This window comes from Nyctereutes procyonoides, unplaced genomic scaffold (genome assembly GCF_905146905.1).
Source record: "Nyctereutes procyonoides isolate TBG_1078 unplaced genomic scaffold, NYPRO_anot_genome, whole genome shotgun sequence".
Taxonomy (NCBI): domain Eukaryota; kingdom Metazoa; phylum Chordata; class Mammalia; order Carnivora; family Canidae; genus Nyctereutes; species Nyctereutes procyonoides.
In genome coordinates this window covers 4429888-4574066 of record NW_026575042.1, presented here as the reverse complement: position 1 = coordinate 4574066, position 144179 = coordinate 4429888, and the positions used below count along the sequence as shown (strand labels likewise).

At 40.3% G+C, this 144179-nt stretch overlaps 1 protein-coding gene across 1 annotated transcript; it reads right to left on the bottom strand.

Annotated features, from left to right (window-relative positions):
• Positions 1–57434: 57434 nt before the first annotated feature.
• PDCD6IP (programmed cell death 6 interacting protein) lies at positions 57435–142590 on the bottom strand. The gene is made up of 18 exons (XM_055321145.1): positions 142315–142590; positions 124852–124906; positions 122916–122985; positions 118817–118944; positions 115989–116142; positions 114077–114177; positions 111712–111828; positions 103015–103237; positions 101866–101989; positions 99099–99276; positions 90529–90640; positions 88768–88937; positions 72501–72749; positions 72020–72154; positions 70084–70178; positions 64007–64130; positions 62080–62270; positions 57435–60975 (listed from the first exon to the last, which is right to left on the bottom strand). Exons 1-18 carry the CDS (start codon positions 142521–142523, stop codon positions 60801–60803), a joined length of 2610 nt encoding a protein of 869 aa, XP_055177120.1. The 5' UTR covers positions 142524–142590; the 3' UTR covers positions 57435–60800.
• Between the last annotated feature and the right edge of the window lie 1589 nt (positions 142591–144179).

Here is a 144179-nt window from a genome sequence, read left to right as displayed (position 1 = left end):
AGACCAAAATAAACTGAGTTTCCAGGAAAGGCAAGCAATAGAGTCTGAGGGAGATCCAATCATTCATTCCAAAGACCACTAATTTATTCTTCATTTGTTCATATCAATGATGTCTCAATGGTTTGATCTCAACAGCCCAGGCTGGGGGATAGCAGCCAGTCTTGGCATTCCAGGGGGTGTCCTATGGTGGCTCCAAATTATTTCCTGTTTGCAGACATTTAGAGCTGCCAGCCTTCTCTGTATGCTCCTGTCAAGGACCATTTGAGGTAATTATTCTTGAGGAAACGATGCATCAAGATGGCTAATGACTTATGGACAGTCATTCAAGGCAGTAGTGGCCATCCTCTACTTATATACAGTCCCTTTCCCACCAAATGGCACCATCTGCCACATTATTACTCAAAACAAACCTGGGCCTTAGCCCAGAAAGTAGCCTGTCCAGCACCCCCACATCAAATACAGTCCATTTGAATTCCTAAATGTCTCTCAAATCCATCCAACACTCCATTTCCACTTGTAACACCTCATCCATTCTCATTTCCTTGAGCTTACTGCTATCTGTGGGAAAGTTCAAAATGAGGCCAAGGAAGGTAGGAAGCACCTCTGCACCCCAGGAAAGAAGATGTGCCATCCTTGCAGGAGGCACTTGGCATCCTAGAATGTCAAATTCTCCCTATGTCTCAGCATCTGGCTCAACACTTTCCCAAATATGAAGCCAACTGGGCCCAGCATTCATGAGGGGGGTTTCTTAAAGGGTTGTCCCTGAAAGCCACTCAAAGTAAGGAACAGAAAATCAAAAGTTCCACCCAAAGGAGAATGGAGGAAAAACAAAAACAAAAAACAAAGGAGAATGGGAAAGGAGCCAGGGGAGTGAAGCAAGTCAATCAGAGAAGGACAAACTTATGGTCTCATTCATTTGAGGAATATAAAAAAATAGTTAAAGGGAATAAAGAGGAAAGGAGAGAAAATGAGTGGGAAATATCAGAGAGGGAGACAGAACATGAGAGACACCTAACTCTGGGAAACGAACAAGGGGTGGTGGAAAGGGAGGTGGGAGGGGGTGGGGGTGAATGGGTGACGGACACTGAGGGGGCACTTGACAGGATGAGTACTGGGTGTTATGCTATATGTTGGCAAATTGAACTCCAATAAAAAATATACCAATAAAAAAAGATAGGAAAGGAGCCAGGGGACCCAAGTAGGATTTGGCAGATAGGAGAAAACGTTGGTGGGTTCATCTTCCAAGAAGGCAGCCTGGCTTCATGTGAAACTCATTCTAATCCTTAAGAGACTCAAAAAGGTAGCCTGTTGACCTGACCACAAGCATATTTTTCTCATGGTATTCTTCAAAATTGGACTTAAAAGGCCTTTAGCTGGAACATGCCATCTTCATTCATTTCTCCAAGGCCCCACCACACCTGTAGTATGGCCCCTGGCCTAATTCACATACTTCTGCCATTTTCTGAACACTCGAGGAGTTGAACTATTTCACCCCCATGCCTTGAGCATAACTGGCTGCAGAAAGTGCCAAGGGAGCATCCCATACGGCATGTGACAATTCTATCCCTAGAGTTTGAGCCCTCCCACCCCCCACAGAGGCCATCATGTAGAAAGCTGCAGTCTCACCCACAGACTCTGCTCCAGCCTATGCCTTCTGTCCAAGGGCAGAGCAGCCCAGGTGAAAGGGCAGCTGAAGATTCAGGCTGCAGTGGATCACCCACCGTGCTTGCTCCGGCAGATCGCAAGGGACAGGAGACCACAGTCAAGTCCTCCCCATCCCAACGTCCTTATATTTCCATCTCCTGCCTTTATAAAGAATGGGACTCAATCCAATTAATGTTTTTATTTTCAAAACCCTTTTTAGAAATCTAAATTATCCAGAAGTTCTGATAAACCTATTCCTCTTGGTCCCAGAAGAGGTAAGGACCCACCTGCAGGCAGAAGTGGTGCTATCTAGGAAGCCCGGGGAACCATTACAGACTTCTGCACTGGAAGGCAGCTTTTACATCATCCATAAAGAAATTGAAGCTGAGAAAAGTTAAATGACTTTCACAAGGTCATACATCTGTTTTACAACAGACAGAAACTAGAGATGTATGTTTTCTTATGGAATACACCTGAAGCTCCCTCCCCAGGCATCATGTCTCTTCCTAACTTTGAACAACATGCTCAGCTCACCTCTGACAGAGGAACACAGCCTCACACCATAGGGATTGTCTGAGTCTGACATAGATGTATGAGTTTAACTAATCATAGCATAACTATGATTAAGTGAATAATGTTCTGTTAAGAATGTTAAAAAGGCAGGAAAATTATTTGGTGAATTATATACGATCGTCATATGTCATTTTACTTTCCAAGGAAAGTTATTTCCAAAAATATCCACCTGTAATTTCAATCACATACAATATGCACAGATAAGATCCTAAAGCTTTATGCCAGCCACAAAAATTTAGCATAGGCCCTCTGGCCTGGAAGAAATTAAGCAAGTTTAAAAACAATTAGTTTCTCAAAAGAAAGTGGGTAAAGAAGAAAAACAAAACAAAACAAAAAAACCTCCCTCATACTCTGTAAAAGACTGCATGCAAAAATCATCACGAATTTTTTAAATAGTCACAAACTCTTCACTATGTGATTTCACAGTTCCTCCCAACAAGAGAGTCTTCTCTGCCATTCCTTGAATTTGGACTTGCCCTGAAACTTGTTTCAGACAAGAGGACATTAACAACAAGCATTAGGTAAGCAGAGGCTTAAAAAGCACTTGCACAGGGCTCCTGGGTGGTTCATGGTTGGGCGTCTACCTTTGGCTCAGGTCGTGATCTCAGGGTCCTGGGGCCCAGCCCTGCATCTGGCTCCCCACAGGGAGTCTGCTTCTCCCTCTGCCTATGTCTCTGCCTCTTTCTGTGTGTTTCTCATGAATAAATAAATAAAATCTTAAAAAAAAAAAAAAGGACTTCACATTGGAGTTTGCCCTCTTTTACTGCTCAAGGAACCAAGTGAACACAACCACTGTGTGAATGAGCCCAAGTTAACCTCCTGGAGGATAAGAACCCACGTGCCCCAGCTGAGCCAGCCGACACCACCCCATGTCAGTGAGTCCATGCTAAATCAGTCTCAAACCAACCCACTAATTGCCCACAGACTATGTGACAGCCCAGCTGAGATCACTCACACCATTCCACATCAGATGGATCAGAAGCCATTAAATTTTGAAATGTTGTTATGATACAAAAGCTACCAGATTCATTCTCCCGCATTGCGGTACCTTCATATTATCAAAATCCAATAATAGCAGAAATCTCTTTCACGTTGTTGGGGAGAGAAAAAAATCTCTGTTGAGTGGGCCAGCAGAGATCTGGATATGGTACTGATAATAATTTCTTGACTTTTCTCCCACACCAGCCCAAGGAGCCCTGTAGCAGAAGGCCTCTCATTTATTTTTGTTTGCTGATAACGATGACAGCACTGTGGCTGAACCGTCAAGCGTGGATGTCAGAAATCAGTAATCAATATCAGAGTTAATGTGATGTTGGCTGAGGATCCCGAACCAGAAGGAAAGCAGCAGGGATTAGGTTACATGGTGCACACTGCTTGGTCTCTGTTTTCTCTAGCCCTGTTCCTTATGAGCTGAGCCTATCATGCAGCAGGATGGGTTTTGCTCCTCTTGAGTTTTAAGTCTCAGATGTGCTGTCCCTGACAACAGCCACTCATGTGACCTGGTAAATTTCATTGTTCCCAACTGGCTGTTCACTCCTGCATTTGTCCTTTTGCTCCTTTGTGCACTCATTGCTATTACACCTAGAACAGAACCTAAAGTTCTCATCATGGAATACAAGGCTCCTGGCTACTTCTCCAGTCTCATTTCTTACCACTCTCCCCTCAGTCTGGCCTCCAGACTGCTCTTCATATGCATCAGACCTCTTGATCTTCAGGCCTTTGCACTTGCTCAGGTGACCCATCTGCCCCACGTGTCTCTCCTGCTCCAGCAGACCAGCCTGGGTTTGCATACATAGTGCCTCAGCAAGTTTCTGAAAGATAGAAACTGTCAAGACCTAGGCTGGGCATTGACACTGGGCCAAGTTGACCACATTCTGTTGGTCAAAGCAGGTCATGGGGCAAGTCTAGATTCAGGGGATAGACTCCACCTATGAGAAGCACCAAGGTCACAGAGCAAAGAGGTGCTCAAGGGAGCAAGGGAGGCAGAAGAACTGTGACCATTTTATAATCTACCACATTAGCTGTTCTCTGCTTTTCCACAAGGAGGCCTGTGAGAAACCTCCCAGCATAGGAGATAGACTTTTCTTTATATGTCTTCTTATCTCTTTCAGGTTTGGAACCCATTAGACAAGAAATAAACAAACAATTTCAACTAAACTTTTTTTAAAAATTCCTGGTCAGGAAGAAGATGGAAACTTTTAGCTAGAGAAAACATGGGGATTCGTGATCCCTGTACCAGTGAAAACAGATAACCACACGTTGGCTGGGTCTGCACTTCCAACAGTCCTGTTTGTTAACTTCTTTGAATTTTGGATCTTTCTAAAATTCCATCTGTCCTTAAAGTATGAGGTGCTAAAGTATCAGCCCAGAGAGGTGGTAGCACATGATGTTCTGTACGTGTGCCCTGAGGTCACACTTTGTGGTTTCAAATCCTCCTAATGCCATCTCCTGTCTGTAGAATCTCAGGTAATGCAGATTCATTCTATTTAAGTCCCAGTGTCCTCCTCTGTAAGATGAAGTGAATAGCATCTATTCTGTGGGATTTGGGTAAGAATTAGAGGGAAAATGTATACATAATACTTACAGAAATGTCCAGCACATAATAGGTACAATGGATGGTAAGTATTGTTTAGGAAATAGAAACTTATATTTTCAATCTGCAAACCATTCCCTACATTGCTTTCAAAATAAACCCTTTCAGATCAGATAACTGGCTAGTACTCCGGTAGAAAGCCCTGCTTGTCAACCTTTAAAAAAGACATGACAATCTTCTTATTGGTTATGATTTTCAAAACCCAGGTCTTCATAAGGTAAGCAACACCAGTGTTAACCACTGCCACTCAGAAAGCAAATCTAACCCCTAATCCATTAAATACACCATCAAAAGACACTGGGCATTTTTTTATACCTATAGATGAGTCAGGCCTCTAGGGATCCACAGAGAAGTAACCCCTTTCCAAATAAAGTATGGGGTTTGGAGAAAATTAGATTCCAATTCAGAACTTAGAAGGCTAATAAGAGAACAATGTGATGCCGCTGGGTCCTCGAGGTGCTCCTGTTAACCCCAGAGAAATGAGACTCAGGTAGACAAGATGTCTCATGGGATTTGGATGGATAACTGGGATGGATCAAGTGGATTATCAAGGCTTTAAATAGGCTGATTGCATCCTTCCCAGCTTAATCACAAAGGCACTTCTCCTGAAGGGTAGGGCTCCACCCTTGCTGGGAGTTTAGAAACAAAGCTCCTGGGATCCAACCTGTGGGGTCAATGCTACCCAGAAGCCAAGATGTGGCACAGCAGCAGTGGCTGAAGACAGAAGACAATTGCTTTCCAAAGACAAATTCCAGCTCCCACTTGCTCACATGTACAGATTTATTACCCAAACACTGTCTGAAAGCAAAATGTTATATCTTTGACAAGAAAGAACATTTTGAACTCGGGATTTACAAGGACCAAGAAACAGCAGAAAGACACAGTCCTTTGCATCCAAGCAGTGGGGCAGTCTGAGGTATGATTATCACTGTATTCCTTGAGTGCATTCATCAGAATTACAATGAGAAACTGGAAACTTCCACTGTGGAAGGGCCAGAGTTTGCAGAAGTGTGAGGAAGGCTGAGGTGTTCACCCAGATCTCTCGGCCATTCTCCCCTCACAGCTGACCCAGCCTCTGACTTATCCCTGTACCCTCTCTATCCCTGCATCCCACAGCCTGCAATATCCAACACTAACCCTAGCAAATGACCTATTCTGGGGCTGGCTAACTCTGTAAAAGGCCAGATAGTAAATATTTTAGCTTCACAGACCATGCAGTCCCTGTTACAGAGGGTCAATTCTGTCAGGAGTGCAAAAATTACCAAAGACAATATATAAATGAACAGCATAGCTGCATTCCAATGACGCTTGAATTTATGGACATGGGAATTTGAATTTCATATAAGCTTCGTGTGTCATGAAATATTCTTATTTGGGTTTTTTTCCAACTATTTGAAAATGTAAAGACCATTCTTAGCTCACAGGCCACACAAAACCAGGTTGGAAGGTAGAACACGGCCCTGCCGCAGTGAGAGTCTTGACATAATCAATCCACACACACACTGAGGAGTAAATAAATACTAAGGTTGAAAAGATTACCTCTCCCGGAGCGACTTACCTATGAGGAAGTCAATGGAACCCATTCTTTCAATAGCCAGTTATTGAGCACCTTCTAAGTGCTAAGTGCCATGCCAGACACTAGAGATATACTAGGCGGCCCCAAAACAACCTGGTCTCTGAATTCCTGCATTTGATGGGTTAACAGGAAATTTCCCTAATTGTATTAGATGAAAGATAGATCTAGGGGATCCCTGGGTGGCTCAGCGGTTTAGCACCTGCCTTTGGCCCAGGGCGTGATTCTGGAGCCCCGAGATCAAGTCCCACGTCGGGCTCCCTGCATGGACCTGCTTCTCCCTCTGCCTGTGTCTCTGCCTCTCTCTCTCTCTCTCTCTCTCTCTCTCTCTCTCTCTCTTTCTCTCTCTCTCTCTCTCATGAATAAATAAATAAAATCTTTTTTTTAAAAAAAAAAGGTATCTCTGAGAGGGAGAGGATATCTTAGGATGATGGGGAGGCTCCCCAGGATGCCAAATCCACACTCCGGAGCCCGAAATGACCGTTTGACAAGCCCAAGGGCTGATCTGGTCACAACACAGCCCTGACACTCCGGATGTGTGACTCCAGAATTCCCTGAACAAGCCACATCTGCCTTCTCCCTGCAACACTTAGATTCCAGAATGGCTTTAACTATGTCTTAGAAAGACAGATGCTTTCTGTGTAGGGGTTGGAGTGCAGTACAGAGGGGAAGAGACCAAGCCAGGGAAATAATTGAATGATAGGAAAGCTCAAGCCACAGAGTTGTGATGGGATTAACATCTGTTCCCAGGCAAATTTACCGATGATAATTCAGAACTTTACATTTTCGGAGCAACAAGACTCATTTACACAGCGTTTGAAAATTCTGTTGTTCTATCTCCCCAGCCTGTGAAGGGCACAGAACGAAATCTGCACTTGCTTATTTTGTATCTAAGCAACTGTCAGATTCCATATCTACTAATAAGAAAGGGTATAATTATACCCTGATACTTTAATTAGTAGCAGATGCCTGTGTTTGTGAATAAAATGTAAGATTTTTAGAGGCCCAGAAGCTCGATTATATGCAAACTTCAGGTGCCTGATGTTTGGGCTTCTACTTCTTCATGTTGATCAGCAAGGACACAGAAGCCCAGACGGTGGCCTTTACCAGATCTGAACAGTGAGGAGGACCAGGGGCCTATCTGCATGCAATTTTCATATCACTGAATGTCACTGTGTAATATGTGCAGACATTCTCCAGTGATTTCCCAGTTGTGGTTGGTAATGTCTTTATTTTTAATTCACCACTTCCTTCTACTCACAAAATATACTCAAGTAATATATATACCTTAAAAGAGTAGGAAAACTGAGAACTTAGAAAATCAGAGAAGCCTACCATAAACTGCAGCTGGATTATAGTTTGGACAGCATCATCCAGAGGGTATTCTTGAGGTTATGTATCATAGGAGGTGTATTTCCTCAAGCCAAAAAAAAAAAAAAGCCTTTACGTTGATTAGCTTGGTTTATTTTCCTCTCTCAGAATTCAAGGCAAGTTCCTACAAATAAAAAATAAAATAAAATTTGCTTCCTCAGGTCTGAAAGCACCATGTCTTGTATTGAGGCCTTTGGGGAACGACAGAAGTGATCAAACGCGTCCTTGGAATTGCTAATATTGCTGCTTACTCCCTTCCAGCTAGTAAATACAAAGACCTTAGGGTTTAAAAAATAACAGAACTCAAAAAAAAAAAAAAAGGGAGAGGGAAACTAATATAATGTAAAAAAGGGAGGAAGGGAGGGAGGGAGAGAGGGAAAGTGGGAGGGAGGGAGGGAGGGAGGGAGGAGGAGAGGGCCAGATGGAGGGAGGAAGAAGCCATGCTCCTGTATCTCCATTCACCACTTACCAGCAGGGAGACCTGGGCCATCAGCTGATCCAGAAGCTGGATGGGTAAGCTGATCACTGATCTAGACACAGATAGAGACTGTATTCATGCTCCTTGTATTGGCTCCGTCCTGGGCACAGTGCCTGGCACAAAGTGGGCACTCATTTAAGGTTTGCTAAAATAAACCAAATGGAGGGACACCTGAGTGGCTCAGTTAAGTGTCTGGGGGCTCTGGGATCAAGTCCTGCATAGGGCTCTGCACTCAGCAGGGAGTCTGTGTCTCCCTCTCCCTCTGCCTTTCCCCCCTGTTTGTATGCTCTCGCTCTCTCGCTCTCTCTCTCTCTTTCTCACTGGCTCTCACTCTCTCTCTCTCAAATAAATAAATAAAATCTTTTTAAAAATTGAATACTCTGGGCCTCCATTTTTCCATCTGATTAAGACAGGAGAGGGACAAGACAATCCCCAACATCCTTTTTATAATTCTGCAACCCAATTACCAACAGGCTTGCAGACATCTGCAGAAGTCAGCTGTCCAGCCAAGCCTAAATTTTGACTAGAAATAGAGAATAACTAGAAAAAGTCCAGACCCTGAACTTCAACTCTGAAATCTCTAAGAATAATGGATCTCTACCCACCTGACAGGGCTCCAGGATTTTTTCAGATCGCCCTCCCATCAAATAGTCAAGAAAACATTACTGTTTCTTAAATGAACTTCTAAAATAGTTCTGCAAAAGTTCTTCTACTGGAACCAACCACTATAGGGTGAAAGGGGCCAGGCTCTACAAAGTGACCTCCTAATTTGGGAAATTTCAGGAAACTTCTTTGCCTTACGTTCTTGGAAGCCAAGCTCCCCAATCAAACAATGGACTCCAGCCTTTCCAACATGGGAGTCAAAGGGCTCCACCCTAGAGCTTAGTCCTAGGGAACCCATGGAGAATAAAAATGGGATTTAGGAGACAAAAGGATTCTGTGTATTCTTTTCCCAGTCTGGATTAAGTCAAAGAGCTGGACACAGAAGCGAAACAGGACCTATGCTCCGAACAGATCTCCAAGCCCTGCTTCCTCCCCTTCAGAACTGGGAGAGTGTGACCAGAGCCTCTGGGCAGCAGGGGCGAGGGAGGCACATCCTACAAGCACAGCGCATGGTGGGAAAGGATGCGCTCATTCGTGGCGGCTGCTTTGACTAACCCATGCTGAGACAGGCTGCCGCTGCCTTCCCTGACCTCGAGGAGCAGAACGAAGTGGATCAGGAACTTTTTACCCACAGTTAATTCCCTTTAGCTTCACCACCCCCAGCTGCTGAAATCCCGTTCCTGTGGGGAGAGTGTGTGTGTTTAACATAGCCTGAGGCCAAAAAGAAGCAATTACTCTTGCCCAAATCTTTCATTCCACAAAACAGCCTTCCTGGACTTGCTGGAGAAATCGGAGTTTCTTTAAGATCATCCCAACAATCTCCTCTCACGACCCAACTGTGCTCAGCAGCCCCCCCCCACACACACACACACACCTTTATGGTTTCATCCTGACCCTGGGCACCGCCGCCGCCTCACCATACCCGTCCATCCATTGCCATCTAGCGTCTGCCTCAGCTCCGGCAGCTGCTGAGCGCATCTCCCTGGGCGATTTTGTTCATTCCTCGGGAAATAAATACTAGGAGTGAATTTGGCTTTGTCAGTCCATTGTGGGGGCCTTCCTCACGAGGAAGGTGCTTGCTGTTATGGCTCACCTAGGCCTCCTGCAGAAAGAAGCCTCTCGAACTAGCTTTCTTGAGCTTTCAACTGAGGAAGGGCATCTGGGGAGAACAGTGCTTTTCAAAATGTCATGCGCATTTGTATCACAAGAGGATCCCGTGAAAGTGCAGATTCTGATGTGGCAGGTGAGGTGTGGGGCCTGAAACCCTGCGTTTCTAACAGGCTCTCAGGTGATGCCAATGCACCCGGTGGGAGACCACACCCGGTACTGGGGAGCTAGGAGGGGCGATGGACACTCCTCTGGCATTCATTAGCCGGCACAGACTCAGAAGGAGCCTCAGCTCTGTCTCTAAATCGCACAATGTCCCGCAGCCCAGCCCAGAGTCCACAGAACCCCTGCTTCAGCCTGCTCAGAGCGAGAGGGAAGCTCCCGTGGGCACCGTGGGGGGCTTACGCGCTTGCACTCGGGGTATAAAGGCTGCAGAGTTACCTGCAGAAAGACCCTGAAGCTCTCTCACCCTCCGTTTTCTCCTCTAGGAAACAAGGACAGTAACACGGCTGGAGGATAATACACATCAAGCGGTAGCAGTCTGAGGTTGCTGCTGAGTGGCTTGATATCATTCTCGTTCACTGCTAGGCAAGTGCCAAGTTCCTTATCCCACTGCCCTCTGACTTTCACTCTGTTCCACGAAAGATGACGAATATTCAATTAGACAGGGGCTTCTAGAGGCCAAAGCAGCAGACCTTTATATTAAGGGAAGCAGAAGGATAGAGAGGAGGGATGTGAGGAACAGACAAGATAATCACTACTGCTGCCTTTTGGTGTCTGCTGAAGCCTCTGGAACATGCTTGGTCAGTTAGAAGTGGTTCTCTGAGGGAACACAACAGCCCAGCCCGGGAGCTGTTACAGGATGCAGGCCATGCGCAAGGAGCCCTCCCGCACAGCCTTCTACTGGGTGGTGATGGCTTTTACTGCTGCACTACCATCCTCGCTCCCACGCCACTGAGCACTAGGCAGAGGGAGAAGCGGGTAATCAGCCCCCGGGCCCTGGGGGCTTTGCACCGCACACCGAATGCCTGCAGGTTGGCGCTGTGCGGAGTCAGTGCCACCAGGACAAAGGTGGGTAATGGGCAATCCTGCTCAGTTCCCACGCTGAGGCCCTAAAGTGCTGGCAGTATGAGGAGGTAGGAAGAACAAGAGAAGACTATTTTTTTTAAGATTTTATTCATTTATTTGACACAGAGATAGGGACAGAGCAGGATCCGGCAGAGTGGGGGTGGAACAGAGGGAGAGGGAGAAGCAGACTCCCTGCTCAGCAGGGAGCCCGACATGGGGCTCCATCCCAGGACCCTGGGATCATGACCTGAGCCCAAGGCAGATGCTTAGCCGACGGAGCTGCCCAGGTGCCTCTATTTTGTTTATTTAAATGATCATTTTGACTAGCCTGAAATGTATCAAAATTCCCACATAAAGGAATAAAAATTACAGACATTTTTTAACAAACTTTCTGATTCTCTATTGCAGCTTCTTCAATCTGAGAGCTAGAAATTGTTTTCTGCCTACTAAATCTGTTATTTGAAGCCATAATCGGCCATGAGAAGCAGCCAGAAGCCAAAGTGTTAGAAGCACTGGGAGGTAAATACATTTGCATTGTTCTGATTCTTCCCAAGGCCTTTCCATTCTGTTTTTTCTATATTTAAGTGGCAAATAGATAAAATGATTTTATTTTCTTTTAATTTTAAAAGGCAACAAATCTTTGGAGGGCCAGGAGCATAAATCTCCAGAAAAGCCTTGGGGAAAAATGCCCTCAGGGTTGCAGAGAGGACCACCTCTGTCACTGAGGTGTTGCAGAGAGGACTCCTCTGTGTTGCTGAGGAGTCACCACCTCTGTCTTGTTTATTGTGTCTCCTCTAACTGAAATAACATCCAAGAAGACAGAAACTACTGATTCCCAAGTGCCAAGAACAGTGCTCAGCACACAGTAGATGCTCAATAACTTAGTGTGGAATGAATGAAGAAATGAGTGAGCCTGGACTTGTGATTAAGCATAAACCCTCAAACTATATCACATAGTCATAGATCATTTGCCATCGGCAAAGCCCTGTGCTGGGTGCTACGAGGAATTCAATGAACAATAATGCATGGCTCCTGTTTCAAAGTACACACAGGGTTATTTGGGAGACAGGTCATAAATGTCAGGAAAGTTAAATAACAAGAAAGGATTTCATCCTTTGTGATTATCAGGAGTACTTGGTCTAAGAGAGAATCTCTATGATCTAAGATCCTGGACCTCTGGTTTAATGGTTAGTGATTCCCTTCCCACTGAAGTGTCCTCCATCCTTGCCAAATGACAAAATCCTCTTATTATGCATGTGAGGTAGTCTTACAGATACAATAGGACCTGTGTATCAGCCAAGTTACCAAAATAGCAAAAAGGAAAATACACGGATTCAGTATATCAAGAGTTAAATGAGAATTTTAAATCATCATACAAGACATACCATGAGTAAGTATGTTCAGAGTTACCATGTGGACTCCAGAAAAGATTATTACCAGGAGAGTTGGGGGTCGCAGGGGTCTCTTGGGGTCACCTAAGCCCCCTCCAAAGAATTGGAGAGATTTTCCAGAGGGGACAAGAACCCTCTGACCTACTGAGGACATCACAAAACCCCAGAACACCATGCTCTGGAAGTATCGCCTGAGAAGCCCTATCTCCCTCAGGAGTGCCTTGCCGAGATCCTGAGAGTGTCAACCCACTTGGAACAGGAATTGGTTGGTTTGAAGGGTAGAAGCCTTCATTTCTCAGATTTCCCTCTTGTCCTCATGTCTAAGAAAAGCTGAGCCTCAGGGGACTTTGAGGACTAAGTCACAGCTCATGTCTGGTGGAGCAGGCCTATCTTTTCACCTCCTGCTTCAGTTTCCTTTCATTCATGAGTGACTCTCACCCTTAGTACCAGCCTCAACAAGTCGTTGGCAAGGATCTGTTGTGTTGGAAGTCTCCAGATGTGAGCAGGTGTCATGCTCAGGAGAGGAGGAAGACAATTATCTACTGAAATGTACAGCCACCAAAATAGCAAAGTGGTGAGTCACTGAAAAATGCCAACCAGGAGGATTATGACAGTGATATCACAAAGAGAAAAAATGAAGAAGAGAAAAGAAATATTCTCAAATTCTTCTCTTCCTTAAAAGAGTTGGAATATGAAATGGGGGTAAGAGCAAGAAATGGCCCTCAGCAATGAACATGGCATCCTCCCTACTCCTACCAACCCTTCTACACACCCATCCTGGAAAGGGGGTCCTTGTCGCCCTAAGGGAAATTCTTGAGATGATTCATTCAGCAGGCATTTTCTGAGCACCTACTATGTGTTCAAATAAATCAAGCGAGCTTCTAAAACAAAGGAGTTCAGTAGTTGCAAGTCTGATCTCAAAATTCAAACTCACAATCTCATCTATTGACTGTTTTTATCTTAAACCTACCATCTAAAAATCAATCCTACTCAGCTCAGTTTCCAAAGAAAGCAGCCTCACTCACCTCTTGGAAGAATCTATTATATCCTGTCTATGACAACACTATGATCTGTGAGGGGGAAAGAGTGCTCCTTGAAACTGTGACCTCAGGAAAGCTGCAGCTGTGGTAGCCCTTATGAGCCAGCAGACATGCTAAGCCCACCTGCATTCATCTGCCCCATTCAGGGACCAAGATGGCAAAAGACAAGAGCTGAGGCAACACTGTGGGGCCTTGTAGAGCCAAGGAGAGTCCTTTCCCAGGAAAAGTTAGACCTCCAGGTGACCACCCCTACTTGGAAACAGCCTTAACATCCTGCTGAGCCCCTCATGAGTTAATGAGTTAATTATATCTTTGACACATTTTCATTCTGTATTTGTGTGAGAGGCATGTTGAACATTCCAAAAATTAGATTTTGGCAACTCCTATAGCACCAAGCACCATGTAAGTGCCAGATCAAGGTTGATCCCAATCACTTGAAGGTTTGGGAATATTTTTGGCAGAAGAGGGAGCAGGGGTGATGGAGCAGGAACGTGTGGTCGAGGGTGGGGGGCGGGGGTAACTTGATGGAGGCAGTTACTCCTGATAGTTTGAGATTCACTCATCAGGCCTTCCAAGCTCCTTTTATTCATAGTCCTATTTTTATTCCTCCCTACCCTGCAAACATCTCAATTCATCCCCTTTCACAAAGAAAACATATTGTCAGGTCTTGCCCTCTTTTCACTGAGGAGGAAGGAAAAATGATATTGGTTCGTACTCTGAGATTTATCAGGAAATTCCAGAAAAGAAAATTAAATCGGAGATCAGTCAAAACCTCAAAGAACCTGACTGCAGGGCTAAGGCCTGGAGAGAGCCCTGTCATCCTCCTGGGGAGAAAGGACACATGGAAGAGGAGACACAAGGGCCAAGGAGCCTCCCTGGTGACTCCAAACCCAGCGGCCCGCTGTGCGCAGGCCTTCCCTGCAAGAGAATGTTGTCCTTAAACTCGCTCTGACGCTTGGTTCCTGATCCTTTCTCACCACCTTTCTCTCAGCAATGATGTCAGTGATATAAAGTGAGAAAGTGCCTATTTTAAAGAAGCCGAGGACAGTCTTCGTGTGTTGTCAAAGAATGGCAATTAGCAGTTCTGTGTTGTGTCCTTCCTCTGTCATTTTCCTTAACTCAGTAACGAATAAGTTAGGTTGATTTGGGATCTTCTTTTTTCATTTTTCAGTTGCAAGTAGCTGAAACCTAAAATGTCACAAATACAAAAATAACATCCCTTTACATTTTGCAGCTTGGAGGCATGTCACGGGGAGAACTATATGTTCTGTTTCTCTACATTTGTTTAGCTGACATCATCCTTCTCCACCCATGTCCTGTGATAAAATCACTGTTTCCTTCCTGCCCCTCTGGCTTTGCTTGCATTCTCATCTTTTGCAAGACTTTTCCTTTCTCAACCTCCCTCCCTCCCCCAGGTTCTGAACCTGCCCTGCCAGAATCTTCCAGCACAGCCATCAACCCAGGGATGCTTGCATCTTGTACACAAGATCCAGTTTCCTTTGGGTGTGGGGACTTTCTTCGTGCTCTCAGACCTGCGCCCCACTCTCTAGACTGATGCCTGGTGCACAGCAGTTGGATCTGGGACTCAGGTGACTGGATACCTGGACCCAGCCCCAATGCCATCATCTATCGATTCGTAATAGGAGCAGATCAGAGTGTTTGATCTGTTAGCTTGTCCATGCAAGTGAGTGATGATAACAGAAACATCTCAGGGTTGTAGAGAGGGGCAAGGAGATGATCTGTGAGAGCACATCAAAGGGTCTGGAAGCCCCCAACAGATGCTAACCTGGTTTTCTTTTGCCAAATGCCTGGCTCTCTCTCTCACTCAGAGATTTCCTATGAGGTTTTTCTAAGACAATCCAGCAGGCCACCTGCCCCTAGAATAAGGAAGCCAGCTTTGGCTGAGTCCCGGTCTCTCCCATCTGGGCAGCCTCAAGCGAGTGCTGAGTTTCCTAGAGCCTCAGCTTCATCATCCATGGAGCAGGGAAAACGAGCACCCACCCAGTCTGTCTCCAAAATTATCAGGAGGATCAAATGAACATTTTTTTATAATCATAAATCTTATGGAAATGAAAGACATTGTTTCTTAATTTGAAAAGGTTTGGCTTCTTCGAAATTTTTTCCCATGTCCTTCTGTCTCTCCTTATGAAAAAATTGACTCTTACAAAATTTCTACTAAGGAATTTCATCCATCCATTCATTCATTCATTCAATTCATCAACAAAAATTTCCTTAAGCACCTGCCATGTGCCAAGACCCTCTGCTGGGTGCAGGACATCACAGTTGAGTAGGACAGAGTCCCTGCTACCAGGACAGTCACAGGCTAATGGGAGAGACAGACAAGCACCAGGTGGGATGGGCTGTGATGGAGGGAGAAGGTGTCTACAGAACCAGAAGAGGCAACTTCATCCAAGGGGTTGGGGAAGACTGTGCCCACTTCCTCAGCTGTCTAAGGAGCAGCCAGTTACCTTCCCCCTCTGGATTGCTAAGGGCTCATCACATGAAAAATGAGGAGCTTGAAGGAGACAAGCCCTAAGGCCTGTAAATGAGTCTACCATGTCCTGCTACCCAAAATCCTATTACCAAAAAAAATTCAAGATTTTTTTTAAAAGGTTTTAAGCATCAGGAGGCCTACATGCTCTAGTCAAATTGAGATACTGAATAAAATTCTCTCTCAATCTCTCTCTCTCTCTCAATCTCACTCGCTCACTCACACACATAGGCACAAACACTCACACACCCCAACACAGCCCCCTCACCATTCACTCTAAGGGAATTTGGCACATAATTCACAGTCAGGCTTTCATCTCTCTCCCCGCACCATGTGTAGTCATGGCTGAAAGGTATCGCAGGGGCTTTCTGGATGCGGCCAGAATAAATTCAGGTTGTAGCCTAGCCTGGCACAAAGCTGCGGAAGTTCATATGGAGGATATCACAGCTTCGAGAGGCAGTTCAGGACTTTGAGCTATTTTTAGACTTTTCAATATGCAGAACTGCTGCTTTACAATTCCATTAACCCCTCAGAGGTTTTAGCTGTCAGATTAATTTCTCAGTTCCCCGAGGAATGCTGACCTTTATTAAACCCCATTAGACCATTTCCTTTTGGGGTTCATTTCTCTGCATGTAAAAACACTCAGCATCTTCATAGTCCCACTCAATTTACTGTGCTTCTTAAGCCAGAAAAGTAAAAAAAAAAGTTTCCAAATTTTAAGAATCCTAAGCTTCTTTCCCCAAACACTTTCAGAGCAAACTCACCATGGGAATGTATAACTAAAAGAAATTACCCACGATCCATGTATAAGCCTGGTGTCTCACACACATACCAAAATGGTAACATGCATGACTTTTTAAGTAAGAGCTTAATCAAACCATTAAGAAGACTATATATGCCACCTGAGTGCAAGTTCTCACTCTGCAGCCAACCATCTGCATGACCTTGGGCACAGAATTCTACCTCCTTGGGCTTCAGTTGCCTTTTGTGCAAAATAAGAGAGTTGAACTAAATCAGTGACTTTCAACATTTTGAGAACCAGAATTCTTTCTTCAAATGATTGTAGAGCAGCTCAATATATATAAGAGATACTCTAATATGTAAAGGAGATGCTCCAGGGGGGCATGTAGGTCATGAATCCCATCTGATTGGCTTGGATCCTAAAGCCCTCAGGGTACCCCATGGAACTCCCTGGAATCATTGGAACACAGGGTGAAACCCCTTGAACTGAATGAGTTTTATTCTTTTTTAAGATTTTATTTATTTATTCATGAGAAACACAGAGAGAGAGGCAGAGACATAGGAAGAAGGAGGAGAAGCAGGCTCCATGCAGAGACCCCAGTGTGAGACTCGATCCCAGGACTCTGGGATCACACCCCGAGCCAAAGGCAGACACTCAACCGCTGAGCCACCCAAGAATCCTGAACTGAGTGAGTTTTTTTTTTAATAAATTAATTTTTATTGGTGTTCAATTTACCAACATACAGAATAAGTCCTCACCAAATCCTAAACTATGTTACTCTCATCGCCAAGACCTTGCCTCCTAGCCCATCCACCACCTGGGAATGTCCTGCTGTTTTAAACAGCTAAAACCCATAGTAAAGAAACCTTCATGACAAAAACTCTTAACAGTCACTTTCCTTGGTAACCACACATGACTCAGCTCTCTTACCCCCACAGCACCAGAACATGGGTAAGAGACAAATGACAAGAATGACCCCACTTCACGGAAAGATGCTAGAGAGTGAGAGATTAAACAAATGCCAAGAGATCTGAAGTGATAATCCAGATCCCCCAGCACACAACAGAGCACCTCTCAAGTACATGGGTGCACCCACCTGCTGCCGGGTATAGAAGGAAATGCAAAAATGGAGGTGAATCCGAGAAGTCACCTCCACTGGGATGCGTTCAGCTCTGAGTATGTATGAGTGACTCAATGGGAGAACCCACTCAGAGCAGCTGTGGGCAGAGCAGAGTGTCATCCTGAGGACCAGAGCTTCAAACCCAACTCTCCTGGGTGGGTAGGGGTCACTCTAACCTCCATCCCCAGGGCATGGCACACAAATGAGAGCCTCGAAAACTCTGTGAGCTGATTAATCCCTGCAAAGTCTCTCCACACTCCAAAGCCTTCAGTCAAGAAATCAATTTAAGGAAGTTTACAGGCTCCTCTGATTGTTCCACCAGGCAATTTCCCACCAGATCTGGTAAGGAAAGCCAACAACACATTCCTTCCTTCAACAGGTATTCAATGTCTACCATGTGCCCTGTGATGCATCAGGAATTAACAGGAAGACAAAGCTACCAACTCTAACTCATGCCGCAGAACTTTCTAGCATTTGACACAATTGATCAGTCCCTTCCTGATCATTTGCTTCCCGTGGTTTTTACAGACAAAATCCTCATTTTTCCATCTACCTCTCAGGATTCTCTTCTGCCTTTTTTCAGCCTTGCCCTCCCCTGTGTGGTCCCTGACTCTGTCCCAGTACCCTCTTCCTGTCACTCTAGACCAAGGGTCTTAACCCTGTGATCCCAGGCCCCTTGAGAGTCAGTGAAATTGAGTATGAAAAAAACTGCATCTGTATTTTCTCTTACCTCTTCCTGAAATTTAGCAATTCCTTCTACAATGAATGCAGGCAACAAACCGCAACAGTATTAGCAGGACCTGTATCTTTGTTCCCAATAAAAATCCCAGGTATCTTCACCCCACACAACATTTGTTGCATCAAAATCTAAATTCATCACTACTTTGAAATTATAATAACTACTAGAGCTGCCACTGAGGATTATTATTTAATGAATTAATAAAGAAGCATATATACTTTCATATCACCAATTTATTTTTAATATTTTGATAACTATATTACAGCATAATTGGTTCCCATTGTTATCTTATGCATTTTATTCCACACCTTTAAAATCATAGGTGTTCCCAGACTGCCAAAGGAATGCAAAGCACATGCGCGCACACACACACGCATACACACAAAGAAAAGCTGCTTTCCAAAGGGTCTTATGTATGATTGTGGCTTTAGTTATCATCAATATCTTCACATAAACATCTTCAGCTTAAACTCCTACCCTGAACTCCAAACCTGTACACCCAACTGCCTAAACAAGATCAACTTTTGAATATCTCAAAATTACCCCAAACTAAGCATGTTCAAAGCCAAATTCGTGGCAGGCCCCCTCCCAAGCTCCTCACCCCAGCAGAGAACACACTGCCTGATCCAGGCCTAATTCTGCAGCCTCATGCTGTATGGTGTTGGGTGCCCTCCAGCCTCCCCTTTCAGTCCTCTGTACCCCCAGCTTCTTTCCGCCTCCCCCAGAAGTCCAGTCACAGCTGCCTCACTCAAACTCCTCTACCTTCAGCCCCCACCTAGTGAACATTTACTTTGCATACCTCAGTTCTCAGCAAAGCCTTCCTCAACCTCCTACCTCTCAAATTGCCCCACTAGAGAGACTCACAGCATCATGTAACCCTTCTTTGTAGAACCACCTTTGTTCAATTTTACTTCTGTTTTGGTAATTATTTCTTAATGATGGTGTCCCCATCTGATTATAAAATCCCTGAGGAAAGGAACTGGAGCTACTTTTATCACCACCGTATCCCCAGCACTTTAGCACAATGCCTAGCCCAAAATTGGCATTCCATAAACATTTGTTAAATAGATGACTTGGTTAAAGTCAGGCGGGGGGGGGGGTCTCCAGTTTAGGAGGAGATAGATTTTTTTTTAAGATTTTATTTATTTATTCATGAGAGAGACTCAGAGAGGCAGAGACACAGGCAGAGGGAGAAGCAGGCTCCATGCAAGGAGCGCAATGTGGGACTTGATCCCAGGACCCCAGGATCACGCCCTGAGCCGAAGGCAGATAGATGCTCAACAACTGAGCCACCCAGGTGCCCTAGGAGGAAGTAGATATTAAACAAACATTCAAAATAATTATTTAATCACAAATGTTACAAAAATGCTTAGAAAAGAGTGATGTGCTGTGAACTGGTAACTGGAGAACCTGATCTAGTAGTCCAAAGAAGTCCATAAAGATTTTCCCAAAGAAGCAACATTTCAGCTGAGACCTGAAAGATGAAGACCAATCGTCCAGCTGAATGAGAGAACAGCATTTTCGGCAAAAGGATCAGCATGTGTGTAATCTCTAGGGCAGGAAGGACTTGGCAGAAACAAGAGACTGAAGGAAGGCCTTTGGGGTGGGGTGCCAAGACAGAGAGGACAGGTGATATAAGAGGACACGGGAGAGGAGGCTGGGAACCAAATCACAAAGAATTTTATGGGTCAGGGTAAGGGCTTGGGGCTCTGGTAGGTTGCAAAATGGTTACAGTTACCCCCCCTACCTGGATCTAGCCCTTTGCAAATGTGATTTTTTTTTAAAGATTGTATTTATTTATTCATGAGAGACACAGAGAGGCAGAGACCCAGGCATCCCTGCAATGTGATTTTGCAGTTCCTCCCACCAAGAACTGAAATCCATTTCCCTCCCTTGAATCTGAGCTGGACTTTTCTCTTAGTTGGACCAAAAGAATTCAGAAGAAGTGAAGTGCTAGTTCTGAGCCTGGGCCTCTCTGTGCCTTGCAGCCTCTCCTCTCTCTCTCTCTCTCTCTCTCTCTCTCTCTCTCTCTCTCTCTCTTAGAGCCTCTCCTAGATCCTGATATGAAAGATTATGTGGCACAAAGCCCAGCTGAGCCCCTTCCCATATAGTTAGCTGCCAGCTGACTCCCCAGCTGACCCCACACTCATAAGTGAGTCCACACAAATCCAGAAGAACCAAGTTACAGTCACGAACTCCTCAGGTAGCCTACTTCTCCTTCCGCCTGTGTCTCTGTCTCTCTGTGTGTCTCTCATGAATAAATAAATAAAATCTTATAAATAGATAGATAGATAGATGATAGATGATAGATAGATAGATAGATAGATAGATAGATAGATAATAAATGCTGGTTAGTTTGGCCACTAAGTTTGACATGATTTGTTATGCAGCAAAAGCTAACTAATCCCATGGCTTCACCCTGAGATCAGGGGAGGTCATTCAGACATTCAAATAGCTGAGTGACAGGGTAAGAGCTGCCTTGGTAAAAGTTAGTCTGGTTGCCGTGTAAATAGTGTCTGGAGAAGGAGCAAGACTAGCTCAGACCTCAGTTAGCAGGCACTGTTGTCACCCTGAGGGAGGTGATGGCCACCAGCCTAGAAGGTGGCAGCAGATGAGAAGTGGAGGGATGTGGGAGTGCTCCCAGAAGTGATGTCAGCAGGACCTGGTGACTGATTCAGTGCTGGGAGTACAGACAAGTATGTCAATAATGAATCCTCCATTTCTGCTTGAGCAACTGGGAAGATGGTTAGACTAGTCAGAGTTCTCCAGTTCTCTATATACATAGAAAGAGATTCATTGGAAGGAAATGGTTCGTGTGAGTATGGAAGCTGGCAAGTACAAATCCACAGGATGGGCCGGCAAGGCTGGAGACCCAGGAGAGCCGACGGTGGAATGAAGTCCAAAAGCTGTCCGCTGGGGAGTTTTTTACTCTGGGGAATGTCCATTTTTTGTTCTACTTAGGCCTTCAGATGATTAGATGAGGTCCATCCTCAATATGGAGGACAATCTGCTTTACTCTCCAATTAAAATGCAAATCCATCCAAAACTCCCTTGCAGAAACACCCAGAATAATGACCAAATAATGACCCCTCAGACACATGGGCCCCTGAGAAAGGTGGGGAGACACTGAGACACTGTCTTCTCCCTGACACCCCACCTCCTCTTTTCTCTCCTGTCCTCCCTACCCCCCATATCCCTTCCCAAGAGATCACGAGGGAAGCCATAAGAAAGTGAGAGGACCTCCAGCGAGGAAATGCCTGTGGGCCTTCTCTCCCCGCCAAGTGGCCCGAGTTTGCAGGTTTCCTGAGGCTCCAGCCCAATCTTTAACGATTTGGCAAGAAAAGATTTCTCAGCCTCGCTTGCTGCTCCTGCCAGAGTCAAAAAAAATGCTAAATGGCATCTCTCTGCTCTGAAAGGCAGGAGGGTCACCCTGGGCCTGCCATGTTAGATAACCTGCCAGCAGGCTGGGACGTGTGTGAACCTGAGCGCACCTTTCTGCCGCCTGCACACCCCGTAATTGGCCAGGTCTCTCCAAGTGGGCCCTGTCCCCTGTGCTAATGGCCTCACAGCCTGGCACCACCAACGGCTTCGTACACTTTACCCAGCGCTGTCTGCGAAGGCTCTCAGGGCTCTCCTCCACCATTAATTCAAAGTTCCTCCTGTCCACACAGGCCCCAGGAGGTAGGTCTGGAAGCTACAGCCTACACACCCGAAGCCACCCACCTGTCCTATTAACTGGAACTGCAGCACGTGGGCAGGAGGGATGAGCTGGGTGGGAGGGGACAGAAAGATGTTCGCTGTGCTCTCCTTCAGAGAGCTTACCCAAAACAGGAATGGCTCCTCCACTCATTTAGAAATTGACCGAGCACTCACTATACGCCATGCTCTATATTAGGTGCTGGATTTCCAGTGGTGAGCAGAGCAGACAATGGCCCCTGTTCTCTCCTGGGGATACATGCCAGTGGTGGGCCCAGATTTGAACCAAAGAATCACCAAAAAAAAAGCTTAATTATGCCCTGCAAAGCCGCTACAAAGCTTAGAGTGACAGTGTGCATCCTGCACTACAGGACAAGAGGCTCAGACTGAGTCAGGGGCTAGGGGCTAATCATTTCCAGAGATGCTAAAAAGGCATTTAATGAAATTACACGCATTCGGAGGCTGATTCGATCCTTAGTAAGAATAGCGACTATCTTACAGGCTACCTTACAAACTTTAGAAACTTAGCTGCTCCTGATATTCATTCTTTCCTTCTACAGTAATTGAACATCTGAATATTAGCTGGGTACTTGGTCACCTAGAATAAAAACTACACTCTCTCAGCTAGTTTGACTTTGTGACTAAGTTCTTGGTGGGGAGATATAAGCAGAAATGGTATGAGCAACTTCCTGGACATTTGGGAAAGATCATGTCCATTTTAGTCCCTCCCTTCCTTCCTGCTGGTAGAAAAGCAGGCAAGGCTCCTGGTGCAAGAGCAGTCACCTTGGGCTACAAGTGGAAAAAGAAGCTTGAGGATGATGAAATGACAATCCTAATTTAAACGGAATGTGATACCCACAGGTGGGGATCCTCAAGTGGCGAAACCTAAAATGAGACACTGTCCAAACGAGATTAGGACAGCAGATGGCTCAGATGCAGACATGATATTTCATCACATCTAAAATGCACATTTTTTGCCCATTTTAACATCTCGGAAATTGATTTGCATCTCACCACTGAGAGCATCTTACAATTGCCATGGGCCGTTTTTCACATTGGTACATGGTTGCATAAGATGTGCATAGCAATCACTAACATCTTCCATAAAATGTGGCATCACAGGCTGCTCATCTGATGATCCTGGTTATTCCGTACAAAGCTCTTAGTTACACCATCACCAGTAAAAGACAAATAACCTGCCAATGGAGATGAAGTGTTAGGGATGTTTCCAAATTGGGAGTGGGAGTGGGAGTGGGAGCTGCCTTTATTTCTCTTTCACCCACAAGTTACACGAGAGACAGTCACAAGAGATGGAAAGGGACAGAATTGTGCAAGAGAGGGACTTTCTATCTATGGCCAGCAGTCTACATTGACTGGGAGTCTAGTACTTTTATGGACTTGAGAAATAATAGACAAGGAAGAAATGTCCCACAGGAAAAGCTGGGGACTTCAGCAGACAATGAACAAAGGCATTCTCCCCAGAGAGCAGGAGCAGGTGATCTCCAATGGACTAACCATGAAATGTGATCTACAGCCAGAAAAGAAACTATTTGCCATGACAGCCCAATGTTATCCCTGCCATGGACCAACGTCTACAGAATTTCCCACTTTCCCTTTTCAAGATGGAGTTTGGGTTGTGATTATCCTGTGTTCACTGAGTCATATACATTGGCCATGTTGTGATTAGATTATTTTCCTCTTAGTTTAAAGACCACCAGACCAAAGGAGGCCTGTTGTGATCCGATAAATGGAACTGTGCATTACCCAGAGATCCCGGCCTTTGACACAAATACAGGACCCTAATGGGACCCTGTTCCCTTTGGCGGATGGATAAGTATGTTCCACATATGGAAAAGGTACATCCAGATACTTGGGTAGCCAAAGTAATTGGCTATCACAGAAGCTACTGATGAATGTGTCCCTAATGTAATAAATATATCTATTTCAATTTTTTAAACCAGCCACATGTTTAATGGGAAAACACAGGAAACTCCCATTAAAGTCAGGGAAAGAGGTGCCTGGATGGCTCAGATGGTTAAGCATCTGCTTTCTGCTCAGGTCATGATTTCCAGATCCTGGGACTGAGCTCCACATCAGGCTTCCTGCTCATCAGGGAGTCTACTTTTCCCTTTCCCTCTGCCTCTCCCTCTACTTGTACTCTCTTTCTCTCTCTCTTTCTCTCTCTCTCTCTCTGAAATGAATTTAAAAAATTAAAAATAATAATAATACAGTCAGGGGCAAAACAAAATGCCCTCCATCACTCTTATTACTTAACATGGTTCTGGAAATACTAACCAATGCAAATCAACAAAAAACAGAAATAGTTTTAAACCCACACAAAAAAATTAAATAGAGGCAAAGTTAATATTTGTAGTTGGTGTGATTATCAACTAGTAAAAGAGAATTAAATGAAAATCTATTGCAAACATCTATGAAATGAGAACGAATCTATACAGTGTAAATCTGTTGCAAATAAAAACTTTAATAGGTTGAATAGATACCAAATTAATATAGAGAATTTAATAATAGCAATCAGAAGGTATCATGAAAGAAAAATTTCACATAATAACCAAAAAAGGATAAAACATACAGAAATAACCGAACATGTGCAAAAATCTATGTGAAGAAAATTTAAATCACCCCTGAGGGAACCAGACCAAAAAAAAAAAAAAACACTACCTTTTTTCAAGCAGATTCCATGCCCAGCATGGAGCCCAACATAGGGCTTGAACTCATGACCTTGAGTTCAGGACCTGAGCTGAGATCAAGAATCAGATGCTTAAAGGACTGATCCACCCAGGTGCTCCCCCCAAAAAAGGACTTTGTTAATAGACGGTGTACTGTATTCTTAAATAGGAAGTGTCTTACACGAAATTTTTTTAAAAGAGCAAAAATCTCCAAAAAAATTCTTCTTTTAAAAGCAGTGTAAGAAGACAGCCAAATATTAAGACATATTACAATACTATGGGAATTAAAATAATAAGGTACTGGTGCATGAAAGGATAGACAGACAGATCAAAGGAAGAGAATTTAAACCCCAAATAAAGATCCATGAATAAATGTAAGTGTATGTAAATCAACACATAGCATACGATAAAGACATTTTGAATCAGCAAGAAAAAATATTTCTTCAACAAAATGATATTGGGAAAACTAAACAACCAGATAGCAGGCCTGCCACATCACAAATATTCTCTTTCCTAATTTGTTGTTGGTTTTTGTTTGTTTGTTTTTGTTTTTGTTTTTGTTTTTTACTTTGCATATGGCGCTTTTGCAAGGCAGAGGTTTTTTTTTCCTTTGTGCTTTATGGAGTCAAATACATTGATCTCTTTTACTGTGACCTCTGAGTTTGCATCATTCTTGGGAAAGTCTTGCCCATTTTAAGATTAAAACAAATCTCATTTCTAGTAACACTTTATGACTTACTTTTTTTAATACTTAAATCTTTGATCCACCTGGACTTTACTTTGATGGAAGACGTGAGGTAAAGCCAAGTTTATTTCCTCCAGTGTGTTCAGAAAAGAAATGCAACTCTTCCTCTGGTTGGAGGCCAAGAACCTGTTTCCAAAAGCAGGGAATCAAAAGGGCCTGCGTTGGTGAAAGCCACACTCTTGAGTAGTGATTCTGAGAATCTTCCCAAGAACACAGGCTGTCTGTCATCAGTGGTCTTGCATTGCCTCCATGACAAAGGTCAAAGGCACTTAGGGCCCTGCCCTACTTTTTACCCCCGTCTCTCTTTGGCTTGTTCCCTTGCCCAGAACACCCTCATTTTCTGGGATGAAATGCCTGGGCTTATTGGAATTCACTCTTTACCACAATTGATATGCTGCTTACTCATTTTTCAAATCTAAATCCAGCCACTGGGGTCTTGGTTGGCTAAGTTGGTTAAGCTTCTGCCTTCAGCTCAAGTCATGATCCTGGTGTCCTCGGATCAAGCCCCAAGTCGGGTTCCCATCTCAGCAGGGAGTCTGCTTCTCCCTCTCCCTCCGCCACTCCCTCTGCTTGTGCTCTCTCTCTCTTCCTCTGTCAAATAAATAAATAAAATTTTTAAAAAACCTTTTTTGAATAAAAAATTCAAAAATAAACCCAGCCATTATCCTTTGGTTGCCTTGCCTTACACATCGCAAGCTCACATTCCCCACCCACATCCCTCCCTCTGGGCCACACGTACATGCCCCAGATCCTTCACACACACAGCTACCAAAGCAGCAACCACGTTCCACATTGTGCTGTTCACTGCTGTGTGTCTTCTCTGCAGGACTGCCGGCAAATGCGCCTGCTGCTTTTGCCAACCCTAGTGCAGAGGGACGGTGCATAAATGATTCCTGAACCAGTGAAGATCCCACAACCCTGCTCAATTTGTAAGTATTTTTCTAATGCCAAGAATGGTAAAATCAGCAAGATGGTGATGTTCATAGCAGTGGTATATACAATGTCCCCCAAAATGCAAATTATAAATGCTTAACAGAGCTGACAGTCAGCCAGCCATGCTGGTACATCAGCATGATAGTGTGCTGCAAAAAGGACCCAGGTTATTCTCTTCCCTGGATAGCTATCTTTTCATTGTGATTTTGCAGCACCCTCCATCCAGAGGTAGAGTCTGCTTCCTTGTCCTTGGGTCTGATTTTGGGATTTGCTTTGGGCATTTAAGTGTGGCAGAAGTCCTTGCGTGTCTTTTTTTTTAAGATTATTTTAAAGAGAGAATGGTTTTTAAAGGGTGAAAATGCTTATTTTTAGCATGTAGGAGCCATTTCCCCTCATAATTTTGTTCCCCCTCAATTTTAGCATCTCATGGACCGCCGTTTGAGTTTTCTTCAACAACTTTAGGCTAATTTTTATCTAGACATAATTTTTATATATAATTATATGTATTCTTCACAATTCAAATGGATGGATTGTAAGAGGAATAGAAATTGTGATCTCATATGAATAAATAGTGTATGTAGAGGGGTCATGATTCACCAGCTCTGTTTCTAGAGCTTCTATGAGAACTCTCAGACATGTTTGGATGCCCCTGTGTCCTCAGATCAAGGGAGTAACACCTTTTGTATCTTAGTATATGGTTGATCCATGAAATCTGAGACCTGTCATAGGTTGAGGCATGTGTATCAGAGTTCCACGCTCCTTTCTCAAGCCTCAAAATTTACATAGCTAGAGCTGTGAGAAGAGTTACCTAACACAAATCTGGTATTGAGCTGATGTATGTGCATGTGTGCGGAAGGATTCCTCTAGCTAGTTAATTAACACATCAATCACCTCACACTTTGTGTGGGGGGGAACATTTAAGTTCTACTCTCTTAGCAAATTTCAATTATACAATACAGTGATATCAACTAGAGCCTCCATGCTTTACAGTACATCCTCAGACCTTAATCATCTGTAGCTGACAATCTGTACCCTTTTACCAGCCTCTCCTTATTTTCCTCACCTCCTCCCTGTCTCTGGAAATGACTTTTCTACTCTGTTTCTATGAATTGGACTTTATATTTTTAGATTTCGCACGTAAGTGATACCATGCAGTATTTCCCTTACTCCATCTGGCTTACACCCTTAAGGTCCACCATGTTATTGCAAATAGGATATCTTCTTTCTCAAGGCTGAACAATATTCTGTTGTAGATATATACCACATCCTCCTTATCAGTTCATTCACCGACAGCAACTTAGATTGTTTCCATGCCTGGACTCTTGTGAAAAATGCTTCAATGAACATAAATATGCCCCTATTTCTTCCAGATCCTGTTTTCTTTTCCTTTCAATATCTACTCAGGGATGGGATTGTTGGATCATATGGTAGCTCTATTTTGAATTTTTTTTCAAGGGCCTTCCATACCACCAAAGTTACTCCCACCAACAGTGCACAGGGTTTGCTTTTCTCCCCATCCTCAATGCTTATTTCTTATCTTTTTGATGAATAGCCATTCTAAAAGGTGTGAGGAGACATCCTAGTATGATTTTGATTTGCATGTCCCTAGTGATGAGTGATGTGGAGCACCTTTTCATGTGTTTGTTGGCCATCTGTGTAAGTCTTCTTTAGAAAATTTTCTATTCAGTTCTTCTGCCTATTTTTTAATCAGTTTGCTTTTGCTATTGAGTTTTATGAATACTCTATATATTTTAGATGTTAAGCCTTTATCAAATGTATAATTTGTAAATATTTTCACCCATTCTGTAGGTTGCCTTTTCACTTTGTGGATGGTTTCCTTTGTTGTGCAGAGCTTTTTAGTCTGACACAGTCCCACTTTTTAAATTTTGCTTTTATTGCCTTTGCTTATGGTGTCAAATCCAAAAACTCATCACCAATCCTGATGTCAAGAAGCTTGCTGTCTATGTTTTCTTCCAGGAATTTTATGGCTTCCGGTCTTACATTCAAATCTTTAATCCATTTGGCTATGGTATAAAATAGTGGACAAATTTCATTCCTTTGCATGTGGCTGTCCAGTTTTACCAGTTTTACCAGCACAATTTAGTTAGGAGACTAGCCTGTGCTATATATGCATGTGAAGGCATGCACGCGCGCGCGCGCACACACACACACACACACACACACACACCTGTTGGTTCTGCTTCTCTGGAGAACACTAATACAACAGATATTTTTGCTAGAAATGGGATTCTTCCTTTACTTTTTTTCTTTTCAACAATTTAAATGTGTCACTCCATTTTACTCCCTTTTCTTTTTGCTCATATGGTTTTGGAGAAAAGAGTGCTGCAATTCTTATCCTTTTTCTTCTCTAGGTAACATGAGTTGTTTTTTTTTTCACCTCCCTCTGGCTTTATTCCTAACTTTGTCTTTGATTTCTGCAGTTGGTAAATGAAATGTCTCTGTGTGTCTATGTGCAGGTGTGTGTGTGTGTATGTATTTATCTTGATAAGCATTTTCTGAGACTCATTGATCATTTACATAATTTTTTAAAAATTTTACACTATTTTGAAATTTTTTCACCCATTATTTCTTCTTCTTCTTTCCTGTTTGCTTCTTCTCACCATAAACCCCACCCCTGACCCAGCATCCTACAACTGGGAGAAAACTCAAAACCCCCGAGCTTCTCCCAGGGGAGCAAAGGGCTCAAATCTCATGTTGGACATCTCAACTTTTAAGACATACACTTAAGAGAAGAGCCCCCCAAAACACTCCACCTTGAAAAACAATGGGGCTCATGTTTTAAAACCCATAAGATTAGTAATCTGTGAAACCACTCTTAAAGTACTCACCAGGGTGCCTGGACTCACCTACCCTAGGGCCCAGCTCACAGGCATCCAATTGCATCCAGACTTAAAGTGAAGGAGACTCACCTACTTACATTAAAGCTTCAGCCTGAGGGTCAGTCATCTAATTTAACACACACATGAAGGAGCCTGCTAGAACATTCTCCAAGGGTAGAGACTGGAGATGCTATCTTCATGCTCCTTTTGACACGCTCCATAGCACCAGTATCTCCTAGAAGGGAGCTTTTACATGCAGCTGGTACCCTGATTTTTACAGCTGCCTCCTAGGGAACATCTCCTGATCACCTGGTTCTGAAGGCCAAGGGAGTTTGGGTTCCTGGTACCATGAAACTGTAATGATTGGTGTTACTCAGAAAGGAGGTCATACCCCTGTCTGGCACCCTGAGTTTTGCAGCTGCCATCTGGAGGCACACATCTATATTGTGTGGCTCTGGTGGTCAGTGGGGCTTACTTGCAGGCATCACAGGACTATAACCAATAAAGAAAGAGTTCTTAAATAGCTCCCACCCCCAGGACAGAGGAGGCAACAGACCTAGGGGTTCAGACTTTCTGTGAAAAAGGCCTATTAGGTAATCATTATGACCATGGCTTCTAATTAAATACACATCTAGGTGCTGACTGTAATCCTTTCCAGAAACCTCAGATGGTAGATGCTATCTTTACAGTAACCCTCTACGTCACTCCAGAGCACTAGCATCTCCTGGAGGAGCGCTTTAAGCATAGCTGCTGCCCTGGTTTTTATGTCTGGCACCTCATCCTGTGGCCACCATCCTTGATTGATTGGCTCTGGCCAAGGAGGGCTTGCATTCTTGGGTCCCTGAGGACTTTGCAATTAGAGAGACAGTTTTTGGCAGGCTACAAATGCCAGGGCACTGCACAGACAATGGACTAAGGCATAATCCCCAGGCTTTCTGTGCGGGAGGCATCTTATCTAGGAACATTAGCCTGAAGGACAAGCTTCAAATTTGGGACACATTTACTAGTCTTTGGAGCTGCACTCAAGAAATGTAGGCAATGGATGCCATTATGACACTATCCCTCCGCTGTGTTACAGCTCACTGGTATCACCCAGAAAAAACCTGGTAAACTCATTTAGAGACCCGATATTTGCAACTGCCACCAGGGGACACCTCTGGATCACCTGGTTATGGTAGCCAGTAGGGCTTATACTTTTGGTCCCACAAGATTGTATATACTTGAGCTTTTAAAAGATGCTGCCTGAGGGTCTGGCTTCTAGTTAGCATGAATCTAGGTGCTGAGATCCTCTCTTTTTGAAACACTGACAGCTCATAGCACATCCTCAGCATCTGGGAGCTATTAAAAATGTAATAGGCTGCTTCAGTAAGCATAAGGTTTGAGACACAATGAAGAACTGAGGCAATCCTAAACAAGATTCACCTACACAAAGCCATTGCTTCGAGATGAGGAGAGGTGTTTGTTTCATCTACTTTATAGGAACCAACACAGAGAGTCAAGTAAAATGAAGAAACAGAGGGATATGTTCCAAATGAAAGAACAAGATAAAACCTCAGGAAAAAAAAAAGCCTTAATGAAACAGAGATAAGTAATTTACCTGAGAAAAAGTTCAAGGTAATGTTATAAAGATGCTCAGCACATGGGAGGGAGAATAGATAAACATACTAAGAACTTCAACAAAAAGATAGACAATATAAGAAAACACACACACACCCAAAAAAAAAGGCTCAGAGCTGAATAATACAGTAACTGAATTGAAAAATATACAGAAGTTTCAACAGCAGACTGTTGAAGCAAAAGAAAGCATCAGTCAACTCAAAGACAAGACAGTGGAAAGTCAACTCAAAGACAAGACAGTGGAAGTCACCCAACCAGAGAAGGGATCAAAAAGAAAATAGGATAAAAAAATGAAGATAGCTTAAAAGATTTATAGGACAACATCAAATGGAATAATATTTGCATCAAAGGGCTCCCAGAAGGAAGAGAGAGAGAGAAAGAAAGGGGCAGAAATCTTATTTGAAGAAATAATGGCTGAAAACTTCCCTAATCTCGGCAAGGAACCAGGCATCCAGATGCAAGAAGCCCAGGATATTCTAAATAAGGTGAACCCAAAAGACACATACCATTATAATTGAAATGTGAAAAGCTAAAGACAAGGAGATAATATCAAAAGTAGCAAGAGAAAAACAACTTGTTACACACAAAGGAACTCCCATAGGACTACCAGCAGATTTTTCACTGGAAACTTTGCAGGCCAGAAGGAGATTGGCACGATATATTCAAAGTGCTAAAAGAAAAAAATGGCACCCCAGCAAAAATGCTCTACCCAGCAAGATTGTCATTCAGAATTGAAGGAGAGATAGTTTTCCAGATAAGTAAAAGCTAAAGGAGTTCATCATCAGTAAATTGATCTTACAAGTAATGTTAAAGGGACTTCTTTCAGCTGAAAAGAAAGGGAATCAATTAATAACAAGAACACAAATAGGGGCACCTGGGTGGTTCAGCGAGTTTAGCATTTGACTCTTGACTTCAGCTCAGGTCTTGATCTCAGGGTCATGAGACTGTGCCCCATGTCAGGCTCCATGCTCAGTGGGGAGTCTGCTTGAGATTCTCTCTCTCCCTCTCTCTCTCTGCTGCTCTCCCACTCTCAAAAATAAATAAATAAATCATTTAAAACAGAACACATATAAAAAAATCTCATTGAAAAGATAAATATAAAGGTAGCAAATTAATCACTTATAAAGCTAGTATGAGGATTAAAGGACAAGAGTAGTAAAAACATCATTACAACAATTAGTTCATGGATATACAAGATAAAAAGATGTAAAATGTGACATCAAAAACATAATAGTTGGGAGTAATAATAACATTTAGCTTTAGAGTAGGATTAAATTTAAGTTGTTACTAACTTAAAATAGACTATTACAGCTTTATGCTGTTATATGTAAGCCTCATGATAGCAACAAAACAAAAACCTATATTATATACCAAAGATAAAGAGAAAAGAATATAAGCATACTACTAAAGAAAGTCATTAAATGACAAAGGAAGCCATCAGAGGAGAAAAGAACAGAAAGGAACTACAAAAAGAGTTAGAAAACAATGAACAAAATGGCAATAAGCACATGCTTAGCAATAATTACTTCAAATGTAAATGGATAAATTATCTAATCAAAAGACATAGAGTGGTTGAATGGGTAAATAAACAAGCCCCATCTAGGGGTGCCTGGATGGCTCAATCAGTTGAGTATCCAGATCAATTTTGGCTGAGGTATGATCTCAGGGTCCTGGAATTGGGCCCCACATTAGGCTCCCCACTCCATGGGGAGTCTGCTTGTCTCCATCTCCCTCTGCCTCACCTCCTGCTCGCACTCTTTTTCTCAAATAAATAAATATTTTTTTAAAAAGCCATCTAGGCTGCCTACAAGAGACTCACTTTAAATGTAAGGACACATACAGGGACGCCTGAGTTGCTCAGCAGTTGAGTGTCTGCCTTTGGCTCAGGGCGTGATCCCGGGTCCGGGGATCCAGTCCCACATTGTGCTCCCTGCGAGAAGCCTGCTTCCCCCTCTGCCTCTGTCTCTGTTTCTCTCTGTGTGTCTCTTATGAATAAATAAGTAAAAAATCTTTAAAAAACATGTAAGGACACATACAGACTGAAAATGACAGGATGGAAAAACATATTCCATGCAAATGGAAACCAAAAGAAAGCTGGCGTGGCTATACTTACATCAAACAAAACAGACTAAAACAAAGATTGTAATAAAAGACAAAGAAAAATGTTACACAATGACAAAGGGGTCAATCCAGTGAGAAGATATAACATTTGTAAATATCCACAGACCCAACATAGGAGCACCTAAACATAAAAGCAAATATTAACAGACCTGTTGGGAGAAACAGACAGCAGTATAATAGTGGATTTTAATACCCCATTTACATCAATGGATAGATCATTGAGACAGAAAATCAATAAGGAAACAGTAGTTATAAATGGCACATTAGATCAGATGGACTTATAGAACATTCCATCCAAAAGCAACAAAATACACATTCTTCTCAAGTGCCAATAAAACATTTTCCAAGATAGTTCCTATGTTAGGCCACAAGAGAAGTTTTAGTAAATGAAGAGAATTAAAAACATATCAACCATGTTTTTTCCAGTCACAATGGTATGAAACTAGAAATTAATTACACAAATAAAACTTGAAAATTCACAAATATGTGGAAATTAAATAATATGCTACTGAAAAACCGCTGGGTCAGGGAAGAAATAAAGATAGAAATCAAAAAATACTTTGAGACAAATAAAAATGAAAATATAACATACCAAAATTTATGGGATGCATCAAAAGCAGCTCTAAGAGAAAAGTTCATAGTAATAACTGCCTACCCTTAGAAGCAAAAACAAAAGTCTCAAATAAACTACATAACCTTACAACTCAAAGATCTAGAAAAAGAACAAACAAAGCCCAAACTTAATATATTGAAGGAAATAATAAAGATTAGAGCAGAAATAAATGAAATCAAGACTAAAAAGAGAAAAAATCAGTGAGACTAAGAGTTGGTTCTTTGTAGACATAAACACAATTGACAAACTATTAGCTAGACTCACCAATAAAAAGGCAAAAGGCTCAAATAAATAAAATCAGAAAAGAAAGAAATGTTATAACTGATATCACAAAAATACAAAGGCTCATAAGAACAATTATACACTAACAAATTTGACCTAGAATAAATGGACAAATTCCCAGAAACATGTAACCTACCAAAATAGAATATTGATTAAATAAACAATCTGAACAGATCAATCACTGTAAGAGTATTTGAATTGGTAATCAAAAATTTTCCAACAAACATAAGTCCACGACCAGATGGCTTCCCCGGTGAATTCTACCAAACATTCAAATAAGAATCAATACTAATCCTCTTCAAACTCTTAAAAAAAAGAAAAAAAAAAAAGAAGAAGAGGGAATTTTCCAAACTCACTTTACAGCACCAGCAATACCCTGATGCCAAAATCAAACAGGGATGCCACAAGAAACAAAGATTATAGGCCAATATCCCTGATGAACATAGACATATAAATCCTCAACAAAGTATTAACAAACTGAATTGAACAATACATTGAAAGGATTATACACCATGATCAACTGGGATATATTCTAAGGATACGAGATAGTTCAATCCCTGTAAACCAATGTTATAATCATATTAATACAATGAAGACTAAAAATTACATGATTATCTCAATAGATGCAGTTATAGCTTTTGACAAAATTCAATATCCATTTATGATGAAAATTTTCAATAAAACAAGTATAGAGGGAATGTACTTCCACATCATATTCAATGGTGAAAACTAAAAATATTTCCTAAGGTGAGGAACAAGACAAGAATACCCATTCTCACCACTCTTATTCAAGATAATATTTGAAATCCCAGTCAGAAAAATTGAACAAGAAAAAGAAATATAAGGCATCCAATTGGGAAGGAAGAAGTAACATTGTCATTATTTGTAGATGATATTTAGAGAAACCCCTAAAGACTCCAACATAAAACTGTTAGAACTGATAACCAAATATATTAAAGCTGCAGATATAAGGGCACCTGGGTGGCTCAGTCGGTTAAGCATCTGCCTTCAGCTCAGGTCATGATCTCAGGGTCCTGAGATAGAGCCCAGATCAGGCTTCCTGCTCAGCAGGGAATCTGCTTATCCCTCTTCCTCTGCCCCTCCCCCTGATTGTGCTGTCTATTTCTCTCACAAATAAATAAGTAAAATCTTTTTTATAAAGCAGCGATAAAATACCAATACAGAAAAATATGTTGCAATTTTATACACTAATAATGAATTACCAGAAAGAAAAATTAAGAAAGTAATCCCATTTACAATTGCATAAAAAAGGATAAATACCCAGGAATAAATTTAACCAAGGAGGTAAAATACCTGCACCCTTAAAATATGACATTAATTACAGAAACTAAAGAAGACACAAAAAATAAATGGAAAGATATTCCAGGCTTGTGGGTTGGAAGAATTAATTCTATTAAAATGTCCATACTGGGGCCCCCTGCCTTCAGTTCAAGTCATGATCCCAGGGTCCTGAGATTGAACCCAACATCAGGCTCCCTGCTCAGTGGAGAACCTGCTTCTCCTCCTCCCTCTGCTGCTCCTCCTGCTTATGCACCCTGTGTGTGTATGTATCAAATAATTAAAATCTTTTAAAATAAATAAATAAATAGATAAATAAATCCATACTACCCAAAGCTATATAGAGATGCAGTGCAATCCTGTCAAAATTACAACTTCTTTTTTCACAGAAATAGAACATTTGTATGGAACCATAAAGGACTTTGAAAAGCCAAAAGCAATCTTGAGAAAGTAGTACAAAGCCAGAGGCATCATGCTGCCTGATTTCAAACTGTATTACAAAGCTATATTAATTAGAAGAGTGCCATATTGGAATAAAAACAGATGCACTGATCAATGGAACATAATAGAGAGCCCAGATATAAACCCACATATATATGGTCTATTAACTTACAATGAAGGAGCTAAGAATATACAACAGGGGAGTTTCTTCAATCAGTGGTTCTGGGAAAACTGGACAGCTACATGCAAAAGAATGAAACTGGAACCCTATCTTACACTATACACAAAAAAAAATCAAAATGGATTAAAGAGGGGTGCCTGGATGGTTTAGTCAACTAAGCATCCAACTCTTGATTTCAGCTCAGGTCATGATCTCAGAGCTGTGAGATTGAGCCCCAATCAGGCTCTGTTCCAAGTGTGGAACCTGCTTAGGATTCTTTCTCCCCTCTCTGTCTGCCCCTTCACTCTCTCTCCCCTGCTCTCACTCTGTCTTTAAAAAAACAAACAAACAAAAACAGATAAAAGACCTGAACATGAAACCTAAAACCATAAAACTCCTAAAAGAAAACACAGGTGGCAAGCTCGTTGACTTAAGTCTTGGCAATTTTTTGTACCTGGAACCAAAAGCAAAGACAAACAAGTGGAACTACATCAGGCTAAAAATCCTCTGCACAGGAAAGGAAGCCATCAATAGAATAAAAAGGCAACCCACTGAATAAGAGAAAATATTTGCTAATCATATACCTAGTAAGGGACTGGTATCCAAAATATATAAAGAACTCCTATAACTCAGCAAAAAAAAAAAAAAAAGAGAAATCCAATTTAAAAATTGGCAGGGTATCTGAATAGACATTTTTCCAAAGAAGACAAACAGATCCCCAAGAGGTGCATGAAAAGATGCTCTACATCATTAATCATCAGGGAAATGCAAAACCAGAGCAAGATACCATCTCATACCTATTGCAACAGCTTTTATCAAAAAAGCTAGAAATCACAAGTGTTGGCAAGGATGAGGAAAAAGGGAACCCTGTGCACAGTTGGTGGGAATGTAGACTGGTTCAGCCATTATGGAAAATAGTATGAAAGTTCCTAAAAAAATTAAAAACAGAACTATCATATATGATCCCATATTTCTACTTCTGCGTATTTATCCAAAGAAAACAAAAACACTAATTCAAAAGGACAAATGCACCTCCATGTTCATTGCAGCATTATTTACAATAGCTAAGATATGGAAACGACTTAAGTGTCCATCAATGGATGAATGGATAAAGGAGATGTGATATGTATATCACATATACACATACACACACAATGGAATATTACTCAACTATAAAAAATGAATTCTTGCCATTTGTGACCATGTGGATAGACCTTAAGGACATAATACCTAGTGAAATAAGCCAAAGAAAGAAAAATACCATATGTCTCTCTTATATATGGAATCTAAATATATATAACCAAGCTCATAGATACAGAGAACAGATTGGTGTTTGGCAGAGGTGAGGGGAGCAACGGGGACATGTGAATTGTTTTTGGTTTTTTAGCTCAAATAAACTATTTTTTTAAAAAGAGACAGACTTCCTTTGAGATACCACAAAAAAAATTTAAAAATAAGGGGCACCTGGGTGGCTCCGTGGTTGAGCATCTGCCTTCGGCTCAGGTTGCAATCCCAGGGTCCTAGAATCAAGTCCCACATTGTGCTCCCCACAGGGAGCTTGCCTCTCTCTCTGCCTATGTCTCTGCCCGTCTCTCTGTCTTTCATGAATAAATAAATAAAATCTTTTTAAAAAATCAAAAAAGTTGCTTGTTTTCTTAGAACTCCATCCAGCCATGTGAGAAATTCATTCTAGCCTTTTGGAGGATAGAATATACATGGCCAAGTCACTCCCATCATGCCAGGTATCCCTTCAACACCCAGAAACACATTATCTGACTGTCTAGCTGCAGACCACAGATACATGACTGACTCTAGTCAAGACCAGAAAAATCACTCTCCTGACCCCATCACAAATTATCAATGCACAGAATGAGCTAAATGTATTTTTTAATCACTAAGTTTTAGAATAGTTTGTTACACAGCATACACTAACTGATAAGACTTGTTATTAAATTGTTACAGTTCTTCTGTATCAGTTAGTAAATATTCACTACCTAATCCACCACCACCAGCAAATGGACCCCTGGACTGTTCTACATTCCAACCACAAAAGAGTTGATGCTTGGCCCAGCAGGGGTTTCCAGGTCTTTCTCTGTTTCCATAACCTGGTCTATTCTGATTGATCAGTATTAATGACATATCAGTTGTTAAGTATTTTTTAAATATTTCTGATCAAAAGGAAATGCCTAAGTCATCTATAGCATAACTGAATATTATATTTTTGCTAAAATAACTATGTTGAACTGTCAGTCCATAAAACCATGTCTATAAAATAATGTTAAATGGAAAAGAACAGATCACTACCAAATGGAATGCACCCATTCTAATAAACTTAAATGCCTATTTGTACAATGACAAAGATGAGAGTTGAAATTACAGTTCCAAGAGCTCGATTTTACTCTCTGTAATTATTTTATTTTAGTGTATAATAAGGGAAGGACAACTATAATCTTTCTAAGTAGATTGTATTTGCAACCTTATCTTTTTGGAATTGAGATCTCTCAGAGTTAAGCCTAATGTTAGCTATAACACATTAAGAAAAAAAACAGCCGGGCAGCCTGGGTGGCTCAGCGGTTTAGCGCCACCTTCAGCCTGGGGTGATCCTGGAGACCCAGAATCAAGTCCCACATCGGGCTCTCTGCATGGAGCCTGCTTCTCCGTCTTCCTGTGTCTATGCCTCTCTCTCTCTGTGTGTCTCTCATAAATAAATAAAATCTTTAAAAAGAAAAAGAAAAGAAAAAAACTGCCTATAGGCAAATTATCAGAAATGTCTTTTTAAATTTCCAGCTTATTTTTATAGGTTAAAAATTTGCAAAATGAAAACAATGTGCTCTAGAATGGGTCATACTCATTTGAGCAAATATTAATTCACTTGTGAATAACTTTGCCTCATCAGCTTCCTACCCCCTTCTCAACATGGAGAAGAGCTCTGTTTTTGCCAGATCAGCCCCAAGCCTTTTGTAATACAAAATTTAGAAGATGAGTATGCCAGACATTGCCAGCTTCTAACCCAGTGTCTAGTCTTCCCTTCTTCAGTAACATGACCTTGCTTATTTTTTCAATGCTGCAAGGTGACTAGTTATACATCCCTTCCCAGCTACCCTTGCAGCTAGTGATGATGATGTGACCATTTCTGGCCAATGAGATGTAAGTGGAAATCTATAGGATGTGGCTTCTGGAAAAACAACTGTTTTCCTGATAAACAGAACATATTCAGCAGGCACACATCTTTTGCCTTTGGCTATACCCCCCTCCTCTGGCCTTGAATGTAAATATGGTGCCGAAAGATACAGCAACCATCTGTGAGAAAGAGGAAGAAAGCCATACACCATAAATGGCAGAGCAGAGAGACAGAAGGAGCTGCTGAACCAGCCGTGGAACACCTTCCTATGAACGTCTTAACTGGGGAGAAAAACACACCTCTTATTTGTTTTAACCACTGTAATGATGTTCCTGCAATATGCAGCCAGACACAGGCCTGACTAATGCAAGAGGAGGGATGGGTCCTGAGAGACGGGAAGAAGGTAAGGAGGCTCTGCACAGAGAGGCCAGCCACCCATTTAATAAAGAACTAGACAAGAGGAAGGACGGAGCAAGAGAAGATTCAGCTCCAGACTGTGGAGTTAGAGAAGTAGTTTGGGTGTTGGCACAAGAGATCATCTGGAGAAGCTGAGCCAAGTGGAGGACAGAGACTTTGAGAGGCATTACTGTAGCTCATGAATCATAGCCCCAGAAAGCTCTTCAACACAGTCACGTAACAAATGGAATTCCTTATCGATTCCTTCTGGCGGCTGGAATTTGCTTCCATGCACTAGGGGGAGGAGGGTCTCTGCAACGGCTGAGCCATGTGGAGGCGCAGGGCTAACTAGAGTTGTGTAAGCATGAACTTAGGAAAGTTCTACGTGACTAACACATGGGTTCTGGGAGCAGGAGATGTGAGCTCAGGTCCTCATTCTTTCATGGTTTGCTGTGCAGCCTTCAGCAAGTATTTTGCCATGTCAGGCGTCAGGTCCCCCTTTGCAAAAGGAGAAAGCTTCCAGCTCTGTGATGATAGTATTCTACGAGCTACTGTAAGAAGAGGACATCTGTACGCCGAGAAGGATATCTGTTCTTCCATAGCTTCTCCTGGGCTCCGATGGTAATATATGGTACGGAAGAGAGAAGAGTACGCACAAGGAAAACCAAGTCCACCCCAATTCAACAAGCATCATTGGCCAGCTGCTCTGAGTTGAGCACTCAGGTAAAGATGGCAAACGGATATGGTCTAAGCTCCTTAATCAGACCCACAAGCCCTCCACTTCCAGCCCTGTCTGACTCTTCAGCCTCTCTCCCTGTGGTTCTTCACACACACCCTCACTTCCAGCATCTTGAGCTACTCACAGTGTGTCCTCAGCCTCTTGTGATAGGCGATGTCTTCCTCTCTCTTCTCCAGCTACACCCCTCTCTGCTGGAGTTGTCTTCCCCTTTGACCTGGAAAACTCCTACTCATCCTCCTGTTCCCAGATCAAGCATTTTGAGAAAAGCAGCCCTAAGAATTCTTATCCAGTAGTTGGCCTAGTTGCTACCAGCTAGGCTGTGATACTCCTCTAATGAAAAAGCAATTTCAGAGTATCAACGTCAGTGGAGAACTCCAAGAAAACAAAAACAATATCACTCCATAATCATCCATGAACAGAGATAAAAACAAAGACACTGTCCAACCACAAGAATGACCAAACATCCCCTCCCTAAGCTAACATGAGTCTCTATTGCTTCTTTTCCAGTGATCTCTCTAACCCTGTTCCATTTCTCCTACCTCCTAGATTAAAAGTATTAAGATGGCTAGTTATCAAATTGCTCCACTTTCTAACACCACCATTCCAGAAAACAAACATTCCTTATTTCCTTGCACTCAAATTATCAAACACAAGCCAAGATCCTGTACTAAGCCTCCCCGAACCCCCTGTTACCCAGAGACTCCCTGCTTGTCTGTCATGTGTGTTCTCCTTTTTCGTAGCAAGTTACGAACCCAACTTTAACCATACTGTGTTCCTGGGGACCTTTGCCAAAGTGGCCATTGACTATCCCTTCCTCTCTGGCCTTCTCCAATCCAGCAGAACAGAACTTATCCTTCATGTGTTCCTGTGTTACCTGTGTATGCTTCCAGCTTCCTTGAACCTTATTCAGAACAATGCCCTCCCCAACATTTCTTCCTGTGTTGCACTTCTTGCTATAACTGTCCCTCTACCCCTCCCATAAGACTGTTTATTCCCTGATGGCAGGTTCCAGGTACTCCTCATCCCTAAGCAGGCCACTAGGATGCCCGTGGAATAAATATCTCAAGATTCCACATCCCAAAGCCCCTCAGAATCCCAGAACCATGCACCAAATTGTTCATAATTGTTTCTCCTTCTCAGCTCCCATCTGACGTGGAACCACAGGACGGGAATATTAGAAAGTTGCTCTTCATCAGCACTTCAGATACTGCTGCTCGTTTTTGCCTACGTGCTGTTCTTAAATGGGCAAGGTTGCCACCACTGTTGATCATCCACTGAGGCCACCTCTGTGACTTCAGCATCCCCCTACAGTGCTGTGCCACTTTATTGAAAGCGAGGACTGCAACAGCAGGCGAATAACGGGAACACAAGTTAATGAGTTGCTAACACCAAGATCCTTCACCAGGGAGAGGAAAGGAAGAGAGGCCTAAGGTTTTTTTTTTTTTTTTTTTTTTTTAGGCCTAAGGTTTAAATCACCTCCATAAAACATCTGCAAAGAGGAGTCGGAGAGGCTGCCAGGTGCCTCGGGTTCCTGTTCAACATGCACAATTAGCAGTTTTAGGAAGCAGCCTTTTGAAGATGAGCATGTCCTGAAGTGTTACCCTTTTGTTTCTTTTTCAGCCAGAACACAGTAGCCTGCAGGCAAGCCAGACCTGCCGGGCCCACGCCACTGACCGCCTCTCAGGCTCCGCAGCCCGTCCTCACAGGTGCACTGGAAGAAATGGCAGCTGCTTTGTTCCAGGAAACTGTGATGTTCCCCAGCTTTATTGTATGTGGAGCCAATTTTTTTAAGTGGTCAAAAATACCAGGTTTGCTTATTACAGTTGTTTTCTCTCCAAAACCATTCCCTATTGGCCAGGGCAGGGCCCGTGCCCCTCACTCAGCCAAGTTTTGTTTTTTTGGTTTTTTAAGACTTTTTAATTTATTTATTCATGAGAGATACAGAGAGAAAGAGAGGCAGAGACACAGGCAGAGGGAGAAGCAGGGTCCATGCAGGGAGCCCAATGTGGGATCCATCCTGGGACTCTGGGGGTCATGCCACACCCTGGGCCCAAGGCAGGCGCTAAACCGCTGAGCCCCCAGGTGTCCCTTAGCCAAGTGTCAAATGAGAACTTCACGTCTACCCTGCAACCTCCCCCCTGCTGCAGCCTCAGCCCCCCAGCCCTGGACCCTGGTCTCATGAGGAAAGAACTGGTCTCACAGACAAATACACAGGAGACAAGGTGCCCAGTAGGACTCTGAAAAAGGAAAGAGTTTTTCTTCTTTCTCCATAGTTAAGGGGAGGTTGAAATATAATGACATGATCCCATTTTTTCCAACAAACATTAATTCGGCCAGGAAGACTTGTAAACCAGATGCCATTTCTCAATAGTCTAAGAAACATGTGAGCAGAGGCACCCGGAGGCTCAGTCATTGAGCATCTGTCTTCAGCTCAGGGCGTGATCCTGGGGTCCTGGGATCGAGTCCCCCATCGGGCTCCCTGTAGGGAGCCTGCTTCTCCCTCTGCCTGTGTCTCTGTCTCTCTCTGTGTGTCTCTCATGAATAAAGAAATAAAATCTTTAAAAAACAAAAACAAAACGAAACCACAATGACCTGTGATCCTTAATAACAACAGCCAAGCACAGGGCAGAGTACTTGCTTTGTTTTCTTAGTTCTCACAATAATTTCATGAGGTAGATAATATTACTCTCATTTTATATTTGAGGAAACTGAGACTTGGAGCAGATCAACACCTTGCCTGACAGTCATGCAGCAGACAGATTTGAAATGCCCCTCTTCAGAATGGTCGCTTTTACCCAACATGTGCCAAGCACCCCATGGCACCTGAATGGCCCCGCACTCAGGAAAGCACCTGAACAGGCAGCTCTCAATAGATGAGGTCTTCTGGAGATGTGTGCATGCACACATGAATGAGTGAATGAGGCAGTACTGCCCGTAAGTCAAACTGCAAAAATAACAGCCAACAATCCTCAAAGGTCAGAGAAGCAGGTAGGGTAGCAAATGCTACTTTGAAAGTTGGAACACAGAGCCAGCTGCAGCGCCGTGGCGACCCGGCCCACAGAGACACTTCACTGTGTCTCCTTCAGCCTGACCCAGTTCAGTGCTTGCGAGGGTTTGCAGAGCTGTTCCTTGGTTCCATGCTGACTTGTAAAAGTGGCTGTTGCCCTTTGCAATTAGACATTCTAGGCCTCCATTCTGAGCCCTTAAATATATACAGTGACCTGTGTGCTGATGTGGCCAAAGGAGAAGGAACGGGTGAAATTGTTCCCATTAAAATCAGCCCTGGGGGCAGCCACTGCATTAGCAAGTGGCCTTTCTCTGCCTGTTAAATTCTGTCCCCCCCTCCCTCACACACAAACACAGCACCTTCTCTGAGCAGCCATTGATTTCATGGAGAACTTTCTGCCACATTTCTGATAGAGGGTCTGTAGCTACAAGAATCACAAAACCAAATATACCGTCCACGTCCGCTTCATGAGGCTGGGATTTGGCGGGTAGGTAGGGCTCTAAGCTTCAGGTCTCTAGGGCTGGGAGACTCACTGTTTCATAGCACATCCGCCTGGATTCCCAGCACAAGATCGCTTCGGCTCCTGGCAGCGTATCAGCCACAGAGCCTCACGACAGGAGGGCCCCAATTACATTGCTAGCAGTAAAGAAGCTAACTTGAACCAATTTTAGAACAAGAGTTAAAAAGGAATACAGAAAAGGCCCTGCAGTGTTCTTTTAAGGCATTAGTTGGGAAATATTTCCCTCTTGTGGACGAACTGGAAACCGCTGTTCTTACCCAGAAAGTTTTCCACTGCTTGAAACACATAAAGTTTTTGTGCCATTAACCATACCGGCTGCTAAGTAAAGCCAAGGGACCTCTTCCCAAATTCATAAGGTAAAATACACAGGATTACAAGAAAAACCAATTAAACCTAGATTTATTTACACAATTATTAAATAAGTGGGGGCTCTATGAATCCCACTTGGGCTTCATAGCCCTCTTCCCACAATAAATAACAAGGCCTAGTGGCAAGTCTTATTACTATAAATAAAAGGTAGTGATGGGAATAAATGATGTTTTGAGAAATCAGTGACTCTTGCGATATGATATGCAAATAGGTGGGATTTCCAGAAGTGACAAAGTCACAGGCTCTGACACTACTATAAAGGTCAGCATTTGACCTTTTACTGCCATTTATAATTGAAGGAAGTTCTGTATTTCAGTTACAGGTCAAGCTCCAACCTTTCTCCAGTCTAGTACATGGGTCTCCTGAATTCATCCACAGACCCCTTTGGGGTCGCTGGGGCCCAGCTATCCTAACCTAGCTTGATCTACCCAATGAGCAGCTTCTGCACATGAAGCAAGGTTCCCAATTGGTAGTATTGCAGAGGCAAAAATGCTATGGCGATCTCCAGGGTGTATGAAAACATGGGGATCTCAATAAAATGGCCAATCCAATGCATTTAATGTAACAGAAATGACACTGATCTCAAAGCCAGGAGCGCCAGCTTCTGACCCATCCTAGCTGAACATGCACAGAATGGAAGCAAGACCAAGCTCAGATAAGCCAGAAGTCATAGAAAGGCCGACAATCCCACCCAGTTCTCCACAAGTTAGGGGGGACTTTGCCTGTGCTGATGTGGTAGGATTTCTATTCCATTAGTGCCCATAGTTCTTGGTCACAGCACTTCAACGAGTGAAGACGTAGACCAGACCAAGAGCAGTGGGCAGCAAAGCAAGATTTATTGAATGATAGTACAAAGTTCCAAAAGAGGGAGGAGACCTGAGAGGGTTGGCGTTTGGGCATTCAAATCTAGGGATCCGGGAATCCCTGGGTGGCGCAGTGGTTTGGCGCCTGCGATCCTGGAGACCCGGGATCGAATCCCACATCGGGCTCCCGGTGCATGGAGCCTGCTTCTCCCTCTGCCTGTGTCTCTGCCTCTCTCTCTCTCTCTCTCTCTCTCTTTGTGTGACTATCATAAAAAAAAAAAAAACACAAATCTAGGGATCCTTCTGAGCTCTTTTGCAGAACTATCTTAAGCAATCAGGGTGCGCTGAGTCATGCCAATCAGGGCTTTGGTCACATATCTAACTGTTAGGTTATTGTCAATGTGCTGATGGTCTTCTTTTTTGCTGACATCTGGGGGTTTAGGTCTTAACTGTCCTTTACTCGTGATGGTGGCAAATGTTTTGTGGTTGTTTTATTTTAGGACGTTTTGAAGAAGCCATTGCTGCAAAGGCTACAAAACAGTGCAAGTGTGCTCCTGGCTAAGCTGTAAAATGGGATGTTAGTGCTGCTTTCATTATTCTGACTCCATGTTTTCTTGTTGGGAACCTTGACCCTGACTTCCTAATTGTCCAACTAACTCCTAGCACTAGGAATCATTGAAACAACCCAGTGTGGCCCCTCCCGGGAGCCAGTCTTCCCGGCATTCTGCCATTCTGAGGAAGGCACTGGTACCTGTTGCATCAGGAGGAAATGGAAGCTAGTGGCAGAAGCGTCTGCTCAGAATCACACAGCTGGCTGGTGGTAAGGCCAGGACTGGAACCCAGGGCAGTCCAGCTCTCGCCATTAAGTCTCCAACCCTGTTGGTTTGCCAAGTCAGGAGCTTCCCAGGTACTCACGGGCAGGGAAGACCAAAGAGGGAGGCCACTCCAGATTGGCAAGTGGCAGTTTTAACAAGCAAGGGAAATGACATGCGAGATTTGTCTTGGGCAGCTGCAAGATGCGCAGCTCTCCACACTCACTGCTGGAATCTGGAGGTTTATAGAGACACCTTAATATGTCGGCCACCTATACCATTGGGTCTCAAAAACACACTGCTCTCTCAAGGCTGCATCCTTGAAAATGGCTCCCACAGTAAGAAAAGTGGGTAGAACATAAATTTCGAGGACAGAGGAGGGGGTGAGGAGCTTTCAAATGCCCTGTTCAGTTCATGGGTCAAATGGATGACCTCCTCCAAAGGTTAACCCCTTGTGACCCACTCTTATGATCCTACAATCCCTCTTACTCCACAATGGGCTCCAAGGGGTCACAAGGAGTTTCATTAGCATGGACATGACAGTTTGGTGGTTCTCAGGCTGCATTGGAGGCAGATACCATAGCAACAATCTAGGCACATGTAAGAGAAAACACAGGGTAAAATAATGACACCCCACACACACAAGTAACAGTTTTTTCCATTAAGAGCTCCATGGGCACCTGGGTGGCTCAGTGGTTGAGCTTCTACCTTTCACCCAGGGCGTGATCCTGGGGTCCTGGGATCGAGTCCCACATCGGGCTCCCTGCATGGAACCTGCTTCTCCCTCTGCCTGTGTCTCTGCCTCTCCCTGTGTGTGTCTCTCATAAATAAATAAATAAATAAATAAATAAATAAATAAATAAAATCTTTATTAAAAAAAAAAGCTCCATAATGCAAACCACTGATTTATTAACTCCCCCAAGTGTAAAGGGGAATCATACCCCTCAGGGTATTCACCTGTGTCCTCATTTAGTAAAGAAAATATAGTAGCAGACTTATCAGGTATGAACACAACACTCTGGATAGTGACACAGGTGCCTTCCTGCAATGTAGCAACTATGTCCAAGGCCAGCATATTTTGGAAGACAGCTTTTCTTGTTAAAGACATTTCAGTGTTCCTAAAGATATGTTTTGTTGGCTAGTATTTAAAACTTATTGGGAATAAATAAATAAATAAATAAATAAATAAATAAACTTATTGGATGAATTTAGCAATGGCTCCTATTTGTGCTATAAAGGCTTCCAGGCGAATGGAGGGAGCACAGACAGTAGCCAGATGGACTGTATCAGTAGAAAACAGAACATCCATCTATCTGGTCTGCAGGAGAAGCAGGTTGGCAGCTTTGGAAATATTATCAGGCTGTGCATACCATCCATGTTGGCCAGAGGAGGCAGCTGCCAGGCATGAGGAAGTGGACTGGGGCAGGATATGTCACAAGAGAACCCCTACCTTTTCCCATGTCGTTGGGGTGTGTTGCATCCCATGTCTAGTGGGTTTCAACAGACCTGGCTACAGCAAGACACTGGGATCCCAGTAGAGACAGAGCAGTTCCCTCTCTCCCAAGAGTGCAGAACACCCCACCCATACTAGAGGGACATCCCATTGCACGTCCCAGTAGATAATACCTTTCCCAGTCACGATGGGACTCGGTGTTCTCAGCAGCTCAGCACATTCATCCTGGGTGGGAGTCCAGGTGATGGCTGTCTCCCTCAACTTCCATGTCTTTACAGTATTGGGTGCCTCAGCAGGGGTCTCCAATATGGCCTATAGGGCACCAAGCCCTACTGGTTGACCATTCAAATGTATTAAAGCTTGAGACTGTACTTTAGTCCACCCAGCCGAGGTGATTTTCCTGTTAGTAATCTAATCTGCTGCTTTAATATTCCATTGTTTTTCTTTCTACCAGCCCTGCTGCTTGTAGGTTATGGGAGAGATGGCACCTACATTCAATGTCACATTCTTTTGCCCAATCTTACACAACCTGACCTTCCAAATGTGACCCCTAATCACTGACAAATCAGTGAGGGTAACCACACATGGTACTCAGCTTCTCTAACCTCTTGATGGTAGCAGGCTTCGTTTTGCATGGCGACAAGGGAAAGCTTGGGTTAGGCTGGCTCCAGTGTCCATACACACCAAGGCCTGTTTAGAGCACTCACTCAGGGGGAGGGGGCCAATATAATCAATTGGACACCAGTGATAGCCACTACTTGGAATGATAAATCGGAAGGGAAGCCAGCACACAGGGCAAACCTCCATCCCATCAGTGCTTCTGGGAAAGGCAGCATGTAAGCAAGACCTAACAGGTCAGCTGAGGGCCGACAGCCATGGAGATTGACCCACACAATATGGCAACCAGGGGCCTCCTGGCTAGCGTGCCTGGCCCACTTATCACAAGCCTCTACTCTACTAAGCAATTCCACAGCAAGTCCAGACATGTCCCTTCTCCACACTGGGCTGTCTAAACTTCATCTGACCACATCCTCCTCTGCCTACAGCCCTCTTGGGCCCTTTTATTGCCAGGTGAGGTCTTTCACCTGCTGCCCTCTCACCTCTGGGACCTCCCACACATTGCCTTCGCCGAACCAGCACCACACACACACGCACGCACACGCACGCACAGGTGAGGGGAAGTCTCTCTCATTCATCTGGAGATCGTTGGAAGGAACACCAATGGTTTCTGACTGACTATACTCTGTATACTTTCCCTGGATCCCACTCCCAGCCCTCCTCAGCCATTTCACCAACTACAATTTCTCTCTATGGCTGAAAAGCCCGTGAAATACCTTGTATATCTTCCATGGGCAGGCAGTGCTTCTTCAGGACCATCTTTTCTGATGGGCATAACTGGCTCACCACACTGTCCCTCCTGAGCAAGTCTCTCCCCAGAGCAACCAGGCCACCCCAATAACAACAGACCGAGGGTCACCCTCACCCAGGATCCAGGCTCCACCACCCATTTCCCAGGGGCCTGAAACACATCGTCATTTGTTGGCCTACTGTATCAGGACCTGCTTTGGAGACATTAAAACCAGCCTTTCTGACTCCCTCACCCACCAGTACCCAGTCTTTACAGCATCAGTGGCCAGGAGGCATGAGGTGAGAGTTCAGAACTCATATCCCTTGGGTTGGGATATGCCACTCAAGTCTGTCAACTCCTACTGTGAATGTACAGGCCCTGCTTATGAAGTCCAGAACTCTCTTGGGAAGGGCCTTCTACACCTTCTCTCCTCACCTGTAGGTGCGGTCTCAACAGCCAGCCACATGCTCTTGAGGATTGCAACCCCCTGAAACTCTGCTCTGGCTCTAAGAAGCAGGTCTCAGCAATTGAACCTTTGCTCCAAGAGCCCTGGAGGCCCAGGGCCTCAACCCTGGGATTCCACAGTCTCTCAGCCACCCATCTGCTGTACCTCAAAAATGGGCCCGAGTAAAGCTCAAGGACTTTTCTCCCAGGACCAAGTCATAGCTTTATCTCCCCAGAACACCTATGCCTTTAGTGGGCTCATTTCCACCACAGCAAAATAGGTATCCTCAGAATTTGGGCAACTGTGTGGCCTAGGCCTTATGTGGTATGACCAGGCTGCAGCCATTTAAGATCCAGGCACTACCTCCCACAGGGAGCTGCCTGCTGGGAATGAGAAAAATCAATCTCCTCAGGCCCACAACATAAATGATTTACCTGCTCTCCACTCTCCCAGCCCCCAGATCTGACCAGTACAAACCATTTACTCTTTTGAACTCAAACTCATCATGTACCCAGCAGAGGCACTGAGACACCCCCTTATTTCTGTTTGCCAATTCTCCAGCGGGATCTCAGCCAATCCATCAAAATGCATTGCTGTCCTCAAACCATGAGTGTGGCTGTGCACAGCATAAACATTCCTTGCTATCCCAGAGATGGCCCAGATACAGTAGTACAGCACAAGAAACATCCAATTCTTTATTCATCGAAATCTGTTTCTGACACTGAAGCCCATCCCACAGGATGATGAGAAGTTCCGTCTCAGCCATTGCTGACTCCCCATATGGTGCCTGGTACGGGGTCACTATGCCATGCTGCCCAGCCTCACAGCCTGTCCGGACATAGATGCCCCACTTCATGTGGAGCGAGACACCCTCTGGGAAAGCTGTGATCCCTCTACACCAAAAAGCAATCCCCTGTGAGATTTTGCCACTTTCTTCAACTCCTGCTCCCAGCGACTCCAGGGGCAGGAACAAGCAAGGAGCTTAGCTACCCCGCTGGACCTGCAAACATGGAGAGCACCCTCACACAAATTCACACCTTAATATAACACCCACCTTATACCCACTATCATTTCCAGGCCAGCTTCACTCTTTTCTGGACTGGAAACTCCTTAGGGGCACAGTTGCCTCCCAGGACCAAGAACAATGAGTAGTCTCTCAACATACAACATTGAATTACTAGGGAGAAGAAAATGAATGGGTAAGGAGATAGATGCATGTAAGAAATGGGGACAAAGGGACCCCTGAGTGGCTCAGTGATTGGGCGTCTGCCTTCAGCTTAGGGCGTGGTCCCGGGGTCCTGGGATGGAGTCCTGCATTGAGCTCCCTGCGAGGAGTCTGCTTCTCCCTCTGCCTGTGTCACTGCCTCTCTCTGTGTGTGTCTCTCATGAGTAAATAAATAAAATATCTTTAAAAAAAAAGAAATGGAAACAAATGCCCTCTTATAAAACATACACTCCAAGCAACAACGGAGACTTTAGAAACTCTTTAATTTCTCATCTCGATGAGGGCTCAGCTCCATTACATGCCAGTCCCAGGTACTCAGCCTCTCCATGCCTTGTTTTCTCCTCTCCTGTAAACTAGAGGGAAGCTAGTGGCCACTTCATAAGTGGCTGCTTAGATAAGTTAGTGGATTTTCAAAAGCCTAGAAAAGGACCTGGAAGCTGACAATCGATGTTAGCTAGTTGGGCAACAGCAGCAACAGCAGCACAGAAGAGGAGCTCTCGTTAGAGGTGTTAAGATCAGAGACAATAAGTGAGCCACCCAAGCTCCAGCTCAACTACTAGGCAGCCATGTGGCCGCAGACAAGTGGCTCAACTTGTCTACAACCAGTGACTCCCATATTTGGAGTGTGAATCAAAATATCACTTTCATAGGGTTCTTATGAGGTGTAATAAATTATTATTTAAACATGAAGTAGAGTGCCTAGAACTAGAAGTGTATAGTGGATGCTGAGCAAGTCACTATTATATGAAATAGAGTAACAACCATGATGTCAATGTGTTTCATTATGGAAGGAAATGTGAGATCCCTGAAGATGGCAATAAAAATACATCTGTGACAGTCCAATTTTAGATGCTTTGGAGATGGTGTGTGGAAGAATAAATGCTGGAGAAAAATGAATTCTGAATTAGACATCTGTAATAGTTCATGTTACCTGTTGACCTGACTGGGCCAGGGGGTGCCCAGGTTGAGTTTAACATTATTCTGGGTGTGTCTGTGAGGGTGTTTCTGAGTAAGATTCTCACCTGAATCAGTAGGCTGAGTAAAGCAGACTGCCCTCCCAAATATGGGCAGGCTTCATGGAATCCACTGAAAGCCTGAATACAATAAAAGGCTGAGCCAGAGAGAATCTGCTGTCTGCCTGGGTTCTCAGAGTCAGGCATGTCTTCTCCTGGTTCTCAGGACTTGACGCTGTAGATCTTAGAACTTCTCTGCCTCCATAAATACGTGAGCCAATTCCTTATAACTAATACAAAAACCATTTCAGGGTGCCCAAGTGGCTCAGCCAGTTGAGCATCCAACTCTTGATTTCAGCTCAGGTATTGATCTCACCGTTGTGCGTTTGACCCCCATGTTGGGCTCCGTGATGGTTGTAGAACCTACTTAAGGAAAAAGGGGAAGGGGCCAAATCATCTCAAGAAACTCTCCCAGAATTTAGAAAGAAAAGTTTGAAGATTAAAATAATGGCTAATATTATTGAATATATGCTAGGTACACAGAAAACATATGGGGGGGATCGAGCATCATAACAGTAGGAATTCCAGAGGGCAATCAAAAAGCATGTGGAAGAGAGATAATACTCTAAATTTAAGAAAGGCTTGTTGTTTTGTTTCTTAGAGAAAGAATGCAAGTGTGCATGCACATGCATGAGTGGGAAGAGAGGCAGAGGGAGAGGGAGAGGGAGAACCTCAAGCGGACTTCCTGCTGCACAGCTCTATGCAAGTCTCGATCTCACAACCCCTGAGATGATGACCTGAGCCAAAATCAAGAGTCAGAGCTTCACCAGCTGAGCCACCCAGGCCCCCTAGGCTCAAGTTTTTATATCAAAAAGTTCTTTTGATCTCTCGGTTTCTGCTCTGACATGTGTAAAGCTTAGATATCACCACTCCATACACACACAAGAAAAAGGCTGAACAAACTGAAAACCAACCATTCTTTTTAAAGAACTGAGGTCACAGGGGAAACAGACATGCCCCAAACTGGAGAAAGGCAAAGGCAGGAAATCACAGCTCCCTCCCCAGGAGCAGAAGCCACTGGAGCCAGGATCTGGGAGGAAAATACACAGGAGTGGACAAAACGCTGCAACAGAATGTGAACTAGCGCAAGAGTTGAAAATTTCTGGGGGCCAGGCTTAGATGGAAGTGACTCTCATGAGTTTTGCCTCCAGGAGCCTCACCACGTTTCTAGGGGAGTAGATTGAGAAAAATCTCCTCTGACTTCCAGCAGGGGAAAAGGAAAGGAACCAAAGGAGTATTCTGTTCTCTGCCTGCCCTCAAGGGGAGCCACTTCATCAGAGGCAAACCAGCTTGGAGAAGGGGCAATATTCCATTCTGGGGTCCTCTAGCCTCAGTGTCTTCAAAGAGGTCAGGGGAAGGCTGGGCGGCACTTGTGAAAGTTACAGCCCAGGGCCACGGGCTCGGCCTGATAGCTGGATGCTAGCACACTCCGCTACCTCCAGCCTGACTGCCCCATTCACAGGGCTCCTAGATAATTAGAGGCCCGCAGCTGGGAGGACTGGGAGGCCCGGATTCTATTTGAAGAGTTCCTAGGGAAATGCAAGACAATAGAAGAAACAAAAAAAAACAAGGACACTAGAGGGAACTTGTTGTGCCCAAGATTGCGAAACCAAGAAACGCCCATCCAAGTACAGGAGGGCTTATTTACAAGCTTGAGCTTGGGTTCAAGTATACTCCAAACAGCAGAGCAGGGACTTGGGCCCCGAGACTAAGAAGCATAGTAGTGTTATAGGGGCCCGTGGCCAATGAGATTGTAACACACACAGAAAGTTGCACAGTCATGTCGGTCCACACGCAGGTGGCCAATTGAATTACGATTCACCCTATAGTGACCATTTGAACTAGCCTATTATTCTGGTTAGAATTGGCGCATAGATTTTGGGGGCAAAAGAGGGGTTTTCATTCCTTGGTGGTTAAAGGTCAGAGGTCCCGCATTCCTATGTGTGCTAGTTTCCGATAAGGGTGTGCTTAATAGCTAAACTAGGGTGAGGGAGAGCCTTAAGCAATAGGCAGGTCGTGTGGGGGGTTAGCACAGAATGGAGTTAGTCCTGCTCTGCTTGTCCAGGGGTAGGGGGAGTTTCTTAAGATCCGATACGGGAAAAAAAAGATCTGATACGGGATTCTCTGCCGAGGGCATTCTAAACTTTATTGTCTTTCCGATATGGGATTCCCTGCCTAGGACAATCTGCAGTTTTTCCTGTAAAGTTCAGCTCTTATTCCCAGGGACCTAAGATGGCTGTACTTGTGCTTATGCTAAACTTGAGGTGGAATGGCCTTAGTTTTTCTCGGCCACCACAAACTGAAGTTTACAAACCTACAGAATACCACAAACACAATCTAACTGCTCTCCAGAAAAATATAAACCCTCTCACTAAAGGCCTATTTTTTAATTTTTTTTTCCTAAAGGCCTATTTACCTCGGCTTCTCTTACCCAACGGAACATGTCTGCCTCTCAACAAACAGCTATAAGGTGTGCTAAAAGGCAAGAAAAAAAGACCCAGGTTGCTCATTTTGTTTGCTTTTGGTTTTTGACACTTGGGCCAACATGTCCTTTGAGGAGTCACACCATTGTTTGTAAATCTCCACCTTCCTGCTCCCAAGAGAAGCAGGGAGCCCAATGGGGAAACAATTAATAAACCAAACTGATGGGATCCCTGGGTGGTGCAGCGGTTTGGCGCCTGCCTTTGGCCCAGGGCGCGATCCTGGAGACTCGGGATCGAATCCCACGTCGGGCTCCCGGTGCATGGAGCCTGCTTCTCCCTCTGCCTGTGTCTCTGCCTCTCTCTCTCTCTCTGTGTGACTATCATAAATAAATTTAAAAAATAAAAAAAAAAACCAAACTGATTATAATTCTCTTACTATCGCTGTTATAATGACCGTAAACTTAGTGACTTAAACAACACAAACTAATAATCTGATGCTTCTGGAGGATCAGAAGTTTGGTCTCGCTGGGCTACACTCAAGGCGTTGGCAGAACAGTGTTCACTTTGTAGGCTGTAGGGGAGAATCTGTTCCCTCACCTTTTCCTGTTTCTAGAAGCTACAACTTTCCTTGGCTCATGTTCCCACGGCTCCAGCTTCAAAACCAGCAGCGTTAATGCAGCTGAGTCCTTCTCAGGCTGCCATCTGTTTGTCCCTTGTCTGTCCTCCTTTTCCACGTTTAAGACAACCTGTGATTACATTGGACCCACTAGTAATTTAGGATAAACTACCCACTTTAAGGTCAGCAGGGTAGCAAGCCTAATTCTACCAACAACCGTAATTCTCCTGCTATGCAGCCTAATACACACATGGGTCCTGAGGAGTAAGACAGGGAGGCCATTATTCTATCACAGAGTAAAAAAGAAAATTAAATGTGCTTATGATCTGTTCTCTCTCTTAGCTGTAGCTTATCTTCTATGATCCAATGCTAAAAGTTTTCTTGCTAAAAAATTAAGTATCAGGGATGCCTGGGTGGCTCAGCGGTTGAACGTCTGCATTCCACTCACGGTGTGATCCCAGGTCCCAGGATTGAGTCCCACGTCGGGCTCCCTGCCATGGAGCCTGCTTCTCCCGCTGCCTATGTCTCTGCCTCTCTCTCTCTCTCTCTCTCTCTCTCTCTCATGAATAAATAAATTTTTAAAAAATTAAAATAAAAAATATTATCAGTCTGAAATGTAAATATTGTCAAAAATTATGAGACATACTCTGGGTAATTATGAAAACTCATATAGCATAGTGTGAATAGAGATAAGTGATCATTCAACACATGTCTTAGTGCAAAATAGTGCCAGGTGTACCTGAACTTCGAATTAAGTCTGTGACATTTCCAGCTCAAAGTGCAGGTTTGGTCTCTGTGAAAGAAGGCAAAGTCAGGGCAGACTTTGGTTTTAGATGCAACGGTTCACTGCATCCCTTCCAGCGAAGGTCACACCACATCTGCTTCTGGGAGTTTATGACCTAAAGACAATCTGAACTCTGTGCGTGCTGGTAGCAGAGATTGTTTCTAGGAAAGGGAACTGAATAAGAGACACTTTATCACGGTTTTTTGTTTTTGTTTTTTTGCCTTTTGAAATTTATATGTGTATATAACTATTCAAAAAGTGTACTAATTTTTTAAAGAATGTATTATGCAGCCCAGTGTACTGTAGTGGGTGGTGAAGGTTGAAGGGATGAAGGTTCTTTATCCCTTCTTCCAGGTTCCGGTAGAAAAAGAAGGCACTGGCCCCTCAGGGGAATCCCTTGCCTGGCACCACTGGTGCTTGCTGGTAACAGAGAGGTCATACAACTGGAGGCACTAGGGGATTTGATGTAAGAGAGAACATCAAACATCCTGAATGCTAAAAGGACACCCCAAAAAGAAAAAAGGAAGAAGACCAAGCTCTGTCATGTTTATGTATTTTGTAAACTGAGTAATATAAAACTGAAGAGAAATAGAAACAAACTGCAAAGGCCAATTATTACAATCCAGAGAGGATGCCTACTGTAAGAATAGTATATTAACAATAATTTAAGTCTAAACCCCACTTATAAAAATATTTACAAAAAAAACAATAAAAAAAGACAAGATTTGGCTGAGGATAGGCGGAGAGGAGTAAGAAAATAAAAGTATTAATGTTCCAAATAACTAGGAGAGAAAACATAATCCAAGCAATGAAAGACAAAAGGAAACAGGACAAAATATACCAAACAAAATGATCAAAAGATCAAAGTATTATTAATGTTAACAAAGCTGCAAATTAAGCTTTCCTATTAACGCCCCACCCCCCAAAAAAATACCTGATTGGGTTAAATAACTAAGTCTGACACCTAAAACCAAGACAAACACACACAAATTATTTTGCTAAAGCATCCAAAAAGAAAACAATGGTGGCAATGTTAATAAAGAAATATATTACAAGGTGAAAAAGGAAGGGTCATTTCATGTTCACAATAGACATAATTAACATGAATATTGAATCACGGGGCTTCAAAATGTGTAAAAAGAGTTAAAATTACAAGAAAACTCAAGAAGAGATAAAATGGTAATAGACTGGAACCTAGTCACCTGTACCACTTGGGTGTTCATTAGCTGAAAGGGACTTACACAACTTTTAAACAAGAAGGACTATCGGGAACCACAGAACAGAAAGAAGCCAGGGCCCCCTGTAGGCAGGATGCTAAGGCAGACAACTTGGATGTGCCCGGACTGATTATCTATAAACACAAGCCTGTCAGCCGATGGGGACACTGGTTGGCAGTAGCCTGAGGCTCTCAGTGCAGGGTGTGGACAAGTTCCTGCCTGCTCACCACAGTTCCTAAGCCAGCTCCACGTGCCAGAATAAATGCTAAAGCCACCCAGGCACACGGAGCTGCTCCTTTCCCTTTAGGCTGCAACACAACCCATTGCCAGGCAGGGGCCCTGAGGCCTCCACTGGCCTCTCATCACAGACATCTTGGTGCCCAAGCCCCTAGAGTGATCTCCGTACTCTCCAACCCGGATGCCAGATAAGTGAAAACAGAAGTTAAGATTTAACTATGCCCATCTGATATATTTAAAATTTATATAAGGGGACACTGGGTGGCTCAGCGGTTAAGCATCTGCCTTAGGCCCAGGGCATGATCCTGGGGTCCTGGGATCGAGTCCCGCATCAGGTTCCCTGCATGGAGCCTGTGTCTCTATCTGTGTGTCTTTCATGAATAAATAAATAAAATCTTATAAATAAATTAATTTTAGATAACAGGGATCCAGACTTGATTCATTCCTGGGGCCGGCTTGTTCAACAAATTTGGAAGACATACAACATTGACACATTTTCTGATAAATTGTGCATTGTGAGCTACATAATAAAACAGTTGCATCTGACCTTAAAACATGGCAGTAGGAAGAAAATAAATGTTTTAAAAGATGAACACATTTCAAAAAACTTTAAAAATAAGAGATGAACACATTTCACCATCTCCCCTTTCCTAACCAAGTGAACATAATATGCTACACATTTCCAAAAATCAACCCCCAAAATTACACTTAAAGAGATTCTTCATCTCAAAGAACTAGGGCAAATCATAAGTAATGAAAAACATGGTCCATTCATAATAAAGTATGGGGCTGACCGCTGTAAGAAGACATTCAAACGCTGTCTCATGCATTTAGTCAAAGTGGGTATTTTATTTCCCAAACCACCATTTGTCAAATAAACTGCAGAAACTATAAAGCTGAAGGATAAAACTTCAAATAAGAATTCATACTCCAAGCAAGTAAGAATCTTTCAATTTTTATTTCTAGGATACATTCATCTGGAACCTTTTTTGTTGCTTTACAATTTTCCCCCTAAGAGAAATGAATACAATAAAAATATAATCCAACTACCAGCAATGTTTGTAACCAGAAAAGAATCTAAAATCTCTGGTGTGATAATATAGGATTTTTTTTAAAAAATATAAACTTCATACCAGAAATAAAGCCTGAATATTCTCTTTTTCTTTAAAAATATAATTTTTCCTTCTTAGCTCTTCCATGTAAATCTTATAATCAATCATTTAGTTCTACAGTCTATTTTTTATAGTAGTAATTTTAACACTATAGCAGTTTTCCCCTACTTTGTATCCTGTTCTGTAGTGTGACATCAACTAATAATTGCAGAAGTGTTTACAAAGAGAGATGCCACTAGGTTGTAGCAAGATTCTTCAAGATATACTGATCATTAAAAGAAAAAAAAAATCCCCATTAGCAAACTGAAACCTACTTAACTGCATTTTATTTATGAAATTAGAAAATGTGTATAAAGCACTTTTGCAAACTTTGTAAAGCTCTAACAGAAAACATTTTTAAAATCTGTTTTAACTACAAAGGCTGCTGACTGAGCTAGAATGTCAGGGACAGAAGGTTCTGTGAAGTTCTTAATTACACTTGGGGAAGGAGAGATTATAAACTGCAAAGAAGCTAGGGGGATGGGTACAAGAATATCTCACAAAGATTGACTGGTTTGCAGTGATATGTGACTGTTTTTCTTAATCGAGAATAAAGACCAAAGGACATAGGAGTAGACCAATATTTTACACTAGACTGAGAAGTCAAGCCATTTGTCTCCAACTAGGAACCAGAAATAAGAGAAGTGAGGCTTTTCCCCACTTCTGACTAGCTCGATGCAGAGCTTCACTACCTACAGTCCATTTTAAAAACAGTATTCCAAACCCAAACATAAATGGTCTGGGAATGGTTTCTTTAGTTTAGGAAAATAATCAAAAAGCCATAGATAACAACATACCTGAACCAGAGTTGACAGCTTTCCTACCTCTAAATAAATAGCATTGCCCTTAACAACTTTTTAGGGTATTATGTGTGTTACAGAAGTCAAGCAAAGAGCAAATTCTGGTAACAAAAATAATCCCAGGGAGGGCTTCCTTGTTTGCTAGAATGCAAAACAGATGTTAAGAGAAACTTTTTTCCATGAGCTATCCTAGTGAAACTAGAAAGGCTATGAAGACAGCCCCAGCAATGATGGGCTGCAGAAATCTGGTCATCTGTACCCAGATGGGATCAAAATAAAGTATCCTCAATTATCTAAAGGATGAGTGAACTGTCAAGAGGGACTGGGTCTGCGTTATTGCATTAAAAAGGCTTTGAGTGAGTCAGCCATGCTGGAAGAGGCTACCACTTGGGGCTTTGGAGCCTCCTTTCTAACAGTTTCGCAACAATCTTCTTCCATGGCTCTCTGGGAGCAGGCCTAGCTCAGCACAGGGAATGGGGCTAAGCACCTTATAACCTCTTTTGCCCCTCTGATGAGCTTACTCTTCTTACTGCCTTCTTTCCCCCAAGAGAATATTCAGGCCAATTTGTTTTTGTTTTTTCTGCATTAGTAAGAATTTGTAGCAATTTGGAATACCCTTAACTCTCATTGCGTATTTCATATTAGTATATGATACCTTGAATAATAATGTAGAACTTTAATATCTTTTACATAAGAATCAAACAAGCCTATGCCATAGTTTGATGATTCTACATTAATAATATTTAGCTATGATATGTAAAAAACTACTTTTGCCAAGGTTTTAACTATTGGACTTTAAACCAATTTCAATATTCCATGGGAAAGGTCATTTATATTAGAGTAACATGCCATGTTTTCTACGTACAACAACAAAGTAAGTTTTTTTTTTTAATGTACATATATTTTTTAACCAATACACTCCCTTTTACAGTCACACCTTCAGCCCAACATTTAAAATATAAACCCAAACTGTCAAGGAAAAAAGAACAGTGGACCAAATGACAGTATTGTTTAAATGTAACAATAATGCAAGAAAAGGTGAGCATCAAGACTTAAAAAATAAACAGTCATTGGAAATCTGGTCATATGCCTGTGTTCAGACATGAACCTCAAACAAAACAGATCCCACTATTAGACAACTCATTCCTTTCTCATTTACTCACTCCATGATGCATGTCTCACTATTTTTACTGAGGTCTATACAGTGATTAATTATCCTAAAGAGCGGAGATTAATATTCAATATACAGCCTCGTCCAGAACTGGCATATGCTCCCAACAATTGTTTTTGTATGCTCCCTGAATTATAAAACAGTCTAATTTTTTAGGAGCATAAAAAAGAAAGGGCTTATATCTATTCATATACATTGTGCATTAAATGTTACTAAGTTAAGACAGTAAGGTGGAAAAAGGAATAGAAGGGTACAGTAAATTTTCTTTAAAACAATTCCATTACATTAGATAGTACTGTCAATGATATGTATTTATTTTAACCAGGTTATGAAAAAAAGGAAAGAATTATTTATCAGAATTTATATCCATTTCTTGGAGAAACTAATGATAAAACTTTAAATATACATATTTATTTGTATATTTATTTGAAGAATCTTTGGTAGCAATTGTGTTTCTTCCACATTATAGGACTTTTCAAAATAAATGTCAAAATTTATTTACTAATCAGCATATGAAAGATAAATTATGGTACTATTCTTTTGGTTTTCCTATAAACCCATTAACTTGCACTAATCATGCACTTAAACACAGTTATCTGTTTAACTTATGTACATATAAAATGAGAGACTAATACCAGAAAGAAATTAGACAGTAATGAGAATCAATGACAAAACATAACAATGACAACTGTTCTTAAGTAATTTATTTTTAAATTATAAGATTTACAATGCTTTGATTATGCAAAATAGTATAATGGAAATTAAACCAAACTGATAAACCAAAAGAGAAAGAAAACTTACTTTTCTTGAATATCAGTACTTAAACCATCATTATAAGTATCTGATGTCCCAACCACGTCTTATGTAGACATAAGTATAATAACTTCAAATGTTTCACTTGTGGGTTTAATTTCTCATTTTCAACTTTTATGAACAGAAATGTAATTTATTTCAAATTCTATTATACCTATTATAGTGTTTATACTGCAACAGCAGCATCTCTCAGTGTGCAATCAAATGTGGAACACAGTTTTTAGCTTTCAGCCACAGACAGAAATTATACACTGTGTTCAGTACAACAGAGTACATTATATTAACCAGAGCATAGAGTTTAGTACATTTATTGCAGGGTTGGTACTTCTTTCCCTTTGAACTGAACCAGTTGAGCTTCTGAGATGACATATTACTGCTGTGGATAGTAAGACTGCTGTGGGGGCTGAGGGAAGGGGTATGAAGGCTGCTGGGGTCCTGGGTATGGAGCCTGTCCAGGGCTCTGGTGATACACTGGCGGATATGGCATATTATACTGGCCGTATGCGTAAGGATTATAGCCCATGGGCATGGGCATTTGGCAATACCTGATGGAAAGAAAACAAACAAAAAAATGGATTGGTAAATCAAATACTGGAAAATGAAACATAACAATTATTCTAAAACCAAGTTTTTTTTTTAAGAAAGTCATTTTTCTCTTTTTCTCAGTCCAGCAGACAACAGTAGGAAGAAAAAACAACTATTTCAAGGTACTTATTAGAGAAAAGTGTTCCTATCCTATTAATACTTGAGATGAAAGAATATCGAGTGTTTAATACTATCCCAAAAATAATACTATTGACGGAAATAAGACTATTCAACTGTTAACAAGGAATAAAAATGGGGATGCCTGGATGGCTCAGTGGTTGAGCGTCTTTCTTCAGCTCAGGACGTGATCCCAGAGTCCTGGAATCGAGTCCCTATTGGGCTCCCCTCCCCGCAGGGAGCTTGCTTCTCCCTCTGCCTATGTCTCTGCCTCTCTCTCATGATTAAATAAATATTTTTTTTAAAATTTCTTTAACAAGGAATAAAAATGAGAACCCTCTTTTTAATGTAGCAACTTAAAATTCCTAATTCACAAGATTCAATATTCACTCTTATGCACATAAATTCACTGTTAACAAAGTTTTAATATTAATATTTCAAAGAATGTACTTACAAAGCAAAGTTTGGAGCACATCTTAAGAGGTAGTCAAATGTCTGGATTTTTAAGATTAAAAAATTATCACAAAGAAAGCTTTTCTTTAAAGAAAGCACATGCCATAATTAGATATAGTCATGTTCAACAGTCTTTCAGAATGCCAATGTTTCAAAGTACAGGTACATAAACAAGGCCTTATCTGTCTTGCTATGCTAAGTCCAGAAAAGGTGCCAATCCACTTATCACCAAAATAAAGATGAGCAAGGAAACAAATACTGCATTCCATAAAGAAGAGATATATTTAAGATAAGCCCAGCACATAAAAATTCAAAACATAAACAAGAAATGGTCAAATTAGTGCCTATAACATTATTTTTATTTGTGTAAGCTGATAATGTAGCTTATTCATTCATGATACCTTCATTCAGAGAAGAGGTGACCCTGTTTTTAAAAGATTAACCGGTACTAGAAACATTAGTCAATTCATTCACATATGCAGTTTCAGCCTTACCCGGGATATCCTGGATAGGTAGGATATGGGGGTCCCTGGGCCTGTGGAGGGGGAGCTGCTGAGCCAGGAGCAGGTGATGGAGCTGGTGGGGCTGTGCCCGTCCCCACTGGAGCTGGAGCAGTAGCAGGAGGAGCTCGATTTGCTGGAAGCACAGGAGGTGGAGGCCGGGCTGGGGGTTGGGGCTTAGCAGGCTGTAAGAAAAAGTCAACATTGATGACAAAATGTTTCATGTTTCTGTCAAATTACAATTACTATCAGTTAAAATAAATAAGAGCATATGAGAAACTCCAGAATCCAACAAAATACATTTCTAATTTCCATTTTTAAATGTTGACTTATTACTCTAGAAATGTATCATAGCTGAGGAGTAATTCTCTAATTTGTGTATATTCCACAGCTACTGCTCTCTTCCTGATGCCTAATATTTAATCATTTACTGATTACTGCTCCCATCAATGGTTAGACATTTGAGATGGGAGGAAGGAACAAATCAGGTACAGTTTATTACTATAATCTCCTCCTGGCCACAAATTTTTTATACAAACATTTCAAACACCCAAAAACTTAAAAGAATAGTATAATAAACAAGCACAGATTTACCAATTAAATACAGTAATTATTAACATTTGGCCATGTTTACTTTTATAGCTATGGCCATGTATTTTTCAACCTACATATTTGCAGAACCATGTGAAAGTAAGTTGCAAACTTCATGACTAAAAACTGTAAAGCTAGGGATGCCTGGGTGGCTCAGCGGTTTGGTGTCTGCGTTTGGCTCAGAGATTGATCCCAGATTCCCAGGATCGAGTCCCACATCGGGCTCCCTGCACGGAGCCTGCTTCTCCTCCCTCTGCCTATGTCTCTGCCTCTCTCTGTCTCTCTCATGAATAAATAAATAAAATCTTTAAAAAAAAAAAAACTGTAAAGTTCTAAAGACTGTACCATACAAGTCCTAATATTCTCTTACATAATCACAATACCATTTCACTCTAAGGAAATGAACAATTATTTCCTAATGTTATCGAGTATCCAATCCATATTCAAGTCCTAATATTCTTACATAATCACAATACCATTTCACCCTAAGGAAATGAACAATTATTTCCTAATGTTATCGAGTATCCAATCCATATTCAAGTTTCCCTACTTGGCACCAAAAAAAGCTCTGAAATGAGTTTTTATGAACCAAGATCCAATAGAGGTTAATGTAGTGTGATTATTATGAATCTTTCCTCTCTTTTAAACCAGAATGCCCCACACCTATTTTTTTCTTTCCATGACATTCACTTTTAGAAAAGACAAAGTCAAATGTCTCACTTCTTGTTTTATCACTGTATTTGCTATAAACTGAAAGGTGGTTCTAAAGATTTGACTAGATTCAAGTTAAACCTTTTCTGGCACGAATTCATGAATGATGCTGAGTTATATTACAAAACATCAGAAGGTTGGTCACCTGATGAAAACGGGTAACCACCGGATCTTTCCAATGTAAAGCCTCCTGTTTTATCTTAAAGCGAGCAAGCAAACTTTAAAAACTGTGGTTGCTATTTTTTATATTCCCCAAATGAATGAGACCATATAATGTTTGTCCTTCTCTGATTGACTTATTTCACTCAGCATAATACCCTCCAGTTCCATCCACATCGAAGCAAATGGTGGGTATAAAAAACAGTGAAAGGGAATAAAGGGGAAAGGAGAAAAAATGAGAGGGAAATATCAGAAAGGGAGACAGAACATGAAAGACTCCTAACTCTGGGAAACGAACTAGGGGAGGTGGGCGGGGTTGGGGGTGACTGGGTGACAGGCACTGAGGTGGGCACTTGACGGGATGAGCACTGGGTGTTATTCTGTATGTTGGCAAATTGAACACCAATAAAAAATAAATTTATGAAGAAAAAAAAAAACAAAACTGTGGTTGCTTACTAACCGGCATGGTTCTTGGCGCTGGTGTTGGAGGAGCTGGCACGTGTCCCCCTGCTGGAGAAGACTGGTATGCAGGTGTAGGAATTGAAGGAGCACTAGGTTCTCTGGCGATGCTTTGTTGCAAGTCCCTTATTAAAGACACAAGTGTTAGGAATTAACAATTTTAAAAAACAACACATATAAAATACCAGGTCTTTTCAAAACTTTTCTTCTCTTTACATATGAAACAGAAAATAGACTCAAAACAATGATGGTATTTTAAAATATACATTTCTGTTCTTGACTAGAACTAACTTAAATCTTTTTTCCTAGTATTCAATAAAATGAAGTTAGTTCTTTTTCTATTTCTGAAGGACTAGGAAAAAAGGTAAACTTTTTCAGAGATCACAGTTATAGCTGGAGTAAGGAACACGTCAAACTGGGAAAGCATTTTAAAAGACTGCCTACTCTCTAGTAAGAAGTCATCCTCTAGGGGATCCCTGGGTGGCGCAGCGGTTTGGCGCAGCGGTTTGGCGCCTGCATTTGGCCCAGGGCGCGATCCTGGAGACCCGGGATCGAATCCGACGTCGGGCTTCCGGTGCATGGAGCCTGCTTCTCCTTCTGCCTGTGTCTCTGCTCTCTCTCTCTCTCTCTCTCTCTCTCTCTCTCTCTGTGACTATCATAAGTAAATAAAAATTAAAAAAAAAAATCTTTAAAAAAAAAAAAAAAAAGAAGTCATCCTCTAGATGGGAAACTCCTAACATAACTAACTAGCATATCTAAAAGTTATCAGAAAACCGCAACTGCTCACAGTCAGCTAGCTATATATAGCATATTGGTGTTTACAGAAAACAAAACACAACAGGTGAGAAAGCTAACCTATTCAAACCATTATGCAAATTTCTTGATGAAAATTTTCTGAAGATATTAAAGAAACGCAGCACTGAGATATTTTATGTTAAAAGATAGATCATGGGGTGCCTGGGTGGCTCAGTCAGTTAAGCGTCTGCCTTCAGCTCAAGTCATGATCCCAAGTCCTGGGATCAAGACCAACATCAGGCTCCCTGCTCAGCAGGTAATCTGCTTCTTCCTCTCCCTCTGCCCCTCCCCCTGCTCTTGAGAGCTCTCTCTCAAATAAATAAATAAAATATTTAAAAAGAAGATACCTCATAATCTATAACTAAGGTAAATGCATGATAAGAGTGTTGAAAGGACTATTAAAATTTAGTATTAAAATTTAGAAAAATATTTTAAAGTCCCCTCTAATAATACATTGGAATCCATCCCAAAATCTCACTAACCAAAACCCTAAGGTAAAATGCACTCTATGGGGACGCCTGGGTGGCTCAGTGGTTAAGTGTCTGCCTTGAGCTCAGGGTGTGCTTGTGGGTTCCTGGGATCGAGTCCCACATCAGGCTCCCTGCGAGGAGTCTGCTTCTCCTTCTGTCTGTGTCTCTGACTCTCTTTGTGTGTCTCTCGTGAATTAAATATTTTTTTAAAAATACACCCTATGAAACACATGGTATTGATCAACTTCTACCTGCACTGATTCATATAAACAGATAAGTAAATGTGGCAAGCCGTGTGTCTGCAACAACACCTGTTGCCGAGGTAACAATTAACTGCAACTCCCAGAGTCCCAGAGACCATGCTTTCACTCTCAAATCAGTCACTCTCTGTATAAAGAAAGCGAATACCCATTTATCAAGAAACCAAAAATACTTAACATTTGAAGTTTATAGTAAGTGCTTACAACATAAAGTTTTTAATCAATATTAAAATTCAAAAAGGTCACATGTTGAAATAATTTATGCATATATCTCATATAACTAAATATATTTAATCATATTGAAATTTTTATTTTGTTATAATTCATATAATTACAATTAGTTAATTAGATATTTGAGTATATTAAAAATATATCTAACATGTAATTATATCATAAAACCTTAACATAATATTTTTATCTTTGGTAAACTCCAGAGAGTTTTTGTTGTCCAATAGACAACAAACTTACAGGACAAAAGAAAATTTCCTATATAACTCAGTTATTAAATCATGAGACTAATATCATAAACAAAAATACATGAAATAAAATACTACTAGTATTTCGATGCCAACAACCATCATTACTGACATTAGTTTTAAATCATTAGTGAAAAGAAGGTAAAGTTCAGAGTAAAATATTTACTCTTTTTGCATACTTACTATAAAGAAGACGTGTAAGTCATGAAGAAAATGAAAATTAAAACCACAATGAAATAACACTACACACCCACCAGAAGAGCTAATAGCAAAAATATAGAGCAACCAACTCTCATACACTACTAGTAGAAATATAAATTAGTACAACCACTTTGGAAAACCAGTAGTTTCAACTGAAGTTCAATATGCATATATACCATCTCACCTAGCAATCTCACTCTTAGATATATACCCAACAGCACCACATGTATCTGCTCAGGATCCAGAACTAGTCCGTGTGGCTATTAAACACATGAAATGTGGCCTGTGTGAACTGAGACATACTGTAAGGGGAAACTACACACCAAATTTCCAAGACTTAGTCTGAAAAAAAGTAAAATATCTCATATATAATTTTTATAATTATATGCTTAAATTATAATATTTTGGGTATTACAAGCCTAAACAAAATATATTTTTGAAATTAACTTTCCCTATTTGGCTTTTAAAATGTGGCTACTGGAAATTTTAAATGGCGTATGTTGCTGCATAGTACTTTCACTACACAGATGAAGCTTTATTTATTTCATCAGCCCTGGACATTTGGTTTGTTTCTCTTCTTTTACCAGCAAAACTGAAGATTTATGTTTTAGAACATTCATGCTCACACTACTCATAATATAGTGGCCAAAACTACGTACTACTCCAATAACAACAGTAGAATATATATGTAGCTCATGGCATATTCACACAATGAAATATGCCCAAATATGAAAATTAAAGATAAAAAAAAAGAAAACTAAAGATATACAACTACACACAACTGTATGGATGAGTCTCACGAACACAATGCTGACTGTAGACTAGTTACAAAAGAGTACATGCGATTCCACTAATATACAGTGCAGAATAGGAGAAACTCATCTACATTCTCAGAGTAAGAACAATGGTTGCCCTGGGGAAAGTAGGTAATGACTGCATGGATGCATGGATGATGCTCCTGTGGTGCTGAGAATGTTCTGTGAATTGATCTAAGCACTTGATGCATTGCTGTATTCAGTTTGTGAAAGTTCAGTAAGATGTACGCTTATGTATACTTTTGTTGTGTTTTTATTTTATAGTCAATAAACATGCTTTAAGGAACTTAGGCCCTCAGTATTAAGAGTGATTTTAACAAAATAAACTATAAAAGCTAATGTTATGTCTATTCAGCCTACTTTCCCATCCTTCATTTACCTTTTCATCACCAAGCTAAAACCACTTGACAAGTAGATGACTATCTCAGAAATGATTTTGTTCATAGTATAAATATAGAAATACACATGCAAATAGTAACAACCTAATTTTCAAGCTAGAGATATGAATTATGAAATATTTGAAAATGAAAATATCCCCAAATTTCTTCCTAAGCCATGAACTCCTATTACACTACACAATTCTAAAAACAGGTATGTTAGCCTATAAAACACTGAAGATTTAAGTGGAGAAACTAACAGTACATGCAACTAGAAAGTATATTATCATGGACAATAAAATGATTCCAACGAGGGTTTGCAAAACTTTTTGTGTAGAGAGCCAGACAGCAAGTATTTTCAGCTTTACAGAATATAAGGACTCTGTCACACACACAAGAATGCTGTTAGTGCAAAGCTAGCCATAGAAAACATGTAAAACATGAAGAACATGGATATGTTCCGGTAAAACTTTACAAAAATAAGCAGCGGGCTTGACTTGACCTGGACAGTGTAGTTTGCCAACCTCTAATCTAAACTAAGAAATCTTTTTTGGCTCTCACTTGGTCCTGAGCTACAGAATTTAACGGTCCTATACAGTCATCTCAATGGCAGCTGCTTATCTGGATGAAGGAAAGGAAAGGGGACAAAAGGTCTTGCTCCAAGCCCCTCACCCTGCTTGCATCTGAGCCAGATCCATCTTTGTTTTACAAACCAGACATCTCTATAAGACGAAGCTTGAGCAAAGGGTCCTATAGCTTTTTTTTTTTTTTTTAAGATGGGCAGCAGGGAATGTATCTGAAAATTTGACTGTACAGTCAGAAAAATAAAAATCAGACTTGGATGAGGCTATAAAAACATATGAAGTCCCATTAATTCTTTAATTTCACATAACTTTCTGAAAAGGTAATGTGTTCACTTGCTTCAAAAACTAAAAAGTGAGTCAAAGACTCTTATCTGCAAGTTCCCACTCCACCACTCACACCCCCAGATCCACACTATTCTTCCTTATGAAACTGACCAGAGCTTCCTGACCTAAAAATAAACCAATTCAAATGTATATTTTAGTTTCTCCCTTTTTACACAAAAAAGCATACTTTATACTGTTCTGTACCTTTCTTCTTTGCCATAACTATAACAAGACTAATCATAACAAGACTAAATTTGGAGGAGTTTTTTTAAACCTCAGAAATCATTTAAAAAGCACTTTGATTATTTGCTTTTTAAAGGTTTAGTAGAAAAACTGTAAAAACAACACTGCTCTTTCTTAGGAGGTGGAGAGAGGTAGCTCTTTGATAATTTCTCCAACAACTTCTATGAAGAACAGTTTAAATGTGAACAGAGGTGAATAAACGGTTGGGTTAGCTGCGGGGCTCAAGACTTGTGAATAGAAGAGTTGAGTTCTTCCCTTTCATGACTAATGAGCATATGGTTCTGTATACACGTGCAGGACAGTCTGACTGGATATAAAATCCTTGGCTCTTACTTGCTTCCCTTGAGCTCCAGTAGCGATCACTCCTCTCTCCTCTAGCATGCAGTGCTATGAGCCTAAACTTTTCACCTTTTCATAAATGGACTTCATCTTTTTGCCCAATTGCCTAAAAGGATTCTGCCATTATCTTTTAAGGCTAATAATACGCCTTCATGTTGACAGTTGTTATTCATTTTTCTTGACCATAAAATATTTATTTTCAACAAGCCTTTGCTTATTTTAGGAAAATATTCTTGAGTAATACTGTTAAATATTTCTTCTGTTCATGGTTTTGGTTTCTCTTCTTTCAGGGGAATTCAATTTTGCATATATTTGAATCTTTCTTGCCCATCATCTTCTCGCTAATCTTTCTTTTTTTGCTTTGGCTTTATTTTCTTTGATTTCCTCTTTTCTAATCTGTGTTCCTGTATCTTCTTCACTGTCTATTCTCCTTTTTGCTCCTTCCCATTTCATCTTGTATTAGTGATGGTTTTGTCCTTCTCTCTTCTACTTGTTTCCTGAAACCTGACACTTCACATTTTATCATGTCCTATCTACTCACCATCTTTGGCTCTGGCATTTCTGTGTATCATATTCCTGAGGGTGATTGCTTCCTAACCTTTTTTTTTTTAATTCATGATAAATATCCATTCAGAATTTTCATCTGTTCTGTGATGTTATTCTGGTGAATATTCTCCATCTATTAGGTTTTATTAAAATTTTGTTCATTTTTTTCACCTTTTTTAAGAATACTGTATCTCTGTACCAATGCTGTGTCAACTCTACTGGTCACTCAGCATGGAATGAGCCCTATCTGGTCCAGCTTTCTCAGCAGGCTCCTTAAGAAGGGCAATAAGCTGATGTTTTCTAAGCTATTCACCATGTCTACCCAATATTCTGTACCTTCAGTTTTATATGTAAGGGACCTATTTGCTATTTCAAAGTAAACTACTTATGTTTATTGGCATTTCTGAGATCTGATATCCTGAACTGTCATGTTATCATTTCTGTAACGTCAGTGTGCTTCCGACACCTAAAGTTACTACACCTTTTTGTTTATTCTCAGATCATGCAGCTTGCTTATTGCTTTGGAAATGTCCAGGAGGAAAGGAAGGAAATTCCTACCTCATACTGCCAAGTTCATCACCCAAAGTCTCCACGTACAACTTTTCAAAAGAAAAGTACTCTACAATTTGATACACAAAATAAACTTACTTTAAGAGTTCATCTCTTTCTGTCTTCCGTGCAAACACTATATCACTGCATTTGTTCTGGAATCTGACCAAGATTTCAGTCAGCTCATTGTAAAACTGTAAGCAAAGAAGAAATACAAGTAATAAACCAGAACAATTTTTTAATCTAAAGAGGAACACAATCTAAAGCTCATTTGTTAATCACGACTAAAGCTAAGGAACTAAAATCCTCTTTAGGAGACAGGCATACTATGGAGATTCAACTTTATATTAAATACGATCTAATATTCCTAAAAAAATAAAAATAAATCATTTCTAGAGAACACTTGTCATCAAAAATTAAGTGGAACAAATTATAAGTTTCATGATCAGGAGTATGCTCTCAATCGCTAAAGAAAAGTCAATTACTTAATAAAGACATGAAACCTATTAAGTGAAAGGATTAGATTTGCACATTCACTTCAGAAATACAAGCATCACTTCAGAAACCCTCAGAAGTACTTCCAAAGGCTCTCTGAAGAGTTTTCTCAGCTTATCTATTTCAACAAAGCGTTTTAAATCAAATTAAAATGGTGTCTTAGGGATGCCTGGGTGGCTCAGTGGTTGGGCTTCTGCCTTTGGCTCAGGGCACGGTCCCAGGGTCCCAGGATCGAGTCCCACCCACACTGGGCTCCCTGCAGGGAGCCTGCTTCTCCCTCTGCCTGTGTTTCTGCCTCTCTCTCTCTCTCTCTCTGTCTCTCATGAGTAAATAAATAAAATCTCAATAAAATAATAAATTAGGGATCCCTGGGTGGCGCAGCGGTTTGGCGCCTGCCTCTGGCCCAGGGCGCGATCCTGGAGACCCGGGATCGAATCCCACGTCGGGCTCCCAGTGCATGGAGCCTGCTTCTCCCTCTGCCTATGTCTCTGCCTCTCTCTCTCTCTCTCTCTCTCTCTCTGTGACTATCATAAATAAATAAAAAAAAAAAAAAATTAAAAAAAAAATAAAAAATAAAAATAAAATAATAAATTAATAAAATAAGTGTCTTATTCTTCTATTTCCAAGGCTTTGTAGTATTTCTACCCACTCTTCAGAGGCTTTTACTTTATATCCACTATATTTGTATCAAGATAATTTTATTCAATAATCATTATAGAGTTGAAACACAAGGTATCATGTATCTGAAAAAAATAAAAATCACTTGTTCCCTCAAAAGCAAAGTCAATGGTAAAAACAAATATAATCATTCCCCCAAGCTATTAAGGAAAGGCAAAAAATAATTAACAATTTAGTAGGCACCCTGAGACTCAGGCAGATCACAAGTCTACTATTATCCATTAGCACCATCAGCACAGAGTATAAAGGCTATACCCTCTCCTCTCTTCCCCATCACAGATCAGCTTTGACTACTCCCATTCCCTCATAATCCACTCAAATTACTCAATTTCTACGGTGCCTGGGTGGTTCAGTCGATTAAGCATCTGACTCTTGATTTCAGCTCAGGTCATGATGTCAGGGTTGTCAGATGCCCCATGTTGGGCTCTATGCTCAGCACAGAGTCTGCTTGTCCTTTTTCCTACCCCTCCCATGAGCCCCTCCCCACTGCTTCACTCGAGCAAGCTCTCTTCCCTCACAAATAAATAAAATCTTTTTAAAAAGTTTTTTTATTAGTCAACTTTCTTTCTTTTCTTTCCCCCCAAAAAGTGTCACTAGCTTCTGACATCTCTATACTAGTTTTCTTTACCTGAAATTCCGATACCCTCTTTCTGCCTGGTAAAATATACAATTCATTCTTCAAACTGCCCCATGAAATATCACCACCTTCATAAGCTTTCTCTCACTTATAACAAGCCTCTCAGAAGCAAAAGTCATTAAAACTAGGAAGTTCAAGAATAATGTCCACCTAGAAACATTAGTTAACTTCTCAAACCGTATTTTCCCAGCTGTACTGCTTAACCATTTTTTTTATACTTCATACCTTTGTGCCCTCCTTCAAATTAGCTACAAGTTCAACAAAGTTGTCATATGCGGTAGCTAAATTCTTCAAAACTTCTTCTCTTAAGTTAGCTTCATTATTAGATTGCTTCATTTTTGAAAATTCTTGGTGTGAGACCTTGTTAAAAGAAATATTTATGTATTTACATTTATTTACCAAATTAATAGAGTTCACAATATTTTTGATACTTTTCTGACTATATACAAAAATCATATATGATTACATGCTGAAATTAGTTGAAATTTACAGAATATAATATTCTTTAGTGGTAACACAGTACTTTAAACCTTTTCTGAAAGTAAAAATACCACAAATTCAGCAGGTAACAAAACATAACCAATAATGATTAGATTTCTATTAATATGTAGCACTTACAAAAAACAAAATCCTAAACAGATATTTAGTCCAGGTTTATCCTTCCTGTGATTTAAACATAAATCTTACTAAAGCATATAAATTTTACCTGAACATTTTTAAGAAGTTCTTCCTGTTTCTTTAGAGATTCTTGGACTTTAGTTGTAAGACCTCCATAGATTCGATCCAGTTCAGTGACAGAAAGAGCTTCCTCATTTATGACACCATCTTGAGCCAAAGCAGTCAAAAATTTGCTTGTCATGTCAAAATTCACTGATTTCAGGTCATTCTCCAGCCCTTCTCTTTCCTTCTTTACTTCATCGAGATTTGTCAATAAGGATTTTAAGACATTTACAACCTAAACAATTAAAATAAAATACAAAAATCCCTTCATTTAATTGCCCAAAAAAACCCAGAAGCCAATTTCCAGAAGGGAATTATATACAAAGGTTCACTTAGGGTCAGATGATTTCTCAGACAGCCAAGCATCAATTGTACATCAGGTTTACTTAGATACAATCATTATACCTTTAGTGAACTCAGCTTGGAACAGCAGGCAGCAATTATCATAACAGTAGCGAGCACAATGATTTACTATGTGCCAGGGACTATCCTAAACACTTCACAAATACAATTTAATATAATCCTTGCAATATCCCATTGGCTATGTATTTATTACTTCTATTCCACAGATGCAGAACCTGGGTCTCAGAAAAGTTAAGTTATGCCTAAGGTTACACCACTACTAAAGGAGCAGAAGCAAAATCTGAGATCTAAGTCAGCCTAACTCCAAAAATCAATCTCTTAACCACTCTATACTATATACCATGTCCCTGTCATGGCTTCAAGGTAGAAGAACATATATTTTTGTGAACTAAGGAGATACCCTAGATTTTCCTAACTAAGGAGACACATGGAGAGACTGAAGGAGAGAGAGATAGAGACAGACATGTGGATAGAAACAGAGATGCAGTTATATATGGAGCGAGCATCTTAGAGAAAGAAAAAGAGCCAGAGATACAGATAAAAAGCTATAAGGTATGTGTTTATTTTATACACTGGGAGAGGAAGAGAAAAAAAGAGAGCTCTTGTACATATCTTCATATCATTAAGAGTTTTGCATCTGATTCAGCCCAGGCAGTCTCTAACACCCACATAATTCATAAACAACCCTGTAGAGTAACAGTGTTACAGTGCCCAAGTGCCCTCCAATGCCACTCACAAGCTGCCCCCTTTCACACTCACATCTCTGCACTTTTGCTAGGGCCACCAGGGAGAACAGCAACTCCAATCCCTGTACTGTGCTTTGCCCTGATGATGCTCGAGAAGGTAAGCTGATGGGAAACACAGAGGAAGAAGGGGGCACCCATGAACTCCATCTACATCTATCTTGTTACTGTGGCATTTCCAAATCCGATGGATATCCCCATCTACTGCCTGTTTTTAAGCATTTCTGTCCTTTGGAAAGTCTTCCTTTGAGAAAACTAAAGACCTGAGGAAAAATTTGGAACTTCTTCCAAATTTTGGCCTGTTTACCACCCATATCTGCTAAGTGTCCTATCTTAAATTCACCACCTTTTAACATCCAGTGTAGTGGAAAGAACTGTGACTCCTAGAGGTCAAGAAGCCTCAAGCCCCAGACCCTCTCAACAGAAGGAAGAAGAGAAAAAAATCACACCTAGATGGAGATGGCAAGTCTGCTTCAGGGATCTAGTGGAATCTGATGTTCAACAATGTACATCAAAATCTTGTTTCCAAATGACTTCCAACATAGATCATTAAATGAAAATAAAAGGTGCAAAAGCTACATATAGCATATTGCATTCTGAGTAAGAGAAAGGAAATCAGAAACAGACATGTACACATATTATGTATATATGTAGGCATATGTATTTTTTACAAAAGAAAAAGCACTAATGACAAAACCAGAAACTAATAAATAAGGTTGCTTATAGAGAGTGGATGGGAACAAGATGGAAAGAATAGAGATGAGATTTCTCTGCATGCACCTTTTGAATCATGAATTTATACACATTCAAAACACAAAATTAGGAGGGAGGGGCAAGATGGCGGAAGAGTAGGGTCCCCAAGTCATCTGTCCCCACCAAATTACCTAGATAACCTTCAAATCATCCTGAAAATCTACGAATTCGGCCTGAGATGTAAAGAGAGACCAGCTGGAATGCTACGGTGAGAAGAGTTCGCGCTTCTATCAAGGTAGGAAGACGGGGAAAAAGAAATAAAGGAACAAAAGGCCTCCGAGGGGGAGGGGCCCCGCGGGGAGCCGGGCTGAGGCCGGGGCGAGTGTCCCCAGGACAGGAGAGCCCCGTCCCGGAGAAGCAGGAGCTGCACCAACCTTCCCGGGCGGAAAGGGGCTCGCAGGGAGTTGGAGCAGGACCCAGGAGGGCGGGGATGCCCTCGGGCTCCCGGGGACACTAACAGACACCTGCGCCCCGGGAGAGTGCGCCGAGCTCCCTAAGGGCTGCAGCGCGCACGGCGGGATCCGGAGCAGCTCGGAGGGGCTCGGGCGGCGGCTCCGCGGAGGGGGCTGCGGGGCGGGAGCGCGAATCCACTAGCGCAGGCCCCGGAGCACAGGGCGCCGGGACACAGCCCAGGATCCGGACTCCCCAGGGACAGGCAGAGGCCGGGAGGGCCCAGGACAGCGAGGACGCTCCTGCCCGGAGCTGAGCAGATCCGGCCCCGCCCTGGAGCCTCCAGGCCCTGCGGACGGAGAGCTCCGGGGTTACTGTGGGAGCTGAATCCGAGGCTCTAGAGCTGGCCCCGCCACTGTGGTTGCTCCTCCTGGGGCCTCACGGGGTAAACAACCCCCCACTGAGCCCTGCACCAGGCAGGGGGCGGAGCAGCTCCCCCAAGTGCTAACACCTGAAAATCAGTACAACAGCCCCCCCCCCAGAAGACCAGCTAGACGGACAAGTTCCAGGGGAAGTCAAGGGACTTAAAATATACAGAATCAGAAGATAATCCCCCGTGTTTTTTTGGGTTTTTTGTTTTTTTGGGGTTTTTTTATTTTTGCTTTTTGATTTCTGTTTGTTTCCCCCAGCCTTTTCTTTTTGCTTTCTTTCTTTTTCTTTCTCTTTTTCTTCTTTTTTCTTTTTTCTGCCTTTCTTCTTTTTCTCTTTTCTTTCCTTCTTTCTCTCCTCTCTTTTTCTCCTTTTCCCAATACAACTTGTTTTTGGCCATCTGCACTGAGCAAAATGACTAGAAGGAAAACCTCACCTCAAAAGAAAGAATCAGAAACAGTCCTCTCTCCCACAGAGTTACAAAATCTGGATTACAATTCAATGTCAGAAAGCCAATTCAGAAGCACTATTATAAAGCTACTAGTGGCTCTAGAAAAAAAGCATAAAGGACTCAAGAGACTTCATGACTGCAGAATTTAGATCCATTCAGGCAGAAATTAAAAACCAATTGAATGAGATGCAATCCAAACTAGAAGTCCTAACGAGGAGGGTTAACGAGGTGGAAGAACGAGTGAGTGACATAGAAGACAAGTTGATGGCAAAGAGGGAAACTGAGGAAAAAAGAGACAAACAATTAAAACACCATGAGGATAGATGAAGGGAAATAAAGGACAGCCTGAGGAAGAAAAACCTATGTTTAATTGGGGTTCCCGAGGGCGCCGAAAGGGCCAGAGGGCCAGAATATGTATTTGAACAAACCCTAGCTGAAAACTTTCCTAATCTGGGAAGGGAAACAGGCATTAAGATCCAGGAAATACAGAGATCCCCCCCTAAAATCAATACAAACCGTTCAACACCTCGACATTTAATAGTGAAGCTTGCAAATTCCAAAGATAAAGAGAAGATCCTTAAAGCAGCAAGAGACAAGAAGTCCCTGACTTTTACGGGGAGGTGTATTAGAGTAATAGCACCTCTCCACAGAGACCTGGCAGGCCAGAAAGGGCTGGCAGGATATATTCAAGGTCCTAAATGAGAAGAACATGCAACCAAGAATACTTTATCCAGCAAAGCTCTCATTCAGAATGGAAGGAGAGATAAACAGCTTCCAAGACAGGCAGGAACTGAAAGAATATGTGACCTCCAAACCAGCTCTGCAAGAAATTTTAAGGGGGACTCTTAAAATTCCCCTTTAAGAAGAAGCCTAGTGGAACAATCCACAAAAACAAGGACTGAATAGATATCATGATGACACTAAACTCATATCTGTCAATAGTAACTCTGAACGTGAACGGGCTTAATGACCCCATCAAAAGGTGCAGGGTTTCAGACGGGATAAAAAAGCAGGACCCATCTATTTGCCGTCTACAAAAGACTCATTTTAGACAGAAGGATACCTACAGCCTGAAAATAAAAGGTTGGAGAACCATTTGCCATTCAAATGGTCCTCAAAAGAAAGCAGGGGTAGCCATCCTTATATCAGATAAACTAAAATTTACCCCGAAGACTACAGTGAGAGATGAAGAGGGACACTATATCATACTTAAAGGATCTATCCAACAAGAGGACTTAACAATCTCAATATATATGCCCCAAATGTGGGGGCTGCCAAATATATCAATCAATTAATAACCAAAGTTAAGGCATACTTAGATAATAATACACTTATACTTGGTGACTTCAATCTAGTGCTTTCTACTCTTGATAGGTCTTCTAAACACAACATCTCCAAAGAAATGAGAGCTTTAAATGATACACTGGACCAGATGGATTTCACAGATATCTACAGGACTTTACATCCAAACTCACCTGAATACACATTCTTCTCAAGTGCACATGGAACTTTCTCCAGAATAGACCACATACTGGGTCACAAATCGGGTCTGAACCGATACCAAAAGATTGGGATTGTCCCCTGCATATTCTCAGACCATAATGCCTTGAAATTAGAACTCAATCACAACAAGAAGTTTGGAAGGACCTCAAACACATGGAGGTTAAGGACCATCCTGCTAAAAGATGAAAGGGTCAACCAGGAAATTAAGGAAGAATTAAAAAGATTCATGGAAACTAATGAGAATGAAGATACAACCGTTCAAAATCTTTGGGATGCAGCAAAAGCAGCCCTGAGGGGGAAATACATCGCAATACAAGCATCCGTTCAAAAACTGGAAAGAACTCAAATACAAAAGCTAACTTTACACCTAAAGGAGCTAGAGAAAAAACAGCAAGTCGATCCTACACCCAGAAGAAGAAGAGAGTTAATTAAGATTCGAGCAGAACTCAACGAAATCGAGACCAGAAGAACTGTGGAACAGATCAACAAAACCAGGAGTTGGTTCTTTGAAAGAATTAATAAGATCGATAAACCATTAGGCAGCCTTATTAAAAAGAAGAGAGTGAAGACTCAAATTAATAAAATCATGCATGAGAAGGGAGAGATCACTACCAACACCAAGGAAATACAAACGATTTTAAAAACATATGATGAACAGCTATACGCCAATAAATTAGGCAAACTAGAAGAAATGGACGCATTTCTGGAAAGCCACAAACTACCAAAACAGGAACAGGAAGAAATAGAAAACCTGAACAGGCCAATAACCAGGGAGGAAATCGAAGCAGTCATCAAAAACCTCCCAAGACACAAAAGTCCAGGGCCAGATGGCTTCCCTGGGGAATTCTATCAAACGTTTAAAGAAGAAACCATACCTATTCTACTAAAACTGTTTGGAAAGATAGAAAGAGATGGAGTACTTCCAAATTCGTTCTATGAGGCCAGCATCACCTTAATTTCAAAACCAAAGACCCCAACAAAAAGAATTATAGACCAATATCCCTGATGAACAATGGATGCAAAAATTCTCAATAAGATACTAGTCAATAGGATCCAACAATACATTAAGAAAATTATTCACCATGACCAAGTAGGATTTATCCCCGGGACACAAGGCTGGTTCAACACTCGTAAAACAATCAATGTGATTCACCATATCAGCAAGAGAAAAACCAAGAACCATATGATTCTCTCATTAGATGCAGAGAAAGCATTTGACAAAATACAGCATCCATTCCTGATCAAAACTCTTCAGAGTGTAGGGATAGAGGGAACATTCCTCGACATCTTAAAAGCCATCTACGAAAAGCCCACAGCAAATATCATTCTCAATGGGGAAGCACTGGGAGCCTTTCCCCTAAGATCAGGAACAAGACAGCGATGTCCACTCTCACCACTGCTATTCAACATAGTACTGGAAGTCCTAGCCTCAGCAATCAGACAACAAAAAGACATTAAAGGCATTCAAATTGGCAAAGAAGAAGTCAAACTCTCCCTCTTCGCCAATGACATGATACTCTACATAGAAAACCCAAAAGACTCCACCCCAAGATTGCTAGAACTCATACAGCAATTTGGCAGTGTGGCAGGATACAAAATCAATGCCCAGAAATCAGTGGCATTTCTATACACTGAGACTGAAGAAAGAGAAATTAAGGAGTCAATCCCATTTACAATTGCACCCAAAAGCATAAGATACCTAGGAATAAACCTAACCAAAGAGGTGAAGGATCTATACCCTAAAAACTACAGAATACTTCTGAAAGAAACTGAGGAAGACACAAAGAGATGGAAAAATATTCCACGCTCATGGATTGGCAGAATATTGTGAAAATGTCAATGTTACCCAGGGCAATTTACACGTTTAATGCAATCCGTATCAAAATACCATGGACTTTCTTCAGAGAGTTAGAACAAATTATCTTAAGATTTGTGTGGAATCAGAGAAGACCCCGAATAGCCAGGGGAATTTTAAAAAAGAAAACCATATCTGGGAGCATCACAATGCCAGATTTCAGGTTGTACTACAAAGCTGTGGTCATGGGGATCCCTGGGTGGCGCAGCGGTTTGGCGCCTGCCTTTGGCCCAGGGCGCGATCCTGGAGACCCGGGATCGAATCCCACGTCGGGCTCCTGGTGCATGGAGCCTGCTTCTCCCTCTGCCTGTGTCTCTGCCGCTCTCTCTCTCTCTCTCTCTCTATCTCTCTCTCTCTCTCTGTGTGACTATCATAAATAAATTAAAAAAAAAAAAAAAAGCTGTGGTCATCAAGACAGTGTGGTCCTGGCACAAAAAAAGACACATAGATCAATGAAACAGAATAGAGAACCCAGAAGTAGACCCTGAACTTTATGGTCAACTAATATTCGATAAAGGAGGAAACACTATCCACTGGAAGAAAGACAGCCTCTTCAAAAAATAAATGGTGCTGGGAAAATTGGACATCCACGTGCAGAAGAATGAAACTAGACCACTCTCTTGCACCAGACACAAAGATAAACTCAAAATGGATGAAAGATCTAAATGTGAGACAAGAATCCATCAAAATTTTACAGGAGAACACAGGCAACACCCTTTTTGAACTCAGCCACTGAAACTTCTTGCAAGATACATCCACGAAGGCAAAAGAAACAAAAGCAAAAATGAACTATTGGGACTTCATCAAGATAAGAAGCTTTTGCACAGCAAAAGTCAACAAAACTAAAAGACAACCTTCAGAATGGGAGAAGATACTTGTAAATGACGTATCAGATAAAGGCCTAGTTTCCAAGATCTATAAAGAACTTGTTAAACTCAACACCCAAGAAACAAACAATCCAATCATGAAATGGGCAGAAGACATGAACAGAAATCTCACAGAGGAAGACATAAACACGGCCAACACGCACATGAGAAAATGCTCTGCATCACTTGCCATCAGGGAAATACAAATCAAAACCACAATGAGATACCACCTCACACCAGTTAGAATGGGGAAAATGAACAAGGCAGGAAACCACAAATGTTGGAGAGGATATGAAGAAAAGGGAACCCTCGTACACTGTTGATGGGAATGTGAAATGATGCAGCCACTCTGGAAAACTGTGTGGAGGTTCCTCAAAGAGTTAAAAATAGACCTGCCCTACGGCCCAGCAATTGCACTGTTGGGGATTTACCCCAAAGATACAGATGCAATGAAACGCCGGGACACCTGCACCCTTATATTTATAGCAGCAATGTCCACAATAGCCAAACTGTGGAAGGAGCCTCGGTGTCCATCAAAAGATAATGGATAAAGAAGATGTGGTTTATGTATACAATGGAATATTACTAAGCCATTAGAAACGACAAATACCCACCATTTGCTTCAATGTGGATGGAACTGGAGGGTATTATGCTGAGTGAAATGAGTCAATCGGAGAAGGACAAACATTATATGGTCTCATTCATTTGGGTAATATAATAATAGTGAAAGGAAACAGAAGGGAAGGGAGAAGAAATGGGTAGGAAATATCAGAAAGGGAGACAGAACATAAAGACTCCTAACTCTGGGAAATTAACTAGGGGTGGTGGAAGGGGAGGAGGGCGGGGGTGGGGGTGAATGGGTGACGGGCACTGAGGGGGGCACTTGACGGGATGAGCACTGGGTGTTATTCTGTATGTTGGCAAATTGAACACCAATAAAAAATTTATTATTAAAAAAATAAAAATAAAAAAAACACAAAATTAAATCAAAACTCGAATAGAGAAAAACAAGTACCTAGTTATCCATCAAAGTGAAACATAATTAGATGCAAAAAACTATTTCAATCCTCACTATATTCCCTTAATGGACATATTAAGACTCAGTTACCATGTAACCAAGGATACTTTACTACCTGGAAAACTCAATTTCATTATCTGTAAAACAAGAATAATAGTACCTATCCCAGAACTGTTGTGAAAACTGAAATAATTCACATAAAGTACTCAATGTAATTTCTAATACAGGGTAAGCACTCAATCAGTTAGAGCCATTATTATTAACTGGTAGGGTTTATGGTTTAACTCTATACTTTGGTACAGTATAAAGAGGCTTAGGCATCTAAATATTAACATAAGAGAGGAACAATGAGGAATAGAAAAATAGTTAAAGTATCTTTTATTTTGCTAAAGTGTAACTATTTCTTTTGTTGGTTTTGAATGATAACTATTTCTTTATTTTATTTTTTAAATATTTAATTTATTTATTCATGAGAGACACAGAGAGAGGCAGAGACACAGGCAGAGGGAGAAGCAGGCTCTATGCAGGGATCCCGATGTGGGACTCAATCCTGGGATCCCAGGATCACGTCCTGAGCCAAAGGCAGACGCTCAACCGCTGAGTTACCCAGGCATCCCAAATGATAACTATTCCTGTAATTATGTCACATATTTTGTTGGGGGGGTGGGTACAAAAGGATATAATTTTTTTTTAATTTTTATTTATTTATGATAGTCACAGAGAGAGAGAGAGGCAGAGACACAGGCAGAGGGAGAAGCAGGCTCCATGCACCGGAAGCCCGATGTGGGATTCGATCCCGGGTCTCCAGGATCGCGCCCTGGGCCAAAGGCAGGCGCCAAACCGCTGCGCCACCCAGGGATCCCCAAAGGATATAATTTTAAAAGGTTGCAGCAAGGGGCACCTGGGTGGCTTAGTAGATTGAGCATCTATCTGCCTTCACCTCAGGCCATGACCCCAGAATCCTGGGATGGAGTCCCACATTGGGCTCCCTGCTCTGACAGTGCCCTGCTTCTCCCTCTCCCTCTGCTTCCACTCCCCCTGTTTATGCATTTGCTCTGTCAAATAAATAAACAAAATCTAAAAAAAAAAAAAAGGTTATGATAATATTAGCTGTTGTCACATTTAAACTGATAATGGAACTTCAACCATGACTGTGACTGTATGTGAAGGTTGTTTAGCTACAAAAAAAAAAATTCCACCTTTTATGTCCAAAAAAAGCTAGAAAGAAAAAAAATAAAACAATCAACTAAAAATAAAGCTCAGGGAGAAATAGGAATATGCAGAGCTGGCTTTAAAAAAAAAATCTTGGGATGCCTGGGTGGCTCAGTGGTTGAACATCAATCAGCCTTTTGGCTCAGGTCGTGATCCCCGGGTCCTGGGATCGAGTTCCACATCAGGCTTCTCCGTCTGCCTATGTCTCTGCCTCTGTGTGTCTCTCCTAAATAAATAAATAAAATATTTTTTTAAAAAAATTTATAATTTAAAAATAAATAAATAAGTAAGTCTATAAAACAAAGCTGAAAGTCAGGGACACTCTAACACTATTATCTAGAAGTAGATTGGATGCTTCTTCCATAGTAGAACTAGGAACCTCTCATCAAATAATGGGTCAAATTGCGGTGATAATACCTCAAGTTAGCTAATAAGTAATACGAAAAGACAGACATGGCTCACATGAATGAAACCTCCTCACCAGTGAAGAACTAACCATGCACATGGCGAGAATAAGGTGGGAAGAGAATTGCAGCAGAATTTATAGAACCACAGGTTCTAAAGTCAGCTCCACTATGGAGATCAACTAACTTCCTTTTCTGGTAGTTGGTTTTCTAATCAGTGATAAAAAGGGCCAAATATGTAATTAGTAAGTCCTACTGTATTCCAAAGTGCTATGATTCTAAATCTCTGAAAAACAATGACATTTGAAACAATATATAAATGAACTTTCAGACCACCACACAGAGTTCTTGTATGACAAACATCCTTTTTTTTTTAAACGGTCATATATACTAATTTAACCATATTTTAGATTGTATGATATTGGCCTAATTTTAACAGAGTGACTAGAGCAAAAAAGGAATTAAACTGCTTCCACAATAGTGAAAGGGAATATAAGGGAAGGGAGAAGAAATGTGTGGGAAATATCAGAAAGGGAGACAGAACATAAAGACTTCTAACTCTGGGAAATTAACTAGGGGTGGTGGAAGGGGAGGAGGGCGGGGGGTGGGGGTGAATGGGTGACGGGCACTGAGGGGACACTTGACGGGATGAGCACTGGGTGTTATTCTGTATGTTGGTAAATTGAACACCAATAAAAATTAATTTATTAAAAAAACCCTAAAAAATAAAAAAATAAATAAAAATAAAATAAACTGCTTCCACAAATGAATGACCAGAATAGTAAGAAAAGTAAACCACAGCCTACATTTTCTTATTATATACACTCAAGTCTGAGGTTTAATGTGTTATCAAGTTACAGTATATATAAAATAATTAGAATCTCTACACCCCCATGTTCACTGTAGCATTATTTACAACAGGCAAGATATGAAAACTTAAATGTCTGTCAATGGACAAATAATGAATAAAGAAGATGTGAATATTCAGCTGTTAAAAAAAGAACAAAATCTTGCCATAGGTGTCATGAATGCGCCTAGAGGGCATTATGCTAAATGACAAGTCAGAAAAAGACAAATACCCTATCATCTCATTTATATGTAGAATCTAAAAGAAAAACAAGCTCACAAATAGATAACAAATAACAAAGAGATAACAAATAATAGATAACAGATAACAAACTGATGGCTGCCTGAGGTGAGGGACAGGGGTTGGCAGTAACCCAAAGGTACAAATTTCCATTAATTAAATAAGTAAATCATGAGAATACAATATGCAGCATGGCACCTATAGTTAATAATACTATATTGTGGGACTCCTGGGTGGCTCAGTCAGTTAGGCATCTGCCTTCAGCTCAGGTCATGATCCCAGGGTTTTTGGATGGAATCCAGCGTTGGTCTCCCCACTCAGCGGGGAGCTGGCTTCTGCTTCTCCCTCTCCTTCTGCCTCTCCTCCCCCAACTGGTGCTTTCTCTCACTCTCTCAAATAAATAAAATCCTTAAAATAATAATATACTGTATATTTGAAAGTCACTGAGAGTAAATCTTAAAAGTTCTCATTATAAGAAAAAAAATTCTGGAACGATGTGTGATGACCGACATTAAATTTATTGTGATCATTTCACAATATATACAATTGAATCATTATGTTGCACACCTGAAACTAACATGTTTTATGTCGATTATACCTCAGTTTAAAAATTTTTTAAATAATAATTAGAATGCTGTGTTTATTTCTATGTTTTAAAAACAGCTCCAATTAGTTTTCAACTGCAATTAATTGCATCCCTTTATTAAGTGAGGCTGCAAGTAGTTATCATTCCATCAACACTTTGAATCCTTACATACTGAGTACTATTCTAGGCTCTAAAATACAACTATTAACTAAAACAGAGTCCTTCCTTCACGTGGGGGACAGGGGAAGGGAGGGGAGAATTAAATACACAAAAATAGAGCAATATAGTAGACAATGACAAAGGAAGGGAAAGGGTGACTGACATCTGGAGCTTTAAAGAAAAAGAAGCAGTAACCATACAAAGGAAAGAAAGACTCCAACAGAAGGAAAGTAAATGTTAAAGTCCTGAGGCAGGGACACCTGGGTGGCTCAGTGGTTGAACATCTCTGCCTTCAGCTCAGGGCATGATCCCGGGGTCCTGGGATCAAGTTCCGCATAGGACTCCTTGTGGGGAGCCTGCTTCTCCCTCTGCCTATGTCTCTGCTTCTCTCTACGTCTTTTATGAATAAATAAATTAAATATTTTTTAAAAATAAAAAATAAAGTCCTGAGGCAGAAACAACCTTTGCATGTTCAAAGGGAAACAAACAAAAAAGGCAAGTATGGCTGAAACATAGTAAAAAAAGACAGAAGGGAAGGAGATAAGGCCAAACAGAAAGACAGGAATGATGATATCACCTCGGCTGTCTCTACTCCACCTTTAAGACTAAGGGCTGCAAACTTTTCCTGTAAAGAACCAAACAGAAGGGGGAGAAAAAAAAATATTTTTGGCTTTGTGAGCCATAGTCTCTTTTCCAACTATTCAACTCTGCTTTTCTAGTGTGAAAGCAGCCATAGACAAAATGTAAAGGAGTGTAACCATGCTCCAACAGAAGTTTATTTATGGATACTAAAATTTGAATTTCATGTAATGTTCACGTCATAGAACATTATTCTTTTGACTTTTTTCAACCATTTAAAAATGTAAAAGGCATTCTTGGCTCATAGGCCATACAAAAACAGGAGGCAGGTTGGATTTAGGTCATAATTCGCCAGCCCTGTTTAAACGATAAAGCTCTCCGTAGCATCTAACAGCACCAAACACATTTAGTCACAGAACAAATACTCTGAGATTTTCAGCTTTACTTTTCAGACTGTGCCATTTTAGTTTCAGAAAAGGCAGACATGACAATATCTCAACAGAACAGCAGAAACCTGATCACACTCACCCTACAAAAGCTAACCTAGAGTTTTCCATCTCTCTCTGTTAGGGACCATAGTGCCATGGGTTCCTGGCATATAGGAGGTCTTCACAAATGTTTGGTGAACAAACGACTAAAGAGATGCCAGGCAATCTCGACACCTGTCTAGACACTTCTGTTATGAAAAACTAAGAATAAAAGCTGCATATATAGATCACCCACTAATCTAGAAGAGGACTTTGTGAACCAGGAAAAAGCAAGTCCTAGAAGGGCACACAGCTTTGGACAGTGCTACTTTACACACTATCTCTGGGGAGATGGGAGATTTTTTTCCAAAGGGATTCCTCCATTACCCCAGGTAGATGCAATACTGTGAGTGTAAGTGGATATACTTATACTTATGTCCAAAAAACAAAACAAAAAAAAAAAAAAGGGCCCGTTCCTCTGGGCTCTGCACTAGGGCCAAGGTTTGGCTGGCCAAATGTGACTAGATTCCATAACCCTGATGATCAGAGGTGCACAATCACAAGCAATGGTTCTCCATATTTAAAAAAGGGTCTTTAAATATAAATTACTCTTAGCTTGTAAAATTTTTCATAGTCTTTCAAAATCTTAAAGACAGATGCCCAAAGAGACCAGAGATAAATAGTAGGCCCCTTCACAATAAAAAAGAGCCCTTCCATTAAGATCAGACTTAATAAAAAGTGTACTCTGAAAAAAAAAACAAAAAAAAAAAAAACAAAAAAAACAGTGTACTCTGTATCACTTTAATAATCAGAATTCAAATGACTATGCTTTTAATCATAAAAAACTCTGGCTAAAATGTGTCATCAACAACTATGACAACTATCTAAAATAGCTTTGATAAACATATGATGTTAGTCTTTTTTGACAAAGGCACATGATGAGTGGACAAATAAATACAGCACTAAAAAATTTTTGGTTGTTTTTATCCACAAAATCTAGCTTCAGTAAAATAACTTCATATTGACTATAAATATTTTCTTCCCCTATGTAATACCACTATGAGTTAACAAAAGCAACTGTGACTATAACTGTATAAAATAAAAATGTAGTGCATGCTTATTCTGATTTGCTCAGCAGAAACCATTTTTGCTTTTCTAGGGAAAGCAGGAGAATCAAAGGACAAAAGCCAGAGAAATTCTGAGTCATGTACAAGACACCAAAAAGGAGAGGATGCACCTCGCTAGCTTAGTCAGTAGAGCATGAGACTCTTGATCTCAAGGTTGTAAGTTCACGCCCCACGTTGGGTACAGAGATTACTTTTTAAAAAATGAAAGAGAGAGAGAGAGAGAAGAGAATACTAAACAGGGATATTCTTTGTCCTAAAATAAAAAAAGGGCCAGACTTTGTTGCCATTCTATGCGTCTGCAGCCTCTGTTCCTCACAAATTAACCACCTTCCTTCTCCTTTCCTCTCATTTCCTTAAAGCATCTAATTGATATTCTTTGTTTTTATTCAAGTTCCCCCCACCTTTAGAGATTTGGGTTCTGCACGCATTAAACTATGTAGTCTCAGAGGGGCTCATTTCCACAGAACCTCTAGTAGCATCTCTGACACGCCACTCACTCCATCATCCTCAGATTTTGTGTGTTCACTTTATCTACCTATTTACTGTTCTCGTCCTGTGCCAATCCCTTAAGAATCCTCTTAAGAGAGAAGTTCCGAAATGCTAGAATTTAAGTGCTTCATCATCTAAAACCTCATGGCATAATTTTTTTTTAAGATTTTATTTATTCATAAGAGACATACAGAGAGAGAGAGAGAGAGAGAGAGAGAGACAGGCAGAGACACAGGCGGAGGGAGAAGCAAGCTCCATGCAGGGAGCCCGACACAGGACTCGATCCCAGGTCTCCAAGATCAGGCCCTGGGCTGAAGGCGGCACTAAACCGCTGAGCCACCCAGGCTGCCCCCATAGCATACTTTCTATAGTCACAACACTTCTACATGTCTACCCTGTACAGTTCTCCTTGTATAGGTCTAATCTTCCACACTGGACCATAGGCTATGTATGATTCATTTGCTGATTTTTCAAAGTACCTAGCACAGTGCCTTACAGAGTAGGTATCCAAAGTCTTGGTGGAAGAAATACATGAAATGCTTCTGTGGAAAGGCAAGGCATGGAACGCCTGGCTGAGTGGTTGAGTGTCCGCCTTTGACTTGGGTCGTGATCCCTGGATCCTGGGATTGAGTCCCACATCAGGCTCCCTACAGGGAGCCTGCTTCTCCCTCTCCTAGGTCTCTGCCTCTCTGTATCTCTCATGAATAAATAAAATGGATGGATGGAAGGAAGGAAGGAAGGAAGGAAGAAAGGAAGGAAGGAAGGAAGGAAGGAAGGGCACAAAATTGGTAATTTTTGAGATCTACTATCCCAGGAAATTCACCTTTTTAAGAAGTTTTCAGCAAATACTTCTTGCCCTTGTCTTATTTTCCTATGCACTTCAGGGTCTATCTTATTCTACTACCTCTACTACAGTGATCAGCCAACTAACGCATATTTGCATGTTCTCCTCTTAGTACTTTCTGACTCACGTGACCTATTAATTTTCCCCTTCCTGTAACAAGCAGAAATGTCATAATGATGTTACCCACTTATTAACATGCACAGCTGGGTGATTTTCCCTCCAGAGATTAGTCCTAGTGGAATATAGTAGATGGCAGTAGAGAATGATGTGACAAACAACAAAGAACGGGCTTTCTGCATGGAGCCTGCTTCTCCCTCTGCCTGTGTCTCTGCCTCTCTTTCTCTGTGTCTCTCATGAATAAATAAATAAAATCTTTAAAAAAAAAAAAATTTATGGTCAGAAGAGCACCTGGCGAAATCCAATTCTTCCACTTCAGGGAAGTTTCTATGCTTCCAAGCCTTTCTTTTATAAAACCTAAATTAAATACCAAACTTATAAAGTATCTAGAATACATTACTGAGCTCATAAGAAACATTCAATAAATAGAAATTATTACAGGATAGTAATATTACTAATGTAATAACCTATTATATTACACAGCATCTATATCATGCTACTTCAAATATAACAACATCAATTTACATCTGCATTTTTAAAAGGAAATTGGCAATTCATTGTGTTCATTATAGCTTGAACATTGTTTGTTTTAAGATTTTATTTATTTATTCATGAGAGACAGAGAGAGAGGCAGAAACATAGGCAGAGGGAGAAGCAGGCTCCATGGAGCCTGACGTGGGACTCAATCTTGGGACTCCAGGGTCACCCACTGGGCCGAAGGCAGGCACTAAACCACTGAGCCACCCAGGCATCCCATTGAACATAGTTTTTATAAATAGATGACCACTCACATCAAAATATATCTTCTTACCTCACTGCCCTGCATGGTCTTTGCTGGGTTAGCAGAAGGGATGGCAGCATTCAGCTCAGGCTCTGGCTTACACAGAAGAGCAATGGTGTCACGGTGAGACTGATAACGTTCTTTCACTTGCGCATCTGCTTGCACAGCTTTATCCAAAACTGCTCTGAAGGTGGTTCCCTCTGCAGGGGGAAAAAATGTTACCAAAGCACAGTAGTGACTTTAACCAGTAACATTTATAGGCTACTTATAGCAATTTTAGTTCTCTCCAACTTTACTTTTTCCCCCCTTTTCCATGGGTTTTCATTCACTACATAATAGAAATTGAGCTCCTGTCACTTTTTTGTTTCTGGTAAAATGCAGTTATACCTTAAAATACATTTGTGGTTATTGTCTACCAAATAAAAACTGACATTAGTCTAATCCTTTCCTATAACTCATTAACAGAAATAAATCATTCACTCTAAAAACTGTTATAGCTTACTTTAAAAAGTATTCCCCTCTCAAAGAATCACTGTTTCAACCTGACTTAAAAGAACAGCAGATACATTTTTAGGGGAAAAAAATCTCAATAGTATTAATTCATTTTACAGAGAAATAAAAGAAGTCTCAAAGGCACTTAATCTTAACAAGCACAAATCTTAATAATTAAAGTATCAAAAACTAATAATTTGACTTCAAATTAACTGGTAAAACTCATCCTTTACCAACCACTACTAAGTGAAATAAAATTATAAACCCATATGCATGTAATATGACCTTAACATTTAGGGGCACACAAGTGGCTCAGTCAGTTCAGTATCCATCTGATTCCTGGTTTCAGCTCAGGTTATGATCTCAGAGTTATGGGATGGAGCCCTGCACTCAATGGAGAGCCTGCTTGAGATTGTCTCTCTGCCTCTCCCACTGGCTCTCTTCCAACTCGAGGACACAAGAGTGCAAGCTCTCTATGTCTCTCTCTCAAATTAGTAAAATAAAATCATTTTTTTAAAAATGATCTCACTTATCTTTTAAAAATATGCATAGAGCTTAATAGTTCCTGGAACCGCTGTTAGCTAGTGGTCATTATAAATGTTCTTAAAAAAAGAAAAAAAGCACAGGGCTTGGAAAAGGAAAGAAAGTTACAGCATCATTTTAATTTTATTTTTTAAAGAATTTTTTAGAATTTTGGGGGCACCTGGGTGGCTCAGCCAGTTGGGCATCCAAGTCTAGATTTCAGATCAGGTCACGATCTCAGGGTCATGAGATCTAGCCCCACATCCAGCTCCACAATCATCAGGGAATCTATTGAAGATTCTCTCCTCCTCCCTCCTATCCCCTAACCTAAGCCCCCACTCCCTGTGCACAAGCATGCATGCACATGTACTCTCTCTAAAATAAATCTTTTTCAAAAAAGAATTTTTTTTTAGAATTCTTAACAATATGAACTTCTTAGAATGAACATGGATTATCTCTTATTTATTTTTTTAATCTTACAAGGAACTAAGGAAAAACGCCTGTGTTTTCACAATAGCAGTTAGAGCAAAAAAGGGTTTTACAACTGACTCCATTTTTTTTTTTTACTGACTCTAATTTAATCAAGCAAAAATGTGGATCTAAATTGGGAATTTACAGGGATACCTAGCTGGCTGGGTCAGTGGAGCATGCAACTCTTGATTTCAGGATTGTGAGTTCAACCTCCACACTGGGTACAGAGATAACTTAAAAATAAAATTTTTTAAAAAATTGGGAATTTCTTCATGTGAAAGCCATTTATGCACATCACATTTTTACCTGCTCTTAAAGGCTTATAGAGTTCATTAGATGGTGTCCTTTGCCAGCGTTCCTTGAATTTTGCTCTTAAATCATTGTCAGTTGCTTCTTCTTCATCCAACAATCTTAATGACTTTTAAAAAAGAGGCAAAGCAACAATGAAATATCATTTCTGGTATAAAAAAATTTAAGACATTTTTAAATCGTCAGATTTAATATAGGTGAAAATTGATGAGATGGGAATGCCCCTACTTTACTGGCTGGAATATAAAATGGTACAATTTTTGTTGCACAAATCCAAGTTAAATGTATTTAACAAGGTCTTATAAAATTTAAAACTGTTAGCTATTACCTTGCTCAGAAAATTAAGAAAAACTAAAAGATTATATGTATCCATATACCAAGACTACTTTAAACAAAGATTCTTTTTAAGATTAAAAGAAATAGGAAGCCTTTAGACCTTAGATATATACAAAACAAGGAGAAAGATACTAATCTAACTATATGAAAATAAAAGATTTAGACTCTAACATACAAAAGTGACTTCAAAAAATAATAAATAAAAAGTGACTTCTAGGGCAGCCCGGGTGGCTCAGTAGTTTAGCGCTGCCTTCAGCCCAGGGTGTGATCCTGGAGACCCGGGATTGAGTCCAATGTCAGGCTTCCTGCATGGAGCCTGCTTCTCCCTCTTCCTGTGTCTCTGCTCCTCTCTCTCTCTCTCATATCTGTGTCTCTCATGAATAATAAAATCTTTTTTAAAAAATGACTTTTGAATGTATATCTGAGAAGACAGAATAGTAGGGGGCAAGAAATACAAGAAAGTGCTAATAATCTACCAGAAAAAACAAGTGCTAGAGTACTGGTACCTGTTAATCCCTGGCATCTTAGAGCAGAGGTCTGTAAACTTTTCTGTCAAACACTAAATATTTTAGGCTTTGTGGGCCTTTGTGGACCATCTCTGTCATAGTTCTTTAAAAACCCTCTAAAAAAAGATAAAAATCATCCTTAACTAGTGAATCATACAGAAAATAGGCCATAAGCCAAAATTGGTCCACTGTCCACAGTTCACCAACTATACAATTCACTACTGGCTTAGAGTGTAGATGTAATGGAACAGTAAGAGGAGACAAGAAACACAGGTGGGACTGCTATGAGTGGAGGTCACATCAAAGACACAACACTCTCTCAGACTGGGACACTTCAAAGGGGTGACACTCAGTGGATGAATCTTTAAAAAGGAAAACTGCCTGACAGAGGATATTTACTTGTCTTGGCTCTAAATAGAAAAGAAGTATCACCTAAGATTCCCAATCAAGGGACACTTGAGTGGCTCAGCTGGGATCCGGGATCGAGTCCTGCATCCGGGCTCCCTGTGAGGATCCTGCTTCTCCCTCTGCCTATGTCTCTATCTCTCTCTGTGTGGCCCTCATGAATAAATAAATAAATCTTAAAAAAAAAAAAAAAGATTCCTAATCAAAAGCTTAAACTTAGGACTGGAAATCACACTACCTGTGTGACACAAAGCCCTAAGATAGACTTCTGATAAAAAGGTTAACCACAAAAAATAAATAAATAAAAATAAATAAAAATTCTCTCTAGAATTCACTTTAAAACCCAGACCCCAAAGAATTCCCACATAAGTTCAGGAAATGTGAATTCACAATTTAAAAAAAGAAAATCATTAAACATTAAATGCACTATAATATTTTGGATTGGATCTTGAAATAGAAGGGCACTGATGAACTAAGTGGTAAAATCTGAGTAATAATATTGTACCAATGTTCATTTCTTAGTTTCAACAAATGTACCATGGCTACATAAGATTTTAGCTTGGTGAAGGAATTCTATGTACCAAACCTGCAACTTTTCTATTAGTCTAAAATTATTCTAAATTAAAAGTTTTAAAAATTAAAAACAAAAACCAAACCACCAAACACAAGAGGAAACAAACAATTATGAGCAAGAGTTGGCAAAAGGAACTGACCATCACAGAACCAAACTATGAGGATCAGAGATACTGGAATTATAAGATAAAGAATATAAAATATATTTAATATCCTTTTAGAATAAGAGATAAATTAAAAGTATGACATGGGAGAAAGAAAACAGGAAGAAATGAAAAAGGACTACATTAGAATTTCTAGAAATGAAAAAGTAACAATAAATTAGGAAGCTAAAAAAAAAAATTAGGAAGCTAATGACAAGTTAAAAGCTGCTAAGGTATAACTGAAAAGAACCACTGAACTAGGAAGATAGATCAAAAGAAATTACACACAATAAAGCACAGAGGAAGAAAATAAGAAGGATTAAGAGACATGGAAAATAAAGTTAAGTGGTATCTAGGTGGCTCAGTCAGTTAAGCATCGACTTGATTTTGGCTCAGATCATGACCTCGGTCATGGGATCAAGCCCCACATCAGGCTCTATGCTCAGTGAGGAGTCTGTTTCTCCCTCTGCCCCTCCCCCTGCTTGTCATCTCATTCCTTCTCTCTCAAATAAACAAATAAATAAAATCTTAAAAAAAAAAAAGAAAGTTAAGAAGATTCAACTTAAATATAATCAGCAACCCAGAAAGAGTTAATAATGAAATAGGGAAAAAGAAATATTCCAGGATATGTAAACTAAGAATTTTCCAGGATGGATGAAAGATAAAGTTCCTCAGATTCACTGGATCCAATAAAATATCAACATCAAGCATTTTAAATGAAAAAAAATCCTTAGCTAGACACAACATAATAAACTTTAAAGAAGAAAAGCACAAGTATACAATGAGTTTATAAAGGAAGGAAGGAAGGAAGGAAGGAAGGAAGGAAGGAAGGAAGGAAGGTAGGTAACTACTCAATAAAACCAGGAAAAGGTGGGGGGATGGGGGAAGGGAAGAACAAAGAAAAAGCAGGAAAAAAGCAGGAAATATACAGAATGAAAAAGAGACAAGTAGAAACTACAAAATGTAGTAGAAAATGATTCTAAATATATGCATAAGTAAATATAAATGAATTTAACCCTCCACAGACAACAGATAAAGGCTGTCAAACAAAATTAAGACAAAAACTCTTGCTACATGCTATTTACAAAAGACACAGCCATAAGGATACACAAGTTATATGCCGCTACACCTGGGTGGCTCAGTCTGTTAAGTGTCCCACTCTAGATTTCAGCTTAGGTCATGATCTCAGGGTCATGAGATAGAGTCCCAAGTCAGGCTCTGCACTGGACATGGAGCCTGCTTAAGATTTTCTCTCTCTCCTTTACCCTCTGCCCCTTCTCCCACCTGCTCAAGTGTACACACCCTCTCTCAGAACAAAAGCAAAGGATTATATACCATGACCAAGTAGGATATCCTAAGGATGCAAGGATGGTTCACATTGAAAATCAATTAATGTAATACTCTGTATTAGTAGGATGAAGGAAAAAAAAAAACATAAGATCATCTCAAGATGCAGAAAAAAATATTTGACAAAATCCAATGCCCTTTTATGATTAAAAAAGCAAAAACACTCAACAAAAATAGGAGTAGAAAGAATTTCCTCAACCTCATAAAGGACATCCATGAAAAACCCAGAGCTAAAACCACATAAGGAAACTTGAGAAGCCTTCACCCTGAGATCAGGGATAAGACAAGAGCATCTGTCTTGTCATCACTTCTATTCAACACTATACTGGTTACAGCAATTAAGAAAAAGAAATAAAAGGCACTCAAAAAAGGAAGAACTATCTCTACTTGTAGTTTACATGACCTTATATAAAGAAAATGCTAAGGAATCCACAAAATAGCCATTAGAGATAATAAACAAATTTAGTAAAGTTACAGAATACAAAATCAACATACAAAATCTATACTCTATATCTATACTCTAGCAACAAACAATGCAAAAAGAAAATTAAGACAATTCCATTTACAATAGCATCAAAAAGAATAAAATACTTAGGAATAAATTTAACCAAGGAGTGTATGACTTGTATACTAAAAGCTACAAAAACACTGTTGAAGACCTAAATAAATAGAAAGACATCCCATCCATATTCTTGATTTGGAAGATTTAATATTGTAAGAATTGGCAATACTCCCCAAGTTGGTCTAAACATTCAGTACAATCCCTATCAAACTATTAATTTTAGGATTTTCTATATATAAAGATTAAACCAGAACCATGAGATACCACTTTATACCCAGAAGGATGGCTACAATTTAAAAAAACAGAACCTATCGGTTGGCAAGGATGTAAAACTGTGAACTTCACACACTGCTGGTAAGAATGTCAAATGGTGCTGCTGCTCTGGAAAATAGTTTGGTGGTTCCTCAGAAAGTTGAACAGAGAATTCCTATATGACCCAACAACTCTACTCTTCTATATATATTCAAGAGAATTTAAAACAGGTGCTTAAGAAAACTTGTTCACAAAAAGCATTATTAATAAACAAAAAAGCAAAACATCCCAGTATCTATTACTGATGCAATTCCTTATAAACAAAATGTGAAACATCTATACAATGAAGTGTTAGCCATAAGAAGAAATGAAGTGCTGGTGCTACAACATGGATGAACCTGGAAACATTATGCTAAGTGACAGAAGGCAAGAGTGTACACACTGTTTACAATTTCATTTACATGCAATGTCCAAAATAAGCAGACCCACACAAACAATCAGAGTAGAGACTGCCAAGAGCAGGGGCAAAGGAGAATGAGGAGTGACTGCTAAAGAGGATGGAGTTTCCTAGTGGGTGATGGAAACACTCTGAAATTAGACAGTGTTGGTACTTGCAGAGTATCACAAATGTACTAACAGCTTCTGTCATGTACAGTGTAAAGAGGTTAAAATGATGAATTTTATGTTATGCAAATTTTACCTCAAAAACAGACAGACACGCAGTTGTGAAATAAATATAGGAGATTTTTAAGAAGAATTAGATATGTTGAAAACAAAAGGTACTGGGTGACTGGGTAACGGGCACTCAGCGGGGCACTTGACGGGATGAGCACTGGCTATCTGTTGGCAAATCGAACTCCAATAAAAACATATACAAAACAAAACAAAACAAAAGGTATCAATAAAATGAAAAACAAAACAACTCAACAGGATGGCTGAAAAACACAGCTAACTAACCAATTACTGAGCTGGAAGGCTGACCTGAGGCAGTCTCCCAGAAAGAAACGAGAGCACAAAGTAAAGAAGTAAAAGAAATGTTGAAAGTTATGAAAACTGATCATCATCAAAAGAACCACCACCCATCTAACTGAAATTCATTAGAAGAGAGCAGAGAAAAAGAAATAACTGAAAAAAACAGAATCCATAGACATGGATCAAAAATTAAAAGGGCTCAACAGGTCCCTAGCAAAGATAAATGGTATTATTTTAAAAATAAACTGGTGGATACTTCAAAATTTCTGAAAATCAAGACTAAATTTCTAAAAGCTACCAGAAAGATGAACACTCAAAAAGAAGACTAATTTCACGTTACTTCTCAACTCACAACTTACTTAAAATGAGACTCTCCAATACAGCTGACAGAGTAACAGTGACTACTTCACAAGGCTGTTAGAAATATCCAATAAGATAATTAGGAGAGTCTAGAGGTCTCAGTTGTATAAGCATTTGACTTCACCTCAGGTCATGATCTTGGGGTCCAAGGATCAAGCTCCACATCGGGCTCTTCACTCAGCAAGGAATCTGCTTATCCTTCTCCCTTTGCCGCTCCTCCCTGCTCATTCTCATCCTCCCTCTTTTTCTCTCTCACAAATAAATAAAATCTTTTTTAAAAAAATTAAATAAAAGTACCTCATTTTTAAGATAGGCAAAACAACAGATAAATGCTAACACTAATGCCAGTTTTTAATTATAAGCTTTTCAAACATTAAAATTTCTAGTGAAGATGCTCCTCACAATTGACATACAGTAATGTTCTTTTTCTGTAAAGCTGGTTTCAAAAATCAAATATGCATCTTCTAATCAATGACATCTTAAAATTAAGTAATATTTAAATAACTACTAACTAGCAGGCACATGCATGATCCCACTTCACGGCTATCTTACGTGGTAAATACTACTATCCTATTTCTTGGATAAGAAACTGAGACATTGGGATCCCTGGGCGGCGCAGCGGTTTGGCGCCTGCCTTTGGCCCAGGGCGCGATCCTGGAGACCCGGGATCGAATCCCACATCAGGCTCCCGGTGCATAGAGCCTGCTTCTCCTTCTGCCTATGTCTCTGCCTCTCTCTCTCTCTCACTGTGTGCCTATCATAAATAAATAAATAAATAAAAATAAAAATAATTAAAAAAAAAAAAGAAACTGAGACATGCAGATGTTAAGTAATCTGCCCAGGGTCACAGCTAAGAGTAAAAGCTGAGAAGCAAGTCCAAATATAACTCCAATATTAAATAATGGTTTATTACTATAACTTACTGAATGCCCCAGTCTACTATTTGATTTGATATACCTGCATCTTCCAGTGTTTGTCTTCTCCCTATCAGACAATTACTACTTGTTGCTTTCATGTACGTGTGATCTTAAACAACAGTCTCCACTTTCTTCTCCCTCTGCCTATCTACTATTCTAACATCCTTTCAAGTGCAACACCAGATAACAAGCTTGTGTGACCCAAAAATCAACAGATTTTAAAGGACTATAAGGCATTCTCATGAATAAAGCTAAGACCTCTAAAAGCAGTGTCTGTCAAACATTAATGGTGCATACAAATCACCCTGGGCTCTTGTTAAATGCAGATCCTGATTCAGAAGGTCTGAGATAGGGGTCTGAGATTCTGCATATCAAACAAGCTCAATACAGCAAGGCTTTGGTACTGAACTATATAACATCAATTCTGCTTGCTTTCAATTTTCTGATTATTGACTACATAATCAGAAGAGGCTGTAACACTGACAGTATAATGTAGAACCCTTCATGAATCAGATTCCCCAGGCCAATACTGCAGTAAGTTTTCATTTAAGTTTCCTGACCTTTTTCAATAGCTAATATGCCACCACCACCATGACCAAATCAGTTAGTATAATCACAAAACCCTCATCATCATAGTAACAATAGCTGTCACTTATTAAGCATATACCATGTGTTCCATAGGCTACAGGTTTCACTGTTTTAGTTTAGGTAATCCTTTTTAAAAACCCTAAAAGGAGGACGCCTGAGTGGCTCAGTGGTTGAGCATCTGCCTTTGGCTCAGGGCATTGTTCCTAGAGTCCCAGGATCAGTCCCACATCCGGCTACCCGCGAGGAGCCAGCTTCTCCCTCTGCCTGTGTCTCTGCTCTCTCTGTGTCTCTCAGGAACAAATAAAGTCTTTAAAAAAAAAAAAAAAAACCCTAAGAGGTAAATACTCTCATCCCCAAGGTTCACACTGTCTTAAGTACAAATGAACCTTAAATAACAGATGTGAAATTTGTAGGTCCACTTATTAGTGATTTTTTTTACAGTACAATAGTATAAATGTATGTTTTTTATAATTTTATTTTCTTTGATTTGAATAACATTTCCTTTTCCTAGCTTACTTTAAGAATGTAATATATAATATATATAGTATACAAAATATGTGTTAATACATAATTTTGTATAACACTGTTCGTGACTGGCTTCCAGTCAACAGCAGGCTCTAAGTAGTTATGTTTGGGGGAATCAAAAGTTATACTCAGGGACGCCTGGGTGGTTCAGTGGTTGAGCGTCTGCCTTTGGCTCAGGGCGTGATCCTGGAATCCCGGGATCGAGTCCCACATCGGGCTCCCTGCATGGAGCCTGCTTCTCCCTCTGCCTGTCTCTGCCTCTCTCTCTGTGTCTCTCATGAATAAATAAATAAAATCTTTAAAAAACAAAAGTTATACTCAGATTTCCAACTGCATAGAGATGTTGGCACCCCATGTTGTTCAAGGGTCAACTATACTTAAGTACTCTATCCTGTCCCAAAGTACTTGGAAATGATGTAAATACAATATCCTCAGAAAGTTAACTGAAAAATTAAAACATCATGGATTAAAGCACTGTTAACAGAAGTCACCTAAAATATACGATTCCTAAACTGATAACACCCAATATAACCATTTTGAATGCATTGATCATTAAAGAAAGAAATGAGTCAATGAGGAGAAAGAGCTCAAGGCACAGTAAAAGAATAACACTATCAAACTATGGACTTTAGCCAAAAAACTTTAGTGTTCCATTCCTATTGATAAAATCCCCTCTACTGGAAGACAGATGCAGTGAGCTTATAAAACATTTGATGGCCTAACTTCCTTAGTCCAAGTCCACATTTACCAAGAAATCTAATCTTTCACAGAAATCATTAGTTATGAAGGCTCTGAACAGTTTGTGTAATAGTAATTTCTCACAGTTTATCAATATTACATCATGATCACATGAGGTTTGTTATGTCCATTTATATACCCATGAGACATGTATGAACTCATTTCTCACTCAATCAGAATGCCTCTTAACGCTGAAAGGCAGTTCCAGGCCATAGTAAATTCATCAAGATGGTGAGTATTACCCTATGAAATCCAACAGAAGAAAGCCTCCAGTCCTAATCCCTGCTGGACACCAAGGGGTAAAACAGTTTTTACTTGAAAAAACAAATCTCTTAAAACATACCTCATCTAATATTTCTCTATTTCTTTGTAGTAGTTCAGGTAGCTCTTTGATCAACTGATCAACAGTCTGGATGCCTCCTTGTTCAATCACAGATGTAGACTTAGTCAATATAGACTGAGGTACAGTATCTCCAGATACATCTTCAATTGCTGCTGGAAGATTAAGGGAAGCTAACACCCTGAAAAGATGAGATACTGTGTCATCTAAAAGTCTAAATCATCTTTAAAACATTCATCTCCTATGTATCGTAATTAATAGCAAGAGTTAGCACCCCAAAAAGTGGATTACCCTCATCAATGGAAAAATAAAACAAAGATAAAGGAAAAAATAGAGTATCAGTGTCTGACAAAATTAAAACAAAACTGTTAAGAATTAAGTGCACAATTCAGAATTTAAAAACAAAAGTAGGGGTGCCTGAGTGGCTCAGTCGGTTGAGCATCTGCCTTTGGCTCAGGTCATGATCCCAGGGTTCTGGGACCAAGCCCCACACTGGGCTCCATGCTCTACGGGGAGCCTGCCTCTCTCTCTGCCTCCCTCTCTGTCTCTAATGAATAAATAAAATCTTTTAAAAATAAAAAAATAAGAGCAAAAAGTAAGAAATAAACATTAAAAAATACTAGCTACCTTGGACTCACAGCTCAAACTTAACTCCTTCCAGTCTAAGTAATTAAAAGTCAAAAATTCTATCTTAAAAAAACACAACTTTTTAGAGGCTGGCTCTAAAAGGTTGGTTGCTCGGGTGGCTTAGTTGGTTAAACATCTGACTTCAGCTCAGGTCATGATCTACAGTTCTGGGATTGAGGCCTGCATCGCACTCCCCACTCAGCAGGCAGTCTGCTTGTCCCTCTGCCCCTATTCCCCCCTCCCCACTGCTCATGTGTGCATTCTAATAAATAAATAAAATCTTAAAAAAAAAATTTAGGGGCTCCTGGGGGGTTCAGTTGGTTAGGTGTCTGCCTTTGGCTCAGGTCATGATCCCAGAGTCCCGTGACCAGGCCAGGCATCAGGCTCCCTGCTCAGCAGTGAGTTTGCTTCTCCCTCTGCCTCTCACCCTGCTTGTGCTCTCTCTCTCTAAGTAAATAAATTTTTTAAGAAATTTTTAAAAATACAATCTTTTATCATACATCTGATTGTCCCATTGCCACTGACAAGTCAGAAACAACATACAAAATAGTTGTAATTTCATGTCATCTAAGCAGAATGTCAAAACTACACAGTCGAATCTAGGTATTAATCACAGAATCTTCATCAGATGTTCTCAGTTTTACAACACAGTAATAAATATTCTGTCATTACATTTACACAATGGAGGGGATGTTAGAGTAAACTTAAGTTTTCTTTCTAGAAAAAGAAAAATGAGGTCAAAATCTATGCATTCATCAGAATTAAAAACATGAAAAAGGAAAACAAACTAGGGAAAAAATTCTCAATGGCATATATGTGACAAAGGACTTGCTCTAAAATATGTAATGAACATAAAAAACTCAATTTAAAAGAATGAGCAAAAAATTTCAATGGACACCACACAATGGACATATGAATGACTAATAAAGCACATGAAGATTTGCTCAACGTCATTAGTAATCACAGAAATGCAAATTAAACCCCAATGTGATACTGATACACACACTAAAATGGCTAAAACTGAAAGGACTGACAATGCTACCAAGTGTTAAGGTTTCCTAAAAAGTGCAGGTGGGAACATGAACTGGAACCACCACTTTGGAAAACAATCTGACTATTCTGCATGAAGTTAAGCATACACCAACCACACAACTCTGAAATTCTAATCCTAAGTATCTACCCAAAGAAAATAAAACACATCCACACAAAGATTTGTACATCAATGGTCACAGCAAATGATATGTCTACCAGCAATGAATGTATAATTAACAAACTGCTATTTAATCATAAAACGAAATACTGCTCAGTAATAGAAAGTATCAAACTGATCCAACATAGATGAATCTCAAAAATATTATGCTAATTCAAAGAAGCCCATCACATTTTGAATATATGCTGTATGTGCTATATACACCATAAGCGTTGCATACTACATATACTGTAGCAGTACTACAATGTACTATATACTGGAATATACATATAATGTAATACATATATTATAATAACTATATTCATATTAAACTGTATAAAAAGTAAAACTAAACCTAGAACAAGAGGGAGCAAACAGCAGTAGCTAAGGGCCAGGGGAAGAAGGACTACGGTGAAAGAGGTATGAAGGATTTCTTAGGGTGATGGAAATGTTCTCTATCTTGATCATAGTGGTGGTGGTTACATGAGTATGAACATTTATCAGAAAGAACTGAACTACACACTTAAAATGTGTGTATATTCAGTTGTATTTTATTGAAAATTATACTTAAGATATTTTAAAAACCAATGAATTACTTTTTAGCCTTAATCCACAAGAAACAAAAACTGATTCAGAATACTGAATGTACCATGTATCTTAACTTAGAAGTTCATTTCTACTTCTCATCTCTCTCAAATAAATACCCCCTAAAATGCAAATTAGTGGTCAAAACTTCTCAGTTCATTTCAGTAATCAAATTTATTCCAAATACATTTGCTAGGGCTCGCTAAATAATATCCACAAGAAGTGTGTATGTGTATTTGCTATTTCATATTCCTTGATGTACAGCTCCGAGCTCAAAAAAATAAAATGTTCATAAACTAGTTACAGAACAAACAAACAGAAAACATTATAACTTTAGAGACATATTTATGGAAGTTAAGCTCTACGTACCCATTTGCCAAAGTGGTGGCTTCTCTCATCTGAGCAATTGATCTATTAACCAAGTCCGCTTTCCTCTGATTATAGGCAGCCAATGACTGCTGTACTGACACAGGAACCATATTTTCAAACAAATCTAAAATAAGGAATGAAAATTCCAACAAAATTTCAAGACAAAACTCCATCTGTAAAGTGAATACTCATATTCCTTTTCCAATATTCACATAAAAAGCCTATAAATATATAAAAATCAAAACCATTATTAAAGGTACAATGAAGAGAATTTTTAGATGACTATATTCAAGGACAATGACAATGAAAGCTTTCTTTTTCTTTGAACTTCATTTTCTTAACTTTTTAAGATGTGTTTGTCACTGACGTTTAAAGACCTTTGGTAAAGACGACTTACACATAAGAAAATAAACTGTTCATCTGTTGATTAAAATGATTAAGTAGCCCACAGTGCCATGGATTAATTTCCATGTCCTTCCACCACTTCCTAGCTCTGCAACACTGGATAAATTACTTAAGCATTCTGTATATTAATAATCTCATCAGTCAAATGCAGATTATCTATCTATCTCATGGGGCTATTGTAAGAATATGAATTCTGAGCTAGTATCTGTACTTAGAAGAGTCCCTGGCACATGGTAAACACATCTTGTTTGCTAAATAGAAATAAGCGAAATAATCACCCTTTCCCAGTAACTTAAGAGTATTATTCTTGGGATCTCAATTAGAGACTACTATACATTGAATATATCTACAATATTCAAGGATATTATAACATTTATCTCATACAACCATGACTCCATAAGTTTATATGTTTAAAATCATATTTATGAATGTTTACTTTTAATGGCAGAATCTTAACAAATGTTAACAAAATGACAAAAGCTTCAAGTCCATCATTACTCAAACAGTTTCAAATTCTCTGACTCTGTTGTATACATATACATTATTACCATTTACTTTCCATCTTGAAATTTCACTATAGATACAACACTTACTTCATTTTTATTCTCATAATCATTTCAAACAACATGAATACAAATCATACTCAAGTATGCAATAGAAGTTATATGATTTTAGCTACAAAAAAAAAAGATTAAACTGGAGAAAGGTAAGTAAGATTAAAGCGTATCTGAATACTTGACATACCAGTGAATTTCTGGCTGATGGGTACACTGACTGGGGTAGATTTCACAAGTGTGGCTTTGCCAATAGGATCTAGATCTTTAAGGTCTGGAACTCGATCATGATAAATGAAGTCATTATCCTTCTTTGCTGCAGTAAGAGCACGGCTGATTTTGTCAGAAAAATCTTTCACATTGACATATTCATCATAGCGAGATGCCACTGTTTTAATCAATTCTGCTGCATGCTAAAGAGAAAATATTAAAAAAAAAAGTTTTCTTTTTCTCAACCAAGGATCTAATAAGCATTGGTTTTTCAAAACAATCTCTAAGGACTTACATTTCCAGCAATGTGGTCACCAGAATAACCTAAAAATTATCCCATCACAAAATATAACAAGAATAAAAAATAAACATAGCAGGCATTCCTCTAAATACATGAGTGGATTCCAAGAAAGTAAAAGAAATCCATGAGCCAATAAGTATAAATTGACACTGAGGGAGGCTGGCTGTCAAATACTTCTGTAATCTAAAGGACTAGCAATTAAAACACATTAAAAGAAGGGTGGCTAGGTGGCTCATTAGGTTAACCGTGTGAACCTTATTTTTAGCTCAGATGGTTATCTCAGGGTCATAGGACTGAGCCCAATAGTCAGGCTCTGTGCTCAACAGGGAATCTGCTTTCCCTCTCCCTCCCCCTCTGCCCCTTTCCCCGCTTGTGTGTGTGTGTGCTCTTTATCAAATAAATTTTTAAAAAACCCACATGCATTCACAATCACACACTCTAAAAGCTATCATGGAAACCTCAGACAGGAGTCTCAAAACACAGAGACATACCTATCTACTGACAAACATTCCCTTCACCACCTCACATGGAGGCAGGAACCTCAAATAGCTACTCCAACAGTGAAAGGATGAATCAGAACAAAATTATTCAGCCAACGGAGGAAGGCAACAAAGAAGCATTTTTTTTTCAAAAATAAAATAGTATCAAAAACAACTGTAGAATCAAAAAAAATGAAATCAGACACAAAATTTAGAAAAAGAAAAAATGGTCATTTACAGGGGATGTATTTATATACCAGGAAAACCTTAAAAAAGTCAACTAAACTATTCTAAATAATTAGAGTGCCAGCTTAGATGCAAAATCAACAGAGCAGGGATGCCTGGGTGACTCAGTGGTTGAGTGTCTTGCCTTCTGCTCAGGGCATGGTCCCAGGGTCTGGGATCAGGGATCGGGTCCTGCATAGGGCTCCCCGCAGAGAGTCTGCTTCTCCCTCTGCCTGTGTCTCTGCCTGTCTCTCTGTCTCTCATGAATAAATAAATAAATCTCTCATAAATAAATTTTTTTAAAAAAAGAACACTACTAGAGGACCATTCCTCAAATCGGAAGCCTCTTGCTGTTCTTTTACTAAAATCAATCTCATCCAAATACAAGTAACCAAAAAGGCAGCCCATCTGCCTCAACACAAAGAAACCAAGAGAAAAAGGATGAAAATGAGCATATAACTTTCCAAAAGGTATTGAAAATTCACCAAAGAAATGTTGTCACAAAGCAGATGAAAACAGCATACTGAAAATACTAAAATACACTAAAAATCCTAAGGATATAATCATAGTATTGAAAGAACACACAACATGAACAGAGGACCAGATGGCCCAGACAGCAGTGGGTGAATAGCAAGAGAATGTGGAACAGGAACTGACAGAACTCAGGCAAGAAAATGAACAAAAATTCAAAATCATTTTAGAAAGATTGAAATATTTACACAAGTAACAAAAAAGGATAAGAGACATCACAGACATCTTTTAAGAAACAAGTAAAACAAGAAATTGAGGAAAATTCAATATGGCAGTCGGGGAGAGGGAGGCCATTATAAGTCAAAGATTTATAAGAAACATTGACCAAATAATGCAATGTGATGACCTGCATGGATCCTGATTTGCACACACCAACTATGAAAAAACTAGAATAGAAAAAAATCAGGGAAAAACTAAACTAGATTTGGATATTACATTACTAGTATTAATTGTTAATCAGTATTAATTTTGTTGGGTGAGATGACATTGTAGTTTTAGGGTTTTTGTTTTTTTAAGCCTTATCTATTAGAGATAAGTAGTAAAGTACTTAAGAATGAACTAGGTGGGGATGCCTGGGTGGCTCAGCTGTTGACTTCTGCCTGCACCTCAGGGTGTGGTCCCAGGTTTGGGGAATCAAGTCCCACATCAGGCTTCCTGCATGGAGCCTGCTTCTCCCTCAGTCTGTCTCTGCCTCTCTCTCTGTGTGTGTTTCATGAATAAATAAATAAAAATTTTTAAAAAGGAATGAAATATGTGAAATACTCCAAAAAAATTAGAGGGGAAGGGGAAATAAATAAATGAAACACAAATAGCAAAATACTGATAATCACTGGAGCTGGACAATGGACATATGATTCATACTTTATATATTTTTTTCAAATTTCCCATAGTAAATATTTAAATAAAAGAAAACTTATATAGAAGCATAAACAAGTAAGAACAATCAGGAAAATTCAGAAATGAGAGATAAGAGATATCAGAAAATGAGAGATGATTATCTATCAGGCATTAAAACATTCTAAAGAGTCAATGACTAAAATGGTGTGGAACTGAAGCATGGGGATCCCTGGGTGGCGCAGCGGTTTAGCGCCTGCCTTTGGCCCAGGGCGCGATCCTGGAGACCCGGGATCGAATCCCACGTCGGGCTCCCGGTGCATGGAGCCTGCTTCTCCCTCTGCCTGTGCCTCTGCCTCTCTCTCTCTCTGTGTGTGACTATCATAAATAAATAAATAAAAATTTAAAAAAAAAAAAAAAGGAACTGAAGCATGGACAAGCCAATGAAACCCAAAGGGATCCCTGGGTGGCGCAGCGGTTTGGCGCCTGCCTTTGGCCCAGGGCACGATCCTGGAGACCTGGGATCAAATCCCACGTCAGGCTCCCAGTGCATGGAGCCTGCTTCTCCCTCTGCCTATGTCTCTGCCTCTCTCTCTTTCTCTCTCTGTGACTATCATAAATAAATTAAAAAATTAAAAAAAAAAGAAAAGAAAAGAAATAGACCCAAATATATATGACAAATTTAGTATGGGATAGAAGCAGACTCTCCAATCAGTGGAATAAGAAAGTCACTATAATTAAATGGTTTGGTGACAAGTGGGTAGCTATTTGGAAAAAGAAAAAATGAGATCCATACTTTACATATGAGGATAAATTTGAAGTGCATCAAAGATCCAAGTATAATATATAATAAATTACAGATGTATTATTCTATCAGCAATCTCATTTCTAGAAATTTAAGATAAACCTGCTGCTATATTCTAAACTCTGTCACCCTGCCCCCAAAATTCGTATGTTGCCACTCTAACCCTCAAAGTGATGGTACATGGAGATGGGACTTTGGAAGATTATGTTTAGATGAGGCAGAGCCCTCATGATGGGATTGGTGCCCTTTTAGGAGGATGAGCCAGAGAACTTGCTCTCTCTCCTCCCCCCAACCCATATAAGGACACAGAGAGAAGATGGCCAACAGTCTGCAAACCAGGAAGAGATTTCTCACCAGAACCTAACCATGCAGACACCCTGTTCACAGACTTTCAGCCTTCTCCAACTATGAGAAAATAAATTTCTGTTGTTCAAACCCTCAGTCTAGGATTATGGAAGCCAGAGCTAAAATAGCCACTGAAATACAAAATGCCATGTGTGCATAATTATTCACTGCAGTATTACTTGTAGCAAATCTTGGAAACATGCAAGTATCCAGCAACAGGGGACAGCAATGAACTGCTGTTTATACAATGAAATATAATTTAGCTCTAAATAAGAGTAAAGAAGGTATCTCTGTGGCTATTGTTATTATTATTATATTATTATTATATGCTACCAAAGCAAGCACTCTATTGCTATATTAAAATGGAGAGGGATGCCTGGGTGGCTCAGTGGTTGAGCCTCTGCCTTTGGCTCAGGGCATGATCCTGGAGTCCCGGGATCAAGTCCCGTATCGGATCCCTGCATGGAGCCTGCTTCTCCCTCTGCCTAGATCTGTGCCTCTCTCTCTGTGTCTCTCGTGAATAAATAAAATCTTAAAAAATAATAAAAATAAAAAAATAAAATGGAGAGATCTTTAGGATATGCTGTTACATAATTAAAGCAAGACACATAATACTGTATATAGCACAGTACCTCATATGTAAGAACATGCATTGTGTGTATTGTGTATGCATGTGTATTCATTTGCTTGTATTTCAAAGAAAAAAACTGAAAGGATTAAATGAGAATCTAATGGAAATTACCTTTAGGGCAGTGGGAAAAAAGGATGGACGGAACAGGACAGAAGGGAAAGAGAAAGGGTGAAGTGTACACCTTATATGTATACCTATTTTTCCCAATTTTTATTTCAAAAACTTTCAAGCCCACAGAAAAATTGAAACAAAAGAACAATGAGTAACAACAGATACACACTTAGGTTCAACAAGTGTTACCAATTGGCCATATTTGCTTCATCACTCTTTCCCACTGTCCAGGAAGGGCAGTTCATGAGCCCTTCAAGCCCAGATACAATTTTTCTTGCCCCAAAAGAAAATCCCAAGCAACAGTCTTATCTTCATTACTATTTTATCTGTTTTGATTTTTCCTGACTCTGTGGTTTTGCTTTTGTTTCTTATTTGCTCATGCCCAATATTTCTTTTCCCCATTGCTGACAGCAATAATTGAAAGCTGGTTTCATAGTGTGACCATCTAATGATCTCTATCAGGTTCATGGGGTACCTCTGAGACACAAACTAGAGAGAATATGATTGATTGGTCATTTTTTTTTAAATCTATTTGTTCTGTTTGCCTACTTCTGAGCTCAAATCAAGTTAAAAAAAAAAAAAAAAAGAAAAGAAAAGAAAAAAACCTCACACCTGGAAAGAGGAACAGCCCTTTGAGATAGGAATTTGTGTCCATATTCTATGGTTAACTCTTGACCTAGGACTAAAGCTAAAACCAAAGCCACAAACTTTTATATGTCTATAACTGAAAAAAGTCTATCTTTCACTGTTCACATTTGAAACAGTTTGCTTTTTCCAGAGGGGATTTTAAATGTTAAAATTTTTTTTAAAAAAAGGCTTTATTTATTTATTTGGGGGAGGGGAGCATAAGAGAGAGAGAGCACACGTACACAAGCAGAGGGGAGGGGTAGAGGAAGTAGACTCTTCGCTGAGTAGGGAGCTCACTGTGGGACTCAATGCCAGGACTTCAGGATCAAGACCCAAGGAAATGCAGACATTTAACCAACTAAGCCACCCAGGTGCCCAAATATTAAAATTTCAAAAAGAATTCTAATATGACTGGTTTATAAACACTAAATAAGAGCTCACTTGAATAGTCCTAGAATTCCCAGAAAATAAAGGAACTAAACTTCTAATACTTACAGTATGCTAGCCTGAAAAAAAAAAAAATCCTACCCACAGAAACCACTTATTCAAAAAGCTTTTTTTTTTAAAGATTTATTTATTTATTTATTTATGATAGACAGAGAGAGAGAGAGAGGCAGAGACACAGGAGGAGGAGAAGCAGGCTCCATGCAGGGAGCCCAACGCAGGACTTGATCCCGGGACTCCAGGATCACGCCCTGGGCCAAAGGCAGGCGCTAAACTGCAGAGCTACCCAGGGATCCCCTCAAAAAGCATTTTTATGTAAGAATCTAAGTTACTGGGGACTGCCTGGGTGGCTCAGTCGTTGAGCGTCTGCCTTCAGCTCAGGTCGTGATCCTGCGGTCCTGGAATCAAGTCCCGCATCAGGCTCCCTGTAGGGAGCCTGCCTCTCTCTCTGTGTGGGTCTCTCATCAATAAATAAAAAGAATCTAAGTTACTGGAATCAAAGTGAACTCTGGACAAATGAGATTATGTTTGAATCTGTGTTTCATTAGGAAGTATATCTTTCTCTGATTTTATCTGTGAAGTACATACATTTTCTCTTTTATGAGATTTAGGTTTCTTCCCCCATGAAAAGACTAATTAATCTGAACTTCCTAAATGTTACCTGTAGAATATCTTCTAATATCCAGCCAATATTTAAAGTTCCCTAATAGTCCTCTTCCTATCCTCTGCTTACCAATACTCAAAATACAAACAACTCATAGAAACAGCCCTTGTTCCTGTTGTGAAATTGACCCAGATGTCACAGCAAGTTTCTGACAACCCCAATGCTGACAGTATGGACCAGTGCAGAGAAGACACTCTGTTGTTTACAAAATTTATAAATACAGTTGACCCAGGGCATCCCCAGTGGTGAGAGCAATTTAGCGCCACCTGCAGCTGGGGGTATGATTCTGGAGACCCAGGATCAAGTCTCACGTCAGGCTCCCTGCATGGAGCCTGCTTCTCCCTCTGCCTGTGTCTGTGTCTCCGTCTCTGCCTCTCTCTCTCTCTCTCTCTCTCTCTCTCTGTGTGTGTGTGTGTGTGTGTGTGTGTCTGTGTTTCTATGAATAAATAAATAAAATCTTAAAAAAAAAAAATACAATTGACCCAGGGCACCTGGGTGGCTCAGTGGTTGAGCATCTGCCTTTGGCTCAGGTCGTGATCTCAATGTCCTGGGATGGGAGTCCTACATCAGGCTCCCCACAGAGAGCCTGCTTCTCTTCCTCTCTCTTTCTGTCTCTCATGAATAAATAAATAAAATCTTTAAAAAAGTAAAAATAAAAAATAAATACAGTTGACCCTGTACAACACAAGGTTTAGTGGCACAGACACCCACAACACAGTCAAAAATCCACTATAACTTTTGACTCCCTCAGAGCTTAACTACTAATAGCCTACTGTTGACCAGAAGCCTTACCCATAAAATGGGGCACCTGGGTGGCTCAGTCTGTTAAGTATCTGACTTCAGCTCAGGTCATGATCCCAGGATCCTAGAATAGAGCCCCACATCAAGCCCCGCATTGGGCTCCCTGCTCAGTGGGGAGTATGTTTCTCCCTCTCCCTCTGCCCCTCCCCCAGCTCATGCACTTTCTGTCTCTGCCTGTGTCTCTGACAAATAAAATCTTAAAAAAAAAAAAAACCTTACCCATAGAATAAACAAATAACACATATTTTGTACATGTATTTTACCATCATATTCTTAAAGTAAGCTAGAGAAAAGAAAATGCTACTAAGACAATCACAGAGGGGTCCCTGAGTGTTTCAGTCATTTAAGCCTCCAACTCTTGGGGATCCCTGGGTGGCGCAGCGGTTTGGCGCCTGCCTTTGGCCCAGGGCGCGATCCTGGAGACCGGGAATCGAATCCCCATCGGGCTCTCGGTGCATGGAGCCTGCTTCTCCCTCTGCCTGTGTCTCTGCCTCTCTCTCTCTCTCTGTGACTATCATAAATAAATAAAAAAATTAAAAAAAAAAAAGCCTCCAACTCTTAACTTTGGCTCAGGTCATGATCTCAGGGTTGGAGATGGAGCTCCTCATCAGGGCCCTGCACAAAGCAGGGAGTCTGCTGGAGATTCTGTCTCTATCTCTCCCTCTGTCCCTTCCCCAAAATAAATAAATTTTTAAAAATCAGAGAGAAAAGATAATGCATTTACAGTACTATAAAATATTTGCTTAAGTGGACCCACACCATTTAAACCTGTGTTGTTCAAGGCTCAACTGTATTACCACTGTCCTTCAAGCTGTGGAACTGTATGTCCCAATTCAGACAAAGGCTAGGCCTCAAGTTAAGCACTGCACAGCCTTTCAAAAGCATGGTAATTTAGATTATTTTATATTAAAACAAACACGGATAGGAATGTCTGGATGGCTTAGTCAGTTGAGTGTCCAACTCTTGGTCTCAGCTCAGGTCATGATCTTGGGGTCATGGGATCAAGTCCTACATTGGGTTCCATGATCAGTGAGGAGTCTGCTTAAGATTCTCTTCCTCTCCCTCTGTCCCTCCCTCTCTCACTCTAAAATAATTAAATAAATAAAATCTATAAAAATAAAAATGAATAGCAACCACAACACAGCCAAAAATTTGCTATAACTTCTGACTCCCCCGGAGCTTAACTATTAATAGCTTACTGTTAACCAGAAGTAGCCTTACTCACGAAATGGAGTGCCTGGGTGGCTCAGGCTTAAGTGTCTACCTTCAGTTCAGGTCATGATGCCAGGATCCTGGGATCAAGCTCCACATTGGGCTGCTTGCTCAGTGGAGAGTCTGCTTCTCCCTCTCCCTTTGCCCCTCCCTGAGCTCATGCTCTCTCTCACTCTTACACTCTCAAATAAATAAAATCTTTAAAAAAAAAAAAAAAAGGATAAACAAAAGAACTGAATGCAAATTCTGCATGAATTTTTTAGATATATTTTACATGAAATTTCTAGATAAAATATAAGACTTCAAAAAATACCCAGCAAGTAAAGCCTAAAGATAAAAACAATCACTTTTCTCTGCTGATAGGGGCGATGAGTGGAAAAGTTTTTATGGGCAAACTCAGAAATATCACTAAGGGGATCCCTGGGTGGCGCAGCGGTTTGGCGCCTGCCTTTGGCCCAGGGCGCGATCCTGGAGACCCGGGATCGAATCCCACATCGGGCTCCCAGTGCATGGAGCCTGCTTCTCCCTCTGCCTGTGTCTCTGCCTCTCTCTTTCTCTGTGTGACTATCATAAATAAAATAAATTTAAAAAAAAAAAAAAAAAAAGAAATATCACTAAGGAAAAAAACAGAGAGCCAAGTTACTTAAATATTTATTCCTACACTCACCTGTAATCTTGCAATCTCTTCTCCAAATTTCTTCTGCTGTTTTGCCAGGATAGACTGGTGGTACTCAGCATTGGCCTGCATGATACAGTGCTTTGCAGCCAAGACAGGGAACACCTCCTGGAAATAAAAATACTGACCAGGGGAGAGTCCAACCACACAAACCACCACAGACAACATGGGATGCAGGAAGAAAAAGGAAAAGGAGACAGAAATTAGAATTACCCCATTAATGGTTTAGAGATAGGTTAGTCATTAGGTGTAAACAGAGAAGACCACATGATTTTGCAGGAATTGAATTCAATGAGTTCAATTTTGTTCTTCCACTTAAAATTAAGAGGGTTTTTTTGAACTGTTAGGTGAAGCCAATTTAAGTTTTAAGTCTTCAATCAAGCCATGAAGTCAACATTTTGTTTACAAAGAAGAAAGGAAGGCATGCATTAGAAAGAGAAGGAGAACAGACATTCACAGAGGAATAACAAAAGCACAGGGCTTTAGAAGCTTTCGTATGAGTCCTTACCCAGCCCTTAGAGTTAACTAAACCACCATTACTCACATATACTAATGAAAATGCTCTATAGCTGACTGTTTCATCATGTTTAAAAGACAAAAGATAGTAAATTAAGTTCCCACTTGAATTTATATCCCAAGACTTTTTAATAAAAATTATTTCTAGCCATATAAAATTTAGTATAAACACTAATATTTCAGATCATTTACTCAAAAACACAGCAAACAAATGCACTAATATCTAACATGATAAAGTGTTATTTTGCCCTAATTTGTTCTGAAAAAAAGTCCAGTCAAAATCAATTTTAAAAGATCCAAACACATGAACCAGAGAAGCACTTATATTGGTAGATGCTCTTCCAAAATGTCAAATCCTAGCCTGCAACCTCGCTATCTTTAGGAAATACACGACATATGAAATCCAAGAAATATACTAAGCAATCACGGTCTACACAAAAAAATAAGACAATCAAAAACTCAAGTACTACCTGATCTGCTTTCCTGTCTCCCAGTGAATAATTTCCTAGCTTCCTGGATCACTATTTGCAGATATTCCAGTTTTATAACTAGAATACGAAAATACCTTATGAGCTTTATTAGTAAAAAAGCAAAAAAGACATCTAAATCTCAAACTGTACTCATGCCAGTTCTCAGTAAGGCTGGAGCAATTTTGTATTTAAACAGGAGATTTTCAAGGAATACCAGGAATGCTGCAGAAGTAGTTTCCAAGTCTTTGAAGGTGACATTCTTCTCTCCGTGACACGACTGAACTAATGGCCCAACAGGATGTAACGGTACACTGTGCAGCTGAACATGAGGTCTTTCAGATGAAAAAAAGGTGAGAGAAGATCCCAAGGCTCTTTTCAGGAGTAACAGTATTAACATCCAAGAGTCCTGGGCAAATTTCTACTGATCTCTTGGTGTATTTTAAATCTCCAGGAATTCCTTCACATTAATTCCTATTCTCTGACTAAACTAATTTGTGCTATTGACATATTTACATGTTTTACTTCACTACAAAATTGTCTGCAATTTTATAATTTACAAAGATTTCTGAATGACTTATGTATCAATAAATTCTCCTATAAAAGATCATCTAACAAAAGCCATATGCTATTATACACATAAAACTAATTACCTGAACATTTCTGAAAGAGTAGTTAAAACATACTACATTTCACTCACTGAATCTGTAAATTCCCTTTTTTAACCATTCTGAGTTTATTTGTTACTCTAATCATCTACTTTGTCAGTTACAAATGATCATCACTGACTAGTCTTTTCAAATGCCACTTTGGAAAAGTTTACATTAAAACAATTAATACTTCCCGTGATGTGTAGTTTAAGATGGTTGTTTTCCTTAGCTGTCCAATAGCAGCCCAATTTTCTATCCCTGTTGGCAAAACTTAATTCTAATCAAAATACTGGATGAATTTTTCTTTTCCTTTTGTCTTTATGTCTGTTTTTGTGCTTTAAGACTCATCTTTAAGAAAACAGGACAATAATTAAAAGTGTGACTAATCAACATGCTCAAGTATTCATGCTCGAACCAAATCACCAATGCATCAGAACTACGCAATGCCTTCATGTGGTAAAAATTATTGGAGACAGAGGTTCAAAAATTTCCAGAAAGAGTTTTAGCTTGGAAAAACAAGTTTAGTAAAGAGTATATATAAACAAAGGCATCCCCTAAATATAAAAGAATTTTTATGCATCTTAAATTTAAAAATTATTTCTACACTCCTAAAATTTCAAGTTTCTTTATAAAACATAATTTTCAACACACCTTTTATACACAAAAACATCCAAGTATTTCCACATGCAAAATAACCAAGTGTTTACAAAAACAATAACTGACCTTGGGGAGAGTATCTTTGTACTGACACTGTTTAAAAGCATCACCAAAGTAATCTGCAGCCTGATTAGCCAATTTCGCTATGATGGCATCTTTCATTTTATCTGGAATAAAATATTAAATTGACCGTTATAATTCAAATAAATATAGTCTGATATATCATGATAACTTAGTGTAACACTGAGATCACAAGTTTGTACATTTGCCTTAAAAAATATCCTTATCAATGAAATCAATTCTTCTACATAAAATTTAACTAATTCATAAGCAAATCCAGGGTCAGAAAATAGATTAGTGGTTGCTACAGGCTAGGAAAAAAGGGGGAATGGTGACTTGAGTTTGGAGTTTGTTCTATGGTGATGATAATATTCTAAAATAAGAAATAGTGGTGATGGTTTCAAAACCTGCAATATACTAAAAAACGATTGTAAACTTCAAAAGGGTAAATTTTATTATATATGAATTCTATCTTACTATAAGCTATTATTTTAAAAGAAAAAAAAAAAAACTATTCCAGGGGTACCTGGTGGCTCAGTCGGTTAGGCATCTACATTCAGCTCAGGTCATAAATCCCAGAGTCCCTAGAATAGAGCCCCACATCGGGCTCCCTGCTCAGAGGGAAGTCTGTTTCTCCCTCTGCCCCTCACCCTGCTGCTCATGCTCTCTTCTTTCTCTCTCTCTCTCAAATAAAATCTTTTAAAAAAAAAAAAAAGAAAAAAAAGAAAACTATTCCAGTTCATATTCCTTTCACATGATGACTGCTCTGTTATTTTCAATTCCTCTGTACTTACATATTCAGACCATATCCCATTATCTCACACTAACTTACATGCCTTCTAAGAATTGTTTTTATTCTCTCATTCACAGGACCAGGGACTCTGCCCAGATGCTCCTTCTTATTAACTACAACTAGTTTAAAGGAGATCTCTTCAAAGAAACTCTTCTTGACTAATTAATCTAAAATTAGCATGACTTCCCCTACATACATCCTTACCCAGAGCCAAGCCACCAGTCATTATCACATAATCTACCTTATTTTCTTTATAGCAATTATCTCTCTTTAAGGGGTAAGCCCAGGTGGCTCAGCAGTTTAGCGTAGCCTTCAGCCCAGGGCCTGATCCTGGAGACCCCAGGATCGAGTGCCACATCAGGCTCCCTGCATGGAGCCTGCTTCTCCCTCTGCCTGTGTCTCTGCCTCTCTCTCAATCTCTCTCCTCCTCTCCGTGTCTATCACGAATAAATAAATAAAATATTTTTAAAAATAAAATAATAAAATAAAATAAAATAATAAAATAAAATAAAGTACCCTTAGCCAGGATCCCTGGGTGGCTCAGCAGTTTAGCACTTGCCTTCACGCCCGGGGTGTCGTCTTGGGGACCCAGGATAGTGTCCCACATCGGGCTCCCTGCATGGGGCCTGCTTCTCTCTCTGCCTATGTCTCTGCCTCTCTCATGAATAAATAAAATATTTTAAAATAAATAAATAAAATAAAATCTCCTTAGCTTATTTCTTGCTTATCATCTTCCTCACACTAATAATGTAAGCTTTCTGAAAATATGAGTCCTGCTTGTCTGCAACCTTCATCTAGAGCCTAGAGCAACTACTGGCACACAGTAGGTAGCCAAGTAATATATGCTGAATGAATGAATTTCTGAACCATTACAAGCCTACATAAATACTATACCAGAGTTTAGTGTTGTGTTGTAAGACAATAGCTATGTACTTCATAAAATGCTGCAAATACAGCCTACATTCATAAATGTTTATTTGTACCACCTTAATTTCAGAAAAGGAAAGTTGAAAATTTTCAATAACCTATGTGTCAAGTTCAGAGAATAAAGCTCTACATTGAACATATTATATTCTAATCACCTTCCTTTCAAATGCAAGAAAATGGAAGAAAAATTAGAATTACCTCTTGTGGCTTTTAAAAAAAAAACTTCTTGGGCCTGTGCCAACATTATAAGACTGAGGGTCCCAACAGTATCTGGAGATATGTCCACAGTCGGCTCTCGATTTAAGGCAGATAAAACTGTCTCCTTAATATGTAAAAAGGCACCACTAGCAAACTAGAGGAAAGAAAAAAGAACTTCTTTAAAATCTACAGAAACTCAGTAAGACAATTTTCTGTTACACACAAATCATTTCAAATGTTAATTTAGTTGAACAGTTACTATTTTTAAATTTTTATATTGTTACAGATCTAAAACATCTGACCTACAGACAAGGGTATTTTTCTAAAGTGCTATATAGTTAACAGAAGATTTAACAAAGATTAAAAGTACATTGCAGCAAAAAATACAGTAACTTTAGAGACAAATTGATTAAGCTTATTTTTAGATATACTTCCCCAAGCCTAACATGAGAACAGAGGCACGGATAAAACATTAAATGCATTTAGTACTTACTTCAGTCCCAAACAAACTCATCTGTCAAATAATTAAACATGCCATACTTAGGGAAAACCTCAGATAGTATAGGTACCTAGTACTCTGAAGAAGAGCATTATTATCCACTACTAATGATTCTTATTTGGCTTTCAAAGGTCCCTAGTGAAATGTTCCCCATGAGATTTCTTATTCCCAATTATATTTTGCTGAGGTTAACACAAAAGTAACTGCTTTTACTAAATAAATGATCCTGGGAAAAAGTAAGACATCAGCCTGGGATTAAAAGATATTGTGGGTTATATAAAGAAGCAACACAGAGATGACTCAAGGTTAACTGTATTAAAAGTGAAAATCATATTTTCTACAGTCATGAAGTATCTTATAAAACTAGAACAACTGCAAGAGGTAATGACCTGAACTTGCTCAATCAACTAAGAAAATCACAGACTAGAACAGCAAGGAATCCAGTCTCTCTCACAAATCTTAGAAGTGAAGGCCCACAGAAGTTATTAAAGAACATAGCCAAGACACACATCTTGGTGGAAAACAGCCTAAACAAGCCTAGGGTCTAGGTCTTCTTACTAATCTCACTCCTCCCTTTCCATCACACTAGATGACCTGCTATGAATCACAGAAGTGACTCCCAGAATGGAATGTCCTCAGTAATTGAGAATGCCCTCTAAGATATCACATGCCAATTAACTGAGTTACAGTAATAGAAAAGTAAATAATTAAATTTACTTCATTTTAACATTTCAAAATATTGGCCCTTTATAGCCTCAAAAAGAAAAGGTACATGCATCATGTTTGTCATCATGCCCATTCAAAACTGCATGGCAAGCCACAATGTGGGGCATCTTGTTTGCTTAAAATGTATTTTCTAAAAAAAAAAAAAAAATGTATTTTCTTTTCACTTTCTTAGAAGAGCATTCCTCATCTCACCCATAAACTTAAATAACAGGAAAATTCAGACTCTACCTCTAGGACAAGCAAATTCCAGGGTCAATGAAAACACTGGAAGCACCATTTGGAATTCTGTAAAATTTGGAATCAGAACACCTGAAACCCCAATGAACCACTTTATTAACTCTCTGACCTCGCAGTCTCCTTGCATGTAAAATGAGAATGACATTATGTAACATGAATTAACAAGGTTTATCTGACAGTAATGTACATGAGCACACTTTATAAATTACAACATAAAACATGAAAATATAATCATACATATCACTTAGCAGCAACTATTTATACTTTAAATGAAAACCAAAATAAAAGTTAGTAATACACTGCCACAAAATATGCCATATTAGTAAATAATAATACCTAAAATCTAAATTTAGCTAACTTAAGAACATTACATATCTGAATACATTTAAAAAAAATACGACCTCTCCAAGTCTCAGAGTTAAAATTTTCTTAGTAAGAGGTCTTAACTTTCACGACAATGGTGAAATTTTAGATGTGTCTCACTCTAAGAAAAAAAATGTATTAAAGTAATGTACATTTGACTCTTGAACAATAGAGGTTTGAACTACACAGATCCACTTACATGGGGATTTTTTTCAATACAGTACAGTACTGTAAAAGTATTTTCTCTTATGTATTTCTTAATACAATTTTCTTTTCTCTAGCTTACTTTTTTTTTTTAAGATTTTATTTATTTATTCATGAGACACACAGAGAGAGAGGCAGAGACATAGGTAGAGGGAGAAGCAGGCTCCCTGCAGGGAACTCAATGTGGGACATGATCCCAGGACCTCAGGATCACACCCTGAGCCAAAGACAGATGCTCAACCACTGAGCCACCCAGGTGCCCCTTCTCTAGCTTACTTTATTGTAAGAATAAAATATATAACACATATAATATACACAACACGTTATTGGACTGTATGTATTACCAGTAAGGTTTCTGGTTAACAGTAGGCTATTTAGTAGTTATGTTCTAGCGGAGTCAAAAGTTACAGTGTATTTTCGACGGTACAGGGGGTTAGCACCCCTAACTCCCACACTGTTCAAGAGTCAATTCACAAAATTTTTAAATGAGGTCAATTATTTAAAGGAGATTTACCAAGATCTTCACCTCATTCAATCATTTGTTCTCCCAACATTTGCTGAGCCCTTATTATGTGCCAGGCACTATGCTAGGTGCTGGGTATACAATGGTGAGGAAAAATAGAGCTAGCCTATAGGTAAGTAGTTTAAGGGTTTTAAAGTATTAATCAATTCATTAAAAAGGGTATTATTTTTCAAGGAAATATCTGTGTATAAAGAAACATCTACAAACCTAAATACAAATTATTTTCAATTTAATCCAACTTAGTGTTGATCATTACATGGTTACTTTTCTGCATACCTGGTAATGCTTAGCAGCGATTTTCAATCCTTCATCATTATCCAGGTTCTGTTCTGCTGCAATCTGGCTAGCTAAGGCTGCACAATTGAACAACACACAGCTCTTTTCATATCCTAAGCTTGCAAGAGCTGTAAAAAATTAAGAAGGAAAAATTTATCAGATTATTTTTCTAAAGAAAATGAATGTTTCAGAGATTGGCTCTCACAAAAACAAGTTTCCAAATCTGTTTTCTCACCCAAAATAGTGCCCATATTTCTAACATTGTCCTGCCAGGCATTTATTTCCACAACAATATTCCCATCATCTAAAATTCAAAAGGTCAATGAGTTATTCTTTTCCTCCCTTTATGTCCACAATGCTGTTAGGTTCCAAATGAAAAGTCATTCTCTGTCAATTGTCACTTAAATTCAAATAAATTACTTCTGTTTTCTCATTGCCTCCCTCAAAATTCTATTCTCACCACATTCAAACCAGTTTTTCACTACTACAAACCTAACCCAATGCAAGCACCTCCAAGTCTCACTCCCTTATGCCAATACATCTCTCAGAAGGCTAGCAGATTATGTTGTTAAAATACAACTCTGATCAAGAAACTACACACTTCACATCCACTGGGACAGCTACTATCAAGAACAGCAACAAAAAACAACTGTGAGCAGACATGTGGAAGAAGTGGAACTGCTGTGCACTGTTGGTGGGAATGTAAAACACTGCAGCTGCTGTGGACAACAGTATGACAGTTCCTCAAAAAATTAGAAATAAAATTCCCATATAATCCAAAAATTCCACTTCTGGGTATATACCCAAGGAACTGAGAGCAGTCACAAAAAGGTATTCATACACCTGTAATCATAGCCAAAAGGTAGAAGAAACTGAAGTGTCCACTGATGGATGAACAGATAAAATGTGGCATCTACACATAATAGAATATTATTCAACCTTAGAAATGAAGGCAATCCTGTCACATTCTACACCATGGATAAGCCTTGAGGACATTATGCTAAGTGAAATATGCTGATCACAAAAAGACAAACTTACAGGCATACCTCATTTTATTGTGCTTTACTTTATTGGGCTTTGCAGATAATTTCATTTTTCACAAATTGAAGGTTAGTGGCATCAAGAAAGTCTATCAGTGCCATTTTCCAGCAGCATTTGCTCATTTTGTAGCTCTCTGTCACATTTGTTAAGTCTCACACAATATTTCAAACTTTTTCATCATGATTATTATATTTATTATGGTGATCTGTGATCAGTGGTTACAAGTCACAAAAGCTCAGAGGATGGTTAGAGTTTTTAGCAACAAAGTTTTAAATCAAGTTATATACAGCTTTTTAGATTGCACACAACAATCTGCAATATAGTATAAGTAACTTTTATACGCACTGAGAAACAGAACAGAGCTTTACATGTGAACAAAAATAGATTTCCATTCTCCTTCTTAGTACCCTAAAATTACACAATATTCCAATGAGTGGATAACCCAGGCTTTATTTAACCAACACATTCCTGAAGGACACTTAATCCCAATACTTGCTACTGGAGATGCCTTGATGAACTACTTCCTGCTCTATTTATGCTGTTTTTTGCTTCCCACTTCTTCCAGAAACTTGGTTCATCACTTAATCTATTTCACTTAATACCTCCTAATTCTGTCATCTGCACCTTATTCTCAGCCTGTCCATTTGGCATTAAAAATCCTTTTTCTTGATCTGGTCTCCCTCTCAGCATAATGCTCCATTGTCCTTAAATCTTTACCGCAAATTTTTTGAAATGACCAATCCATATTTGCTGTTTCCATTTCCTCACTTCTGTTCCACCCCTCAACCTGATGCAATCTGGCTTCTTTAACATGCACCTAGTGAAAGGTCTTTCATTGCCAAATCAAGTGACTTCTCCAACTTTACAAGATTTTACCTCTGCCACAATAATTCTGTCAATGATGTTCCAACCTGAATGAATATTAGTGACCTGGAGGTATTTTCAAAGATACTAATTCCACTGACGTACCTTGAAAATTCCTATCATATCTGGCATTTTGTATCTTTACATCTGTACCTTTCACATAATTCCTCAGGTAATTCTAATGTGCAGCCAGGTTCAGGAAACCATTAGACTACCTGACCTCTGAACCCCTTCTGGTACTCAATTCCATGTCTCTATTTTTCCCTGGTTCCTCTGAGATCTGAAAGCTTTTTCTCATCCTCCTTCCCAGGATGCTCATCCCCTGTTTCCCTTGAATGTTATATTCCCTAGCTCTGGCTTTTACATTTTCCCCAATCTATAGACTAAAAGAGGAGATAGATTTATTATCATTTAATGATAATTGTTCCTAAATCTAGGTCTCTACCACTTTTGAGTTTTAAATCCAGTTTCGAAATGCCAAAAAAAATGTCTACCCAGATATAACACAGAAAAGTCTAACTCAACTTGTCTACTGGAAGGAATAAATATCCAAAGAGTCAAATCAAGTTATAAATCTGAGAGTCAACCTTCAACTACTACTCTTTTCTGAAAGATAGCAGACCCAGTTAGTTTCAACTCTGAAATGTCACTCACACCCACTCCTTCTATGACCCACATATAACCACCTTGTCTAATCTCATTAACTCTCACCATGTACCTCACTGGTTCTGTCTGTATCCTCTAGTCTCTAGAGTTACACTTTCTGGAGTCACATCCCACTTCATTGAATCCTTGCCTTATGACCTTAAAAAGTCACTTAATCTTTCTAAACCAGTATGTTCAACTAGTAGTAATAGTGCCTTTCTTCATTGGGCTTTTGGAGAATTCAGTAAGATAATATGTGTGACGCCCCTTCCATAGTGCCTAGGCGGAATAAGGACTCAATGAACATTAGCTATTAACATATAAGAGAGAAGAGTACAAATTCATAGTATATTTCCAACTCTTCATAATCTACTTTTCAATGTCTTCACCCTCCATGATCCTCTATCCAACCTATAGTTTCGAGCCTTAACAATAATTACATTAATATACATTATATATAATTTGTACTGTAGGTTATTATATACTCTATAATGCATACATACTATAAATGTTACATGTAATTATGTATAAAAAAACAGTATTACTATTATTCACTGTAGCTAATATTTATTGTATACTCTTCTAAAGACTTCATGTGTATTCACTCATTTAATCCACACAAGAACCCAAAGTGATAAATAGTATTTCACAATACTATTTATTCCCCACTTCAAAAATGAGAAAATTAATGAACAGAGAGGTTTTTTTTTTTTTTAAATTTTATTTATTCATGAGAGACACAGAGAAAGATGCAGAGACATAGGCAGAGGGAAGAAAAGCAGGCTCAATGCAAGAAGCCCGATGCAGGACTTGATCCCGGAACTCCGGATCACACCCTAAGCCAAAGGCAGATGCCCAACCATTGAGCAACCCAGGCGTCCCGATGCACAGAGAGGCTAACCAGCCAAGCTAGTAGATCAAAAAAACCTTCACTCTTCTGACCTTTGGTTATATATTCTACCTGTAATGTTATTTCCTAGCTGGGAAAACAAATTTATCCTTCAGAGCCTAACTCAAACATCATTTTCTTTCAACAAGCAGAATTCATGTCTTCCTCATCTATGTTCCCATAACTTTGTTCATATACACATGTATACTACACACTCTATTTTAGAATGATCAGTTGTCTTCCTAGACAGACTGAATACAACTGTCTTATTCATTTTTATTTTTTTTAATATTTTATTTATTCACGAGAGAGAAAGAGGCAGAGACATAGGCAGAGAGAGAAGCAGGCTTCATGCACAGAGCCCGATGTGGGACTTGATCTCAGGACTCCAGGATCACGTCCTGGGCTGAAGGCAGGCGCTTAACTGCTGAACTGCCCAGGCATCCTTGTCTTACTCTTTTTTATAACTAGAACAGTGCCTGGCAAGGCATAGGCTCTCTACAAATATTTGGAAATAACATTAAAAGTTGAAATGAAAAAGAAAATAAAATATAAAAATTTTTATTATTTGCACAGAGTTGTTAGGAGAGCAATTTCAAAAACCTAAAATAACATATTTAGACCAAGTTTCTTATTATTTTTATAAAAATAATTACATACCCAATTTTACAGATCCTCCAAAAAGTGAACCTTTATCAAAAGCATCCTTCCAGGTAAATGTCAAGCAGATCTTGATAGAAAGAGAGAAAACAGAAAATTACCTTACCTTCCTGGATCTTATTAAATATTAGGTCTTTTGAAGAAAAATACACAATGAAGAAAAGGATCAATCTTGTCAAAATATTATCCTCTCTAGCCAACTAACTCCTTTCCCTTTTCTGGGACCATAAAATTTTCTTTTTTAAAAGTAAAATACTGGCACTAAGATATCTCTAATAGCCATTCTGCCTCAATAATTATACACACATTATTCTCTCCAGAAAACAGTATCTTATTCATCTTTACAGCATACAATGGCTTGAACAGAACAGAAACTTAAATGACGGTAAAATAAGCCAAGAGAGGCAAAGGCAACAAAGTCAGTACTACAAGTTTCCCAGAAGATAAAATTAAAAACTATTCCATGATGACAAAGTAGGAAAAGCATGACCTTTGGGAGAATAAGAGGAGATAATATTTCTTGATTTGGGTTGTACTTATACATATATATTCAAGCTATACACATGATATAGTCACTTTTGTATGTATGCTATATATAAATAAAAAGTTGATTTAATTTAAAAAAACTGCATCTCACTCTGCTTCTAAAATATCCCAAACATAAAGGTTAAAGAGAACCTACCCCCTTTAAAATTATGTACTGGAATCCCACACAAAAATTTTGCAACTCAGGATTAGAGAAATTTTCTATATACACAAAGCTAGAGAGAATAAAATAATGAACCCCATATAGCCATCACCAGTTCTGACCTTTTGTCCTTCTTGGTTCACCTGCCCCACCCCTAGCCCCCAAACATGTTTTTCCTCAAGTATTTTAAAGCAAGTTTCAAGATATTATGTCACCTGTAAAACTTCAGTACAAGAATGTTGACTTTTCATAAACTACATATTTTATTTTTTTTAAGATTTTATTTATTTATTCATGAGACACAGAGAGAGAGAGAGGCAGAGACACAGACAGAGGGAGAAGCAGGCTCCATGCAGGGAGCCTGACGTGAGACTCGATCCCAGGTCTCCAGGATCACACCCTGGGCGGAAGGCGGTACTAAACTGCTGAGCCACCCAGGATGCCCTCATAAACTACATACTTTAAAACTTAGAAATGTCACACAAACTAAAAACTTTTAACATGTCTCTAAAAAAAAAAAAACTAAGAAATCATCCATTTTCAATAGCTGGCTTTTAAGAGAAAGCATTCTTACCATGTAACATCTAATCATATCAGAACCTGCAACCTTATATGCAAACATAATTTGTGTCAAATTTTAAAACACATAAACTAAAACTAACACTTCCTCGATTATAGCTTCTTCCTTAATTCTGTAAAAACCAAAGGGAAGGACGTTATAGATTGTTAGTCAATAGATCATACTGATATGATCATATTGCAGGAAGAAAAAACAAAAAACACAGTCCAATGCTCCACAAAAATCCAGAAGTGACTACAGAATGACAGGAATAAAATTCCACGAGACTCTTCAAAAAGACACACAATTTGAGACACCTGGGTGGCTGAGCTGTAGAGCGTCTGCTTCAGCCGAGGGCATGATCCCAGAGTCCGAGGATCAAGTCCCACATCGGGTTCCCTGCATGAAGACTGCTTTTCTCTCTGCCTGTGTCTCTGCCTCTCTCTCTCTCTCTCTCTCTCTCTCTGTGTCTCTCATAAATAAATAAATAAAATCTTAAAAAAAAAAACAACCCACAATTCTTGTCAGATGTGCTTACTAGCTTCTAGCTTATATCAAAAGGTCTCATAAAAACATAAAAATAGTAAAGTGGCACCATTTATTTTAAAGACATACCATGTATGGGAGGAAACAGGTGATTTACCATTATTATTATATAATGTTAAAACAAATTAAAATCAATAACTTACTTGATTTTCAGAGAATGGGAATTTGGGTTCAATGGAACAAATCTGATCATAATATCTAAAAAACAGAAGAGAATTTATAATTACCAGAGCTAAATATTATACATATTTATATATATACAACTGGCTTAAGAATACATGAAAATTATTCATGCTTACTCTGAGTGGTCCACACACAAATTCAGTCATCTTAAAGTTCATAAACACTTTTTAACTTGTAAAACAGAACCTAAAATGCATGCAATAAAAAAAAACTGTGAACAAAAGACTCATACCACTAAAGAAAGATACTTATCAAGTATTATTGGCTAAAAGCAAACTAACATCTGGCGAGAACAAATGTATTTCTTAAAATACTATTTCTTAATAAGGTAACTGTTTATATCCATTGGGCAAATTAATATATCTGGTAAAATGACTTTTTCGAAGATTTACTTATTTATTTCAGAGAGCACACATGCAAGGGGGGAGGGAATGGCGCATAGGGGAGCAGAGGCCAGAGGGAGAGGAAGAAGCAGACTCCCCACTCAGCCCAGAGCCCAAAGCAGGACCTGATCGGATGACCCTGAGATCATGACCCAAGCCAAAATCAACAGCTGAATGCCCAACCCACTAAGCCACCACACCCTAAAACAGGTTTACTAACTTTCAAATATGCTTTGGTTATGTCCACTTCTATCTCTACCACTGTCACAATAGTTCATCAAAGCTTCCATCCTCCCTAGAAATAAACCCATGATTATATGGTCAATTAATCTTCAACAATGGAGGTTAGAATATCCAATGGAAAAAAGACAATTTCTTCAACAAATGGCATTGGGAAAACTGGATAGCAATAGGCAAAAGAATGAAACTGGACCACTTTCTTAGAGGGGGATAGTGAGCGAGGGGTGACAAAGGTGATGGGGATTAAGAAGTGCACTTGTCATGATGAGCACAGGGTGATGTATGGTGTTGAATCACTGTATTGTACACCTGAAACTAACACTGTATGTTAAATGGAATTAAAAACTTAAAGAAGAAGAAAAAAAAAAAAAAACTTAAAGAAAGGGCAGCCCCGGTGATGCAGCAGTTTAGCGCCACCTGCAGCCTGGGGTGTGATCCTGGAGACCCAGGATCGTGTCCCACGTCGGGCTCCCTGCATGGAGCCTGCTTCTCCCTCTGCCTGTGTCTCTGCCTCTCTCTCTCTATGAATAAATAAATAAAATTTTTTTAAAAATTTTTTAAAGATTTAAAAAAAAACAAAGAAAAAAGATAAGTGTACTCTATCCCCTTCACCTACTTCATCCATTTCTCCACCCACCTCTGGTGGTAACCATCAGTTTGTTCCCTACAGTTAAGAGTCTGCCTTTTGGTTTGTTCTTTTTTTCTTTGTTCATTTATTTTGTTTCTCAAATTCCACATACAAGTGAAATCATATGGTATTTGCGTTTTTCTGACTTATTTTGCTTACCATTATACCCTCTAGAGCCATCCATTTTGTTGCAAATGGTGAGATTTCACTCTTTTTTATGGTTGAGAAATACTCCATTGTGTGTATTGTGTGTGTACCGTATCTTCATTATCCATTCATCTATCGATGAACAGTTGGGATACTTCCATAATTTGGCTATTGTAAATAATGTTTGAATAAATATAGCAATGCATATATTTTTTTCAAATTAGTTTTTCATATTCTTTTGGGTAAATACCCAGTAGTGTAGTTAATGCATCATATGATAGGTCTATTTTTTAATGTTTTTGTAAGTGAATCAGAAAAGGGGCAGAGGGAGATAGAGAAAGAGAAAGATCTTAAGCAGGCTCCATGTCCAATGTGAAACCCAACACAGTGATTTCATGACCCTGAGATCATGACCTAAGCCAAAATCAAGAGTGGGATACATATTTAACTGATTCAGTCACCCAGGCACTGTTATTTTTAATTTTTTGAGGAACCTCCATACTGTCCTTCACAGTGGCTGCACCAGTTTGCACCAAAAGTACACAAGTGTTTCCTTTTTCTCCACATCCTCACCAACATTTGTTGTATATGTTTTTTATTTTAGCCATTCTGACAGGTGTGAGGTGGTATCTCATCATAGTTTTACTTTTTAAAGATTTATTATTTGAGGGAGAAAGCATGCATGCACACACGTGAAGAAGGGATGGACAGAGGGAAAGGGAGACAAGCAGACTTCCCACTGAGCAGGGAGCCGGTCACAGGGTTCAATTCCCAGGACCTCGATCATGACCTGAGCCTAAATCAAGAGGAGGACACTTAACCAACAGAGCCAGCCAGGCAACACTCATTATAGATTTGACTTGCATTTCCTTGATGATGTGTAATGCTGAGCATCTTTTCATGTGTCTGTTGTGCATCATGTCTTTTGCCCATTTTTTAACTGAATTATTTTGGGGGTGTTAAGATTTATAAATTCTTTATACATTTTGCACACACTACACTGGATATATCATTTACAAGTATCTTCTCCCATTCCATCGATTATCTTTGAGTTTTATAGATTGTTTCCTTTATTGTGCAAAACCTTTTTATTTTTATGTAGTCCTAATGATTAATTTTACTTTTGCTCCCCTTGCCTCAGAAGACACATCTAGAAAAAAATTGCTACCACTGTCAGAGAAGTTAGTCTATGTTCTCTTCTAGGATTTTTATGGTTTCAGGCCCACATTTAGGTCCTTAAGCATTTTTTTTTTTTTTTTTTTTTAAGATTTCTTTACCCAGGGCGCCTGAGTGGCTCAGTCAGTTGAGCACTTGCCTTTGGCTCAGGTCATGATCCCGGGTCCTGAAATAGAGTCCCGGATCAGACACCGTGGCTCAGCAAAGAGTTTGCTTCTCCCTCTACCACTCTCCCTACTGCTTGTGCTCTCTCTCATGTGCACTCACTCTCTCAAACATAAAAATACATTAAAAAAAAAAAAAAGATTTACCAATTTGAGAGAGAGAGAATGCAGAGGGGAGGAGCAAGGATAGAGAGAAAGAATCCCAAACAGATTCTAAGCTGAATGCAGAGCCCAATGCAGGGCTCAATCTCATGACCCCAAGATCACCACCCAAGGTGAAACCAAGAGTCGTATGCTCAACCAACTGGGCCACCCAGGCATCTCCCCTTTAATCCATTTTGAATTTATTTTTGTGTATGGTTTAAGAAAGTGGTACAGTTTCCCCAACATCAATTGCTGAAGAGACTTTTTACCAACTGATATTCTATCCTACTTTGTCGAAGATTAACTGACCACATAATTGTGGGTTCATTTCTGGGTTTTCTATTCTGTTTAATTGATCTATGTATCTATTCTGTGCCAGTACCAGACTGTTTGGATTATTACAGCTTTTTAATATAACATGAAGTCCAGAATTATGATGCCTCTAGCATAAGATTTCATGTTTATTTGAGAGACAGAGAGAGAGAGAGAAAGAGAGCGAGTGAGCACACACAAACAGGGGAAGGGGCAGACGGAGAAAGAGAAGTAGACTCTCTGCTACTAAGGGAGCAGACAGCCTTACCCAGGGCTCAATCCCAGAACTCCCAGATCACAACCTGAGCCGAAGGCAGATGTTTAACCAACTAAGCTACCCAGGCACCTTAGTTTTTCTTTTTCAAGATTGCTTTGGCTATTCTGGGTCTTTTGTGGTTCCATACAAACTTTAGGTTTGTTCTAGTTCTGTGAAAAATGCTGTTGATATTTTTGATAAGAACTACAATAAACGTGTAGATTGCTTTGGGTAATATAATTTTTTTTTTTTAATTCATGAGAGATACGCAGAGACATAGGCAGAGGAAGAAGTAGGCTCCATGCAGGGAACCCAATATAGGACTCGATCCTGGGACTCTAGTACCACGTCCTGAACCAAAGGCAGACGCTTAATCACTGAGCCACCAGGCGTCCCAGTATAGATATTTTTAACAATACTTGTTCTTCCAATCCATGAACGTGGAACTTTTTCCCATTTCTTTGTGTCGTCTTCAATTTCTTTCATCAGTATTCAGAGTACAGATCTTCATCTCTTTTCTCTTTAGGTTTATTCCTAGGTATCATATTATTTTTGATGCAATTGTAAATGGGATTTTTGTGTACGGGATGGAATGCCTTTTATATCTTGTTGTTGACTGCTGTGGCTAGGACTTCTAGTACTGTGTTGAATAAAAGTGGTCAGAGTGGCCATCCTTGTCACGTTCCTGACCACAGGGGAAAGAAAAGCTCTAAGTTCTTCCACATTAAGAATATACTTATCGGGATGCCTGGGTGGCTCAGTGGTTGAGCCCCTGCCTTTGGCATATGGAGTGATCAAGGAGTCCGTGATCAAGTCCCATATGAGGCTCCTTACATGGAGCCGCTTCTCCCTCTGCCTATGTCTCTGCCTCTCTCTCTTTCTATGTCTCTCATGAATGAATAAAATCTTTAAAAAAAAAAAAAAGAAGAATATACTTATCTTGATGAGCACTTAATGTACAGAAATGCTGAATCACTATATTGTATACTTGAAACTAACACTGTATGTTAACTATACTAGATTAAAAAAAAAAAAACCTTTGGGGGCACCTGGGTGACTCAGTTGGTTGGCCCTCTGCCTTCCCTCAGGTCATGATGCCACGGTCTTAGAATCAAGCCCTGCTTCGGGTTCTCTGCTCAGTGGGAAGTCACTTCTCCTGCTGCCTCTGCTCTTCCCTACCCACCCCCTCCACTCCCCCCCCTCACGCACGCTTCTCTCTCTCTCAAATGAATAAATAAAATCTTAAAAAAAAAAAAAACTTCTATCCTCGTTTGAATTAGACTAAATCAAAACGTCTCCTAGCCAACCTCCCTTGTCTCTTTGAGTCCTTTCTCATTTTTTGTTTTAAGATTTTATTTATATGAGAGAGAGAGAAAGGGCATGCACAAGTGGAGGGAAGCAAGGCAGAGGCTGAGGGAGAAGCAGACTCCCCACTGAGCTAGGAACCCGAAGCAGAACTCGATCCCAGAACCCTGGGATCATGACCTGAGCTGAAGGCAGACATTTAACTGACTGAGCCACCCACGAGCTCCTTCTCATTCTTTTCAATCTGTTCTCCACACAGCAGCCAGAATAATCATCAAACATGAAGGAGTCTTCTCTCTCATCAGGATGACCTTTGAGCTAGCAAAGGGGGATTGTGAGTAACCAAGGACAAGCCTTCTAACTGGCCTGTAATCTTTCCTTCTTCCCTTATCTTCTTCCCTTATCATGTTGAGGCAAATTTTTCAGGGGGAGGGGCAGCACATCTGAGACCAAGTTTTTGGCTGACATGGCCATGAGTTTGGTTACAAACAGAAAACAATTTAAGCTAAGTTTCTAACTATAAGAGAAAGGAGTTACAAACATGGGAAGAGAGATGGCTAGAATAAATTCTGTCGCTTCTGCTTGGAATTGGAGATATCAGTGTGAACTTATTTTTTAATATAGTGAAGAAATACAAAAACAGATATAAATGTGTGTGTGAGTGTATTTCCTAAATGTATATACTGAAAGGGCCTCGAAGCCCTGTTATACCTCAGCAGCAATAAGCACACCTAGAGCCCAGATGAGTAATATTCTGCTTTAGGAGCCAATACTCCTTTAAAAAATGGCAGATTCTATTCCTGAGACCAAGAAAATTCAAGATTCAAGCCTAAAGCATCTTGCTATGTGTCAGAGTTAAGGAAGTACTAAAAAAATAACATGTCAAAGACACAAGAACTAGCTTTAAGAGGCCCCTGCTAGCCAAATCCAGAAAAATTTAAATAAACAACAAATCATAAACCATTGAGGAAAATAAGAATACCAATCTGAAGCAAATAAAACAAATAAATATGTGAACAGCAAAGTGCTAACCTACTGTTCAATGCCACCTAGTAACACTAGAAGATATAACAGAGTTAGAAAAATCGCCAGTTGGCACCTTTCAGAGTATAATATCTGTTTTAGGTAAGATACATCACTGGCTGCTAAAGCAAAAAAGTTTGTTGAAAATAGAGTATTACAAAGACTCAAAATATCTCCCCATGAAATACTAATTATCAACATACTTATTAACTGTAAGGTCAATGGCCAGCCGAGGTGGCGCAGCAGTTTAGCACCGCCTTGCAGCCCGGGTGTGATCCTAGAGACCCAGGATCAAGTCCCATGTCAGCTCCCTGCATGGAGCCTGCTTCTCCCTCTGCCTGTGTCTCTGCCTCTCTCTCTCCCTCCTCTCTCTGAATAAATAAATAAAATCTTAAAAAAAAAAAAAAACTGTAAGGTCAAAACTGACAGATATCATCTTGACCAAGTGATAAAGTTAAACATTAGCAGCACAGGACAAATCAAAATCAAGTTCTTCCTGAAAGACACCAAAACAAAAAAACAAAAAGAAAACACAAGAGCTGCATTTTGGTGGTACTACTGTCCAAAAACGCATAAATGACAAGAAAATATAAGACAAACCCTGAGGGACAGTCTACAAAGTAGCCTGTACACTTTAAAAATGTCAAGGTTGTGAAAAACAAGGAAAAACAAAACTGTTCCAGACTGAAGGACACTAAAGAGCCAATTAAATGCAATGCAGGATCCTGGATTAGATCCCACACGTGTAAACATTATCGGGGGAACTGGCAAAATCTGGATGTGTTTTATGGATTAAATGGCAATTCAATGATAACTTCCTAATTTTGAAAGTTGTACTATGGTTATGTAGGAGAATATTCTTCTACTTAAAAAAATGAACTCTGGAAAAAAATGAACACTGAAATATTAAATACTTAAACTCTTTAATGGATTCCTATTATTCTTCAAATTACATACCAAATTTTTTTTTTTAATTTTTATTTATTTATGATAGTCACACACACAGAGAGAGAGAGGCAGAGACACAGGCAGAGGGAGAAGCAGGCTCCATGCACCAGGAGCCTGATGTGGGACTCGATCCCGGGTCTCCAGGATCAGGCCCTGGGCCAAAGGCAGGCGCCAAACCGCTGCGCCACCCAGGGATCCCCACATACCAAATTTTTGACAGAGTCTGGAATTATCTAGCCATCACTCAACTATTCGGCCTCATCTGAGAATATTCACTACACATTCTAGTCATTAGTCTATCTATGCTCACTCCTGGCTTAGGGCCTTCACCTATTTTTTTCTCTGAAAACTTTTTTTCTCTAGAAGTTTTTCTCTTTGCATGAGATTCTTTCCATCCGCCCCTCCCCACCAGCTCACATTCAAGCTCCCTCGAATGAGTAAATCTTTGAAACAAAACAAAAAAAAAAAAAAGTCCTCCTCTCATTCATTCATTCACTTGCCCTTTCAACAAATATAGACTAAGAATTTACAATGCACCAAACATAGCTCTAGGACATAGAAATTCAGCAGTTAAGTATTTACAATTTTGAGCCCTTGTAAAGCTTACTTTTAGAGGGATAGACAATATAGATAAGTAAAAATATAGTATAGAGGCCTCTGTGGCTCAGTTAGCTGTCTGCCTTAGGCTCAGGTCATGATCCCAGGGTCCTGGGATGAAGTCCCAAGTGGGGTTCCCTGCTCAACAAGGAGTCTGCTTCTCCTTCTCACTCTGCCCCTCCTCCTGCTCTCGTGCACACACTCTCTCGCTCTCCAATAAATAAAATCTAAAAAAAAAAAAGTAAAAATAGATTATAGAGAAAAAGAAGGAAGAAGGACAAAGTGTTATAGGGGATAATATGAGAAAACCGGGGTCTTGGGATACCTGGGTGGCTCAGTGGTTGAGTGTCTGCCCTAGGTTCAAGGTGTGATCCTGAGCTCCCAAGATTGAGTCCCTCATCGGGCTCCTCACAGGGAGCCTGCCTCTCCCTCTGCCTCTGTCTCTCATTAATAAATAAATAAAATCACAAAAAAAAAAAAAGAAAAAAAGAGACTGGGGTCTTGAATCACTATATGTGGTTACTTGTAAAAATCTAAAACATCATAAATAACAGAGAAAGCAAGAAGGAGGTGATGTGATGAGGCAAGTAGATAAGTAAGATAAAAGCATTACCAGTCAATGGAAGATCAAGTGCCAAGAAGCTGGGACAGGAGTATCACTGAAAATATCCTGCCATGGCAAGCAGGCCAGTAAGGTCATAGAACAAGTGCAGGAGAAAACAACAGTAAGAGATGGAATCAAAGTAGTAATGAGGTCTTGAGTACAACTCTAAGACTTTGGCTTCTACTATATACAGTAAGAAGAGGAACCATCAGAGAGTTTGGACAAAAGAATAACATGAGCTAACCTATTTTCGCAGAGTCATCATCCATGGCTGCTGTGTGCAAAACTGATGTGCAATTGTGCAAGAGCAGAAGAGAGATCAGTCAGGAAGCTATTACTGTAATCCAGTCAAGAGATGATGGTAGCGGGGTGCCTGGGTGACTCAATTGGTTGGGCATCTGACTTCGGCACAGATCATGACCTCAGGTTCCTAAGATCAAGCCCTGTGTCAGAGCCCCACATCAGGCTCCCTGCTCAGTGGGGAGTCTGCTTCTCCCTCTGCTCCTCCCCCCTTGCTTGTACACTCTCTAGCAAATAAATAAATAAAATCTTAAAAAAATAAAAAAAAAAAGATGATGGTAGCATGGACCAGGGTGTTCTACAGTGGTGGCAGAAGTTATAAGGGCAGGGATGCCTGGGTAGCTCAGTGGGTTAAGCTTCCATCTCTTCATTTTGGCTCAGGTCATGATCTCATCATGGGTCTTGGGATCAAGCCTTGCATCAGGCTCCCTGCTCAGCATGAAGCCTGCCTAAAAGATTCCTTCCCCCTACCCCTTCCCCCACTCATGTGTGTCTGCCCACACTCTCTCATAAATAAATAAAATCTTTAGTAAATAAGATGAAATCTTTAAAAATATATAGAAAAAAGTATAAGGGCAGTCACTCTAACTCCTGTTTTAAATTAGTTCCCCTCTCCCTTTATAATCTCTTAAGCCTCTGAACTCTGCCTTCATAGAATTTATCACAGTTTGTAATATATTTACTTGTAAAATTATGTTAAATGTCTTTTCTCTCAAAGGATTCTAAGCTCCCTGAGAGCAGAGACTGGGTCTCTTTGCTAACCATTTTATTGCAAGCCTCAAACAAATCAGTAAAATGCAAAGTTTTTAAAAAGTAACTTTTTTCCTTATCTCTGAAAAGTAAAACTCAAAATTCTGTTTTGAGAATGAACAGGAGCTACTAAAGAAAATGCCTAGGACAGAACAGCAAGTACCAAGGGCCTGAGGCATTAGAAGGCAACGGTGTGCCTGAGGAGATGCATGGCACAGTAAGAAGGCCCATATGGCTATAGGGTGGGGATTTACAAACTTTTTCTGAGAAGGGCTATTGCAGGCTTTGCCAAGCAAAAGGCAAAACCAAGGATAATGTGTAGGTCCTTATATAACAACAAAGAAAAGTCCTGCCTGACCTATAGCTTCTTTATCTAAGTTAGGCCATCTTAGGGGGCACAGTAGGTCCAACTGTCATTAGCTGGAGCCATTTCCAAAGGAATAGTATCCAGTCTGGTAAAGAGGGTCCCAATACAGTCAGCTTCACTCTTGGCCCTAGTGACACCCAAATTCCAGCACACCCTTGTCTTCTCCCAGAGAGCCGTCAAGAGCCGTCATCTCAACTTGGGCAGCTGGCTCAGCGGCTGGAGACAAGGCAATTTGCTGAGTCACCAATTCCCAGTCTGAGATTCTACATTCACTGCCAAGTGTAGGTGGCACCAAAGCAAACCCTGGGCAGCAGTGAGATGTGACCAGCAGCTAGGGAGGAAGGCGCTGGGAATAAAGGAGATCCGACAGAAGGGAACACTCCAGCAAGGTCTCCAAGGCTCACAGCCCTAGTCCACTAGAGAAGTGGCTGTGGACAATACAAAAATAGGCAGCTGGGCAGGCCTTAGTTTGCTGACTTCTGTTCTAAAGAGTAAGCAAGAAGCTACTTTCTCTGCAAATGGATCAGGAAAAAAAGAGAAAGGCAACAGAATGTCCAAAAATTTTTTTAACTACTCTATTCAAAGTTTTGGGGGTCAACTCTCAAAACTTAAGTTGTGTAGGGAAACAGTGGATTTACAGCCTATACTTGAGTGACCAGAAGTTATATGGAATCCTCAAAAATTATAAAATTTATATAAAACTTATTATAAAATTTATATTAAAAATTATAAAATAAAGTACTATGGGACAGCAGTCATTGGAAATCAACAATATCTGACTCACATGGAGTAAACTCCAAGAGAGACCAACTAATGCTTTTCAAAGAAAGCAGCCATTGATAACTGCAGTTACCACAGGCAAAATGCTGTTCCTACAGTAGCACTAAATACAATGAACTACTCCTTAAAAAAATTCCATCATACCACCCCTTGTAATTCAACCTTGATCTCAGGTCTCAAAATTCCAAGAGAGGGAACAGGAACAGAAACAAAAGAATCTACCCACTTCTCTATCATTTAAATATGATTTACTAGATCAGCAGATTCTAGCTCAGGCTATACCTCTAATAAGGAAGAAAGCAAACCAGGGTCCTATACCAGAGAAGAAAGAGAGGGGAAGGGAGGGGAAGGGAGGGGAAGGGAGGGAGGGGAGGGGAGGGGAGGGAGGGGAGGGGAGGGGAGGGAGGGGAGGGGAGGGGGGGAGGGGAGGGGAGGGGAGAGGAAAGAAGGCAGTCCCAGTGGCTCAGTGGTTTAGCACCGCCTTTAGCCCGGGCGTGATCCTGGAGACCCTGGATTGAATCCCACGTTGGGCTCCCTGCAAGGAGCCTGCTTCTCCCTCTGCCTGTGCCTGTGTCTCTGCCTCTCTCTTTCTCTGCCTCTCTCTTTCTCGGTGTCTCTCTTGAATAAATAAGTAAAAATCTTTTTTTAAAATTGAAAAGGAAAGGAAAGGAAAGGAAAGGAAAGGAAAGGAAAGGAAAGGAAAGGAAAGGAAAGGAAAGGAAAGGAAAGGAAAGGAAAAGGAAAAGGAAAAGGAAAAGGAAAAGGAAAAGGAAAAGGAAAAGGAAAAGGGAAAGGGAAAGGGAAAGGGAAAAGGAAAAGGAAAAGGAAAAGGAAAAAGGGAAAGGGAAAGGGAAAAGGAAAAGGAAAAAGGAAAAGTGTGTTATGGGAAATAATGCTACAAAGAACCCAAACATACCTTTAATATTTTAGAAGTACTTTTTTTTATCAATTATAAAACCCTAAACTTGCTTGGGCTTGCAAGTCAGATGACCCTGAGTTTGAATCCCAACTCCACCAACTCAGAGCCGTTTTGACTATGTGCAAATTATGAATAACCTCTCCAAACCCTTCGTAATGTGAGGTAATAGATCAGTGAATTTAAGCATGTGGAAAAAGATTATACAATACATGCTAAGTACTTAACATAGTGTTGATGTATAGTTTATGTGACATAAATGATAGCTATAGATTATTATTTTGCAGCTATTCAGAAGTACCTTTATACGTTCCCCAATAACTTTATAAACTTCAGTCACCTTAGAGCAAATATCCATAGCTCAATTTTTAAAAGCTCACAGGGGAAAAAAAAAACCTAGGAAATGAATTCATCCTTTTGAACATACAAAGGGCAGGTATAGAACAAACTCCCATTAGAAATTCTAGTTTTAGGGGCACCTCTCTCTCTCTCTGTGTGTGACTATCATAAATAAATAAAAATTTTAAAAAAATGTCAATGAAAATACTAATATCAAAACCTATGGATGTAACCAAAAGACTGAGAAAAAGCATGTAGTCCTTAAAAAAAAGGTATCAGAAAAACAAAAGATGAAAAGATAATCATTCAATACAAAAAGAAAGGGGAAAAAGAAAAATGAGTAACAAACGCAGAAAACAAACCAAAAAAACATACACTAAGTTAAGGTTTGTATTTATTTATTTGAGAGAGAGGGAGGAAAGACAAGCCAGGGGAGGGGCAGAGGGACAAGCAGGGTCCCCGTGGAACAGGGAGCCGGACTCTAGGCTCCATCCCAGGACCCTGAAATCATGACCTAAATCGAAGTCAGACAGTTAACCAACTGAGCCACCCAGATGCCCCTCGATTTGTTTTGTTTTGTTTTGTTTTTTGTTTTGTTTTGTTTTGTTTTAAAAAAAAGGTAGGGACCAAGCCCTTAGCAAATTTGACCACTGGGGAAAATCACATGTAACACATGCACATTAGGAATAAGAAAAAATTACAACTACTGATTATAAAAATAAAACATTTCGCAAGCATTTCTGTATGACAAACATCATAAAAACAATTAAGAAACAAGACTTAAGGGATCCCTGGGTGGCGCAGCGGTCTGGCGCCCGCCTTTGGCCCAGGGCGCGATCCTGGAGACCCAGGATCGAATCCCACGTCAGGCTCCCGGTGCATGGAGCCTGCTCCTCCCTCTGCCTGTGTCTCTGCCTCTCTCTCTCTCTCATTCTGTGTGACTATCATAAATAAATAAAAAAAATAAAAAAAATTAAAAAAAAAAGAAACAAGACTTAAATATGGATATTTACAATACACATGATGGGAAAAGGATAAACAACCAGAGGGTAGCCTGGTGGCCCAGTGGTTTAGTGCCACCTTCAGCTCAGGGAGTGATCCTGGAGACCCAGGATCGAATCCCACATCAGGCTCCCTGCATGGAGCCTACTTCTCCCTCTGCCTGTGTCTCTGCCCCTCTGTCTGTGTGTGTGTGTGTGTGTGTGTGTGTGTCTCTCTCATGAATAAGTAAAATCTTAAAAAAAAAAAAAAAAAAAAAGAAGAAGAAGGAAAAAAAAGGATAAATAACCAGAAAATGTAAAAGCTCCTAAAAATCAGTAAGGAAAAAAAAAAAACAAGCAACCCAGAAAATGTGCAAAGAAAAAGAACAGACCATTCACATTAAAAGAAACTAAGTGACCAGTAAATATAAGATGTTCTACCTCAGAGAAATCTGGGCAATGTAGCGAAAACAAGATACCATCTCTCACCCATCATTTCACAAAAAGCAATAATTTAAATTATTAACTAGCAAGTATCAGCAAAAATGTGGAGGAATAAAAAATTCACATATTCCTGCTGATGGGAATGCAAGTTGATAAAACTACTGCGGAGAGCCTGTTAACTGTCTTCCAGTTAACCAGAGATCTGAATAAACATCCTTCTCTGTTTCCTCCCAAAATTCCATTTAAAAAAGGAATAAAATATTTAAAAAATGTAAATGCACGAGGAGAGACAATGGGAAACAGCATAATAGTATACAAGAGGTTTCAGGAAATTTTCTAAAAGGTGAGAAGTGGATGAATGAAGCAGAGAAAGAAAGCAGAAAATCTGACTGCCTAGAGGGGAGGGAGCTAACGAAATATAAACCAAATCATGCAAGAGGAGCCAGAAATTAAGAAACATGAGATACTCAAGGAAAGAATCTAGCATGAGTCTGGGAAGAGAAGGTATGCTTGAAAATCTTTGAAAGACACCTTTAGTCTCCCAGCTCCACTCCTCTGAGGAAAATGTTAGGGATATCTAGCACAGCTAAGGTGGGAAGAAGCAGACCGAGAGGCTATGGCTGGAGTGCTAACTGCCTGCATCATTCTCTCTCCTCCCTCACTAACAGAACCCCAGATTTCAGGTGGGTATATGACTGCCCTTAATAAAAATTCCTTTTTCTATCCTCCTAGATGTGGACATATATGAACAGCCAATAACATATGAGTGGGGTTTTGGAGGCAGTTTCCAGGAAATATTCCAGAAACTGAGCCTTCTGCCTCCTTTCTCCCTTCTTCTTTCCTACTATCTGAAACTTGGGTATGACTACTATCTGGGCTTTGAAAACGACTCTCAGTTTATAGAACAGATAGCTGGAAGACACTCAATCAAGCCTGATGAACTTCACAGAACCACTATACCATCCCGACAACCAGAATTACCTCCAGCTTTCTACACAAGAATACAATTTAACTCACTGATAATTTAAAATCTAGTACTTGCAGCTAAATCCAACCCTAATACAAGTATCACACTAAACTAGGTGGTATAAGACTGCATATATGATTGCTAAAATCCCCAACCTCCATTCCCCTATATCAAATTTCAGAAAGTTGACAACCAGGCTTTTTCATAGAAGACTGGAAGCTTTCTCTCTAAAAAAAACCTAACTGCCACAAAAGACACAGGCACTGATATCTGAAGTTTCCTTCCAAAAAAAAAAAAAAAACAGAGCATGGTTTCCCTCTGATCACCCTAAAGTTTACCAAGGCTCTTCTGATCAATTTTTAGTTAAATAAACTTTGTAAAATATAATGTCCATTCTCAATATCATACTTACAAGTACAAATGGATATTTTAGGAAATCTTAATAGATCTCTATGAGTTAGTAATAATAAAAAGACAAATCCATCACAGGACCTCTATATTGTGCTGGGTACCAGGACTTATCAAGCTAGCTTCTATTCTTCAGAAATTAGCTCCAACCTTCTGATTCAAAAATTTTATTAAAAGTTCATTAAATTAGGAGCACCTAGGTGGTTCAGTCAATTAAGCATCCAACTCTTGATTTCAGCTCAGGTCATGATCTCAGGGTCATGGGATGAGCACTGCTCTTGGCTCCATGCTCAGCTGGCTCAATAGGAAGTCTGCTAACATTTTCTCCCTCTCCCTATCCCTCTGCCCTTTTACCAGCTTGCATGCACATGTGCTCTAATAAATAAATAAATAATTTAAAAAAAATAAAATAAAAAGTTCACCAAGTTCAAAAAATGTAAATTAACATTCAGTTTACACAATTGCCGAAACATAATTATTAAAGTTAGAGATTCAAAAAATAAAAATAAAGTTAGAGATTCCAGAGACACCTGGCTGGCAAGTATGCAACTCTTGATCTCACGGTCATGAGTTTGAACTCCACGCTGGGTGTGGAGCCTACTTTAAAAAAAAATTAAATTCTAAAGACGCCTGGGTGGCGTTCTGCCTTCAGCCCAGGGCGTGATCCTGGAGTCCTGGGATCCAGTCCCACATTGGGCTCCCTACATGGAGCCTGCTTCTCCCTCTGCCTATGTCTCTGCCTCTCTGTGTCTATGAATAAACAAATAAAATTTTAAAAAAATAAAATAAAATGTGAGGGTGCCTAGGTAGCTCATTGGGTTAAGCATCTGCCTTCAGCTCAGGTCATGATCCCAGGGTCCTGGAATCAAGTCCTGCATCAGGGTCCCTGCTCCTCGAGGAGTCTGCTTCCCTCGCTCTCTCTACCCCTCTCCCCTTGCTCATGCTCTCTCAAGGTTTCATTCTCTCTCTCTCAAATTAATTAATAAAATTTTTTAAAAATAAAAATAACAAAATATCAAAAAATAAAGATATTCTTCTTGCTTGACTGTCTCACAACTGTTTCATTTTTATAGCATACATGCTCAAGGAAATTTTATACACACTTCCGTGTTAAAATTTAACAGAATGTAGCCTATCTATTAGCTTATCCTAACACACTAGAAGGGCAAGAAATGAAAAAAATACATAGTTGTTAAATGAATGGGCTAGAAAAGGGTAATACAAATATGACTGATGACACATGGTTAGTTTCAAAGACACTATCTCCACAACAGCTCTAGTACCTAGGAATAGTTCTCACATTTATGCCTGAGAAAAGAATAAGGATTGAACAAATGAGTGAAGATTTTAAGGTTCGCAGCAAAATCCTATTGAAATCGCCATCCCCTCTTTTCTTTTAGCCTTAAAATTGAGCACCAATTGTCTCTGAAAACTCCAAGCTCCTTAAGAGTTAGGGCCAAATTTTATCTACTTAACAAGACTGTCATCACAATGTCATAGCACCGTCATGCTTTTTAATACTACTGGTAGAAAATTCTCATTGAATACTATTTTGTCTACATAAAAATCACTTTGGAGATTTTCTTAAAGTATGTTAGTTCTAAAAAATGGCTAAGAATTCCTAGGTTACCTTAACAAAGTTTTCAAACTAAGTACCAAACTAATGATCTTTGCAACCAACAGTCACATCTTTAAAAATGACAGCAAAGGGTCACAATCTCTCTGAGCAGTCTAGTCAATATACTCCTTTTGGGGAACCAGCCCTTTCCCAATCCACATTAATACCGCTCTGATCCATGTGGGATGGAAAAATTAAACCAGCAAAGTGACTCTGGCAAGAGCAATTAAATTAGCCTATTTCCCCTATTTCCCATTATCATAAATGGGCACAAGCCAATCCAATCAGAGACCTCCCAAGGACTTTTTTTTTTTTTTTTAAGATTTTATTTATTCATTCATGAGAGACAGAGAGAAGCAGAGACATAGGCAGAGGGAGAAGCAGGCTCCATGCAGGGCGCCCGATGCGGGACTCGATCCTAGGACCCCGCGATCACGACCTGAACCGAAGGCAGATACTCAACCGCTGAGCCACCCAGGCGTCCCCTCCCATGGACTTTTGCCAGAGAGGAGAAAAGCACTGTCCTATTTAAGATCCTGAGTACTCTAGACCACTGTAATTACAGTAGAGCTGCGAGGGGGCATGTCTCCAAAACAGGGACAAAGCTCACCTCTACTTAGGGAATCATCAGGGATGCAAGATGATCTCCAGTGATGTTTAAGGCTAAAGAAGCAATATTCCTAGACTTTTCAGACACGAGAACAAACTAGTTGGGCTTCTCTTTGCATCCTAATACAGCTGTTTCCCTGTGAAACAAGCAGGACATGTTCCACATAGGAAATGAGACACACTACCAAGTAGGCAAAAGGAAGTTTTTTACAAAAAAAGTACTATAAGAATGTCGTCGTCCTATCCTAAAAGTACCACAAACGGAACCCTCGTAAAATACAGCAGGAGTTCGTAGGCGTCTGTTTTTGTTAAGGTAACAAATCCACTCCATGTGCAAACCTGCTTGTGAACAAACTGATTTTAAACAACCGATCTTGAACACTCTGTCACTGAAGCTCAATAATCGTAGCTCCTAACCTTTGTGATTCTCCGTCATTCGATCATGATGAATCTAAGAAGACGGCTCATCTCGAATTAAAAGAAATGTAGTAAGTACTAGACGTTCGTTCCAGGGCCCCAAATCCCACTCCTTCAAGCAACGACTATTATTACGAAAGCTCAACCTGGCCAAGAAAGTTTTCGCGGTGATGCAAGAAACGGGGGTCGGGGGGAGTCCCGAAGACCCCAAAAAGTGAGAATTCGTTCGAGGAAGATGTGGCAAGAGAGTGCAGTCGGGGCCGACCGTGCGTCCCAGGTGGACGGTGGCCGAGCCCCAGCCGACCAGGGGCTGCGGCGCTGGGGCGTGCGGGGCCGGTAGGGGAGCGGCCCGGGGAGCCGCGGAGCGGGGAGAGGGGAGCAGGGCCCGCCGGCCGCTCCCGCTCACCGGGAAGGAATGCGGGCCGCACCTACGCCGGCCCGGGCGGGGCGGGGCGGGGCGGGACGGCGACGGCGACGGCGACGGCGACGGCTCCGGCGACGGCTCCGGCCGCGGGGGCGAGGGAGGCCCCGGAAAGGCGCAGGAAGCCGCGGGGCAGCCGGCCCGGACCACCTTCCCGCCGCCGGCCCGAGGCCCACCCACCTCAGGAGCGTCTCGAGCGCGCCCTCGTGCTTGTCCAGCGGGCGTCCGAGCGCGGCCCGGCGCAGCTTGCTGAGCTCCTCCGCCGCGCGGCAGTACTGGGCCTGCTCCTCGCCGCCGCTCGGGTACGTCTGCTGGATGAACTTCACCAGCGGCTTGGCCAGGTCCACCTCCGAAGTCTTCTTCAACTGTACCGAGATGAACGTCGCCATGGCGAGCACCTCGGCCGCTGCTCGGGCCGCAGAGACCGCGGCGCGGTGAGGAGAGGCGGGCGGGCGGGCGGGCGGGCGGGCGGACCAACTAGCCGACGGACGGGATCTCCGCCGGGGCTTTGGGTCCGGCCACTTCCGGGAGCCCCCACGCAGGCGCAGTCGGCGCGTCGCCGGGGTCACGTGAGGCAGCCGGCCCGGCCGCGTCGGCTGGGCCCCGCCCGGCGTGCGCCGCGCGGCGAGGAGCTGGCTCTTCCCGCGCGTGCTGTTCCCGGCCTCCGGCTCAGCGCTGCGGCGGCCGGCCGAGCGCTTTCGCGTGCAAGTCACTGTTGCTCCGCTCGCACAGCTCTGAAGTAGGTGCTGCCACCGTGCAGTCTCAGGGTTATTGTGACCTATGGCAGTTCACTGAAGGGGCTGCTAAGCACAAAGACTGATGCGCAGTGAGCCGGCGGAGCCAGTTTCCTGCCACCGTGCAGCTCACGGTCAGCTCAGGCAGGGCGCAGGTGCTAAGGTGGGCAAGGCATGGTACGCACGCAGCACGGGGTGTTTGGGATGTGCGGTAGTAGGGCCCCATGGGAGAACCTGATTTAAACAGGATGATTAGAGAAGGCGTCTCTGGGAAGGTTAACGTGCGACCTGCGGCGTGACCCGGGCTTGGCATTGGAAGGGAAGAGCGGCGAGGCAGAGCCCCCCAGGTCAAGTGAGCGCAAGTGCAGGGGCCCCAGGGCGCAGGCACCGCCCTTGTTCTGGGAGTTGAAGCAAACTGTGGCAAAAATGTGAAGACCCTGTGGGGAATGGAAAGAAATAAAATGGGAGGGGTAAGCAGGCATCCATCGATCACAGCTTTAGAGGCCTAGTTAAAGAATCTGTGTTATAGAATAAATGCAAAGGAAGCGATAAATGGAATTTAGGCAATATTGGCATGATAGAATTTATTGTATTTTTTATTTACTTGAGAGAGACAATTCATGAGCGAAAGAGAGCAGGAGCAGGGGGAGAGGGGGAGGGAAAGGGAAAGGAAGAAGCAGGCTCCCAGCTGAGCAGGGAGCCCCGTCACAGGGCTCCAGGGTCCAGGGACCCTGAGGTCATGACCTGATCCCAAAGCAGATGCTTAACCCACTGAGCCACCCAGGGGCCACCCTGTGTATCAACCTGATATTGTACCTCTTGATGGGATGTAGTATGAAGTACATAATATCATCTGTGATATATTCCAAGCAAAAATGTTTAACTTGAGTCACAGAATAGTATATGTTACAGTACCTCACTTTGATTACAAATACAAAATATGTGTATCTGTACTACAAAAAAAAAAAATCTAGAATTATACTGTAAGGTGTTAGCAGTTGTAATCTTTGGAAGTAGAAATATATTTTTTTATTTTCTTATTTTTACCTTTTTTTGTAATAGTTGAATTTTGCTACATTTTTTTAATTTTTCTATTGAAGCGTAGCTTACCCACCATGTTACATTAGTTTCAGGTGTACAACATAGTGATTTACAAGTCTGCAAATTACGCTCTGCTCACCACAAGTGTAGCTACCATATGTCACCATACAATGCTATTACAATACCATTGACTATATTCCCTGTGCTGTACCTTTTGTCTCCATGACTTATTCATTCCATAACTGGAAACCTCTCCCACTTCACTTCACC

Bases quoted from the DNA above. Each gene is read 5' to 3' on its own strand.
- PDCD6IP (XM_055321145.1), bottom strand. From the start codon at position 142,523: ATGGCGACGTTCATCTCGGTACAGTTGAAGAAGACTTCGGAGGTGGAC. The intron at 88,938-90,528 runs GTAAAAATGTGA...TTCCCCCTGCAG, and splicing joins CTATAAGCCTTTAAGAGCAG to AGGGAACCACCTTCAGAGCA. The intron at 72,750-88,767 runs GTAAGAAGATAT...TTAATTGTTTAG, and splicing joins AGACCATGCAGGGCAGTGAG to GTTGTAAATGTCTTAAAATC.